Source organism: Magnolia sinica, chromosome 19, assembly GCF_029962835.1.
Source record: "Magnolia sinica isolate HGM2019 chromosome 19, MsV1, whole genome shotgun sequence".
Taxonomy (NCBI): Eukaryota; Viridiplantae; Streptophyta; class Magnoliopsida; order Magnoliales; family Magnoliaceae; genus Magnolia; species Magnolia sinica.
In genome coordinates this window covers 3,028,262-3,163,457 of record NC_080591.1, presented here as the reverse complement: position 1 = coordinate 3,163,457, position 135,196 = coordinate 3,028,262, and the positions used below count along the sequence as shown (strand labels likewise).

The 135,196-nt window shown below is 40.3% G+C and overlaps 9 protein-coding genes across 11 annotated transcripts; 6 read left to right on the top strand and 3 right to left on the bottom strand.

Annotated features, from left to right (window-relative positions):
- Nucleotides 1-34,767: 34,767 nt before the first annotated feature.
- LOC131235060 (uncharacterized) lies at nt 34,768-43,085 on the top strand. 3 transcript variants are annotated; one of them, XM_058232165.1, is made up of 9 exons: nt 34,768-34,873; nt 35,834-36,185; nt 37,884-37,917; nt 39,109-39,336; nt 40,376-40,465; nt 41,423-41,488; nt 41,922-42,013; nt 42,106-42,153; nt 42,572-43,085. In XM_058232165.1, exons 2-9 carry the CDS (start codon nt 35,863-35,865, stop codon nt 42,687-42,689), a joined length of 999 nt encoding a protein of 332 aa, XP_058088148.1. In that variant the 5' UTR covers nt 34,768-34,873; nt 35,834-35,862; the 3' UTR covers nt 42,690-43,085. The 3 variants fall into 3 exon arrangements, with proteins under 3 accessions (XP_058088148.1, XP_058088147.1, XP_058088145.1); XM_058232162.1 differs by lacking the exon at nt 34,768-34,873 and having other exon boundaries at nt 34,924-36,185; XM_058232164.1 differs by lacking the exons at nt 34,768-34,873; nt 40,376-40,465 and having other exon boundaries at nt 34,918-36,185.
- Nucleotides 43,086-47,753: 4,668 nt separating this feature from the next.
- LOC131235627 (uncharacterized) lies at nt 47,754-49,340 on the bottom strand. The gene is made up of 2 exons (XM_058232889.1): nt 48,741-49,340; nt 47,754-47,810 (listed from the first exon to the last, which is right to left on the bottom strand). Exons 1-2 carry the CDS (start codon nt 49,338-49,340, stop codon nt 47,754-47,756), a joined length of 657 nt encoding a protein of 218 aa, XP_058088872.1.
- A 6,197-nt stretch (nt 49,341-55,537) lies between these two features.
- On the top strand, nt 55,538-66,104 carry LOC131234437 (uncharacterized). Its single transcript, XM_058231307.1, has 6 exons — nt 55,538-57,044; nt 59,242-59,275; nt 61,431-61,658; nt 62,524-62,613; nt 64,203-64,431; nt 65,753-66,104. The coding sequence occupies exons 1-4, from the start codon at nt 56,722-56,724 to the stop codon at nt 62,566-62,568; spliced, it is 630 nt and encodes a 209-aa protein (XP_058087290.1). The 5' UTR covers nt 55,538-56,721; the 3' UTR covers nt 62,569-62,613; nt 64,203-64,431; nt 65,753-66,104.
- Nucleotides 66,105-69,944: 3,840 nt separating this feature from the next.
- On the top strand, nt 69,945-79,500 carry LOC131234436 (M phase phosphoprotein 10). The gene is made up of 12 exons (XM_058231305.1): nt 69,945-70,772; nt 72,581-72,642; nt 73,443-73,653; nt 73,816-73,953; nt 75,838-75,906; nt 76,044-76,085; nt 76,251-76,319; nt 76,867-76,938; nt 77,023-77,076; nt 77,200-77,341; nt 78,985-79,053; nt 79,136-79,500. The coding sequence occupies exons 1-12, from the start codon at nt 70,044-70,046 to the stop codon at nt 79,153-79,155; spliced, it is 1,677 nt and encodes a 558-aa protein (XP_058087288.1). The 5' UTR covers nt 69,945-70,043; the 3' UTR covers nt 79,156-79,500.
- A 2,275-nt stretch (nt 79,501-81,775) lies between these two features.
- LOC131235131 (uncharacterized) lies at nt 81,776-89,517 on the bottom strand. The gene is made up of 5 exons (XM_058232270.1): nt 89,090-89,517; nt 85,608-85,712; nt 84,442-84,697; nt 83,916-83,993; nt 81,776-82,148 (listed from the first exon to the last, which is right to left on the bottom strand). The coding sequence occupies exons 1-5, from the start codon at nt 89,123-89,125 to the stop codon at nt 82,021-82,023; spliced, it is 603 nt and encodes a 200-aa protein (XP_058088253.1). The 5' UTR covers nt 89,126-89,517; the 3' UTR covers nt 81,776-82,020.
- A 1,051-nt stretch (nt 89,518-90,568) lies between these two features.
- Nucleotides 90,569-94,933, top strand: LOC131235140 (large ribosomal subunit protein uL29-like). Its single transcript, XM_058232279.1, has 4 exons — nt 90,569-90,702; nt 92,341-92,476; nt 92,603-92,759; nt 94,707-94,933. Exons 1-4 carry the CDS (start codon nt 90,699-90,701, stop codon nt 94,779-94,781), a joined length of 372 nt encoding a protein of 123 aa, XP_058088262.1. The 5' UTR covers nt 90,569-90,698; the 3' UTR covers nt 94,782-94,933.
- A 5,442-nt stretch (nt 94,934-100,375) lies between these two features.
- On the top strand, nt 100,376-104,801 carry LOC131235300 (uncharacterized). The gene is made up of 3 exons (XM_058232443.1): nt 100,376-101,345; nt 103,121-103,171; nt 104,526-104,801. The coding sequence occupies exons 1-3, from the start codon at nt 100,544-100,546 to the stop codon at nt 104,567-104,569; spliced, it is 897 nt and encodes a 298-aa protein (XP_058088426.1). The 5' UTR covers nt 100,376-100,543; the 3' UTR covers nt 104,570-104,801.
- A 3,043-nt stretch (nt 104,802-107,844) lies between these two features.
- LOC131234377 (anthranilate phosphoribosyltransferase, chloroplastic-like) lies at nt 107,845-121,268 on the top strand. Its single transcript, XM_058231205.1, has 11 exons — nt 107,845-108,050; nt 113,432-113,471; nt 113,566-113,785; nt 113,882-114,025; nt 114,192-114,353; nt 114,439-114,522; nt 118,427-118,615; nt 119,514-119,604; nt 119,752-119,811; nt 120,089-120,207; nt 120,830-121,268. The coding sequence occupies exons 3-11, from the start codon at nt 113,588-113,590 to the stop codon at nt 120,995-120,997; spliced, it is 1,215 nt and encodes a 404-aa protein (XP_058087188.1). The 5' UTR covers nt 107,845-108,050; nt 113,432-113,471; nt 113,566-113,587; the 3' UTR covers nt 120,998-121,268.
- Nucleotides 121,269-123,517: 2,249 nt separating this feature from the next.
- Nucleotides 123,518-129,286, bottom strand: LOC131234378 (glutaredoxin). The gene is made up of 4 exons (XM_058231206.1): nt 129,177-129,286; nt 124,962-125,050; nt 123,906-124,004; nt 123,518-123,788 (listed from the first exon to the last, which is right to left on the bottom strand). Exons 1-4 carry the CDS (start codon nt 129,278-129,280, stop codon nt 123,709-123,711), a joined length of 372 nt encoding a protein of 123 aa, XP_058087189.1. The 5' UTR covers nt 129,281-129,286; the 3' UTR covers nt 123,518-123,708.
- Nucleotides 129,287-135,196: the final 5,910 nt, after the last annotated feature.

Sequence of the window (135,196 nt, the reverse complement as noted above, 5' to 3'; positions counted from 1 at the left end):
CGGATCCCCCACACGTGCCACATTGTAGAGGAATTCGCTCCTTGCAGGGCTCTGTGGGGACTAATTTGATGTATGTGCTTTATCCACACTGTCCATTCACCTTTAAATATTATTTTAGAAAACTAGAAAAAAAAATGAGGCAGATATAAGGCTCAAGTGGACCACACAGTGGATATTGAACTCCCACCGTTAACAACGTTCTGGGAGCCGCGGAAGTTTTGGATCAGGCTGATATTTGTAATCTCCCTTCATCACGTATATGTGACCCTATGCACATGTAGGATGGCAAATAAACATCACGTTGGACCCTATGAAGGTTTTAACGGTGGGTGTCATTATCAATACTGCTTCATGTGGTGTGGTCCATTTGAGCCTTTTATCTAGATAAATATTTTTTATATGCCCTAAAATGATCTTTAAAAATGTATGGACGGAATGGATAAACCATATACATCATTTTGGGCCCCACAAAGTCCATGCCAGGACCGAGTCCTTCCCCCCAGGGGAGGGCGCAACCCGCGTCAGGATGCGGAAGCAGGGTTGTGTCAGCATCCATGTTATGCGATTAATGGCATGTGAAAAGTAGGAGAAATGATCCAGTGCTCTTGTAGCCCAATATGTGATAGCGTTCCTAGTTGATGAGGACATCTGGAAAATCAAGTAGATCTATCGATCCAGACCGTCTACTAGATTGAGTATACGCTTTATGGACTACATAATGAAAATCAAACAGATCGGATGATCTGATCCATCCATAAGATGGACTTATATTTATGTCCATCCATTTGCAACCTATTGATGGGATGGTTAGGATAATCCGATCAAAGTAATTCTCTAGAAACAGGACCCAATCCCTGATAGCACAAGTTTTCGATTAGGCCTATTTGCTCATAAATGATCTCCGCCGTCAATTTTATAGATGATTACTTTGGATGGTTAGAATTATCTGTTTCATGTGGTTTTTTACATTGTGGGCAATGAAACATGTTCTGGACCTATTGGACAGCCCAGATCATTCGATTGGACTGACCAAGTGTTCAGATTTCACTAGGAGCACCATAGCTTGTAGTGCACTGAGAGCATTGGACTACAGGTCGAGAAATCGAGAGGGGGGAGGGGAATGTTGGAAGTGCAGACAAAATTACAAAAACATCCTTGTTGCAGTGTTTGTTGGGGGTTCCATGAATGAGAAATGATCCAGTGGGCTCAATGCATGGAAACCATCCCATGCACCTAGTTGCATTTGGACTCATTGGCATCTGCATCGCCTGCATGGACCGTCCATCAGGTTCAGTTCACGTCCGGTCCACTACTCTGGGAAACCCATATCAATCAGATCGTCCTAAGCATGTGTTGACTGGACCTATCTTCTGAGAACAATCTAGTCCATCTATTTTTGCAATCCCCTGACTTTATAGTTTTTTGGATCATACTATCAGTATGAGATTTTCAAGGTAGCTTATGAAGAGACTGGATCTAATGGACGGTCCAGATAGGTGATATGGATGGCAACCAGTCTAAATGCAGGAAGGTGCATGGAAAGGTTTTTTTTTTTTTTTTTTTTGAAATTCATTTAGCCCTTAGCCTTCATAAATCACATGGAGTAACTTCAAATGTAAAAAAGACTAAAAAATGATAGAGTGGGTGAGTAAAGCAGATTTTGATGATGAGAAAGGGACTAAAGCTGGTGTTTGTTGTTTCAATTTCTATCTGTTGTTTTCTCTACAGTAGCTCCTTGTCTCTTATTACCAATGCCTTCACCCCATGAAACAGCATCTCTCTCTCTCTCTCTCTCTCTCTCTCTCTCTGCTTGGTTGTCTGTTCTTGTCCGTCTTCCAAACAAGGAAGTGAATTATGGTTCTCTGTTCTTGTCCATTTCACAAATAAAGGAACTCTCTCTCTCTCTCTCTCTCTCTCTCCCTCCATGAAGTATGGGGACTGTATTTATAACTTTGGAAATGATACAATACGGCACGAATCGTCTGCAACACCTGTTGTAGGTGGCTGGTAAGCCAGACGTGCTATGTGGGGCCACCATGTTGTGTGTGTGTGTTTGTGAAATCTACTACTTCTATCAGGTTCATCTTCTTATGTTCATCGTACGGCCCAAAACCCACCCCACTCAAGTAAACCATACCAATAGAAACAATATAAAATCACACCCAAAACTCGCTTGTGTATAGGGTCGGAGATGTAGTTATTGGTCGATAGCTGGTTAAATCATCAAATGGTCCACCCAATGTATCTTTTAGATCATCAAAAGATGATTTTAATCAACCACCTTGATCGAATGACTATAAATGCCTCGGTATGGAATTCAATGACCAGATCGCCTATGAAATTAGGAACTGAGAGTCCACAAGGTCCCTTTGATGTACTTAGGTGTAGTTGTATAGTTAGTCTTCCAATCAATGTTGGATCGTGCATTGTCAAGTGGAAGGCGTATTGTGTACTGACATGGAGTACATGGAGTGTGTAGTTGTATGGTTAGTCTTCCAATCCCTAGTGGGGGTGGCTAACATGGAGTGTATGTACTGACATGGGTGTGTACTAACAAGCTAACCGTTAAAAAAAAAAATTAAAAATTAAAAAATAAAAGGAAAAAGAAAAGTAGGTCAATTGTGTAGTGTGTTGCATGCGATTATCGAGTGTCTTTTTTATTTTTAGAAAGTGTGGGGCTCGTAGGATTCTTCATGAATAGTATGGGACTCCAGGAATAGAGGAATAGTTCCAAACCCAATCTCGATGCATAAAGTAAACTGATAGTTTTGTTGGGGATCATCTATATATCATGATGATGGACTTTTCCTAATTTTTTGGGTGAGTCATCTAGCAGATACGATACAAAATTTGATGTACAGTAGATCTCGTGGTGAGTCATCTAGCAGATACGATACAAAATTTGATGTACAGTAGATCTCGTGAGTTAGTGGTCAGAATTGAAGATGTACGGTTCAATTGGACTAAATAAGCATTAGTTGTCTGAAAATTTTATTGTGATCGGATTCCTATAAATAAGTTTTCTGAGAATCAGTGTTGGCTATCAACACATACACAATGGAAATTTTAAGACAATCAATAGTATGTATGTAACAATTGGAATTTGATTTTAACAGTGCAAACCACTTATATGAATATCATGGTTATGATGTAAGGTTCAGATTCGTTAATAATCAGATATAAATGGCTTAAATCGCATCCCTTATCCATGTCACGATGGTCCATATTGGGATCCAATAGTTGAATACCTTAATCTACACATGGAGGGTCTACTCGATGGTTAATTGAGTATATAACAATATATACAAGTTCGAGATACGTAGATGTGTGTGTGTGTGTCTATGTACACAGGAGTAACGTTCTTAGACTTTGATTTTGACAGTAGGTTAAGTGTATATAAGGGTGTCAAGTAAGATGGAGGATTAAATTCTCGAATGAATAGTGTACGAGCATATATGAAAATCTCATAGTTGGTTTACTATGACCAGAAAATTTAAAAGCAAAGTGGACGATTAGATATCATAACCTAGTATAATGATTAGTTGTTTAGATAGTTGGTTTGATGAATAATTATGTAAATGAAGATACATATAGGTCTGAAGTTGATAATATTGTATATGTGAGTTTAAGTGTGTGTGTGTGTGTGTGTGTGCGCGCGCGACCATCTAAATATCTTTTAAAAAATTTGTACTCGCCAAAATTCACACTTGGAAAAGCACTCATGTGCCTACTTGTGCGTTAAAAAAAAAAAAAAGAGGGTATTATAGGTATCGACTGAAACACGGTCACACCAAATGATAAGTTCGATTGATATATTATAATGTTTTGCATGGTTTCCAAAGTCGAAAATATTCGAGTTGCGTGATGACTATGCTAAGTTACCCTAATACCACGACGCATTATTCACATTCTTGTGGAGGAACAAATAACCATCACCAACACATGACAACTCAAGAGAAACTCTCATCCACATAATGGGGGTAGGACATGTCCATAGCCAATGACTAAGCTAGGAAAATGACTAACATACGTGGGCGTCGTTTGATAAGCCACAACTGTCTTTAAGTTCAAATGGTTATATGTACATCAACAAACAGGAGAAGTGACTATGAAGTTCTCTTCGAGCAACCATCTCAAGAATTCTATAATTAGGAGGAAGATCGTAAAGTTTTGAGCCTCTGCCAACTCAACACATCAAATTAAATCTACAATGCAATGCTGTATCTATTATCTTATCTTAGCATAAGTCATTTATGCTGCTATGCTAGACTGGCTTTAGCTTAAGAGTAGTTTAATTCCGTCTATCTACGCTGTTATGCTGGACCGACAGAAACGAGGAGTGGTGTAATTCTATTCTATCTACGCTAAGCGTCAGATTACAATGATGGCTTTTTTTCTTTTCTTTTCAGTAGTGTAATTCCCTTCTTTCGTGCTCAAGTCGTTGGATCAAGGGAAACTTAAATCTAGGTCTACATTATCTACACTATGGACGTTGGATCACCAATGGATACTTTTGAAAGTTTATATTTTCATTTCAATTAATGCGATTGAGTTCCTTCTACTCTTACATTGTATAAATTAAATTATCTTTGTTATTACGATGGAAAATAAACAAATAAATAAATAAAAATCATTTCCATTGAAAGGAAAAAAAGAAAAAAAGAAAAAAAGAAGGATGAATCATTTCCTTCATTAATTACTTGATTGCATACATACGTGGCTGGATAGACGACTAAACTACTTTCGTTCTTGGTTATAAATGATTACGTGTATCTATCGTTGAGCTTGAGGTCAACGGCATTTGATTTTGATCAAGCTGTAAAAGGCTTTTTGGACCCTTGGCCCAATAGACATATACCAATGATTAAATTTCAAGCCAAATTGGACCTAAAGGCACAGCCTATTGACAGGGTGGATGTTACATGCACGGTACTAATAGCCCCATGAAGCTCGTGTGTTTTATTGACCAGATCATGTACTACCAAATTGGAGTTGACTTGTCTCCAAATTGGAGGCTCGGCCAAGTCGTACGAACTCATCCATGTCGTAAAACCATGGTATAGGGCCATTATTCTCAGCCCTTTAGGTCGAGCTATGCTATAGTCAAGAATCAGGTCCAGCAACTAATTAATCAGATGTGCTACATCCTGCCAAACAAATATAAGGACTCTGAATTTTCTTTTAAAGATTTCTAAGCTATCCACCTGTTTCTACGTCATGGCCCACCTAATGAGAACCCAGCAAGATTTTCCGGAGAGAGCACACCTGCACAGTCAGGCCTGGACGCTGATTGGGTCGTACCCATGTGAGGATAGACTAGGTCCTGGCAAGGGCTCCGTGGGTCCACCCTGATGTATGTATTTTATCCATGCCAATCAGCCGTTTTGCCAAATCATTTTAGTACGCAAACCCAAAAATGAAGCACATCCAATGCTCAAGTGAGCCACATTGTGAGGATTGAACATATACCGTAGAAAACTTCCCAGGAGCCTTGGAAGTTTTGATCAAGCCGATATTTGTGTTTTCCCTTCATCCACGTCTACATGACCTTATAAACAGGTTGGACAGTAAGTGAACACCAACATGGGCCCTAGGAAGGTTTCAACGGTGGGAGCTTCATGTTTGGTCCACTTGGGCATTGGATCTGACTCGTTTTTTAAATGGATGGACGGCATGGATAAAACATATAAGTAAAGATGGGCCCCACAGAGTCCCTGGCAGGACCGAGTCCTTCAGGTGCAGCACGCAGCCATACCGTCCGTCAGACCAACCTGCTACTGCAGTACAACCGCATATCAGCCACGCTCCACCACATGTATTCTGGGGAGTGTCCTGCAGGCCGGCACCTCTGTTGCAGGTCCTGAGATGCCAAGTCTCCCACCGCAACCATAAATTCCTGTGGTCGGAAGCTATGTGGGGCCCACAGAAATTCATGTGACAGATCCACTCCGTCCATCAGTTTTTCAAGATCACAATAATACAGGAGTCCCAAAATAAGGACTATGAAAAGAATCAGATAGGCCGCAATACATGAAACTGTGAGAATGAAAACGTCCACCGCTGAAACCTTCCTAGAGCCGACTATGAAGTTTGTATGCCATCCAAATCGTTCATTGAATCATTACCACTGAGATCAAATGTAGACACAAATATTAACCTGATGTAAAATTCTGTGGGCCCCACAAAGTTTCCAATGATGGCCGTTCAATTCCTGCCTTTTCATATGGTGTGGCTCAAATGAGTTTTTGAATCTGTTGATTTTTGGACTCCTGTTCTGTTATGATCTTGAGAAACTTACGGACGGAGTAGATTTGCCACAGTCATCTCCGTGGCCCACACAAGCAATTCACATCCTTGTTGGGTGAGTTATTCTACAAGCACGGCCAGGGGACCGTCAGGACGGGTGTACGGCTTTGGATCGGTTACTCCGCAATGAAAGCCAGGAGTCCGAATATTGGAAACGTATTGGCTACTCCCCCGACACCAGCCCATAGCTGATGGTCCGTGCTATGTGGGCCTCACCATGATGTACGTGTTTCATCCATGCCATCCATCTATTTTTACAGATCATTTTACGATATGAGACCAAAAATGAGATATATCACATTCTCAAGTGGACCATATTGCAGGAAAGAGTGTTGAATGAGCGTCGACCATTAAAAACATTATGGGGGCCATAAAGTTTTGTATGAAGCTGATTTTTGTTTTTTCCCTTCATCTGGGCCTGTATGACCTAATCAACAGATTGGATGTCAAATAAACAGTACAGTAGGCCTTAGTAGGATTTTAATGGTGGATATCCGATAGCTATTGTTTTCATGTGGTGTGGTCCACTTGAGATTTATATCACTCTCATTTTTAAGAAAAAGCCCTAAATTGATTGTAAAAATGGATGAACGGAATGGATGAAACACATACATCATGGTGGGGCCCACAGAGATCCGACCACCAGCCATGGGGCTGATGTCAGGGGAGAGTAGCCAATCCGTTTCCACGAATGTTACGCTGTTACAGCCATCACGTGGCCCACCACGTGAATTTGGTTTCGAAATGTTTGTCCATATTTTTTTATGATGTCCTTTTGACCGTACAATCTTAGTTTTTAGGGCATCCCATCATCCTCACATTGCTCACGTGATGTACGGTTTAGATGGTGTATAAATTATACGATGGACCCCACTTAAGAAAACAATGGACAACCATCCAAGAACCGCCAAATTGAAATGGTGGCCCAACCTGAAAGTTTGATCGGCCTGATTTGAATTTCACGGTGGGGCCTACCTAATGTAAGGTTGGATAGCATTCTCACACCTGGTGGACCCATGCCCAGCACTTGTAGAATAAGCTTATTCCTAGGGTGTCAGTTTCGAAACACCACAATATGAAAGGAGTGAAAAGACCGTGATGTTTTGATGCCATCCAAACCGTTCATAGGGTTATTACTACTACTCAGATAAACTGTAACTACAAATACCAGGACTTATATGCTCCCATAGAGTTCCAATGGTAGGATTCAATTCCCACTCTTTCGTGTGGTGTGGTCCCTTTGAGTTTTGAATCTGTCTGATTTTTGGATTTCTGTACTATTGTGGTCTTGCGAAACTGATGGCCGGATTGGATTTAATTAAAGGCATCTATGTGGTCCCTAAATCGCTTCAGACCACAGGAACTTCTTGTGGCCGAGGCCACGGGCAAGTCACGTCCCTTGCAGAGCAACTGGCTTCTTTCTCTCACATAACGAGGGTGTTGCAGTCGGGTTTCCATAATCGAGGGAAGTTGATGTTTCTAGAAGGTTCTTTGGGAGGAAATAAGAGGCATTTTTTAGCCATGAGCCCTCCAGTTTTGTCTTTCATACAGGTCAGGTGAGGGTGGTCCATTTCAATTGACCATTTTGGCCCCACATATACACACTACCTTTTCTTCCCAGCCTTCCATTTTGGGTCCCTTATCTCCTTCCAATGTTCCCAACTCCTTAACTCCACCACACCAACTCTCTTTCCACATCTATACACACCGTATTTACTGCCATGTGATTGCACGTGGGCATACCACTCGGACACAAATTTCCTACCGTGGGGCCCACCGTAATGGGTATGACATCTAGGCCCTACATCATTTGGGCCAGCTCATTTAAGGACATGAGAACAAAAATTGGGTCTTTGGATTAACTTTAGTGTACCACACCACAGGGAAGGGAGGCCCACCATTGAAACATTCTTCGGGACCGTTGTTATTTTTATATGGAATCTAACCCGTTCATAGGGTGATTCCAACCAGGATGAAGGGGAAGAATAAATATCAGTGTGATTCAAAAACTACGGTGGGCCCTAAGAAGGTTTTAATGGTGGACGTCCCATGTCCACTTTTCTTTCTAGTGTGGACCAATTCAGTTTTAGTTCGGCCTAGTTTTTAGGATCATGTACGTTTTTGGTCTTGCAAAACAGATGGACGGAGTGGATTTATCACAGATATCTCTGTGGGCCCCCCACAACCCTGGGGCACAGGAATATCCCTTTGCCCTGTTTGACAAGCAATCCGCTTCTAACAGAAGCATCAAACGGACATCTCAGGTGGGCCACAACAAACGGACATCTCTGTGGCTCCCACCACAACCCTATGAAAAGCAATCCGCTTCCATCTCAGGTGGGCCACACCAAACGAAACAGTGGGAACAGAAATGTCCACCGTTGAAACTTTCTTGCAGCTGACCATAATGTGTAGGGTCCGTGTGGGTGCTACCAATATATAACTTTTAACTTATATTAAGTTAATAAGTTACCTTTGGCGTTTTCATTGGTCAACGTCACTATAAGTGCCATGTCATCAAAATTTTAAATATATTAAAAAAGTACATTTAATAAGAAGTATAACGGAGGCATTAAACGGAAGCCGTTTGCGTGCTGAGTAAATCAGTATGGTAAGCGTACTGGTGAAGTCCATGGAGCCCACCGTCATTCGTGCATTGTATCAACTCCATCCATCTCTTTTATCATCTAATTTTAGGGTTTTACAATAAAAATTAATCATATCCAAAGATCAAGTGGACCACACCACCTGAAACAATGCGAATTGAATTCTACTGTTGAAAAGTTTTTGGGGGGCCACAGAAGTTTTATATCAAGATGATATTGTTTTTTCCATTCATCCATACTTTTGTGATCTTATGAACAGTTTGGATGAAAAATAAACATAATTGGGGGCTTAGAAACATTTCAATGGTGAAAATCAATACTTCCACGGTTTCATTTAGTATGGTCTAATTGAGCTTTTGATATACTTCAGTTTTGGGCTCAACTCCTAAAATGATATGAGAAAATGGATGGACGGCATGGATAAACCACATGAATTTATAGTGGGCTCAACAGAGTTTACTCAATACGATAAGACTTCGTAAGCAATTCGATTTCACGGGTCTAATGGGGACGCAGATTCCCTGCCAGAGCCTTTTGCAGTAAGATCCAACGCAAGGATTTCAAATGTGCCTATGCGACAGTTATGATAAATCTAACCCGTTCATCCATTTTTAGATATCATTTAAGGACATAATACCAAAACTAACGTGTATACAAAACTCAAATGGGCCACACGAGAGGAAATAGTGGAGTTTAGTGTCTACCGTTGAAATATTTATTTGGCCACAAAAGTTTTACATCGGTCTAATATTTTGGCATTTTCACTTCATCATAGTAAAAATGTCCTTATAAATAGTTTGCATGGCATATAAAACATCAAGATGCCTAGAAAGGTTTCAACTGTAGGAATTTCTTTCTCCATTGTTTCATCTTGTATGGCCAGTTGAGTTTTTTATCATCCTAATTTATGGTTACATGTCTTAAAATGAACTTTAAAAATGGATGAATGGATTGAAATTCTTATAAACATCATGGTGGACCCCACCATACATCCCAACGCTGGAACTTCATGCAAAAGGGTTTCCCCGGTGAATCCGCATTCACAGTTTCTATTGGAAATGGACTAGCTACTCCCCTGCCACTCGGTACTATGTGGGCCCACCATGATGTATGTGTTTCATCCATGCCGTCCATTTATTTTTCTAGATCATTTTATGGTCTGAGACCAAAAATGAGGTATAACCCAATCTCAAGTGGACCACATTACATGAAACAACGTTGAATGAACGTTGACCATTAAAAACTTTTTGGGGGCCATAAAAGTTTTGGATCAAGTTGATCTTTGTGTTTTCCTTTCATCTGGGTCTTTATGACCAAACCAACAGATTGGATGTCAAATAAACAGTACGGTGGGCCTTAGGAGGACTTTAATGATGGATGTCCAATCACCATTGTTTGCCTATGGTGTGGTCCATATGAGATTTATATCCCTCTCATTTTTGGGATTAACCCCTAAAATTATATGAAAAAGTATATTAACGGAATGGATGAAACACAGACATCATGGTGGGGCCCACAGGTTACCGACCACCACCACCACCGGGCTAGTGGTGGGGGAGTAGCCAATCCGCTTCCTTCCATGTGGGGATTCAGTGCACGAGTTGAGCAGCGAGACTCGCAACTAAAGTGACGTCACCTAGTTATGTGGGTCCTACCATGATGTATGTTTTGTATCCACACCTTCCATCTATTTGGAGAGATCATTTTAAGGCATGGGCCAAAGAATGAATCAGATCCAAAACTCGAGTGGGACCCCACCATTTCATTGGACCCAACTCAGTAGCGAACTCACTACTAAAGTGATGTCACCTATTTATTTGCGTCCCACTATAATGTATGTACTTTGTATCCACACCATCCATCCATTTAGAGATCTTTTAGGGCATGACCAAGAATGAATCGGATCACTCGAGTGGACCCTATCACTTAGTCAACCCGTCACTTTTTATCAACCTCGTCAACTTTGTCCTAACCCCGTCACTTTGTCATCGAACCCCGTCACTTTGTCACGTAACCCCGTCACTTTATCTACCGTACGCCATCACTTTGTACTGAACATCGTCATTTTGTCTATTGTATTCCGTCACTTTGTAACAACCTTGTCACTTTGTCCACTGTACCCCATCACTTTATCGCAACCTCGTCACTTTGTCTAGTGAACCCTGTCACTTTGTCGCAACCACTGCTTACTTTGTCTATCGTATCCGTCACTTTGTCGCATCATCGTCACTTTGTCTGCATCATTGTCACTTTGTCTCTGTACCCCATTACTTTGTGCTCTGACTTCATCACTTTGTCTACGTACCTATCACTTGTCTTTGACCTCATCACTTTGTTTAGTGAACCCTATCACTTTATACTGCAACCTTGTCACATACCCCGTCACTTTGTACGCAACATCATCACTTTGTCTCATCGACTATCGTCACTTTGTCGCAGACCCCATTACTTTGTCTCATGCCGTCACTTTGTCTGCAACCTCATCACTTGTATTGCAACCTCGTCACTTTATCTATTGAACTCTGTCTTTGTACTGCAACCTCGTCACTTTGATGAGGTTGCGACAAAGTGACAGGTTCGATAGATAAAGTACAGTGCGTCAAAGTGACGGGTAGAGTAGACAAAGTGACGAGGTGCAGACAAAGTAACGAGGTTGCAGTATAAAGTGAGAGGGTTGCAGTACAAAGTGACAGGTTCACTAGACAAAGTGGCGAGATTACAATACAAAATGACGGGGTACAATAGAGACAAGGTCAGAGACAAGTGACGGAGTACAGATAGACAAAGTGATGATGTTGCGTACAACGTGATGGAGTTCAATAAACAAAGTAGCGGGGTTGCGTGACAAAGTGGCGTGGTTCAAGAGACAGTGGCGAGTTGCGATAAAAGTGACGGGTTCACTAGACAAAGTGGCGAGTTGCAACACAAAGTGATAGGGTTTAGTAGATAAAGTGACGGGGTTGCGACAAAGTGACGGGGTTCAGTAGATAAAGTGACGAGATTTGGATTGGATTCGTAATAAATGATGGGCGTGACTCTCTCCACTATTTTCTATGGTGGGGTTCACTTGAGTTTTGGATCCGATTCATTCTTTCGGCTCATACCCTAAAATGATCTCTCCAAATGGATGGACGGTGTGGATACAAAGCATACATCATAGTGGGACTCATATAAATAGGTGACATTACTTCAGTAGCAAGTCTCACTGCTCAATGTGGCATTGAATCCCAAATGGAAATGAAAGCGGATTGACTACTCCCCATGCCACCAGCCGGTGGTGGTGTCACTGTGGGCCCCACCATGATGTATGTGTTTCATCCATTCCGTTAAATTATTTTTACATATAATTTTAGGGGTTGATCCCAAAAATGAGAGGGATATAAATCTCATATGGACCACACCACAGGAAAACAATAGTGATTGGATATCCATCATTAAAGTCCTCCTAAGGCCCACTGTACTGTTTATTTGACATCCAATCCATTGATTACGTCATACAGAACTAGATGAAGGGGAAAAAAAAAAAAGAAGCAAAGATCAGCCTGATCCAAAACGTTTTATGGCCCGAAAATTTTTTTAATGGTCAACGTTCATTCAACATCGTTTCATGTAATGTGGTCCACTTGAGATTGGGATATACCTCATTTTTTGTCTCAGACCATAAAATGATGTAGAAAAATAAATGGACGGCATGGATGAAACACATACATCAAGGTGGGCCCACACAGCACCGAGTGGCAGGCGAGTAGCCAGTCCGTTTCCAATGGAAACCGTGGACACGATTCAGCGGGGAAAGCCTTTTGCATGAAGTTCCAGTGCTGGGATGTATGGTGGGGTCCACCGTGATGTTTATATGAATTCCAATCCATTTATCCATTTTTAGAGCTCATTTTAAAACATGTAACCAAAAATTAGGATGATCAAAAACTCAACTAGAGCATACAAGATGAAACAGTGGAGAAAGAAATTCCTACAGTTGAAACCTTCCTAGGCGTCTTGATGTTTATATGCCATCCAAACTGTTTATAAGGTCATTTTTACTAGGATGAAGTGAAAACACCAAAATATTAGACCGATGCAAAACTTTTGTGGCCATATAAATATTTCAACGGTGGACACTAAATCCCCATTGTTTCCTGTCATGTGGCTCATTTGAGTTTTGTATACACCTTAGTTTTGGTATTATATCCTAAAATGATATCTAAAATGGATAAACGAGTTAGATTTATCACAAACATTGTAGTGGGCCCATCCGGAATCCTTGCGCAGGATCTTTCTCCAAAAGGCTTTGGCAGGAAATCCACGCCCCGTTAGACACGTGAAATCAGATTGCGTACCAAGTCTTATCATACTAAGTAAACTCTGTTGGGCCCACTATGAATTCATGTGGTTTATCCACGCCGTCCATCCGTTTTTTCAAATCATTTTAGGGGTTGAGCCCAAAAATGAAGTATATCAAAAGCTTAAGTAGACCGTACCAAAAGAAACAATGGAAGTATTGATTTTCACCATTGAAATGTTTCTAAGCCCCCAATGATGTTTATTTTTCATCCAAACTGTTCATAAGATCACTAAGACATGGATGAATGGAAGAAGCAAATATCATCTTGATATAAAACTTCTGTGGGCCCCCAACAACTTTTCAACGGTAGAATTCAATTCACACTGTTTCAAGTGGTGTGGTCCACTTGATCTTCGGATATGATTAATTTTTATTGTAAAACCCAAAAATTAGATGACAAAAGAGATGGATGGAGTTGATACAATGCACGAATGACGGTAGGCTCCACGGACTTTACCAGTATGCTTACCATGCTGATTTACTCAGCACGCAAACCGCTCCCGTTTAGGGCCCGTTTGGCCGGGTGGATTGGAAGGGATTGAACCACACCAAACGAAACAGTGGGAACAGAAATGTCCACCGTTGAAACTTTCTTGCAGCTGACCATAATGTGTAGGGTCCGTGTGGGTGCTACCAATATATAACTTTTAACTTATATTAAGTTAATAAGTTACCTTTTCAATTTAAATTAAATTAATTATCAATTTTAAATAATTAATTCACCCGTTGTAACTTTTTCCATGACAGACATGTTCATCACTGAATGAAGATGATGCGAGTCACACGATGGACGGCTTGGATGTGATGACTATTGCCACTATAGCACTTTTTTTTTTAATTTAACACACGCACACACACCCCCACACAGTAGTGGGATTTCACCACCTATGGATACTCGAATCCTTTTGCCGTCGTGCAGATGGTGCGCTTGGTACACCCGTATGGTCTTTGCAAAGATTTTTTTTTTTGTAAATTAATTTTTTAAACACAAATACTTCAGGAAGGATGACATTGAAACAGATGGATTGTTTAATTGTTTGGGCTTTTGATTTGATTTGACTTTTAATATTCTTTATTCAGGTTTTTTATATAGATTGATTTTTTCATGAGAGGTGGTTTTCGCGACTGTTGGGCAATTGATTTTTTTATTTTAGTTGGGTTTGTCATGGATTTGATTTGGGGTGGATGATTTGTATGGAATTAGTATTTCTTGGATTTACACATGTTTTAATGTCATCCTTTATCATGGGGAATTTGCTTTAATCATATTTTTTTGGAAATTTGTTCTGATTTTCATGATTTGGGACCCATTCTTTCGGATAGTATCAATGAAATTCGTAAGGGGTCCTTTGGATGCCTATAAACGGTTTAGGTTGTAAATGATTAACAGGTAAATAAATTTACAGTGTTTAGATAGCCTGTCAATGGTTTATATACTGTAATTTGATATTCATACATGGGATAATTTAGAGAAGTAATTCTAAATTTTATTTAAAAAAAAAAAAAAAACGTTCAAATAGTATATAAGACTGAATTTTAAAGTACATTATTGGATTAAGACCATCTCACTAAAGCTCATGGTAGATCCCCGCGGAAAACTTAGTATTAGAGTATTAGGTGAGCCATAGAAGTTGGCCCATGAAAAGGGGCTAGTAGCAACATCTGTTACCATTGAGAGAGAGAGAGAGAGAGAGAGAGAGAGAGAGAGAGAGAGAGAGAGAGAGAGAGAGAGAGAGAGAGAGAGAGAACCGTTGGAATTCGAGAAGGTGTCTTTCCTTTATAGCAATGCCTTGTAAAAAAAAAACATTGGTCTGACGGGTTGTAAATGATTTACCTGTAAATGAAATCTTGGGTTCTAGCTTAAAAATGAAAATGGGCAAAAAGCTATAAATCATTTACTGTATGTAAATGATTCACAAGCAAAAGAGGTCATCCAACGCAAGTTGTAAATGATTTACCTCATTTATGGATATTCAAACAAACTCTAAGTTACATTTATCAACAATGTAATATTCAAGTTCCCTTTTCGCTGCTTCGATATTTGAAGATTTGGAAAATAAACCGACAAGTTCGCTAACACTAGACTATTGAAATCCTCCATGAATTGGGTAGCAGGATCTTCGAAAATTTCTTGGCAGCCGGTCATGACTGCCGATACAACCAACTCGCATTATTGGTTGAACTCGAGAGTTGGGGTCTGCTCAATCTGGATAGCGTTGGTGATTGGAGCATCAGTTTTGATATGGAAATACGAATGTTCCAACACCGCAAGGCACGGCAGTGGAGAGACCCAACAAGCAAGGGTGGGTTTCTCATGCAACAAGGAGTCTTGGAGGCCTTGCCTAAAAGAAATCCATCCTGGTTGGCTGCTCGCTTTCCACATTGTTGCATTCTTCACGCTCTTATCATTTCTTATCATTAACATTTTTACCAATGAACATTTCATATTTTACTTCCATACTCAGTAAGCCAACTCTATAACTTGATTTGATCTCATAGTAACAGATTTACTTATGGTAGATGTAATTAAGAGAAAATCTCATAACCATGTCTTTTTAGGAAGCGGGTTTATGTAGCGACGTAGAAGTTTGTTAGCCCCACCAACCTAAGTGGTATGTGTGGTATCTGAACCATGCTTAAGCTGGACCCTGTCATGCATATGATCAGCCAAAAAAACAGATCAGTCCACTTATCAAGAGTTCCACATGTGGACTGGCTTGAGTTTTTAAGTATACCATCTTCATAGAGGGATCCACCTTATGTATGTCTCACATGTATGTGACAAGGAGAGGGCACCTGGGAATGCCGTGGAGAACTCTTCATTAGCTTGTTCTTCAATTCATGCAATATTTTCTTGTAATATAGCTTCTGTTGAGAGTCCCACTTTCATGTTTTCTAATATCCATATTCCAAAGAATCCATGTGTATATGAAATTCTTATTTTGGATGCATGTGGAGTTGGAAAGGTGCTGTTTGATTTAGCTTGGGCAATCACTTAGTATTTCTGAAGGTGAAGGGAAATTTCGAAGGGCATATTCATGGGGTAGAAATGGGTTGGGTCAGAGTCACTAGAGCCTGACCTGTTTACTAAAACAAGCCCAGAATGCAATCCAGACCCCTGAGATGACTTGGCCCATCTCATGAGTAGATTCCTTTAAGCCCACGCCCAACCCAACCTGTCCCATGTACAACAAAAATTGTACTTGGGACTCTTAAGTCCTAGAGCTTTTGTAAGGTCGCACACATCTCTACTTAAAAATGGGCCATGTCAGGTTGTATATTTATACATAGATCATGTCTATGAAAGGGCCATGTCAGGTCAGGCAAAGGTCAACTCTAGCCCAACACGTTTGCTTAAATGGGCTATGTTTACTGACCTGACCCATGGTAGAGCACCTATTTGGTGCAAAAGAACCTGATAGCTGATAGCCTGCTACCCTTTTTCCAATGGTGTGTGTCATTCATAGATTTCATTGTGACTCATAAATCTAATAATTCCTTTTAACTTTCATTTCTCAATTCAATTCTTGAAATCTTTATCTTCATTTTTTTTAAAATGATTTGTTAGAGTATTAGCATTTTTTAACCTCATTTGGTACTTTTGGAAATTATTTTTCAAGATACCGTTTTTTTCCTAAAACAGATGACAGAAATTCTGGTTCTTTACTGTCATTCCTCTTTGATGGCTTCCAGCATTTTGCTTGTAAGAGATTGACGCAGAGTGGGTCACAAATACTTTCATGGCAAAGATAGCCCAGAGAAGATTCGATCGGAGGCAGAAGTGAACATTAGAATAATCACATCTTGCAAACCGGAATGAGTTTTTCAATATATCATATATGATTTTGGTATAGGAGAAGCTACTTTAGCCAATCAACCCCGCTATACTAGGTTGCCCACACTGATTTGTAAGATTCAAGCAAATCGACAGTCAAAAGTCTATTTTATTTTTGTTTTTAATATAAATAATAAATTTTAGTTGACATATAACTTTTCATCTTTTGAGTTACAAGAGTCGTGCCGCACATGAAAAGGACTTTGAAGAGTTAGATGAACAACATGATTATTGATTAGGTTAAATTGGATGCTTATTATTTTTAGTCGAAAACTATGAAGTCTAATAGGAATGGTGACCACCTATAAATAGTAAGTTTACTATTTATAGTATGTCACATTTTTAAGGAGTTTGAGTCTAAAACTCCGTCTTAGATTTGATCTCATTATTTAAAGGATTGTGATTTCATTTTTTCTTATATCATTAGTTAATTTATTTCAAATTTATTACAAATTATTTCTACTATTTATCTCTCATGGATTCGACGAAACTCCATGAAGAGTTTAAAGAGCTATATAGATTTAGAGTAGTTATTCCCCGAGACAGTGATCAACCTCATCCCATCCCTCCATGCGTCTCATATCTAGAGAAGGAAAATAAAAATTCCATTAATTGTGATACAAAACTCTTCTTTCTCCTTTTGCTTAATAAGCTAGAAAAGTATGAATATTGGTTCAAAGTCTACTTTCACATTAACATTAATGTATTAACATTGTTTCCTTACAACTGACTTTGTGCACTTTTCAGTGATGGGAAGATGGAAATTTACGTTGGTTATCATTTATTTTGGGGTTTGTCCTTCTACTCCGAGGAGGCTCTTGTGACCCTATGAACGGGTTGGATGGCAAATGAACATCACGGTGGGCCCTAGAAAGGTTTAAACGGTGGGCGTTATTATCACCGCTAGTCCCTGTGGTGTGGCCCACTTGAGCCTTGTATTTCCATCCTTTATGGGTTTATATTCTAAAATGATTAGAAAAAGGATGGACGGCTTAGATAAAACCCATAGGTCCAGCCGGCACCGTCGGCATTTCGCGGCATTAACTTGAGCAACACGAAATAAACTCAAGCAAGACATGCATGAACTTGAACGACAAGAAATAAAACTCACGTACGTAACCTTTTCTTGCACTCGCCACTTACACCGGGCAGCACTGCACATGTGTGAGATCGACCTGTGTGGGCTCCACTTAGTTGATGCCTTATCTAAAAGTAGGCTGGCCTGACCATCTGGTGGGCCACGTCTCTACAAAGGACACAGGCATCTCATATAAACCGACCAATGGCCCAATTCTAAGTTTGGACGGACCAGATTAGCCTGATTGTCGAGAAAAGTCATCTAACTGGTCGGTCTGCCTGATGAGCAGCTGGGATCTTTCACATGTACCCAAACTTCCCACGTGCGGGATAAGTGCCAACAAAGTGGCATGGTTGTGGTGTCATTTGCTTGTTACCTGGAAACATTCTGGAGCAGATTAGGTGCCACCCGGTACCACGTTAGGGGGTGTTTCCCTGACTCTGGGGCCCACCTTGATGTATCTATTGCATATCCATGCCGTCTATCAGTTTTTCCAGATCATTTAAGGATATGGTCCGAAAAATGAAGCACATCCGAATCTCAAGTGAACGACACTGTAGGTATTGAATGCCCACCATTAAAAACTTCTTAGGGCCACCAATGTATTAGATAAAACTGATATTTTATTTTTTTTTACATTAATCCACGTCTGTATGACATTATAAACAGGTTGGATGGAAAATAAACACTAGGGCAGAACTAGGAAAATTATAAGGGTGGACATTCAATGACCACTGTTTCCTGTGGTATGGTCCACTTGAGAATTGTATCTGCTTCATTTTTTTGGTCATGTCCTAAAATGATCTGAAAAACTGATGAACGGCGTGGATAAACAAAATATACATCAAGGTGCGCCCCACGGTCGGGGAAACACCCACTAACGTGATACCCGGGTAACGCTTAATCCGCTCCCTGAATATTCGGTTGGCATCTCATCCTGCCTCGGGTAACGGCACTAAAATTGTAATGTGGAGTGGAACCGATCTCCCACAGGCAACGGCATCTTTTCTGCTGAAATGCCACTAGTGTAGGAAATCTGTACCATTAAAATGGTAGGATCCACTGTGAAGTTCACTCCAATAGAAAATCAGTATGTTCAATTCTCCATGTATATGTACAATGAGTCAGACCAGCGGCTTTCCATTTATTTCATTGGTGTGGCCCACCTATCAAGCAGACAGCATGATTTTTGTTTTAGGTAATCATCATGGTGGGCCCCATATTTTTCATGGTACGGATTTCCTAAAAAATGGCACGTTTTCGGCAAAGATTCCTCCTGTAAGACTCACTCATGAGCCATGCACCTTCCGGAGTCCTCCCATACTTAATTTCCAAGAATACTCCCCTACCATACGGTTGCACATTTACTCCACTAAAATGCCCTTGCTTTTATTGAAAATGTGATTTCTGAAAGCTAGGGATCCCTATAGTTACAGATTATAACCGTAACTATAATAGCCAAGATGGATTAGAAAAGGCTCGGTCGACGACAGAAGTGATCCAGACCATCGAACCTTAAATCGGGCGTATCTTGCAATCCGGAATGAGTTATCTGACGTAAAATATATGATTTTGGGGTAGAACGAGCTACTGAAACCAACCAACCCAGCTATGCTGGGTTGCACAGCCCGAAATTACGAAAAACCCCTGGATTGATGGTCGTTTCCCTATTTTAATTTCGTTTTTACTATAAATAGTAAGTTTTAGTTTGATTATAACTCTTCATCCGTCGGGCTTTAGGAGTTGCGCCCAACGTGAAAAGAGCTTAGAATAATTAGGAGAACGGTTTGGTGAAGCCAAATAGGACACTTACTATTTTTGGCCGAAAACCTTGCGCACTAGTAGACATCACGACCGTCTATAAATAGTAAGTTTACTATTTATAGTAAGTCGCGGATTCTAAGAGTTTGAGTTGTAGTTTGATTCTAATTTCTTTCCCATTGCTTGGTAGCCCTATTTAAAGGGTTGTCAACTCGTTTTTATTCATCAATTAATCAATTTCAAATTTATTAGAATTTATTTCTATTTTCTGCTTTCTTTTCCTCGTGGATTCGAGAAGTCTCTGTGAGGAGTCCAGAGAAGCTCCGTGGATTCGGGGTAGTTATCCTCATCACGTTCATCCTTGCGTCAAGATCCCACTCCTAACCATCGTCCTAATCTTACAAAGCCCATTAATCAAAATCCTGTGGACGGTGATTCAGGGATTCGTTATCTTTCAGAAAGAATGGAAGCTTTCCACTGGGAGAGTCAGTTGACCATGCAAGGGCTGCAGGCAACTCTCGACCGTCTTGCGGATGCGCTATTTTCGCCCTGAGCCCTAGGCGGTGCTCCACCACCCATGGTTACTATACGACACAACCCCGATTTTCACAGAGTACTACCAGTGACAAACTATAGGGCTATACCAGATGGTTCAAGTTCTAGCGACGAGAATCTTAATAAAGGTTTTGCTCGACGACCAATCTACGGAGACGATCATGTAGATCGTGCTGAAAGAGACTATCGAGGTAAGGCTGAACTTCCTAGTTTTAATAGTTTATTATGCATAGAAGATTTCCTCGATTGACTAGCCAAAGTAGAGAGATATTTTGATTATATGGACGTGCCATATTATAAAAAGGTAAAATTAGTAGTATTTAAATTAAAATTTGGTGCTTCTACATGGTAAGAGCAATTACAACTCTCATGAGCCTACCAGAACAAGGTGCCTATCTCATCATGGCCACGGATGAAATGTCTTCTTAAATTACAATATCTCCCAAATGATTATGAGCAGATATTATTCCAGCAATACTAGAATTGTCGATAAGGAAATCGACCCGTTACAGTTTACACTGAAGAATTCTAATGGTTGGCAATACGAAACGATCTGTCAGTGAGTCACCGAAGGTGGCACGATTTATAGGTGGGTTGGCCGATAATTCAGGATCGAGTTCGGATGCACCAATCGGGACCGTGGATGAAGCGATTCAATTGGCGGGTAGGGCATAAACACAACTTGCAAGAGCTCTCGCTCGTCCATATCCTTCAAATCGACCCCCATGACGGGTCCCACGCAGAATCCAGTGCTGCCACGAGGAAAAGATCCAAGACCTCAACTTCCTACAACCGCAAACCGTGATACGGGAGCGACTCATCCAGACCTCAAGCAACACCCACAACAATGAGTCCAAGTAGGATTCCAAATCCTTATACTCGGCCAAGGTCGAACAATTGTTACCTGTGGCCAACCGGCCACTTATCAAACACTTGTCATCAACGTCCCGCAGCACTTGACTATAAATGAAGGGGGCATGAAGATGAGGCCGAGAAGAAGACCATCGCTTTGATGAACATGAACAAACCATCAAGAAATAGCAGATGGCGATGAAGTGACGGGCGAGGATCGTGGCGAATTTCTAGTTGTGAGACGATTCGTATGCCCCACGAAAGGAATTACATCCACAGACACAATATATTTCGTACTCGGTGCACGGTCAACGGAAAGGTCTGTGATGTGATATAGACAGTGGTAGTAGCGAAAATATCGTCTCGAGAGTAATGGTGGACAAGTTGCGGCTACCAACGATGAAGCATCCTTCCCCATACTCTATTGGTTGGATAAAAAAGGTGAATGAGACCAAGGTAACTGAACAATGCACTATCTCGTTTTCAATTGGCAAAAATTATAAGGATCAAATACTTTGTGACGTGGTCGATATGGAAGCTTGTCATATGTTACTCGGTCGACCCTGGCAGTCGGACCGTGATGCAACCCATCGGAGACGAGATAATGTTTACGTATTTGTCGAGGATAGTCGAAAAATAATTCTTGCCCCTATGGCACCAGAGAACCACCCTGAAGCCTCTAAAGTGGAGGGGAGTTCCCTCTTGACCATTCGGGATTTCATGGAGGAATCTAAGGAAACTGGCGAGGTATACGCCGTAGTAGTAAAGGGCGAGGAAGAGGAACCCTCAAACATCCCTCCAAGTTTAAGACTGTTGCTAAACGAATTCAAAGAAGTCTGGCCTGAGGATTTACCTGATGGATTGCCCCTCATGAGGGACATCCAACATCACATAGACCTCGTCCCTGGGGCTAGCCTGCCCAATCGCCCTCATTATCGGATGAGTCCGAAGGAGTGTGAGATACTTCAGGGGCAAGTGGAGGAATTGATCCGTAAGGGTCTCTTGAGAGAGAGCATGAGCCCATGTGCCGTACCAGCATTATTAACGCCAAAAAAAGATGGAAGTTGGCGCATGTGTGTCGACAGCCGAGCAATCAACAAAATTACCATCAAATATCGGTTTCCAATACCACGGTTGGACGACATGCTCGATATGTTAGAAGGGGCCAAGGTGTTCTCTAAACTAGATCTAAGGAGCGGGTACCATCAGATTCGTATTCGACCCGGTGATGAGTGAAAAACGGCATTCAAGACCAAGGAAGGGTTGTATGAGTGGCTGGTCATGCCCTTCGGCCTATCGAACGCACCAAGTACTTTTATGCGTTTAATGAATCAAGTTCTAAAACCGTTCACTGGCCGATTTGTGGTAGTATATTTTGATGACATATTGATATATAGCCAGGATGAGGCGGAGCACAGGAAACATCTCAGGCAGGTGCTACAGGTCCTACAACTTAACAAGTTGTACCTCAACTTGAAGAAGTGTAGTTTTTTAACTGACAGCCTATTGTTTCTAGGATTTGTTATAACGTCCACAGGCATTCGTGTGGACGATGAAAAGGTGCGAGCTATTAGGGAATGGCCGATCCCGACAAACATTCATGAGGTGAGGAGTTTTCACGGGTTGGCGACTTTCTATCGTCGATTTGTGCGAGATTTTAGCACCATAGTCGCGCCTATAACAGATTGCATGAAAAAAGGACCGTTCCAGTGGACCGATAAAGCTGATAAGAGCTTTCATGAGATCAAGCATCGTTTGTCTACAACACCGGTCTTGGTGCTTCCTAATTTCGACAAATTGTTTGAGGTTGAGTGTGACGCTTCATACGTCGGAATTGGAGGAGTATTATCACAGGAAGGCAGGCCGGTAGCCTTCTACAGCGAGAAGCTCAGCGAAGCTCGAAAGAAGTGGTCGACTTATGAGCTTGAATTGTACGCAGTTGTGCACCGCGACATTGGCGGCATTATCTGATTCAAAGAGAGTTTGTTTTGTACACTGACCATCAAGCATTAAAGTTTATTAATAGTCAGACTAACGTGAATCGTGTGTATGCTAGATGGGTTGCATTTTTACAGGAATTCACGTTCGTTCTGAAGCACAAGTCAGGGCAGCAGAACAAGGTGGCTGATGCACTTAGCTGTCGTGTATCACTACTAGTTACAATGAGCAATGAGGTAGTCAGCTTCGACTGTCTCAAGGAGTTGTATGCCGAGGATGAAGTGTCAAGAAGGTCACCCCAGTGACCTTCATATACAGGACGATTTTCTCTTCAAAGGGAATCGATTGTGCATCCCCCAAAGTTCTCTGAGGGAGCAGATTATTCAGGAGCTACATGGAGGTGGCCTTGGTGGACACCTGGGGCGAGACAAGACGCGAGCTCTTGTGGAAGAGCGGTATTACTGGCCGCAGTTAGTACGTGATGTGGGAAAAGCCGTACAACGTTGTCATGTTTGTCAGACCTCCAAGGGGCAATCTCAGAATACGGGCCTCTACACCCTGTTACCTGTGCCTAACGGTCCTTGGGAGGATTTATCAATGGACTTCGTGCTTGGTCTCCCACGAACACAACGCGGCATGGATTCGGTGTTCGTGGTGGTAGATCGTTTCTCAAAGATGGCGCACTTTATCCCATGCAAGAAGACCCTCGATGCAACACACGTGGCGAATTTATTTTTCAGGGAGGTCGTACGGCTACACGGGGTCCCCAAGACCATTACTTCCGATCGTGACACGAAGTTCATTAGCCACTTTTGGCGGACTTTATGGAATCGATTCGATACACGACTTCAATTCAGTAGTGCTTACCACCTGATGGGCAGTTTCAAGTTGTGAATCGCACGTTGGGAAACCTCCTTCGCCGTATTTCAGGAGAAAAGCGTGGGATTTGGCCTTGTCTCAAGCGAGTTTGCATTCAACAACATGGTGAACCGCTCAACAGGAAAATCACCATTAGATTATCTACCGACGAGTGCCTCGCCACACACTTGACTTGGTCCCTCCGCCCAAGCACCTGTGCACGAGCATTGCAGCAGAAATATGGCCGATAAGATCATGGGCATCCATGCGATAGTGAACAAGCTACATGCCTCGAACGATAAGTACAAGGAACAAGCGGACAAGCATCGGCGACAAAAAGTGTTCGAGGTGGGCGACCGCGTTATGGTCCATCTGCGCAAAGAGAGATTTCCGACGGACGTACAACAAGTTGAAAAATAAGAAGATTGGACCCGTCCCAATCATCCGAAAGATTAATGATAACGCTTATATTGTTGATCTTCCAGATGATATGGCAATCTCACAGACTTTCAATGTCACGGACCTAACCGAGTATCATGAACCCGAGCATGACGAGAACTCGAGGACGAGTTCTTTTGAAGTGGAGGAGACTGATGTAGAGCGGGTCGCGACAATTACATGGCCAAGATGGATCGGAAAAGGCCCGGTCGACGACACCATCGAACCACCATCGAACCTTAAATCGGGCGTATCTTCGCAATCCGAATGAGTTATCCGACGTAAAATATATGATTTTGGGGTAGAACGAGCCACTGCAGCCAATCAACCCCGCTATGCTAGGTTATCGCCCGAAATTGTGAAAAACCCCTGGATCGACGATTGTTTTAGTGTTTTAATTTCGTTTTTACTATAAATAGTAAGTTTTAGTTTGATTATAACTCTTCAACCGTTGGGCTTTAGGAGTTGCGCCCAACGTGAAAAGAGCTTAGAATAATTAGGAGAACAGTTTGGTGAAGCCAATAGCACAATTACTATTTTTGGCCGAAAACCTTTCGCACTAGTAGACATCACGACCGCCTATAAATAGTAAGTTTACCATTTATAGTAAGTCGCGAATTCTAGGAGTTTTAGTTGCAGTTTGATTCTGATTTCTTCCCCATTACTTGGTATCCCTATTTAAAGGGTTGTGAACTCATTTTTATTCATTCATTAATCAATTTTGAATTTATTAGAATTTATTCATATTTTCTACTTTTTTTCCTCATGGATTCGAAAAGTCTCTGTGAGGAGTCCAGAGAAGTTCTGTGGATTCGGAATAGTTATCCTCATCACGTTCATCCCTATAGTTACAGATTATAACCGTAACTATAATAATAGTTGTTGAAATTGATCATAAAGTGAATGGAATTGACCGCGAAGTGAAAGAAGTGAATGGAATTGGGTGCGAAGTGAATGGAATTAACTGCAAAATGAAGAAAATTCACCGCGAAGTGAACGAAGTAAATGAAATTGGCCACGAAGTGAAGGAAATTGACCGCGAAGTGAATAGAATTGACCGTGAAGTGAATGAAGTTCACCGTGAAGTGAATGGAATTGACCACAAAGTGAAAGAAATTCATGGCAAAGTGCATGAAGTGAATGGAATTGACCGCGAAGTGAATGGAATTGACTGCGAGTGAAGGAAATTCACCGCGAAGTAGATGAATTGAATGAAATTCACCGCAAAGTGAAAGAAATTCACCACGAAGTGAAGGGAATTAATCGCGAAGTGAAGTAAACTTAGCACGAAGTAAATGAAGTTAATGTAATTAACCGCGAAGTGAAGGAAATTCACTACAAAGTAGATGAATTGAATGAAATTTACCGCGAAATGAGTGAAATTCACCGTGAAGCAGGGCTGTACATGAGCCAAGCTAGCTCGAAAAGCTCGCTCAGCTTGGCTTGATCTAGCTCGACTTGACTTGACTCGAACGACAATTCGAAGCGAGCGAAGCTTCATATGACCTAGCTCATTTTGAAAACAAGCCAAGTTCAAACGTAGTTAAGCTTGACTCGACTCGGCTCGAACCTAGCTCCACTCGAAGCTTGAGCTCGGCTCAACTCAAATATATAATATTATATATTAGTATATTTATAAAAAAAAATTAAAAAAATTAAAACTTAGACCATACTCTACCTGTCCATCCATTTTTTACCATTTCCTTTCCTTACCTAACTCACTGTGCTCGAGCTCCCCCTTCTCTCTCTACCACTCGCTTAAGCTTGACTCAGTGTCTGCCCAACTTATCTCACCCATACGGCTTGCACTCGCCCGAGCACTTCTCTCTCTCTCAACACCAAAAACAATATACCATATATAGCTCTATCTAATATTATATTATATTATATTATATATATATATATATATATATATATATATATATATATATATATATATATGTATGTATGTATGTATATATGAATATTTGATTTGGGGGTTGGGTAAGTTGGGTCAGGTTGTAGGGTTGTATCAGGTGCAGGTTGGGTTGGGTTAGGAGCAGACTCGACTTTACTTGGGGTAAGCTCTCTTCGACTCGATCCACTAGCTTGCCTCAAGCTCGACTCAAAAGGTTTGGCAAACAAGCCAAGCTCCAATGGTAAGCTCGAGGCCGAGCTCGAGCTTAAGCTCGAACTCGAGGAGTGTACGGATGAGCCAAGCCAAGCTTGACTCAACTCGGCTCAGCCCTATTGCGAAGTGAAGGAAATTTACCGCAAATTGAATGAAGTGAATGTAATTGACCGCGAAGTGAAGGAAATTCATGGCGAAGTGAATGGAATTGACCGCGAAGTGAATGAAATTCACCGCGAATTAGATGAATTAAATGGAATTCACTGCGAAGTGAAGGAAATTCACTGCAAATTAAATGTAATTGACTGCGAAGTGAAAGAAATTCACCGTGAAGTAAGTGAAATTGATCGTGAACTAATAAAGCCGATGAACACAATTTCTATTATTTTGGAGTTGTTGTCGCACCACAGGGTCACTTGATGGGTGAGCCACATATTCTACATAATTTTATAAGGTCAAGGGTTGTCGATACACTGTATAATTACTTGACTAAAGGCCGCAACTCAGCCATGCATGATTTAAGGCCGATCTCATATAACATTGTCCTGTGGTGGTGAACTGCACATGCTGCCCAATTTCACAAGGTTTAGTGTGGCAGATACTTCACAGTTCACATAGTGTATAGGCCACCCAACATCACGTGATCATATGTTTAGGGACCGCACATACATTACAAGTCCTGATATTTTTTTTTTTAGCAGTTGCTTAAGCCTCCCATGATCATATAATTTAGTGGCCCTTATTTCTGCTTTACCAATGAGCTCAATGTAAGGATTGTATTTTGCGTCACATGATACCGAATTTCATCTATACCACCCTAATAAGGTTGATGAAGGCCAATGATGGAAAGCACCACCCTGTAGTGGAACTCATCGCCAATTTCGATCCTAGGCACGCTTTCGAAGATTGGCTTGCTAATGTTTAAAGACTTGTTTGCTTCCTTGAGAAGCTTATTAGTAGCTAGGTCGATTTGCCTAATGGCCTTCCCTTGTCCACTCTTTACTGCCATTGTCACCGCGAATCAAATGAAATTCATTGTGAAGTGAGTGAAATTCACCACAAAGTGAATGAAGTTGACTGCGAAGTGAACGAAATTCATCGCGAAGTGAACGAAATTGACCGCGAAGTAAACAACGCTGACTGCGAAGTGAATGAAATTGATCACGAACTGATTGAAATTAACTCCGTAGTGAATGAAATTGACCGTGAAAAAAGTAAAGTTCACTGCGAAGTGAATGAAATTGACCGCAAAGTGAATGAAGGGATTGAAATTCACTGCGAACTGATTGAAATTGACCACGAAGTGAATGAAATTGATCGCGAACTGATTGAAATTGACTACGAAGTAAATGAAATTAACCATGAAGTTAATGAAATTCATCGTGAACTGATTGAAATTGACCACGAAGTGAATGAAATTTACCGCGAATTGATTGAAATTGACTGCGAAGTAAATGAAATTAACCGCGAAGTTAATAAAATTCATCGCGAACTGATTGAAATTGATCGCGAAGTGAATAAAGTAAATAAAATTCACCACAAACTGATTGAAATTGACCGCAAAGTGAATGAAATTGACCGCAAAGTGAATAAAATTCACCACGAACTGATTGAAATTGACCGCGAAGTGAATGAAATTGACCAAGAAGTGAATGGAATTCATTGTGAAGTGAACGAAATTAATCGCGAAGTAAATGAAATTGACTGTGAACTGATTGAAATTGACCGTGAAGTGAAAGAAATTAACTGCAAACTGATTGAAATTGAATATGAAGTGAATGAAATTGACCGCGAAGTTAATGAAATTTACCGCGAAGTGAATGAAATTGACCGTAGTGACAGTTTATACAAATTATTATTATCATTATTATTTACAAATTATTATTATCATTATTATTTTTGCTGGTGTAATCCCCTACTACTTTTGTGGGTCCCATCATGAGGTATGTGTTATATCCAAACCGTCCATCTATTTGGCGAGCTCGTATTAAGGCTTGAGATGAAAATAAGATAGATCTAACTATCAAGTGGACCACACTGTAAAAGGCAGTGGGGATTGAATGTCTACCATTGAAACCTTTTTAGGGGTCACAGAAGTTTTGGATTAATATGAAATTTGTTTTTCCTCTTCGTCAAGGTCTTTGTGACCTTATGAATAGATTGGATGGAAAATAAATGTTATGGTGGCCCTACGAAATTTTTAGCCGTGAAAATCAATTTTCCCGCTGCTATTTATGGTGTGGTCCAGTTGATCTTTGGATATGATTTTTTATTTTTTATTTATAATGCTTTGAAATGATATCGAAATATGGATTAACGCTGTGGATATAATAAATACATAAACTGTGAGGCCCATGTAACTTTGATCCCTTTTGAACCGTTCGCACAACGCGGAGCTCCAGCGCTCGTCTTCGCACACCAGCCAATCCGCTTCCGGAAGGAATGGCGGAGGTATTTTGGTCCGGTGAAAAGTCGTCCGTACACCAGGAGCGTAATTTGGTACAGTAAGTTTGGACGGCCATCCTAAGGTTGCTGGCTTAAAGGTGAGGCGTACGGTAGGAAAAAGCTCAAGAGATATTTCTGGTGCATTTGCTTTCAGGTGATCAATTCTCATCTGAATCAGCTCAAGCCTAGGAAGGTTGCACATAGTTTTGTCGTGACTCATGACTACTGGTTGCCTCCGTCGCGAATTACCATTAGCGTACGTCGCAGCCCACCGATGCTTTCATGATGATAGGTTCCTATGATGTAAACCGTCTAAATTCTCTTTCCTACCATAAATAAGCTATTAACCGATAATCATACTTCAAAGATGGTCCTATGATTTAAACATTCTATATTCTCTTTCCTACCATAAATAAACTATTAACCGATAATCATACTTCAAAGATGGTCCTAGCTTTGATTTTAGATTTGAATGATAGCCATTGAAAATCTTTTCTCGTTCTTCTAAAGTCATCCACAGATTGTGATGGTTACAATCATCCGTTTAGTCTAATTTTCTTCTGGTGCTCATACGTAGTAGAGTCCACGAAATGGACGGTTCCGATCAGCGGATCACTCAGCGTCAAAAGTGTGCGGGCGAAAGGATCCTAATACACGACAGAAGCAAAGCGGAGCATTTGTTATTTCTGGTACCAAAACTCGAACACGGATTACGTGAGGCAGGGGTAAGAGCAAAGTGGTCGAGGCCTTGACTGTGGGGCCCACATAAATGTATGTGATATATATCCACGCCGTCCATCTTTTTTCCCAGATCATTCTAACATACGATATAAAAAAATGAGGCAAATCCAAATATTAGGTGGACCACACCACAGGAAAACATTGGTGAATGAATGCTCACCATTAAAAACTTCCTATGGCCCAGTGTAATGTTTATTTTCTATCCAACCTGTTGATCAGGTCACGCAGACATGGATGAAGGGAAAACATAAATAGCAGCTTGATCCAAAACTTTCGTGGCTCCCAGAAGTTTTGTAATGGTGGGATTTCAATCTCTACTGTGTGGTCCACCTCAGATTTGGATCTGCCTCACTTTTGGTGCCATGCCCTAAAATAATATGGAAAATGCATGTACAGCGTGGATATTAAAGACATACATTGAGGTGGGGTCCACGGTCAGGGGCACACCGACTATGCATTAACCCCTGACTCACGTAATCCGCATATCAAAACTCTTGTGTGACCGCATTCACTTCATTTTACTCTCTCTCTCTCTCTCTCTGTCTGTCTCTCTCTATCTCTCTCTCTGTCTTGTGGCTGACAATCATCAAACGGAGCTATTCCCAGCGATAATGAAAGGTTTCTCTCTCTCTCTCTCTCTCTCTCTCTCTCTCTCTCTCCCTCAACTACTACAATTGAAGAAGTACTGGCTTTAGGATCACTGAACCATGGGTCCACTTATACAGCAGGATGGCCCACCATGACGAACAAAAGATGCAAAAACCAACTTGATCCTATCATCAGTTGGGCCACACGAGTGTTTATGACCAGATTGATTATTGTCCAGTGTTTTCTAAGGTGTGGCCGCCTGACGAGTGGATCGGTCTGATTTTTTTACCGTACGTTCTTCGTGGTGAGGCTGACCTTTTGGACGGCTTGGATGTTGTATACACTCGACACACTGGCATTTAGAACATGTTGGACGATTGCATCGTCCAACTAGTTTTGTGTGATCAAACCATCTCTTGCAGAGGGAGAAACTTTTTATATTGCACATCCTAGCCGTCCAATGGACTTGTTGACTTGGACCTTCATCCTTTTCGTTTCAACCGTCCATTCAGTTGCAAGTGCGTGGCCCACCAAATCATTCGAATTAATGGGTTCGGTTGTTGTAAGATGGGCCCACGTAGTTTGTTCGTACGTCCTGTGTACTGCAATTAGACGTACTCTCGCGAGTAGCCTGTCTTCTTCTTTTCTTTTTTTCCTCTCATTTCGTAAAGTATACCTGTCTCCTTAAAGGGAGCATATTAGCTGCTACCCGCGTAACATCTTAGTGCGTGTTACCCTAACCGTGTGGGGCCCACCTTGATGTATTTTTTGTACATCCACACCGTCCATATGTTTTTCATCTCATTTTAGGATGAGATCTAAAACTCTAATTAGATCTAAGTCTCATGTGGACCATACATATAGAAATAGAGATAAATAATCATTAAAACTTCATATTAGGATCTGCATAATTTTTGGTACCTCATGTTAAACTGACCAGTATAAAAAAGATAGACGTAGTGGATATACGAAAAATTAAGAAGGTGGGCCCCACGATGAGGGTAACATAATCTTGGATGAATGGAAAAAACAAATCTTAGCTTGATTCAAAAATTATGTGGCCCATTAATGGTCAATCACCACTGCTTCTTATGTATGGTCCCCTGATAATAGGATCTGCTTTATTCATGGAATAATTAAAATGATCTGGAAAAACAGATGGACGGGTGGATTCGTGATACATACATATAGTTAGGCCCCACGGCAAGGGCTGTCTTGGGTAAGGCGGAGTTCTCACATAATCCGCTCTCTCATTAAAGAGGAGAGGTTCGCTGAATGCAATCCCGATACACATGTTAGAATACATCAGGATAATAGTCGTTGATCGGTTGTTACCTTCAGTGATCCATACGGTTAGTGATAAAGATGGACCCTTTAAAAATATTCAATATTTAAAACTCCTAGTCTTCCAATAAATGGACTACAAACTGACGGTTGAAAATACGATACATATTGGACAAAAAAATAATAGATAATCAACGTACTGAAGTATTTCAATCAGAATATTTTTGTTATCCAGTATCATCCATCAAAGTTGAGGCCCATCTTTTAAATGGTTTGGATCACTGAACATGACCCACATCCAACTGTTGTAGTCTCGACGTATTGTATGTAGAGCTGGGCATCAAGTCGAGTCGGAGCGAGTTGGGGCTAACTCGACTCGATTTAGTTTTGAAATAGGCCTGACCCGAACTTGATCCGAATTGATGCTAAGTCTAACATGCCTTACTCGATCCAAGTTCAGTTTGGCCTGAACTGATCTAGACCGAGTCCGATTTGGTCAGAAGTATTGACTCAGGTCAAGTTGGCACTGAGTCGGATTAAGAGATGAGGGAGGGAGGGAGTGGAGAAAAGAGAGAGGAGGAGGAGGGTGGTGGATGGTTGCTGGGCTTGGAAGAGGAAGTGGAGGAGGTGGTTGCCGGGCTTGGAAGAGGAAGAAAAGGAAGAGGGTGATGATGGTGGGTGATTTCTGGATTTGGAAGAGGAAGAGGAGGAGGTGGTTGCTAGGTGAGTAATCCTCACTTTAATACCACTTGGTGCTGAGAGGGACATGACAAAGTCAATTACCGTCTTTCTCAAGGGATAACTAATCCAAATCCATGGAGTTCTCTAGATTTCTTATAGAGCTTTCTTGAGTCTATGAGGGATAAAAACAAGAATAATTCCTAATAAATTTAAAATAATTTGATTGATAATTTTAAAAACAAAATTATAACCCTTTAAATAATGAATTCAAACTTAAGATAAAGTTTTAGACTTAGACTCCAACTCAAACACACTAAAAACGCGACTTACAATAAATAGTAAATTTCTTATTTATAACTAGCTTATATTCTTACTAGACTCCATGGTTTTTGGCCAAAAATAAAAATAAAAATAGTAAGCCTCCAATTTGACCCAATCACCTTATTCTTCTAACTTTTAAGTCCTTTTCATGTCCGCACAACTTCTACATTAATCAAAAGTTATACTCTTAAGTACAACTTACCATTTACGGTAACAACAAAAAATTAAATGAGACTTTTAACCACCCACCCATTCGATAGAATCTCACAAATTGTTAGTAGGCAATCCGCACAGTTGGCTTTAGTTAGCTTATATAAGTAGGTTTTCCTACCCAAAATCATATATAATATGTCGAAAAACTCAACCCCATTTATGAGATAGGACTGATTTAAGGTTCCGACAGTCCGGATCATTTCGGCATCTGATCGGCCCTTCTCTGGTCCATCTGTTCATGCGACCTGCTCTACATCAGTTGTTCGTATGCATGCCACCACATGTGCCAACATACACAAGGGGATAAGATCTAATCCGTCAGTCACGCCGAGCCCATCCTATATAATTCTGAACTCGCCCCAGAATGTTAGAAGCAGAAGAAAGACTTGCAAAAAACTCCCATAAAGTTTTCCCATCCATCCATTCCTTTTGCAAAGTGTGGTCCACCTGTTCATATAACTGGGCTTATTTTTGCGCCATATAATGAAAACGATATAATGAAAACGATGTGAAACATCAGACAGACGGCTTAGATTTCTTGCCCACATGCGACAGTAGCACATTTGGCGGCGTGTAAGTGATTTCCTTAGTGCACACGTCTGGACTTAGTAAAGATCATCTTAGCTCATACATATAAGAGTGTCACTAATCAGAAAAATGCAGCCGTTGAATTTGAGCCGTTGCTCCTTCTGGGAGCAGATTCCGTGCGTGCATGTCATTGTAAATACATGGCACACAAGGAACAGATCGAGACCGTCTATTTGGTTCTTCCAACAGTGATCGGCCCATGATCCAAATTACATTGCGTAGCCAATTCTATCCCTTTGCATGGTGCATGCAAATGGACACTGTCACCCAAAGGCTAGCAACGGTTCCTATTAATTTTTTTAAAAAAGCATGACGGTTTGATCGGAGACCAACAACTATACACCCAAAAATGAAAATGGACGGTCCAAATTCATCGGGCGAAGTCAAGCGGTTCATGATGGTTCGAACAGTGCAATCTTCGGGATACGCACCATCCACATCCGGCCCATAAGATGGACGGTCTCAATTGGTGTGAACTATTGCCACGTGACCGTAGATGAGCTGATAATTGACACAATTTGCCCCGAGCAGTATAGAATCTAGACAGAGATAGCATTTCCAAGCAATCTGCTAAGTAATCTAATATAAAATCAATACATTAGAATCTCACTATTCAAAATCTGGAGCAAGGAAAAAGACCGCAAAGACTCTTGTTAGAAGATAGGCGGCAAAATCTACTATTTCTGTATCGAGTAGAGTTCCTGTGCGTTTGTCACAAACCACTAAGTTGTGGTGACTCATCTGTGGCCAATCCTAACCGTCCAAATAGTGGACCCAGTTGCTGATTGTCACTACCCCAACAATTACAATGGTCCAACGAGTTACACCAACTCAGTTGAGGTGTAACTGCCCTCATGACCAAATGAGCCGACTTGAGTCGCAGGTCATTAAACCATGGTCCAGGATCCAAAAGAAAATGGTCAGGGCTCTAGTTTTAGTGGGCAGATCGGATTTTTGAGATAATCCAATCAAGGTGATTTTCAAGAGACAATCTATCTACAATGGGGCCCACAACTTGACCGGTTCAGATCGACATTGATACACGCCATCTGTGCAGAGGAAGAGTTTGACCTTTTACTTTAGTCCGTGGCAAACCAGCATTGTAGGCAAGTCCATTATTTTTTCTGTATGGAGCGAAAGAAAGAAAGAGAGGCCACGTCGCCTCTATAGATGACCCTAAAGAGAAGAAAAAGAGTAGCTTATTCTCAAAGCATTCCTCTTTTTTTGTTTTTGTTTTTGTTTTTGTTTTTTTGGCTCTCTCTCTCTCTCTCTCTGCAAAGCAAAGAAGCAAAGCATCCCATTGACACCGCCGGTTTTGTTGCTTTTATATAATGTAAGTATCCAGCTTTCCTTTACTAATATTGGCTTCTTCTTTAATCCTTTTATTAATGGTATTTTCTTCCATTGAAAAAACCCACCTAAAGTTACGAATCTATTCTAATTTCATTATTTCGAGGTCCAAATGCATGAGGCTTTGAGAGACTAGGAGAAGGAAAAAAAAAAAAAACAACTGGGATTTGGTCTTTTTTATTGATTTGTATGTTGATGGGGGGTCATTTCATAGAGGAATGTTGTTGTGCTGGGAAAAAAACGATTTTTTTAAAGCTTCATTTGAGGAAATTTAACTGTTATATATAGATGCTATGAGAGATTGAGAGGAGGGAAAAAAGAAAAGAGAAAAAAAAAAATCCGACTGAGTTCGGGTCTTTATGATTTGTTTTTATGCTAATTGGGTCTTTGGGCCTTTTGAGTAGTTTTTTATTTTTTAATAATCTGGTTTTCTTTATTAGAGTTTTGGATTCTTAGTTGCTTGGTAGAGGTGGAGTGTTTGTTTGAGTTTTTGCTTTGAATTTATTATTTATTATTTGGTTTTTTTAATACAGAATGATTTTTTCATGAGAGGTTGATTTTGGAACTGTTGGGTAATTGATTTTTGGGTTTTGGTGGGGTTTGTCATGGATTTGATTTGGGGGTGGATGATTTGTAAAGAATTAGTATTTCTTGGTTTTACATCTGTTTTTAATGTCACCCTTTGTTTGGGGAATTTGATTTAATCATATTCTTTTAGAAATTTTGTTCTGAATTTCATGATTTGGGACCCATTCGTTTGGATAGTTTCAACGAAATCCATAAATTACATTTATCAACTTTTTACTAGATTTCCATATTCATTGATTCCCTCGGAATTGGATAATGCAAATTCCCCATTTTCCTGCTTTGATATTTGAAGATATTGAAAATAAACCGACAAGTTCATTAGGCACTAGAGTATTGACCATGAATTGGGTAGCAGGATCTTCGAAAAATTCTTGGCAGCCAGTCATGACTGCCGATACGACCAACTCACATTATTGGTTGAACTGGAGAGCGGGGATCTGTGCAACCTGGATACTGTCGTCGGTGATTGCAGCATCGGTCTTGATATGGAAATATGAAGGTTCCAATGCCGCAAGGCACGGCAGAGGCGAAACCCAACAAGAACGGGTGGGTTTCTTATGCGACGAGGAGTCTTGGAGGCCTTGCCTGAAAGAAATCCATCCTGGTTGGCTGCTTGCTTTCCGCATCGTCGCGTTTTTCGTGCTCTTGCCGTTGCTGATAGCCAACACTTTTGTTGATGGAGGTGGCATATTTTACTTCTACACTCAGTAAGCAAACTCTCTAACTTGATTTGCTCACATAGTTACGGATTTACTTATGGTTGATGTAATTAAGAAAAATTCTTGGTGTGTGTGTGTGTGTGTGTGTGTGTGTGTGTGTGTGTGTGTGTATGAAGTGGGTTGGATGTTGCGACATAGAGGTTTGTTAGCCCCAATGCCACATGTGCTCATTTACAGTGTACACACAGCATGCCCACCAGGCACCAACTGAAGTGGTATGTGGGGCGTCTGAATCATGCTTAAGCTGGACACTGTCAAGCGGATGATCAGCCACAAAAACAGGTCAGTGCGCGTATCAAGCGGGCCACATTTGGGCTGGTCTGAGTTTTTAAGTATGCAATCTTCATGATGGGACCCACCTTATGTATGTGCTAGATGTCCCACATTTGTCACATTGGCACATGTGCTGTGTGTAAAGGTGTGTATGGAGAGGGCACCTGGCAGACAACCTCTGTAGTCTGTAGTAGTTAGATGGGAATGCCATGGAGAGCCCTTGATTAGCTTGTCGTTTGATTCTTGCAATGTTTTCTTGTAATGTAGCTTCTACTAAGAGTCCCCTTTTACATGTTTTCTAACACCCGAATTCTGAAGAATCCATATGTATATGAAATTCTTGTTTTCGTGCATGCGGAGTTGGATAGATGCTGCTTGATTAGCTTGGGCAATACCTTAGTATTTCTGTAGGTGAAGGGAAACTTGTAAGGGCATATTCATGGGGGTGGCAATGGGTCGTGTTAGGGTCAGCAAGAGCCTGACCTGTTGACAAAAACAAACCCAGAATCCAAGCCTGACCCCTGAGATGACTTGGCCCAGCCCATGAGTAGATTCCTTTAAGCCCAGGTCCAACTGACCCGTCCTGCTTACAAATAAAATAAAATTACTTGGGACTTGAGCCCTAGAACTTTTGCAAGGTGGCACACATCTCTACCACTAAAGCAAGCACATGTGCGTTAAACACTGATTATTTTTTTAAATACAGGTTATATGTATGAGAAGGCCATGTTAGCTCAGGCAAAGGTCAACCCTAGCCTAACACGTTTGCTTAAATGGGACAAGTTTACTGACCCATGAAATCTGATAAACTAAACCTGAGCCTGGTTTCTAAGTAGGTCTGGTTGGTTAGCTCACAGGCTGACCCGACCCGTGGTTGGGCACCTCTTTAGTGCAAAAGAACCTGATAGCTGCTAGCATGCTACCCATTTTCCAATGGTGTGTGTTATTCATAGATTTCATTTTCAGCTATTAATAAGTGAAAAGGAGGAGCACGACATTGCGACTCATAAATCTAGTAATCCTTTTAACATTTACAAAATTAATATTTTGCATTTCTCAATCCCTCAAATGTTTCTCTTCAATAAAACAACAATTTGTTAGACCATTAGCACTGTTTTCCTTATTTAGTACTTCCGGAAATGATTATTCAAGATACCGTTTTTCCTAAAACAGATGACAGAATTTCCTGTTCTGTTCTGTCATTCCTCTTTGATGGCTTCTAGCATTTTGCTTGTAACAGATCTAGAGAAGGAAAAAAAAATAAAAATCCATTGTGATACAAAACTCTTCTTTCTTTTGTGCAATAAGCAAGAAAAATATGAATATTTGTTCAAAAACGACTTTCATATTAACTCTGATGTATTGACATTGTTTCTGTTCAACTGACTTTGTGCGCTTTTTTGTCATGTGCAGATGGACATTTACGTTGGTTATTATTTATTTTGGGGTACGTCCTTCTACTCCAAGGAGTCTCTTGTGCAGATGTCTTTCACTGAATACATGCCTTCTTTTATATGTGTTGGTTGTTAGGTACTGTTTGGATTTTAGGCAAAGTTGTATCCCAACAAGTTGTTGAGGCAACCGTACATGTCCATGGTTGAACCAATGCACTTTTCGACAACTAGTCATGGATCTATGACCGTTAGACCATGTATCAGGTGTTTTTTGTGGAGAGGTGGAACTACATCCAAGGATACACTAGAGTTTTGGTGCACATGACGATTACACTTATCCGTGTATGTTTGTGACATGTTCCAATGTTCCACATGTGCTACCTTCCAAGTGCAAGCATCCCACATGTACATAGGTGCCTCCATCAATCTTCAAGCACAAAAAAATATGGCACATGTGTCAATATGCACTTGTCATATGTGCCACCAACCAATTTTTAAGTTCTCCACATGTGTCACAATCTATCCTGTCCATGGTCCGGGCAGTTTGATAACAAGGGATGGAACAACTAGTCAGCAACAACATGTTCATGACCAACTAGCCCTAACAGCATGCAATGGATTGCTAGTTGTGACATGACTTTGCTTGAATCCAACTAAGCCCTTAGCATTTTTTTATTTACTTTATTTTTTTTGCTAAGCCCACACTCGTGTATGGCCCAGCTCATCTACTCACCAGAGCAAGTGTCAATACGGCACATTTTACATGATCTGAGCTTTTCATAAGACGGGTTACATTGTTTAAATCATTTGTCCGAAAAATCCGACCACTTAACTAAGGTGGGCAAGAGTGTACAAAACAAATGGATGGCTTACATGTTTCTTGTTTCTAGATGCCTATTTGTTTTGGCTCACCTCGGCAGGGTTTAACATTGTCTGGTACAGATCATCAGACTGCAGAAATGATTAGTCGGCACAAGTCATGCCATTTTCCGGTTCCTAGACAAGTTGCAATCCAAAACTGCTATTTAAATCCATGCACCTTAGGAGTGACCTGATTTCTGTGCCATCTCTGGACAGTGTGGGCCACCCAAGTCCTGTAAATCTCAGACTCATATGCATGTGCCACAAATTCTGCATGTAGATGACAGGGGTTATATACACATGCAGGCTTAGCAAGCATCTTACTTGGGACTTTTTAGCTTGTACAGAAGATTTGTTGCTGATAATCTGAACTTCATTTGTAGCTCGGAACCTCTCTCTCCATTTATGGATGCTATCAATATCTTAATAAAGTTGCTGGCGATGGGGTTGAGCATATGAGGCCAGATGCAGAACGAGGAATGTATGTGGGACCTGCACATGGGGTAGATGCAAATAGGCACCGGATGATGAAAAACTCGGCCACCCGTGAAGAACACTGCATTTGTCAAATTGCGGGGATTTGGGGATATGCTTTTCAAATTATTTATCAGGTGAATCTCTCTTTTAAGAAATTTGATTGTGGTTTAAGCCATTACACACATATAAGTAAACATGAGTAGGACAAACCTACCTTAGGAATCAAGAACTGGTTATAATCACGATCAATAAGGTATAAGCAATACTGTCTAACTATCCCGTTTGCAATAAGAGGTGCTCTCTAGTGATACCGGTACCACCAAATGGGAAGCTGTGGGGCCCATGTGATGTATATATCACATCCACGCTGTCCATCAGATGCATCACCTCAATAACCCCCCAGAGCCCAAAAATCAGCTTGATACAAAACTCTGAGGTGGGCTGCAGCACAGGGAAGTTGGGAGAGGCTTGATTTTAACTGGAGCCCACCTAAGTTGCAAAACAACCTGATTTTTGTCCTAGTCCGAATGACCTGGATTCCATATATACAATAAGATTGGCCCCCCATGCAAAAGGTAGGTGTCCTCTCCCCGCTTGTTCCCTATTCTGTGCAGCACGATTTTTGGGCCCTAGGAGTATTTTGGGTTGACACATCAAATGAACGGGTTGGATGTTGTGAACGCATCACATGGGTCCTACATTTACCCGGTACCATCATAGTTTACAGTGGTACCAGTACCACTGGAGTGCGCCCCTGGCAATAAATGGGCACTATGTGGGATGTTGGAAATGGTTACAAATGAAATAGATTCCATGGATATCATGTTTTCCACTGTTTGTATTATAAAAAGTCGCTATGAAATTCATTGGTCACTATTGCACGTTTTCTCAAGTGAATTGATTTCTCCCAGAAAACCTAAGCCATGGGCATTTCCTTCCTATATTGGGGACACCAACTGACTGTTGAGGGCTCTTTTTGGTTTTCCACATTAAAAAGAACTGCTATCCAAACAATGGCAAAGAAAAGCAAATCAATTTCCTTTGGAAATACAGTTGCATAACAAGCAGTGGACTGTGGAAATGCTCTACAAGATGTAATATTGTGTGGTTAGTCGCATATTTTCCGATGCAAGTAATGTAAAACAAGGAAATGACTTGTGTTGTTATAAACAGACGTGTGCAGGTGCTGTGGTGCTCACCGATTCTGTCTTCTGGCTAATCATGTTTCCATTTCTTGAATTCAAAGATTATAAATTGAATTTTGTAAGTATTGCCTCATCCTTCCGTTCCTTGTATCAATTAGCATGTGTTGATGCATGTATGGTGATATTGCATAACTGGTTTTAGTTTCATGCATTTGGCATGCTTAATGGTGCATTTCCCTTGTTTAGGTTGCGTTTGAGATTTCATGATACTTAGTGCAACCAAACACACCCCTAAAGAAATGTTTTTTAATGCTTTTCTTAACCTTCACTACATTGGTGAAGCATGTGAATCTTCACCAATCCGCATTGGTGAACTGGCGCATCGATCTGGACCATCCACCTCCTGGATGGACTATTGCCCAAAACCCAGATTGATTGATTAATTTGAATCAAGCAAAAACTGCCCAATTGGGTGGTCAATATGATTTTAGCCTAAAAAGTTGAAATTGGGAGAACAGATCACCTGCAACGATTAGTATGGTACTAACAAATTTTTATGCCTCCTGAATTTTTGTTTCTGCTTCTGCCTTAGAAAGTATTTGACATTTGCATGAGGGGGAATCATTGTCAATCGTATGTTAGGTAATGCTATGACTGGTTGTAGGTGATCAGTTCTCATCCGAAAAAAGGTAAGTAGAATTGCATTTGACCATCCGAAAAATGAACACCATAGGCTGCTTTTTGCATGATTCTCTTTAGACACTAGATTTTGAGCAGTGGCCCAAGTAGTGGATGTTCTAATGGATGGTCAAAACCAATAGCCGCATTGACTGATGAGGGTTGGTGAAGGTTAACATTCTTCAATGCGGTGAAGGTTAACAAAGTCCCATTCTTATATATTAAGAAGAAGAAGAATATATTTGGACAATCACACAACATTGATGTGATTATGCAAGCTTCTGATATTTTTTTCCTCTAATATTTAATGGTATTGAGCATATATTCTTGCTTTTGTTTGTTAGACCTTTAGTTGTTTTGTTTTAATGAAGTATTTTCACCTTATGTTGTGTGGCAGCTATTGATTGTTATGCATTCAATGAATGCTTTCTTTCTCTTTGGTGATGCAGCATTGAATTGCTTGGTGAGTTGCTCTTTTCTTGCCGACTGTTAGAGAAATAAAAGATGTATTTTTATTTTTGATGCTTCCTTGGGACATGGCACCATACCATTTTTCTTAATAAAATAGGTTAGGAAAGTCATTAGCTCTATAACTCACAATTTCCCAAATCCTCGTTTCATACTCTTCTCCACAACATAGTATTTAGATTCTCTTGGCTGATTTCTCTTTTCTGTTTTGAGAGTCTACTGCCCATTCCCCTCCCTTCTTAGACACTCTGATGGAGGAACAGATTTACACTCATCATCATCATATAGGGTCCACCCACCTTCAAACCCTTGAGCACTGAAAATAAAATACAAATTTTATTTCTCTAACAGTGAGCATTACCAAATAATTAATCGTATGAGCTAGTTATTATGTGAGTTTAACACGATCATTTTTATTTGTCTTTCAGCGGTTCCCATGGTTCCGGATCTCCTACTTTGTCTTGTGGACATCTCTATATGTCATTTTCCAATGGATCATCCACGCTTGTGTCTCGCTTTGGTATGTTTGATCTTATTTTTTTCTTTTACCATTTCCTCATTTTAAGAGAAACCATTTCACACCTTTTCTAATGGTGATTATCTTTGTTATAGGTGGCCATACCCATTTCTGGACTTGTCATTGCCTTACGCTCCAATATGGTATGTTCTAACCGCAATGATATGATATGTAATTACTGGGATGTTGATTTATCATTTTTGCCCCCCCTTTTTTTCATTCATTCTTTCTCTTAGGGTGTGTTTGATTGAATCAAATTTCATGAAGTTTCATGATATTTGGTGTGGCCAAACACACCCTTGATAAAATTCATGATTGAAAGTTGGAGTTGTCCAATTGAAGATTTTTTCTTTGTCGCCATGGCCATGATGGGAGCTCAAGCTCGATGGTCTGGCTGGCCTAAAGATGGGCCCCATATGTGCCAACTGGGTGAAAAAGAGGGAAGGGCTGTAGATTATATCACAATTACAATTAGTGTACCATTTTCTCACCTTATTTTCATATGCTTACTTCCAACCTCTGCATTGCTGACCCGTCGGCATTGCCTCTTTGGAATTTCAGGTACTTAGTGGTGGCATTGTTGCATTTACCATGCTATGCCATCTTTGCCCTGCTGATAAAGATGAAACACCATTTCCTTTCAAGACGGTTTCCTCAATCATTTCAGTGTTTGAGGTAGACATGGATACAGTTCTGCTTCAGAATCCATAACAGAACCATTCAATGCTTTGGCCACCGCATGTGATTTTATTTATTTTTTTATAACTTTACAAAAACCCAACATTCAAATGAAGTCCCATCACTGAAAGGCCGAAGGAAAAAAAAAAAACAGGCTGACTGTTTCTGATTCAGTAATGAAATGCAGGTGAAGAAATACATAGTTCAAGGAGATAGGATTACATGACATTGTAGAAATTTTGCTTTTTTAAATGATAATAACAAAAAAAGAAAAGAAGAACCCAGGATTATTTTGTTATTTTGTTTATTATTTGGAGGGATTGGAAATATTAAATACGTGTGATACTGAATAATGGCTTACTTGCCTCATTATATTGGATATACCAGTTTTCAGTTCTGTTGAGTGGGGTTCTGGCCTTGATGTATATATTCTACATCCATGCTATCCATCAGTTTTTATAGATCATTTTAGGACAGGAGCCTAAAAATTGAAGCGGATCCAAGTGGACCATAGCATAAGAAATAGTGGTGATTGACTATTAAAAACTTCTTGTGGGCCACAACTGTTTTGGATCAACCTGATATTTGTTTTTCTCCCTTCATCAAGGTTTATGTGACCTTATCAACAGGTTGGATGGGAAATAAACATTACGGTGGGCCTTAGGAAGCTTTTAATGGTGGAGCGTTCAATCACCATTCTCTCCTATGGTATGGTCCACCTGATATTCGGATCTGCTTCATTTTTTGTCTTGTCTGAAATGATCTAGAAAAACGGATGGACGGCGTGGATGTAGAATACATAATGGGTCCCTGCGGTAAGGGCCGCACGAAATCGGCTTGCGTACTGAGATTTTCATCAAACTAAGTTAACTCTGTTGGGCCCACTGTGAATGTATGAGCTTTATCCACGCCGTCCATACGTTTTCTTGGCTCATTTTAGCTGTTGAACCCAAAATTGAAGCATCCAAAGCTAAAGTAGACCATACGACAAGAAACCGTTGGAATAATGATTTCCACCGTTGAAACCTTCCTAGGCCCCACAGTGATGTTTTTTTGTTATCTAACCTGTACATAAGATAAAAAAGGTATGGATGAAGAGAAAACACAAATATCAGCTTGATCCAAAACTTCTGTGGCCCCAAGAAATTTTCAACCCTGTACATTCAATTCACACTGTTTCTATGGTGTGGTCCACTTGAGATTTTGATATGCTTAATTTTTGGGACCAGGATCTAAAATTATCTGGTAAAATGGATGGACGGAGTGGATAAAACATATAAATCATGGTGGGCCCCACAGTTTACTCAGCACCACTCACGATCCACGGTGTGTTGGGCCTACGTGATGAATGATCCATTAATCGGAACTGTCCATGTTTTGGTGTATATTCTCTACGGTCCATATATGCTGAATGGATGATTGTGATGGTCTCTATCTGTAGATGAAATCAGAACGATAAAAAAGGAAAATTTCAAAGGTTCGAATTCGACTTTAAAAATCGAAGGACAGGATCACCGATGAATCTTGATTATAGGAAGAACTCTTATTCATGGTAGTAAGGAGTTTAAATTATCGGACCATCTCAGCATTTGGGCCCCAGTGGGTGGCGAGAGACGGAAGCGGATTGCGTATTGAGAGTAAACTCTGTGGGGCCCACCTTCATTCATGCATTTTATCCAACCCGTTCATCCATTTTTCCAGATAATTTTAGAACTTATCAAAAAAATGAAGCCTATAAAAAAATCAAGTGGACCACACCAATATAAACAGTGTTAATTGAACTTCTACCGTTGAAAAGTTCTTGGGGGCCACAAAGTTTTAGATCAAGCTGATATTTGTTTTTTTTTACCTTCATCCATATCTGTTTGATCTTGTGAACAGGTTGGATGAAAAATAAACATCACTGCGTGCCTTAGAAAGGTTTCAACGGTGGAAATCAATATTTCCACTGTTTCACGTGGTATGCTCTAGTTGAGGTGTAGATATACTTCAATTTTGGTCTCAACGCCTACAATGATCTTTAAAAACGGATGGACGACGTGGATGAAAGATGGGTCCAACAGAGTTTACTCAGTACGATAAGAGAGCGTACTGAGTAACTCAGTACGCAATCCAATTTCGCGAGATACGTTGCAGTTTTAGCCGCGGCGTAGGTGAAACGGGGTCTTTGCGTGTCCCTTAATTCAATCGGAGACGCTAAGCCCACGCGCGTGAGACAGGTTATTCATGTGCATAGCATCTTACGTGCCATCATGGTACACGGAAATGAGATCTAAGCCGTCAGTCACGCAGAGCCCACCATATATAATCTATGGACTCTCCCAGAATATTAGTAGTATGATGATTTATAAAAACTTGCATAAACTTTTCCCATCCATCCCTTCCTTTTCTAAATTGTGGTCTACATATTCATAAAAATGGCCTTATTTTTAGGCCATAGAATGAAAATGATGTGAATCACCAGACGGACGGGTTGGATGTCACGCCCATATGCTACGTTAGCACATTTAGTGGCGTGTAAGTGATTTACTTACTGCACGGGTCTTAGCTCATGCGGCTAAGTGTCACTAATCAGACAAATGTAGCTGTTGAATCTGAGCCGTTGGGACGCAGATTGCGACCTACACAGCCCGTCTCCAGCTGGGAACAGGCAGGAGCTTTGAGTGGCCACCGTGATGCATGGGTCTTATCCACACTGTTCATCTTTTTTTTCTTTTTCTTTTTTTCGGATTATTTAACGGTATAAGCCTAAAAATAAGGTAAATCTAAGAAGCTATTCACTCTTAGTGGAGCAAATCCAACCCATCCACATAAAATGAATTTTAATTTAATATAATTGGCCAAAATTTGAAATTAAAACTCATCAAAGATTAATTACATGAGAAAATAATTTAAAATTAACAAAGAACATTAATACTATTATAGGTTACAGGGAGCTTCTCTTTAAACACTGAAAAACACCATTACGTGGTTCATGATTGCCCTATTAAAATGAATGGATCAAATCAACGAAAGAGTGGGCCTATTCATGATTTAGTGGAACCCACAATTTCCTATTTCAAACGCCCTTTCATCTTAAACAGCTGATAAATAGGCATTTTTATCTTTAAAATAAAATAAAAGGTACACCAAAAGCCAAAAAAAAAAAAAAACTAAAATTTATCTAGAGGAATCTAAAACCTAACTTCCTTCTTACCAGAAATCTATTGTCATAAAATAAACACCTGCATTCTCTTAAAAAGAAACCTCCATTTATGTATGCGAGAGATCCATTCTCACAAATAGACTTATAATGTCAAGTTAGCTTGAGATATAAAAAATCAAGTTGACATGTGACTGTCACACCAGTCTAAGTCAAAATTAACAGTTAGGAAGAGAGACATCCGCCCTTGATTTTTATCCGGTCTATTATGACAATTATATGAGATCTACTCCAACCAGTAGACTCTAAACCAAAAAGTTATGCCTCGGCGCAAAAATCAGACTTATTCGCAATTTAGGGGGCTACACCAAGTGAAACAGTGTGGAGAGTAAGCATTGCCTTGTACATTGTTTCCAATGATGTTGTCCACCCAAATTATAGATGTGGCTGTTTTTTTAGCCCTAGGCATAAAATAGGATGTCACATGTGATGGTCGAAATGGATTTCATAAAAACATCAGGGTGGAACCTACACAAGTCACTTACCCCTTACACTGTGGAACCCAACTTCCATTAAAATAATCTAACAGAAATAGTAGAATGATAATTACTTGGATTAATGTGCAACTTATTCAAAACCTTTTTTTTATAGTAAAATCCCCATATGTGTCTGTCACAAACCATTAATTTATGGTGACTCATCTATGTCCAATCAACATCATCTAAATAGTGGACTTAATAGATCCGTAGCCATATCTTCTATAGCGAAAAGTACACAAAACCATAAATAATTGAGCCAGCTTCAAATGAAATTGGGCTATCTTCATATAAAATTTAGCAAGCATTGCATGAAATTGACCAAGGTTAATATGAATATATGTAGTCTATCCATACCCTCACATGAAATTCAATAAACTTCACATAAAATTGACCAAGCCTAATATGAAATTGACTGAGGTTCACATGAATGTGTTTGGTCTATCCATGCCGTCCATCCATTTTTCCATCTAATTCAAGGGGTTGAGCCCAAAATTGAAGCATATCCAAAGATCAAGTGAATCATACCACAGGAAACATTGGGGATAATCATTTCCACCATTGAAACCTTGCTAGGCAATATAATTATGTTTTATTTGTCATTCAGCCTGTTTACAGGATGATGTAGACATGGATGAACGGAAAACATAGATACAAGCTTGATATAAAACTTCTATAGTTCACAAGAAATTTTTTCAATTTAGGTTCATGGCAATTTGATAAAAAAGACTCGTAGTGCGTGTTTTTTTTAATTGAAGCACCATTTTTGCCATTTCTTGATAAAATGAAACAAAGAGAAGAAGTAATGGTTTAATAGAAGGGTATTCTTATATGAATAAGAAAGAAGATTTTAGAAAATGAGTTTTAAGTAAATAAGTATTACTTTATGAAAATGATAGCAGATTTTAGAAAATGAATTTTAGATAAAGGGATATTGATGTATGAAGAGAAGAGAAGAATCCATAAAATAAATTTTTACTAGAGGATAGAAGATTATAGAACATGAGTCTGTAATATTGAGAAATTTTCATTCAAAAAAGATAATGGTTTAGTTTTGGAAAAGCTGATACGAAACGTGAGATTTACTGTCGGAAAAATCTCTTAGACCATTGAGTTTAGCCAAGGCTATAGATTGCGACTCAACCAAGTTGACTCATCTCAATCAAGTCCAATCCAGTCCAGCACCAAAGCTTAGTGGTGAAATAGGCCCAACTCGGACGAAGTCACCTCAACTCATCCGAGTGGCAGAATAGGAAAACCATGGTCCAGGGCCATGGTAGCTCATTAGCCCAGGAGTCACGACTGTGGATGGATCAAATGAAAATGGTCAGGCCTCCAGGTTTAGTAGGCGGGTCATATTTTTCAGATCATCCAATCAAGGTGATTTTCAAGATACAATGGTTAGCTTAACCCCAAGCGGAAGGATGACACTTTGCCTGACGGCCTGAAGAAGCAACGTAGCCTTTAACTTTTTAAAAAGAACTGGTATCTATTAACATCATTCGATCTTCAGAAATCTTTGAGTAATCTGGAAGCACATTACTCATTACAATAAAATGAAGAGGAAGAAGATACATAATATGACTCTCATATTTCTGATTAAATAATATTCCATCCTTAAAATGCTCAATTATATCATAACGAATATCTTGACACCTGGCGGCATCAAGAATTACAATCTTCTGATAATCATAGGCGTAGATCACATCTTCATTCCTTCCTCCATTATTAGGGCCTGTTTGGGAGTGTGGATTTGGAACCCCCTGGATTCTCAACCCCCAGGATTGGAAACCCCTGGATTGGCAATCCTCTGGGTGTGTTTGGTACCCTTGAGTGTGAATCAACTTTAAATCAAAAATACCTATACATGGTATATTCACGGGGGTTTGAATTTAATTACTAAATCAACTTTAATATCCCCAATTAGTGAGATATATAATTTTTGACACTATGGTTGTGATAAGCCCGCTAAAATATATGTTTTGTCTAAAAGTGATGAAATTTCAAGTCTTAGATGGACCGCAAGCACAAGATCATGTCTGAGTGACTAACCAACGATTTTTAATCGTTGATTGATATGGACAATGTTTGGACGGTGCTGGACAATATTTGGACGGTGCTGATCTACATGAACAATGTTTGGACGGTGCTGATCATCGTTAGTGGGCCATGTGCCTAGTAGAATGATAGTGTACAGTGACATACATTTATACATGCAACTATTCAAATGATTTTACGTGTAATCCAAGGTAATCCCCAGTTGCTTTATGCGGCCAAACACCATGCGGATTTGAAACCCCCTCTAATCCTCTCCAATCCCCTCCAATCCAAGGTGCCAAACGACCCCAAAGCAAAAGGCGGAATACCGACTCACTAGATGCTTTGCAAAAGTACTTTTCCCTTCACCGCCATTGCTTCCGTAAACCCAAAAGACAGAACGATCAGAAGGCTCCTCTTGTAGCTTCGCGAACAAGTATTCTTGCCATGAATTCAGAGTTAACTCTGAATATCGATCGAAAAACTGTTTTTGATGATATATCGAACGAGCCTTCTTGAGAGCTCCTTTATGACGACTATAACTTTCAGGATCATCAATCATAATTGATTCAAGAGTATCGCCATTCATGGCTCTCTTCATTGAATCACGAAGAGCAGGCTTACCTGAATCTGAATCGATCCATACTCCATATTCCCAAGGGCCTTCGACCCTTGTTCCTTCCTTCATAGCATATGCACGAACGCCATGGCGTTCTCCTCTAGCTACCTCGAAATGACCACGAGGTAGCCACTTCTTCAACCAACTAAGACGCTGAGGCTTGAATAACTCAATGTAACCTTGCAAATGCAAGGTTCCATTCTCCCCAGACTCCAATTGATGGCAGAAATATCTTACGTCTTTGGGAATTTCAGAAGTATTCAATGGAACGGAGTCTGGGTTATTTAAAGTGAGAACGTATCTTCTCATTTTAGACATCTCTTGTGTTGTATTCACAACACATTCTTTATATTTTATTTATAGAGTAGATCCACGTGGAGGGGACACGTGGACCTATGGGACGCTGGGACATGTAACAGCCAAAGCATTGCTCTCTGTGTGTGTGTGTGTGTGTGTGTGTGTGTGTGTGTCTGTGCAAAGCAAAGCAAAGCAAAGAAGCAAAGCATCCCATTGACACCGCCAGTTTTGTTGCTTTTATATCATATAAGTATCCAGCTTTCCTTCACTAATATTGGCTTCTTCTTTAATCCTTTTATTAATGGTATTTTCTTCCATTGGAAAAACCCACCTTAAGTTACGAATCTCTGCTAATTTCATATATTTCGAGACCCATGAGGCTTTGAGAGACTGGGGTCGTTTGGATGCTTGCAAGTTCTGTAAAATGTAACTTACTTACCTATAAGTGAGTTACAAATCAGTTACAGGTGGTGTTTCAACCTGTAAGTAATTTACAGGCAAAAGATTTAAAAAAAAACTTACATAGTTTGAGACTGTGTTTTCACTTACCTGTAAGTAAGGTCCATTTCTTTACATTTCTCTTTACAAACCCAACCTATTGTGCCCGCCTAAGCTCCTCTCTCTCTCTCTCTCTCTCTCTCTCTCTCTCTCTCTCTCTCTCTCTCTCTCTCTCTCTCTCTCTCTCTCTCTCTCCGCTTTTCTTTTTCATCTGATTCAACATCTGTTCTTGAATTTGAATCGGCCCAATTTGGAGAGGCCGTGACAGTGGGGCCCACATAGCATATATGTATGTGTGTTGATTGAACGCCCACCATTAAAACTTCCTAGGGCCCACCATAATATTTATTTGCCATCCAACCAGTTGATAAAGTCACATAGACCTGGATGAAGGGAAAACACAAATATCAGCTTAATCCAAAGCTTTTGTGGCCCTCAAGAAGTTTTTATTGGTGGGCATTCAGTCACCAATGTTTCTTGTGGTATGGCCCACCTGAGATTTGGATCTTCTTCAGCTTTTGGCACATGCCCTAAAAAGTGCTGGAAAAACTGATGAACAACGTGGATATATATATAAAAAACATACATCAAGGTGGGCCTCACAATCACAGCCATTGCTCTTTCTATTTTTATTAATTTTTATTTTCTTTCCATCCATTCAAGTGTTAAAAATATGAGCCCATTGTAAATGAGTTGTAGGCCATAAGGAATCAAGATTCTACCTTATGTGTGCATGACGTAGGGAAGGATGTGTTGAGGTGGATCACCATCTTCCAAAGGGGGGTAACTACTCCGAATTCACAGAGCTTCTCCGAACGAACTCCTTATAGAAATACGATGTAGTAATAAACTCGGTGAGACCAAGGTCGAATCCCAAGGGACTGGAACTTGTACGTAATCTAAAAATAACCAGAACTAGAACTAGACTAGATGAAATCTAATTAGGTGAATATGAGGAAATAATGGTGAAATAGTAAACTAAAATATGTAAAATTTAATGATAGGAAACTAGGTATTCAGAGGATCCACTTGTCGAGATCAGGGAGATCTTATGCCTGCTTCAAGAACTCAACTGGACTTAGAGTCCCATCTTCATCCAGTTGAAAAGTGTAACCATGAAAATCAAGACTGAACTTCCTTTAATATAATTTTCAAGAGATGAAAGGTATATGAATTAAAATGGATTCCATCATCAAACCATGCCCAGGAGACAAAGTAAACAACAGAATTAAACTAATTAAAAACCAATCAACATGATATGAAGGTTAGGAAGGGTACCATCATCCGACCATGCCCAGGAGACGATGGTGAACAATGGGGCTTCCTGACTTCATAAACATAAAAGGGAAAAGGAACATGCTTAAAGCTATCGTAAACCTATTGTAATTTTAGTCACAACAAACCATTAAAACTAAAAACATTCCCTTAATTAAAACCAAAAATCAACATCGGTTCAGTCTAAATAAAAGGCACAAGAAACAAGTTCTCCCATCACGCTATAAGCTTCACCTCTTAGCCCTAGCTAAGAGGTTTAGCCAATCATGATGGGACTAGATCTCTCAAAAATAAAGAATAAAAACATAATAAAAAAATTTCTAAACAAATACTTCTTTGTTTCTCTTCCTCTATCCCTGACGTCCCAGCCAACTGAATGCCTCCACCGCAGATCCCCCTTTCTCTCTTCTCTCTTGTCTCTTTATAGACATGAAAGGACAGTGGAAAGGAGCCTCCTTTGCTGCTAAAGTTGATGCGGGCGTGCGTAAGCGAGTCAGTTTACACAACCGACTCTATTTCGCAGTCGGAAGAAACGCAAATCTGTTGCGTTTGAAGAAGATTTTCGGACGATTGACAGCTTCTCCTTTGAATCTTTCCGCAAAGCTAGGGTCGGCCTGGGCTTGTGCTCCATCTGAACGGTCCGGATTGGTGGTCCGATCGCCACCAAAGCCGCACAATGGCCGGAGAAATTGGGCAATGTCCAAATGCACCCCGTGCGTTACGCATGCGTAGGGGACGTCTCTGTGATGATCGGTGGGTCCATGATTGATGTCTTCATGGAAATCCACTCCATCCATTGGATTCCTGATGAAAAATTGGTCAGGAAAGGTGGGTTTGTTTCAAATTCGGCATGGTCCATTGTACCAAATCCATTCGCCGTCCATCTTGCTTTTGGACAATCAAAAACGGATCTCCGGTACCTTTTGAAAATTTGCCACCTAGGCATGAGTGATATGGTCCTCGTGAATCTCATGGACGGTCCAGATCAGTCATCTGAATGAGCAGTGGGCCCCACTGAGAGAGATCGGCGGACGCTGGTGCGTCCACTGTTGATGGTGTGGAAAGAGTCGGGTAAGCCGACTTTGAGTGGGATTCCTGGTCCGGTGCGGCTCGCGTGCGGACGTGCTGTGTACACGCACGTCGCACGTGGGGTCCACTGTAATGCGTGTGATCGATCCACTCCGCTTATTCCTTTCCTCTTGTAGATTAAGTGGTTGAGACCAAACTTGACGAATATCCAGATATCAGGTGGGCCTGAAATTGGAGATTAATGGGCTGATCTGTCCGTTGGCCCACTTCTCGAGATATTCAATGGTTGAAATTTAATATGTACGGTTTATTTATCGCTCCCATCCCATGTATGAATTTTTGAGTCAATCGGATGGCAAGAACCCTGTGATCTTGCATTCTGGACGTTTTTCAAGCCTGTTTGAAGTGAGTGGCTGGAATCTCTCTGATCTCTGGTGTGTGAATCCTCAATCTTGGTCCCATGGCGTCCCATCCAATGCCTTGGTGATGCCTCAGCATTAAATTCATACTTTTAGCATCCTTTCCAGTCCACGCTCCTAAATTCACCTTGCATCACAAACACAATTAAAATGAACCGTTAAGCAGTGTCATGTTCGTAAATCCAGGTAGTAACTGGGGTCTAATATGCAATATTTGACCCTCAACACGAACTCCTTATAGAAATACCTCAAATCCATAAGGAAAATAAGAAAATAGAAATAATTTTCTAGAAATTCAAAATAAATTGATTGATAATTGTATAATGTGTGCGCCCCTATTACACCATTAATAAAGAAAAATAAAATAAAATTTGTAATTACTAAAAATAGCAAAATTCTAACTCTAATAAAAATCATAATTCTAGTAAAACTTTTCTAAAGCCTAAATTCTAAAAATAAAAATTCAAAATAAATTTTTTCTAGAAGAGTCCTATCATGATTAAAAGTTATTTCTAAAAAAGAAGAAAATCTAAAACTTTAAAAATAAGAAAATATTGCAAAAATCGAAATTACTAAAAATAGTAAAAAAATTTTAAAAAATTTTGTTTTTGAGATGAAAGCGCACGTTTTCTGGCGAAATGGACAGATGCGACCCACTTGGTGGGTCGGTTCACCTCGGATGGTTCGTTATAGTAAAGATTGATCGGTTGTGCATCCCATAATGATACTCGGATAAAAAATTATGATCAATTTACAGTCTACCTTCTTTCAGTCCAACCATGCTAGGAATGTATCGGTGCCACGTCCTACATCAAACCCCTTTACTTGGAAAAAACTCGTCCTCGAGTTATCCAAATGACTTCGCACATGATACTCAAATAATGTTTAGCATCGATGTTTATCAGCCTTTTCCTTGTACTTTGAATTAAGCTCTTGAGCTAACAGAATACATGTACTCATGCTCTCCTTGACTTGACTAGTAAGTATCAGTTCCTTCACTTGTACTTGCAAAATCTCACATTCTTCTAATAATGTGGGCAATTAGGCAAACTTGCCCGTAAGAGAAGATCAATGAGGTTTTATATATCTTGTATGTGAGGCAATTTATTAGGGAGTTCATCAAGCGTAACCGCCTTGAACTCCTGCAACATTGGTTTCAAATCCTCTGGGATGTTCACAGGCTCTATATATTTTTCATTTTTAACTAAAACATCTACATCTCCTCTTTCCTCGGATTGTTTAACAAAATCATGTTCGGTTATGAGAGACGGTCCCTCCACTTTAAAAGTCTTGAGTTGGTTCTTCATTTCCATAGGGGTCACATGTCCGCCACTGATGAATCTTGTGGCCTGTCATGACTTTGTTTTGGCAAGGTAATCTCTTGCCGACAAATAATGAGATTTCTTTGCATAACCCCTTACTGATTGGCTATTCTGTCAACAATTTTGGTTTTGTTGGAATAATACATGGTCGTAATCTCGAGGGAGGAATCACATTCACAACAACTGCTTTATCCGCAACCACGTGCGGATTGACGCCTTCATTTGTCTCGTTCACTCGAGTCGAAGTTGTTCTTACCAAACCAAAGCTCCACCCTTCAACTTGTAAGCTACAAGTTTAACTTTCTTCCCTTCCACGATATCCATATAGTCGAAGAAACGTTCGACTTCAAACAACCAATCATGGAAGTCTTTGAAGTGGAGTTGGTTGTTGAAATTAGGAAGATCGACTTTCATCTTGAATTCTTTATCCGTTCGATCTATCCAATCAATGCCTCGTTCGGGATGTTGTCGAATTATGTCGCTGGATCCCACCTTCTCTTGAGTGATCTTGTGGTTCACTGCTGGCACCGTTCTACGATCAGTGTGATTACGAGCTCCAGAGCCTATTGGGGGCGGATCACTGCTCTAAACACGGAGTTGCCCTAGGGACTCCGTCATGCGATCGATGGCAGCCTACAACTATTGCATGATTTGTTAATTCTCTCGTTGTGCTGTTTCGAAAGTCGTTGTTGTTGAAAGATGATTCCATGGAGCACCCTCGATGGGATTGTTGCTCGACCCGTTGTTAGAAGCCATAGATCCGAGGAGAAAGCCTCACTCTGATACCAAACTGACGCAGGGATGCGCATGATGAGGTCGATCACTGTCTTCCTCAAGGGGATAACTACTCCAAATCCACGAAGCTTCTCTGGACTCCTTACAGAGATACGTCGAATCCACGGGGGAAAATAAGAAAATAGAAATAAATTCTAGAAATTCTAAATTTCATTGGTAGAAAATAAAAACGAATTTTCAACCCTTTAAATAGTGATACCAAACCTTGGAAGAAGTTTCAGCTTCAAACTCCAACTCAAACTCCCTAAAATTCATAACTTGCTATAAAAAGTAAACTTACTATTTATAGTAAGTTACTATAAATAGTAAAAATGGAAATAAAATGGATTTTCGATCGTCGATCTGATGGAATCTCGCAAATTTACCATGGGTAACCCAGCATAGCCATGTTAGTTGGCTAAAGCAGCTTCTCCTACCCCAAAATCATATATGGTACGTTGAGTAACTCATTCCGATTTGCTAGATACACCTGTTTTAAGGTTCTGACGGTCCGGGTCACTTCCAACTCCGATCGGGCCTTCTTTGGTCCATCTTGGACATGAAAGTGTCTGCGACCTGCTCTACATTAGTGCAAATGAGACTTTTATTGTAAAAGAATGCACATGTTCTCTTGAACACAGAATCGCGTCTTCTCTTTATTTCTCAAGTTCTGAGATCATTTCTAATTTGCTGGAAGTTAATTTCTAACTGTTCAGTTGCATCTTCTTTTTGTTTCTCAAGTGCTAAGATCATTTCCAACTTGCTGGAAAATTCCAGCTATTTGTTGGAAATTAATTTTTAACTGTCCAGCTATTTGATCCCCACTTGTTGGATAATTACTAAATTGTTAGTTCAAAAGCTTAATTTATTCGTAAATAGATGGTTTTTTGTTAATGTATAAGTTTGTTTGTATGTTTCTCTCCTAGTATTGGAAACATATTTTGAATTGAAAATGAGAATATTTAGTTTTCTTGTTTACTTATCTTAAGTTAATGTTCTATATTACAAGTAGTTGAATACGTGGGTCCACTCCACTTGATGATTAGTTTAGTCTAAGAATCAACTCAACTATTCATTTAGATAGGCTTAACAAAATAGTATGCTTTGTGCCAAGCTTTGCTATGTATCAATTAGATTTTGGAATGATTTCCTACTCTAAACTCTGCAACTTCTTACTTATAATTAACTTACAGGTTATTCAAATACAATAATTAACTTACCCGTAAATTACTTACCACTTATATCCAAACAGGATTACCCGTAAATTATTTAAAACTTTGAGAACTTACAAGCATCCAAATACACCCTAACAGAAGACGAAAAAGAAGAGAGGAATGTTGTTGTGTTGACTTTTATTGAATTTTTGCATAGAGGAATGTTGTTGTGCTGAGAAAAAAACTGTTTTTTTTTTAAAAAATTTTAAAAGCTTCATCTGATAAGAACCCAAATCCAACTGAATTTGGGTCTTTTTGATTTGTTTGTATGTAAATTGGATCTTTGGGCCTTTGGAGTTGGTTTTTTTTTTTTTTTTTGAAATAATCTGGTTTTCATTATTAGAGTTTTGGATTCTTGGTTGGTTGAAAGATTGTTTGTTTGAGCTTTTAATTAGATTTAATTTAATTAATTTTCTTTATTTGGAGTTTTTCATACAGATTGATTTTTTAATGAAAGGTTGGTTTTTGAACTGTTGGGTTATTGATTTTTTGGGTTTTGGTAGGGTTTGTCATAGATTTGATTTAAGGGGTGGATGTTTTGTATAGAATTAGTATTTCTTGGTTTTACACCTGTTTTTAATGTCACCCTTTATTTCGGGGAATTTGATTTAATCCTATTTTTAGAAAATTTGTTATGAAGTTCACGATTCGGGATCCATTCTTTTGGATAGTCTCAATAAAATCCATAGATTACATTTATTGACTTTTTACTAGATTTCCATGTTTATTGATGCCAATGCAAGTTCCCTCTTTCACTGCTTTGATATTTGAAGATTTGGAAAATAAATCAATGAGTTCATTAGACACTAGACTATTGAAATCCTCCATGAACTGGGTAGCAGGATCTTTGAAAATTTCTTAGCAGCCGGTCATGACAGCTGATTCGACCAACTCACATTATTGGTTGAACTGGAGAGCTGGGGTCTGCGCATTCTGGATAGTGTCGTCGGTGATTGGAGCATTGGTTTTGATATGGAAATATGAAGGTTCCAATGGCTCAAGGCAGGAAAGGGGAGAGACCCAACAAGAGAGGGTGGGTTTCTTATGCAACGACGAGTCTTGGAAGCCTTGCCTGAAAAAAATCCATCCTGGTTGGCTGCTTGCTTTCCGCATCGTTGCATTTTTCATGCTGTTGCCAGTGCTCATTCTCTACATCTATGTTGATGGGGTTGCCATATTTTACTTCTATTCTCAGTAAGCAAACTCTATAACTTGGTTTGATAGCATAGTAACAGATTTACTAATGGTTGATGTAAGAATCTGAATCCTCTTCTTGCCACAGACATAAAATTTCTATTTATTGCAATTTGATTGGGCCATGTCATCACACACTGCATTTAATGTAGCAGTGCTGACAACTTCGGTGATGATGTGGACCAATCAAGAAAAGTTCTCAAAACTTTTTCTTTTTTTCTTTTTCCTGAAGTGGGTTGGATGTTGAGACATAGAAGTTTATTAGACCCAATGTCACATATTCACATTTACGCTGTGCACACAGAATGCTCACCAACCAAAGTGGTATGTGGGGTATCTGAACCATGCTTAAGCTGGACCCTGTCATGTGGATAATCAACCACAAAAAAACAGGTCAGTCCACTTATCGAGCATGGCCCACATGTGGACTGGCCTGAATTTTTAATTATACCATCTTCATGGTGGGACCCACCTTGTGTATGTCATGGATGTCCCACATTTGTGTCACATCAGCACACGTGCCATGTTGACGCAGAGAGGGACGTGAGGAAGTCAATCACTGTATTCCTCAGGGGATAACTACTCTGAATCTATAGAGCTCTCCAAACTCCTCACATAACTTCCTCGAATCCACGAGGGATAAAAGCAGGAATAATTTATTATAAATTTAAAATAATTTTATTGATGATAAAATTTGAAATTTCAACTCTTTAATGAACTCAAACCTAGGATGAAGTTTTAGACTTAGACTCCAACTCAAACACCCTAAAAGCATGACTTACTATAAATAGTAAACTTACTATTTGTAGACGACCTCTATTCCCACTAGACTTTATGGTTTTCGGCCAAAAATAATAATTTTCCAATTTAGCCCAACCATATTGTTCTCCTAGTTTTTTTAAAGCCCTTTTCATGTTGGGCACGACTTTTACAAATCAAAAGTTATACTTGAACTAAAACTGACTATTTATAGTAAAAACAACACTAAATGGGAATTTTGACCGTCGATTAGATGAAATCTCACAAATCCGGCATGTCCAACCCAGCATTGCGGGTTGGTTGGCTTAAGTAGGTTCTCCTACCATAAAATCATATATGATATGTAGAAGAACTCATCCGGTTTGCGAGATACAACTGATTTAAAGTTCTGACGGTTCGGATCATTTCCGCCTCCGATCGGGCCTTCTCTGGTCCATCTTTGCCATGAAAATGTCTACGACCTGCTCTACATCACATGTGTAAAGCATAGAGAGAAGGCACCTGGCAGACAGAACCTCTGTAGTAGATTGATGGGAATGCCATGGAGAACTCTTCTTTAGCTTGCCGTTCAATTCATGCAGTGTTTTCTTGTAATGTTGCTTCTGCCGAGAGTCCTGCTTTTCATGTTTTCTAATATCTGTATTCCAAAGAATCCATATGTATATGAAATTCTTGTTTTGTGCATGCGGAGTTGGAAAGGTGCTGTTTGATTAGCTGGGTTAATCACTTAGTATTTCTGAAGGTGAAGGGAAACTTGTAAGGGCATACTCATGGGGGTGGCAATGGGTCGGGTCAAGGTCAGCTGGAGCCCAACCCATTTAATAAAACAAGCCCAGAATCCAAGCTCGACCCCTAAGATGACTTGGCCAACCCATGCTGATCAAATGGTTCAAGTTTACTGACCACGAAACCTGATAAACTGAACCTTGCCTGGTTTTTAAGTGGGTCTGGTTGGCTGGCTCACAGGCTGACCCGACCCATGGTAGAACACCTACTTGGTGCAGAAGAACCTGATAGCTTCCAGCCTGCAGCTACCCTTTTTCCAATGGTGTGTGTCATTCATAGATTCCATTTTCAGCGATTAGTAAGTGAAAAGGAGGAGCACAGCAATGTGACTCATAAATCTAATAATTCCTTTTAACATTTACAAAATTAATATTTTGCATTTCTCAATTCCTTAAATGTTTCTCTTCATTAAAAAAATTATTGGTTAGAAAACTAGCACTGTCATACCTTTTTTATGGCTTCCAGGATTTTAGTTGAAACATATCTAGAGAAAGAAAAAAAGAATCCATTGTGATACAAAACTCTTCTTCTCCTTTTATACAAGAAGCAAGAAAAATATGAATATTTGTTCAAAATCTACTTTCATATTAACTCTGATGTATTGACATTATTTCCTTTCAACTAACTTTGTGCACTTTTTGGTGATGGGAAGATGGACATTTGCGTTGGCTACTCTTTATTTTGGGGTATGTCCTACTCCAAGGAGTTTCTTGTGCATGTCTTTCACTGAATATATACATGCCTTCTTTTTATTCGTGTTGATTATTAGGTGCTGTTTAGATTTTAGGCAAAGTTGTGTTCTGACAAGCTGACGAGGCAAGCACACATGTTCATAGTTTGTCACCCCCTTGTGTAAGGAATCAACGCACTTTTGGACAACTAGTTACAGATTTATAACCATTAGACAATGTATCAGGTGTTTTTGGTGGAGAGGTGGGAACTACTTCCTAAGATACTTTATGGTTTTGGCGTGCATGATAATTACACTTATCCGGGTACATGAGTGACATGTCCTAATCCTCCATCTATGCTACTGTCCAAAGTTGATGAGGACATTGTGCATACGCACGCCTGCACACCACCACCCCTACGCACGTACGTACGTAGAAGGAGGATCTCACCATCGATCTGGCTCGATGACGACGTCTAGGGAGGGCCTCCTAGCTAGAAGACAAGTTTTGGTTCAGAAAAGAGGCCCGATAGTCAAAAAAAGTCCACCATGGGATTTCATGATCGTGGCCCACTCGTCGAATTGATTTTATATTTTAGGTTTTGCTTATTGTTATTATTTAGAACATCGTGAACGCTTTAGATTTTCTTGTTTGGTTTTTATTTTAGTTTACTTCATCGCCAAGTAATAGGTGTCACACATGGTGTGAGTTTTTGGGTATAGGGTTCTCCCTATAAATAGGCACCCCTTGTAGTTCTTTTCATTCATTGATGTTAATAAAAAATTCCTGCTTTATTTTTCTGCTCTCTTCGTGAGTTGTGGAAGAATTCAAAAGTGGGTGCGAAGCCCTTCCTTTTCGAAGGGCTAACTACCGTGGTGCGAAGCCACATCGATCCCAATTCACCCCCATCTTCCATTATCTTTTTTTTCCATCTTTCCCCACCATCCGTACTTCGAATTTGTCCTTTTGTTGCATCAGATTTCTTCATTATAGCAGGTTTCCAGATTTTGGCCCGCAGGCGAGCTGAAACTTCGGCGGAGCCCCACGCACAAACCGTACATCAGATCGAGCTGATATTTGGGGGTTTTGGAGTCCATCCCTGGCCGACTAGGGCCAAGGTGGCCTTTTTTTGAATAGTGGGCCCCACACACCCGGGATCACACGCACGTCCGTCTGGGCCATTATTGCTGTCCATACGTGGGATTATCTTTTGGCTCAGGTTTTTATCCTCTTTTATCCTCTCATAGCCATTTTTTCATGAATCCTAACCCTATATTATATGATCCCTAATTAATTTGCCCTTTTTTATCACCTTCGGGTTCCTTGAATTGAAATTAGGGAATCCCTTGGATTAGGGACTGATTTTTATGCATGAGTAGTTGATTATAATTCCATTTGACATTGTTTGATTTAAAATTTTAATGGTCCAGACCAAGACTGTGTCGGCTTGGACCCGCATAGATTCCCCATTAATTGAATGTTTGGATTTTCATGTGGGATGTGGAATTTGTGTGATTGTTTCAGAATTGGTGTGATCTAAGCCTGAAATCTTGCATATCATGTCCTAATCCTCCATCTATGCTACTGTCCAAGTGCAAGTATCCCACATGTACATATGTGCCTCCATCAATTTTCAAGCACTAAAAAGTGTGGCACATGTATGAATGTATACCTATCAAATGTGCAAACACAGTGTAAATGTGACACCAACCAATCTTTAAGTTCCCTATATGCCATAATCTATCATATCAATGGTTCGGGCTATTCGATAACAAAGGAAGGAACAACTAGTCAGTAACAATATGTCCATGACCATATATCCCTAACAGCATGCCACAGATTGTTAGTTGCAACACAACTCCGTTCAAATTCAAATAGGCTCTACACATTATTTTATCTACTTTATTTTGTTTGCCAAGCCCACACATGTATAGCCCAATTCATCTATCCATCAGAACATGTGTGAATATGGATGTTTTACAAGATGTGAGCTTTTTAGCTCATGTTTTACATCTGGACAGTGTGGGCCACCACAGTCCTGTAAATCTTGGACTCATATGAATGTGCCATATTGGCACAAATGCTGCATGTAGATGACTTAGCAAACCTCTTACTTGGGAGTTTTTAGCTTGTGGAGAAGATTTTTTGCTTATAATCTGAACTTTTGTAGCTTGGAACCTCTCTCTCCATTTATGGATGCTATCAATTACATAATAGAGTTGAGGGTGATGGGGTTGAGCATATGAGGCCAGATGCAGAACGAGGAACGTATGTGGGACCTGAACATGGGGGAGATGCAAATAGGCACCACGTGATGGAAAACTCGGCTACCCGTGAAGAGCGTTGCACTCGTCAAATTGCGGGGATTTGGGGATATGCTTTTCAAATTATTTATCAGGTGATTCTCTCTATTTTTTAGAAATTTGATTTTGGTTTATGCCATTACACAAGAAAATATGAGTAGGACAAACCTAACTAAGGAATCAAGAACTGGTTATAATCATGAATAATAAGATATATGCAATATTGTCTAAGTATCCCATTTGAAATGGATAAAGGATGCTAATTAGTATTATTTTTCCTTCTAATTTTGAATTTACTAATTGCAATAAGACGTGCGCTTTAGTGGTACAGGTACCACCATATGGGAAGATGTGGAGCCCACATGATGTAAATATCACATCCAACCTGTCCATCAGATGTGTCACCTCAATAACCCCCCAGGCCCAAAAATCAGCTTGATACAAAACTCTGAGGTGGACCAGTGGTACTGGTATCACTGGAGCGCGCACCTCGTGATAAATGGTCACTGTTTCAGATGTTGGAGATGGTTACAAATGAAATAATTAAATTTCCATGGACATCATGTTTTCCACTGTTTGTATTATAAAAAGTAGCTGTGAAAATCGATGGCCACTATTACGGTTTCCTTAGGAAATAAGTGAATTGATTTCTCACCAAAAAAAAGAAAAAAGAAAAAGAAGAAGAAGAAGAAGAAAAGAAGCTATTCCATGGGCATTTTCTCTATTTACTGGTGACACCAACTGACTGTGAAGGGTTCCTTTTGGTTTTCCACACTAAAAAGAACTGCTATCCCAACAATGGCAAAGGAAAAAAACAAATCAATTTCCATGGGAAATATAGTTGCACAACAAGCAGTGGACTGTGGAAATGCTCTACTATATGTAACATTGCGTGTTTAGTTGCATATTTTCTTATGCAAGTTATCAAAACAAGGAAATGACTTTCATTGTTATAAACAGGCATGTGCGGGTGCTGTGGTGCTCACCGATGTCGTATTTTGGTGATTCATTTTTCCATTTCTAGAATTCCAAATTGATAAATTGTATTTTGTAAGTATTACCTTCTCCTTCTAGTCCTTGTTTTGATTAGCATGTTTTTATGCATTTATGGTGATATTGCATAACTGGTTTTAGTTTCATGCATTAGGTATGCATAATACTGCATTTACCTTCACTGTATTGGTGAAGCATATTCATCTTCACTCATCTGCATTGGTGAATTGGAGCATCGATCTGTAACATCCATTACAATGGCCGCCTCCTGGATAGACTACTGCCCCAAACCCAGATTGATTGATTAGTTTGAAACGAGCAAGAAAAACTTAATTGGGCAGTCAATTTGATTTTAGCCTAAAATGTTGAAATTGAGAGAACAGATCACCTACAACCAATAGGATGGTAATACCAATTTTTTTATGCCTTCTAAATTTTTGTTTGTGCTTTTGCCTTTGAAAGTATTTTGGGAGGAATCATTGTTAATCATAGGTTAGGTAATCCTATGACTGGTTGTAGACAATCAGTTCTCAGCTGAAAAAAGTCCGTAGAATTGCATTTGACTATCCACCTAATGGAAGATGCTTCCATAATGTAGATTATAAGTGAGAAATAGTTCTTAGCAGGGCTCTTTTGTTTGTTGTTGAATGGGCCTCTTGTATGGATCATCTGAAAGGTTTTTTCGCACCTTTGTAGGGCGCTTCTTTTTGGCTTTTTGTTTTTCTTGGGTTGTAGCTTGGTGCACTATCTCAATGCTTTTTTAATGAAATCTTGTTGCTTCAAAAAAAAAAAAAAAAAACCCATCATAGGCTGCTTTTTGCACGGTTCTCTTTAGACAATGGATTTTGAGTAGTGGCCTATGTAAGTAGTGGATGTTCTAATGGACAGTCAAGATCAATGGCCACATTGACTGATGAGGGTCAACATTCTTAGCCAACGTGGTGAAGGTGAACAAAATCCCATTTTGATTTATCAAAAAGAAAAATAATATATTTGGACAATCACACGGCATTGATGTGATTATGCATACTTCTGATTTTTTATTTTTTATTTTTCCTCTAAACTTTAATGGTATTGAAAATATATTCTTTCTTTTGTTTGTTAGACCTTTAGTCGTTTTGTTTTAATGAAGTATTTTCACCTTATCTTGCGTGGCAGCTAGTGATTTCTGTGCATTCGATGAATGCTTTCTTTCTCCTTGGTGATGCTGCATTGAATTGCCTGGTGAGTTGCTATTTTTTTTCTTGGGTATCAGGGAAATAAAAATTGTATTTTGTTTTTAGTGCTTCCTTGGGACACCATACCATTTTTCTTAATAAAATGAGCTAGGGAAGTCATTAGCTCTATAACTCGTAATTTTCCCAAATGCTCTTTACTTTCTCCTCCACAACCTAGTATCAGAGTCTCTTGGCTGATTTTTCTTTTCTGTTTTGAGAGTCTACCACCCATTCATCTCTCTTCTTAGACCCTGTTTGATGGTGGAGGAATAAATTTACACTCGTCACCATCATATAGGGTACACCCACCTTCAAACCCTTCGGCACCAAAAATAAAATTCTCCAACAGTGAGCATTACCAAATAATTAATTGTAAGAGCTAGCTATTGTTTGAGTTTAACTTGATCATTGTTATTTTTTGTCTTTCAGCGGTTCCCATGGTTCCGTATCTCCTACTTTGTATTGTGGACAACTATATATGTCATTTTCCAATGGGTCTACCACGCTTGTGTCTCACTTGGGTATATTTGATCTTATTCTTCCTTTTTGCCATTTCTTGCTTTTAAGAGAAACTATTTCACAACTTTTCTAATGGCAATTATCTTTGTTATAGATGGCCATATCTTCTTGACTTGTCATTGCCTTACGCTCCAATATGGTATGTTCTAAACACAATGATATGATGTGTAATTACCAGGATGTTGATTTCTCATTGCCATGTTCTATTTTTTTAATATTGTGTATATATATATATATATATATATATATATATATATATATATATATTCTCTTAGGGGTGTGTTTGATCGGACCAAATTTCATGAAATATCATGATATTTAGTGTTGCCAAATGCCCCTTAATAATATATATATATATATATATATATATATATATATATATATATATATATATATATATATATATATATATATATATATATATATATATATTCTCTTAGGGGTGTGTTTGATCGGACCAAATTTCATGAAATATCATGATATTTAGTGTTGCCAAATGCCCCCTTAATAAAATTCGTGATTTCTAACAAGAAAAAAAAGAAGAAGGAAGGTATTTAGCTTTGTAGCTCTTAATGTCAATCTTTATAGCCTAGCATGCAAAACCTGCTGTGGAAGGGAGAAATTCATGGCTTCTTATAGATGAATTTATGATTTCTGGCAAAACCAAGGTATTCTGTAATAGTAACGATAACGGTGGCCGTAACAACCTCCACTATTACCTTTATGATATGGGCCATAATGGCCATTACAGTCTCTTTTTTATTGAAGGAAAAATCCAAAAAACCTGTATTTGTCCCATAAGGAACCATTACACCCTTCACAGGGGGTGTAACGGCGGTTACAGGTCATTTTTTCCATAACGACCATTACAACCCTATAACATATAACGGTTGCCACCATTACCTTTATGTAATGGCATTTACGACCCTGTAACGGTTGTTACATCACACCATGGGCAAAACCCTTCACTAGAATGGTCTAACTTTCAATACCCCTTCCCCCGAGTCAACCCCAACTCTGGTGAGTCACAACTCGAGTCTGTATGGAAGCATACATACCATTTGTTATTACAAAGTAATGCTAATATAAACACATCCTTCCTAACTAATATACATACATTATAGAGGTGGAGTTCTATGTCAATGACTAATAGAGAACTTTTCTATGTGCATGAAGTGCTAGGCTTCCTTGGTTGGGCTATCTGAGCCATTGATCTGATGATACCCATCATTGATTGACCACGCCCCCAAATCTCTCAATTTGGAAGAGCCTCATCTAATCTTTGGCCCCTTTTTTTTTTTTCATTGGGTGTGGTTTTTTTGGTGTATTTCTTCTTAACCATGCATTTACCATTCTCTCCTCATTTTGATAACAAAAGTTATTACTATGATGATGATGATGAAGTGCTATATGATACCATATGCTTACTTCCAACCTATGCATTGCCCCTTGAATTTCAGGTACTTAGCGTGGGGATTGTCGGAGGTCCCATCTTACGCCATCTTTGCTTTGCTGATAAAGATGAAACTCTGCTTCCTGTCGAGATCGTTTCATCAATCACAGTAGACATGGGTACCGTTCCGCTGCAATGTTCGGATCCAGTAATGAAATGTAGGTGAAAAAATGCGGAGTTCAAGAAAAAGAAGGAAACAAGATTACATGGAATTGTAGAAATTTTACTTTTTAAAAATAATAAAAAAGAAAAAGAGTACCACAGAATTATTTGTTATTTTGTTCATGATTTGGAGGGATTGTATATAGTAAATACATTTGATACTGAAGAATAGTTTACTTGCCACAAATTATATTGGATATACTGGTTTTCAGTTCTGATGAGTGGGGTCCATTATTCAGTATTTTGTTTGTTGCTGCCCATCATGGTGGACCACGCCCCAAAATCTTCTCAACAAGACAACCATCCAATAGCTTTCTAGGAAAGTGGATGGTCCAAATTGATTATAGAGGTCTGGTCATTAATCTGGACCCCACACCATGTGTGGTCCACCTATTATTGACTATCCCTCTTAAATTTCATTATGGTTTGACAATCATTAAATCCTAACCATCCCATCAATAGGTAGGTAATGCTTTCTCCTTATGTGATACAACCATTTTTCCCTGACCAACATGTCAGTATCCCAAGGGTGAAGCAAATCATGATAATCACCTCATTGAAAAATCATGTTGATCCACTCATTGGGTGGGCCACAACAGTAAACTAAGTCGTACCATTGCTTGTCCATTGATATTGGCATTGTTCTACTCCATGGGCGGCTCAGTTAAATTTTCATATCAGGTGATCATCATTGAACTGTAGAAACATATGTGAAAAGCTGGCAAGAAAAGGGCTGGGTCCTCACTAGGACCTGTAACCTGGGCACAATTGACCCAACCCAATGTCTTCAGGTTAAGTTTGAGTCCGAAAAAGCCAACCTGATTTAAAATTGGGTTTGCTTGGGGTTGGGCTAGTTTGGGTGGGGTGCAGAGTAGGTTTTATCTGGGTAATACCGTAGGCCCCACCTTGATGATATGTTGTATATCCACTCCGTCCATCTGTTTTTCCAGCCCATTTTAGGACATAGTCCCAAACATCAAGCATATCGACCACACCACAAAAAACAGTGATGATTGAACACTCACCATTAAAAACTTCCCAAGGCCTGCTTTAAGTAGATTCATAATGTTTATTTGCCTTCCAACCTGTTGATAAGGTCGAACAGTACGGGGTGAAAGGAAAATATAAAGATTAGCTTGATCCAAAACTTTTGTAACCTATAAAAAACTTTTAATGGTCATTCACCACCTTTTCCAGTGGTGTAGCTCACTAAAGATTTGGATCTACTTAAGTTTTGGGATAACGTCCTTAAATGAGTTGCAAAAAATGGATGGGTAGCATGGATATGAAACACATTCATCAAGGTGGACCTCGCATGGTAAGGATAACACCCACTAAGCTATCAGCACCCGTTGTTTGGACGGGTGAAGTCAGGTTGATAGGAATCACATGCATTTAGGTTAGGTCAAGGCCAAGGAAGGTTGTGTCAAGGCTCACTAGAGTTTTGGATCTGCTGAAGTTTTGGGATAACGTCTTTAAATGAGTTGCAAAAAATAAATAGGCAGCATGTATATGAAACACATTCATCAAGGTGGGCCTCATACGGTAACGGTGACACCGACTAAGCTGTTAGTTGGGTAACAGCTAATCCACTCTCGATTGAGTCGGGTGAAGTCAGGTTGGGAAGAATCACATGCGTTTGAGTTGGGTCAGGCCGAGCAGGGTTGTGTCAAGTACAGAGGAATGGAGATTGGGTTTGGGCCTAGACAGCTAGACTCTTGAGTTATCATCAACCCAACCTGCACCTTTAGTTGTAACTTATCATACAAATGCTCTACATGATCATTTCTCTTTTTAAATGGTATAAAACTAACATAGGATTATAGACATATACAATAACTACTGCAGAAAAAAATTCATATAAGAGAAGCTAAACCACAAATTGAAAAGAGATAAATAAAAAACAAGAGACAAGAGTAGTTTATCATTTACAATGATAAATGGTGGTAAATGAATAATGATATATTATTTCTGATGGCACTCTAATCTACACCCTTCATCCATTTTATTAGCTAATTTTAGGCCATAAACTTAAAAATGAGACAAATTATAAACTCGACTAAACCACACCACAAGAAATAAGAGGGACAATGATATCCACCGTTAAAATCTAAAATTAGTGTAGAGCTGATGTGTATTTATCATCCACCTATTCATAATCATAAGGTTAGAAAGACAAGAATGAACCAAAAACACAAATGTTTCCTATAATGTGGTACACATGATCTTTGGATATGCATCATTTTTTGGTCCATATCCTAAAATGAGCTGGATGAACAAATAAACCGCATGGATCAGAAACATACGTTACAGTAGGCTCCACGGATTATTGGTATCTCATTATTTTCTTTCATGGTAAATAATAATAACCCATTTTGCAGCATTTATGGTGGTAAAAGTTAAAACAAACAGGACTGCTTGGACGGCTTGGAATGAAATAAACGGGCTTAAATTTTCTACCATTCATTACGGCCGGGCACATGCCATGTCAAGGAACTTACAAACCTGGCCGGACCTAGATGGAGCCCAGCCCGTTAAGGATTTCAAGGGCAATTTTGTCATATTTCACGCACGATGCAGCCCACTTAGTGAACGGCCCAGAGCTTGCGTGATAGTGGGTTGTGGGCTCGCGGCCATACACAACCGGCGTCGGGCATAGCGGACCGGGTTTAAGACCACGACACGACCCGGCCTGGGCCAGTGACAGGACAGCCCTAACGGACGCGGATTTCCTGCGAAAGCCTTTCGCAGGAAGTTCCTGCGCTGGGATCCCAGGTGGGACCCACTGTGATGTTTGTGAGAAATCCTCCCCGTACATCAGTTTTGTAAGTTCATTTTAGGATAGGATGCCCAAAATCAACCGTATCCAATGCTTAAGTGGGCCGTAATAAAGGAAAAGATGGTGATTTCCTGTGGAAGGCAAAGTTCCTGCGCTAGGAACCCAGGTGGGACCCACTGTGATGTTTGTGAGAAATCCTCCCCGTCCATAAGTTTTGGATACGATGCCAAAAATCAATCGTATCCGATGCCCAAGTGGACTGAAAACGTGATAATTGAACATCTACAGCTGAAATATTAGTGGGGCCACAGAAGTTTTGAATCATGCTAATATTTATGTTTTCAGTCCATCACAGTAGGAATGACGTTATTAACGGTATAGATGACATATAAACATCACTGCCGAACGTTTTTAACGGTCGAAATTCATTCAACACGGTTTCCTATAATGTGGTCCACTTGAGATTTTTATATAACTCATTTTTTTTTCTTGTATCATAAAATGATCTATAAAAATAGATTGACGGAATGGATGAAACACATACATCATTGTGGAGCCCAAAGAGCACCAACCATCAGCCATTGGCTGGTGGCAGGGTGAGTAGCCAATTCGTTTCCGTGTCAGATCATGGGGTGAGGGGGATTGGCTGGTGTATCACACAGCAGCTATATAGCTGGTGTAGATACGTGTCGTGCGAAGACGAGCGCTGACGCTCCTCGAGCTCCGAGTTTACGAACGGTTCAAAGGAGATCAAAGTTAAATGAGCCCCATGGTGATGTGTTTATTATATCCACACCGTTTATCCATTTTTATAGATCATTTTAGGATGTTACCAAAAAAATGAATCATATCCAAAGATCAAATAAACCACACCACAAATAGAAGCAGCGATAATGATTTTCACCGTTAAAAAATTTGTAGCGCCCACATTAACGTTTATTTTCAATCCAATCTGTTAATAAGGTCACAAAGACCTGGATGAAGAGGAAAAGAAAATTTCATATTAATTCAAAACTTCTGTGACCCCTAAAAGGGTTTCAATGGTAAGCGTTCAATCCCCCACTTTTTTTTTTTTAATTGTGATCCACTTGATAATTATATATAAATTATTTTTCGTCTCAAGCCTTAAGACGATCTCGAAAAATGAATGGACGGTTTGGATATAACACATACCTAATGATGAGAGCCACAGAACTTGCTGACGTCAATACATCAGCTATATTGCTGGTGTGTGCTACAGCAACCAATCCGCTTCCATTCTGTGTACCCTTGGCGCGAGCCTCGTTCGTAAAACCCTCTGGTTTTACAAGACGCGCGCAAAACGCTGATTTGCAGGGGAGAAAGAGGAAGGAAGAAAATGGCGAGGCACGGCAAGGAAGGCGAGCAAGAAGCGCGAGGCATGGAGTCTCTCCACTTCCTGAAATCCACTTCTCCTCCTTTCTTCCTCTCTCCGTCTCCTTCTCTCTCTGAAACAGCTCGCTCTGCATCTAGCTCCCTCTTCTCTGCTCTCCTCCCTTCATGCCCTAAATCCCCTTTTGACCACCTCCTCGTCGACGGATTCGACGCCGAGCAGATCTGGCACCAGATTGATCTCCAGTCCCGGCCCCTTATCTCCAATCTCCGCCGCGAGATCAAGCGGCTCGAGGCGAATCCTGCAGAAATCTCGAGGTTTCTCGGTGGGAACTCCCTTGAGAATGCCAAACGGGAGGAAACCGAGGGATTTTTGGAGAGGAATGGAGGAGAAGAACGCCATGGGAAGGGAGATGGAGATGAAGACGGTTCTGATGATGAAGATGAGGAAAATGAAGGTTTTGGTGAAGAGAATGGTGGAACTGGTGAAGAGGAGGACGAGGATGAGGAGGAGGAGGAGGACGATGAGGGAGATGATGGCGGCGGCAGTGGTGGAATTGAAGATAGGTTTTTGAAGATCAGGGAATTGGAGGAGTTTTTGGAGAAGGATGAGGCGAGGGAGTATGGATCATCAAAAGAGAAGCGTGAGGATCGAAGTGAGGAGGATGATGATGAGGATGATGAAGAGGGTGATGAAGAGGAGGACGCAGATGGAGAGGAAGATGATGCAGATGAGGTGAGATTTTCCTTTCTCTTTTGTATTTTCCACATTCAAATTTTAGATTTTGTTCTGAGATTTTGTTCTGAAGGTTAGATTAAATGGAAAAGATTGTGGCAGCACAGTGTCACTTAGTGTCTGTGTGCGCATCTCATGGTGGGTGAGAATCTTAATGTGCATTTCAAAATGTGGCATTTGAAAATTCACGTCTGTAAATGTGTATATCTTCTAATGGTGGGAGGTAATGTGGGCACAGCTCATGGTGCGGCATTGCTGTGGTGTCTCTAAGTTAAACTGTATGCTTGATGCATATCTGTAAGTCGTGGAATTAGCAACTCATCTTCTGTATGTGTAGCTTACATGTATGCCAAACCAGAGTGTCCAAATACTGGGCCATGCTGTGGATGGAGCATAATGCCGAACCTGCACTGAGCAGTAATCTTACTCATCTGATTTCATCTGTTGAATTTCGCCATTTTCTTTTCAACTATCTGTTTGATGGATACCTGCTGGTGACAATTAGGGTTTTCTGATGAGTATGATTTCTTGTCATGCTCTATCCATAGGGCTGGTAATGAGTCAACCTGCTGCTTAAAAGGTGATTCAGGCTGCCTTTATCAGATTCTGTTCGGGCTAGAAAATGTGGCCCGTTAACTGAATGGGTTGAGCTTGGGGCTGATCTTGGCCCAACCTGACCCGACCCGACCCGATCCTCCCATATGTTTTGTTTTTATAAAAAATAATAATTTTCTTTTGAATTTGTATGCTTGCCTCAGCAACAAGAATGCCATCATCCTTCAAGAGATGATCTTGAGCTGCTTTCTCTCATTCTTTTTTGACAATTGTTTTGGGTTGGACTGATACTTGGGGTTCATGATATGCTGTCAGTTCAGGTACCCATCATGTCTAAGGAGCTATCAGTGGGTCAGTTTACGTTAGTGGCTGCATGTGTACAATTTTTGAGTGCCTATGCACTACCATCATTCACTGCCAGAGTATCAAATAACTCCCAACTCTTAATTAGTTATATTGATAATTACACACACACACACAACAAGAATTCACTGCCAAAGTATCAAATAATTCCCCACTTCTTAAGTAGTTATGTGTATGTTTCCCCATGTAATCATCTAAAGCATCGTCATCATCACCTTAGCCTTATCCCAATTAACTGGGGTCAGCTACATGAATCCTATTCCATCAGTCCACTCTATCAAGGGCCAGACCTTCAAAGTAAAACATCTAAAGCGCTGAACCTAAACCCAACTTGATTTTTTAATGTATCTGAAACTAGGATCCATGACCATTTAAATTTGGTCGTGTAGCACAGTTACCTGCAGATGCGGGTATCTGTTATGGATTGATTGAACTTCCAAGTTTTGTTAGTTAATTTGATTTGACCGAAACAGAAAATAAATTGTAGTATTTACCCATGGAGGCTACAGTGTGAAATCGGGATGCATATTGTGGGTTCCGTTGTGGATGAACTATGGAGCATAGTGCCAAAAACATATTGATTGGATGATCATCTCTGTCCAATTGGCGGCTGTCATATGGATGGATACAGAGAAGAGTCCAAATACAATGGGTGAATCAGATGATTAGCATTGCCGATTCATTGTGATTTCTGGACCTTACTCCCTTATATGTGGCAAGCTCACACTTTAGCCCATTTACCTAAATGGTGAAATTTGGTTTGATTGATTTATTTTGGATGGAGAAATGTGGGATATTTTTATTTCCAATTTCATGACCTTTTTGTATTACCTTATCCTGGAGAAATTAACTGTGAGAATATTATTCTTATTGAGGAACTGATTTTGTAGATGGGAGGTTTCAATATTGAAGCCAGTGGAAATGATGGTGCTGATAACTTAGAAAATATCAGGTGCTTCTCATACAGAATTTTTGTCAATGTTTTCTTTCATAACCTCTTATGAAGTTTCAATTAATTGGCAGATTATGATTGCTGTTGTATCTCTGCTTATATTCACATGTATGAATGTATATTCAGTGGGTGCTTTATAATTAGTCATCTAATCCTTCAAAACGAAACAGTTTTCTAATTGCAATTTGCAACTCTTTAATTGTAAATGTTTATTGTGACACTCCAGCCTAAAAAATTTGCTAGGCCAGACACACACCAATGTTGGTATTATATTGTAATGAACTTTGATCTATCTTTTCATTCAGAAGGTAAGCTTGGACTGACCATCTTTTGGTAGTGCTTCCATAATAATGAATTTCTATGTAGGTCTACAGTTCTCTACCTATGTACTAAACTTTCGTTCACTAGAATCCTGTGACTGCATTAAGTTTTGGTGTGCTAGTGTGCTATGTTCCTTGTGTTGGTCACTACAGGATTTTTGAACACTACGCATCCATGTCTTAGTCACGTCATATGCTGGGAATCAAGAGCATCTTTGAAGCTGTGTGGATATGCACGTAATGGGATACATCATATTTTAGAAAATATCCATGTCAGACACATGCTGTTGATACACATCTTGGACACTAGTCAACACAAGTGATAGCAAAAACTTCATTATCTCGTTTTTTTCTGTTTGTTTCTCTGTTTGATATTTCCTTGAACAGTATTTTAATTTTAATATCCTACTTTTTAAGATACAATTTTATTTTTCTCTCTCTGTTGTGATTAGCTTTGGCTGTGGCATCTCCTTTTTCCAGATATGAAGACTTCTTTGGGGGTAAAAAGAAAAAAAGTTCAAAAAAGCTCAAGTCCTTCGATGGATCTGAAGAACTGAGCATAGCCGAGAAACAAGAAGATGATAAAGGAACTCTTTCAACCCATGAGAAAGAGCTTCAGAAGATCCGCTCTACAATTGAGCAGATGGAGAAAGAGAACTTGGAAACTAAGGCCTGGACTATGCAGGGAGAGGTAATGATTGATTGTCAATATTCTTGTATCTATTGGCTAGCCTTTTACTGATTCTACTCTGTTGTATTTGTATTTGCATTTGGTTCACAATCATTTGAATCAAATTCACATGATTGGTCATTGATTTGTTAAATCATTATTCTGCTGGGTTCCTGGTGATAGGTAACCGCCAGTAAAAGGCCGAAGAACAGTGCACTTGAGGTTGATCTGGATTTTGAGCACAATGTAAGACCACCTCCTGTGATCACAGAAGAGGTTACAGCATCACTTGAAGAATTAATTACAAAAAGGATTATTGAGGTATCTTCATCTCTTACTTGCTATTATATGAAATACTTCACTTCCAATAGATATTCTTCCTTTCTTGATCAATGATGCATTCAAGAGCTGCTATATTTGCATTGAACCAATGGCCATCAACAAAAATAGGCATCTTGTTTAATTCAGCCGCTTCCTGAATTGAGTTCACTTTTCATTTTGAGCTAGTTTGATGAATTACTCTACTCTGTTTAATGTTGGTGTCTGCACTTAGCAAGCAAAAGCACATCTGAAAAAGCTAGTCAGAGCCTTTAAATAATAATGGCATATGCACATCTTCACTCTTTCCAAACTGAGCCTATAATTTTGTTCTGTATATGTAATTTTATGCAAAGCGATGGTAATTGGTGACATCAAAGCATTTAACAAGCAATGTGCATAAATATGATGCTGTGTGAATCAGTAAATAATATTAGGGAACCACGTGATGCTCGAGTGCACATGTGTACTAACATAGCAAGGAGGTTGGTGCAAGATCCAAGACATTTGACAGGTGGCCCCACTTTGTATGTGTATTGGCCTACATCAAGATGGTCCGATGTTGTCTATACTGTGCATTAGTATCAGTGGAATTTCTTTTCTTTGGGTAGTCCATTGAAACATTGAAGGATTATTCTACATGCATCCAAGTAGTTACACAGTTTTTGAATTACAAAAAGTAAAAAATAACATATAAAAAGAGAAAATTTAAGAGGGAACAAAGGAGAGGGTTGTCATGTTGGCAGCCCTTGGTAGGAAGGACTTCAGCTTTCATTTATTGGAGATTCCCATTTAAGGGGGTAGTGAAATATGGCAATTTTAGGTGTCAACTACCTAATAAGAAATTGAAATCAGAGTTTCGTCCAGTGCTACTGGGTATGAATTTTGATAAGGTAGGTGCAGCCACATGAGTAAATTGCTACAGGCACATGCTCTAGTCCATATCTCGCATTCAACCACTCACCATCCAGAACTTTTAAGCAGAATAGTTTAAACATATTGATGTAGAACCATCCAACTATCCAATGAGATTCACGAGACACCACAAGCGGTCCCACTGCTGGTTGATAAAAATCAGGCCATCAAATCAAGCCTGGGTCAGGACCGTCCAAGGGTCTGAACTATTGGTTGGCTTACCCAATTGTTTAGATTGAATATCCGGAGCATCCAACCATTATTGAATATCTGAACAAGTCAAGATTGATGTTTTATTCAGATCAAGCGTCCCAATGGTTATGCTGGACCAAATCAAGGGCTTGGATGGTTGATCTTGACCAATCCAGCAGTTCAATTGGATGATGGTTAAGTCAATAAGATGCTAGTTAAGTCATAGAGTCCAACTGGGTTCACTTTCGGCGACATATATCAATCGGATATTGCCGTTTGTGTTCTTCTATACAAAATCTTATGGTTTCTATATTATTGCATGACTGCATAAATAGTCAATACAGTTGGTATATATAGAAGTTAGCATAGCTGGACATTCTTAGTTTTCATATCTGTCTAATCTTTTTTCTTGCAAGTCGAGACAAACTAGGTAATGTATTGGTATGTATTGGCTATGGAGTTATATGTATTGATTATTGGGGACAGAATTGTAGAATTTAGTCTTTTCTTGTTTCCTTCTAGTACCCTTTTGTTGTGGCTCCTGAGGACCTCCCATGGTTTCTTAATTCCAGAAATATCTACTAAAGTTTATTTTAAATCAATCATTCTATCCTTTCTTTTCATGCTGATTCTTCTGCTCATTCTACTGCCGAATACTATTTTCAGATTAAGGATCGATGAACTTCTGACATCTTTCATTAAGTATATCTAAAAGTTGGTTTTTCTTTCCTGGGCCTGGAGGTTAGCTAGCAATTACAAATTATGGAATGGGTGTTTCAGGGGCATTTTGATGATGTTCAAAGGGCTCCTAGTTTGCCGTCTAAAGCACCAAAAGAACTCAAAGAGCTGGTATGTGTTATTTTTTAGAGATAGCAACTCACAGAAGAGCTCTTAAAAGTCCTCATGAAATGGGTTGTTGCAAGTTTGCGTTTATGTGGAATGTTGGACTAAAAACTCCTGTTCTTAATCTTTCTTAATATCTGCAGGATGAGAACAAGAGCCAGAAGGGGCTTGCTGAAATATACGAGGTCAGTATCGTGTGGTAGATCGCCTTCTCCTTTATTGTGAGGGATACATTTCCACCTTGTTACTGTTTTTTAGGGCTAGAATCGTGTATATTCTTAGCATATTTCTCTATTGTTATAAGTGGATTATGAACTTTTGGTAATTGCATCTTTTATTTCTTCTGGCAGGAGGAATATGCACAAAAGACAGGTCTTGCTTCTGCCCCCTTGTCGTTTACGGATGAACAAAAGAAAGAGGTACCATTCTTTGGCTTGCACGCCTTGATAATTCTCACTTCTCATAAGCATGCAATCATCACCGCTATTGTATTTGTCACTATCATGATCACCATCATCATTGTCATTACTGGTCCACCTATTTGGGGTCAGCTTTACATATCCTGTTTCTCTAGAAGAAGAAGAAGAAGAAGATCTGAACAGCGTGAGCTGGTGTATACTCCATGTTTAACTATTCAATAAGCAAAAGACTTCACTTCCAGTTCCAGATACTAATGTTCTACCTGAAGAAAAATAGGCAATTAGAGTTCGATGTTTTAGGTCTTCGTTAGCTTCATCTGTTATGCTATCATGAGGTTTCTTCTATCCTCATTTGGGAATAAATGGAAACCTGTGTTTTGGGGTTTTGACGTTTGGGCAGTTGCTTCAACAAAAGACTTGCAGTCCTATTTTGAACTTTTAAGGATGCAGTCCCTTTTGGTTTCTTCATGTAGTGTTTACATCTGGATTTGGCACATGCCTGGGGGAGTTGGATGTGCATGTTCTTACTGTCCTTCCCTGTGTTCAGGCAAGTCTGTTATTCAAGAAGCTCTGTTTGAAGTTGGATGCTCTATCTCATTTTCACTTCACCCCAAAACCGGTATGCGTTCTTTTGAATCATTTGTGATATTTACTAAAACTTCCTACTATTCTATAAAGTGCTTATATAAATGACCTTTGACAGATTATTGAGGACATGTCCATACAAGCAAACGTCCCTGCCCTGGCAATGGAAGAGGTAAAGCAAGCATTTGGAGACTTGTAAAGAGACCACTTGATATTGTTTAATTTCCATTTGACTCAAAAGCTACTGGCCTGTTTGATTGTTGATTAACACGAGGCTTCTGTCTCCCACGAGCAGATTGCACCTCTGGCTGTATCAGATGCAGCCATGTTGGCTCCTGAAGAGGTGTTTTCTGGCAAAGGAGATATCAAAGAGGATGTGGAACTAACACAAGCAGAGAGGAAAAGGAGGAGAGCTAACAAGAAAAGGAAGTTCAAAGGTACACCATTTTCCTCTTTGCCTTCAGTTTTACTGGCTGCCGCCTCCAATCCCTTTTAATAGAAATATGGACTCGGCTCTCCTTTATAATAAAAGTGAAACTATTCTCGAGACTTAGAAATTGCAAACATGTGATTTCTATTCCATTGGACCATGTTAAAAAAGTTCCACCTGCTTCATGCTAGTCACTAGTTGTGAGACAATACCCGTAGTAGCTTTGGCATGTTGGCTAAGTTATAAAGTCCTTACTACAGCTGAATTAATACAAATAAAGGTTAAGGGAACAAAGGAATATCAATCTCACACACGTAGACAATCAAAATTTTATAGGCACCGATCAAACCTAATTGTATTTCGCAAAGGAATGGTACATCCACAGTTCACTTGCCCAATGCCATCCTACAATGCCAAGTGGTTATCTTAAAAAAACATTGATATATGATCAATGATATGGTTTCAAGTACTTGCAACCAGTTACCTCTGCTGCCATGTATCTGAGTTGCTTAGCCAACAAATGTACTGGGCCCTATGATGGAGTGCCAACTCTCATAACAGTCCTCCCTGCAATAACTGCAACCACTTTCCTTTATCTCATGTGACTGATTCTCCACGTGGTTGCTGGAGTTCAAGCATGTTATCCAACTGCCAACTCTTGCATCCTGTTGTTTCACTGCTCTGCCTCTGCAACTCTGTCCATGCACTACACTTGGTCTGTGTTGTGTCAGGTCACAACATGTCCACCAGGTCCATCATAAGTCAACAGGTACGTATTGAACATGGGGGTTGCAGCTTTCCTCCAATGGGTTCACATTTTCAATGGTGAACCAGAACCTGTTGTTCCTAAGCTCTCTAAATTTGCAACTCCAGTCTAAGTTTCATCATATCATGTAATACGGCCCACACCTATGCAATTTGGATTTTTGTTTGGGAGTTGGGGACTCTGGGTTCCTTGGTAGTTTGTGACCTTTACAGCGGTTTACATGAATTTTCACATGCCTCCCCATCTTTTCCACCAATGCATCATTTTTCTATAGGTGGGCCACATCATGTAGATTGCCTGGCATGAAAAATAATCTGATCCTCTCATTAGGTGGGCGCCACCTTTACGCTGAGTCATATCATCAGCCATCCATTAATTTTGATGGTGTTGCCCACCTGATGAGTGAACTGGTCTGATCTTCCCACAAGGTGGCTATCATGGTGTAGCCCACACTTTGCATGGGCACGTGATTCCCTTGGCCAAGGGGGAAGTTCACATACATGAGATGTGATCATTCCCCTATATTAGCTCACTCATATTCCTGATATTTAGGGCTGGCAATGGGCAAGGTAAAATCAATACTTTTGAGTGGGCCCAGTCCGACTAATTCAAAAAAGGACCTGAACCAATTCCAGGCCTGCCCGTTCCCGGGGCATACATGAGATGCGATCATTCCCCTATATTAGCTCACTCATATTCCTGATACTTAGGGCTGGCAATGGGCAAGGTAAAATCAATACTTTTGAGTGGGCCCAGTCCGACTAATTCAAAAAAGGACCTGAACCAATTCCAGGCCTGCCCGTTCTCAGTCCTGGTATTGCGATTGTTATATCCATCCATTGGTTCATTTAGCCTGGTATTAACTAACTTTGACGTTGTTGCAGCTGAGACAGTTAAACGGATGGCAGCAAAGAAGGCACGTCAGAATCCGGCCCTTAATGATCATTCCACTGGTAATTTCTAAATTTTGCCAAATACTCTCTCTCTCTCTCTCTCTCTCTCTCTCTCTCTCTCTCATTGTTAGTGCAATAACAGGCAAGGATGATGAACTGTGATACTTGAAATTGAGGCGAAATCAGCAATTGCGATACTTGAAAATGAGAGGGGAAAGCAGCAATTCGGCAAGAGCTCAGGCAAATGATGTCCCGGCATTGGCATACCGTGCTCTTTACTGGGATTCATAGACGAGTGAAAAAAACAAAAGAAAAGAAAAAGCAGAAGGGAAAGAGAGAGCGCTGGCAGCAGTCGATTCTTAGGCCTGGAGAGATTTTGTGCAAATGGATTGGATTGGCTGATTCTTTTGCTAGTTTCTACTTCTTCAGGCTCCACACCCCACCCTTTTGTATTATTATTATTATTTTATCAAACAAATCTTATAAAGAATTTTGGCAGTTTATTCATTTTTCTGCTGGCTTTTACATTTCGATTCAGGCTTCACATAAACATCTCTGCTTCCCTTCCTTATTTTCCCTAATTAACCATATCCTCATCTCTAGGGCTGTCAACTGTCCAGCCTCCCCCATTTTAAAATTTTAATTTCTCCCATTGACAGTGGCCCTACCTATCTGTTGCTGAGTAAAATGGAAGTTTGCCATCTAACTGCCAAAAATGAAGGCATGCATGTTTTTAGTTACCCAAGGGGATGTGACACATGAGGAATGATTTGCAGAAATGGTATGCTAAAACAAACTCCAAATTCATTTACTCATTCTCTCCTTCAAATACCAAATACCCTTTCCACTGTACTATTAACTATTTTTACTTGTTTATTCTTTTATTCTTTCTTTTCTTTTCTTTTCTTTTCCTTCATTGTAGAGGCTGAATCAAACTGCTCACAAACAATCAATGGGCTTTGTTGTTAGGCTTCTCATTAAGAAGAATGTGTGGAGGTGGGTGTGGGAAAGGGTTCCCATGAGATCGAGCTCTGTGGGTTCTACTATGATGTGTGCTGCACATCCACGCCATCCATTTGGTGGGTCGTTCCCTCTTGGTCATCGGATGTCCCAAAATCAGACGTTTTCAAAATTCAGGTGGGCCATACAATCTCCAGAATTTAGGTGGGCCACACGATATGAAACCACGACAAACATCTAAAGCACTTGGTGGGGCCCACTTGAGTTTTGGAATGGCCTGAAATTTGGTGTGAGCTCATCCAAATGGGACACGTAATGGATGGGTTCGATGTCTGAACCACACATCTTAGTTGGCCCTATCAACAATTATATATATATATAGCATGAGAGATTCCCGTGAGGTTGAGCTGTGTGGGCCTCATACACCCCCACTATGATCTGTCAGAAATCCACACCATAATCGGATGTACCATTCCATGGTGGACCACGGTTCTAAAACAATCTATGCCAGAAGTGGGCCACACCACATACAATTGTTAAGAGTGGTTACCCACTCATTGAAACATTCATGAGCGTTTATAAGGCCCATTGAGATGTGGTTCAGACATCCAGACCATCCATTGTGTGTCCCACCTGGATGAGGGGTCATATCAAGTTTCAACCATATCCAAAACTCACGTGTGCCTCACCAAGTGCTTATATTTTAGGCATGTTTCACACGGTTTTAGGGTGACCTGCCTGAGTTCCATCTAAAGCTGATTTTTTAATTATTTATAGGGCCCACAGAGATGTAGTTCAAACATCCAACCTGTCCATGTGCGCCCTACCAAGCGCTTTTCGATGTTTCAGGCATGATTTTACATGATTGTGTGGCTTTTCGGATATAGCTGATTTTTGGGACATCCCATAACCTAGAGGGAACCCACCAAATGCAGGGTGTGGATGTCCAACATATATCATGGTGGGGCCCACTGATCGACCTCCTACAACCATTTGTGTTCCTAGAACCATTTCCGTCTGTGCGCGTCAAGCCCAGATAGTCTTTATCACCCACAAGATTCCTGTACTTAAATCTGCAGGATTTCAACCCGAAAAATCCTCCGAAGTTATCCCTTCGAGGATCCAAAATTTCTGAACGGTGCTTTCTGGAAAAGGAAATTATGTAAAATATCCTCTCTTTTTTCCTTTTAAAAGTGGAGAATTAAGACTTGTAGAGCCCATGTGGTATGTGTTTGAGAGCCAACTCGTCCAACAGATGCACCTCACCTTGTTTATCAGATCAACCAGAAATATGGGTGATCAAAATCATAAGGCAGGCTATACCATAAAGAATAATATACACTGCACAAAATATATCCAAATTCAAATGTGGCCCATCTGATGATTCGATCAGCCTGACTTTTGGTTTGTGCGATCATCATGGTGGGATTCACGACAGGTTGGATGTCATAGACCACCATGTGGACCCCACAAATCTCAAATAAAATTTAAAAAAGAAAAAAGATGAGGACATTTTAATAATTTCCTCCCTCCAAAAGCATCTCAATACAATTTCCAATCTCCCAGGCATTATCTTTTGCCTTCTTTTTTATTGCAACCTTGTTATATGTCTTTCTCAACTGTCCATCTGTAGACCACTACTGGAAACGTTAGTATATGAGAACCTGGGAAATTTTACGAATCCCACATTGAAGGTGAGCCCCAACTCCCATCAGATCAACAGTCACAATGGGCGCAAGACACCCTTCATGTGCTGGACTCTGTAATTATCTCTTTCTTAATATTACCAACATCATACAAAAAACTAAAAGCTTGATGAACATACCTCATAAAACATCATGCTACTGTTATTGAGAAATGGAAGAAAAATCAACAGAATTACTGACAACCGTGTATACAAATTCCACTTGCATTCTCCTAAATCATAAAATTTTCTTGTCTCATCTAGTTACCGGATTTCATCAGCACAAACCTGTGCATCCTTTCTTTCATGTTCTTTTTTTCTTTTGGCCTGCAGGTTTACTAATGGTGATATTCAGCAACTTAAAAGTTTGGATTTTTATTTATTTATTTATTTAGTCTTCCTTCAAGACTCTCAATCGCAGCGGCAACCCCACTGCTCCTGGCCGCCTCGCTTCCTTCCAGCTCTGGAATTCCTTCATTAGCCTTCTCCACAAGCTTCAAATGAAGCCAACCTGGAAAGAAACGCTTCCACATTGTTCATACTGATGATGATTTATAATACGGTACATGGTTAAAATGCATTGATGGAGCATTTGGATCTGCTGCCAAATTGTGGTTGGCAGGGCTTATGAAGCATGTACTAATACTGTGCGATAAATATTGCCAAGATTTTGAAAATCTTACAAAATTTTCATGAAAAATATAGAAAATGATATTTTCATGATATTATATCGTGATCTTCAGAATATCAGCAGATTTTAAAATACCTCATTTTTATTAAAAACTTAGCCAGAAAATCACTAAAAACCATAAACAACTCATTATATAAATAAATATAATTTTAATTAAATCATTTAAATATTTTATTTCAGAGAGATTTTTGTTTGAAAGATTTCAGCGAGATTTTCCCAATAATATCCCGAGAAAAACCTCAAAAAATCTGAAAATCCCTTGAGAAATTTCCCAGCCGAGAAATTGCAGATAATGAAATTTGCCACGATGTGAAAGCAAAAGTCGCAATGAGTGGAATAGTTTCTTATAGCTCTTTCTGCCCCCAAATCGCAAGCTCATTCGGGCAAGCTAGCAAGCTGTCCAAAAAAATAAGATCATTTCAGGGTTCTTTCAATAATTTCTGGTTTAGAGATTGTCAAGGCTTTTCTTCAACTACAAGAGCAATAGCCCATCATCAACATCTAGGCCATTGTCAAGGATTCGCAAGAAAAAGCTATGATCAAATTCTGGTGCCGACTGCCAACCTGATGCAACCCTCTTTCTTTGTCCGGACTTGGGACTGGCAATGAGGGAGCAAAACTCCCACCAGCATAGTTTGCAGGAGCAATAGCCCAACAGCTAGAATAATAATCATGACATGAAACTCATAGAGGAGTTAACTTGATCAGTGAACCAGGGATATGCTAAGGCAGATTTTCAGTTTGTGTGAGTGGGACTTCTGGTTCAGCAATCCAGACACCGTGGATAGACGAATGTGGACCCAAGGCTTATTGACCATGGCCCAATACTCCTGCCAACTGGAAGATCGTAGTTACCAACATTGGCCTTTTCTCAGTCGAACATGGACATTGTGGAGCCTGTCTTTCTCTTCCTAACCATCTATTTGCAGGCAACTGATTGGAAATATAGGGTTTCCCATTGAGATTTTTGGGGCATGGTTCATTGATGATGGGCCCAACAGACAAAATGGTTTCATTTGTACAAGCTACGTGCTCAGAAGCTGACTATGCCACATATACCCTCAGGTTGAGGAAAATGTGATTTCGCTAAATCTCAACATGTAGATGCGTATTGTAGATAACCACATTTGTTATGTTTTTAGATTTCTGGACTAGGTATACTCACATGCATATATGTCTGTAGGCATGCACAAGGCATATAATAATAATTATAGTAATAACGATGATGATGATAAATAAATAAAAGAAAGAAAGAGCAAGACTTCAATGCCGATCATGAGTACCAACAGTAAAGGAAAGAGCACAACTTCCAGTGATAAAAGACAATTCATGGGAATCTCACGCGGTTCACAAAATGTGAAATTTCAAACGCCTATTTGGAAATGCATGTTAAGATTCCTGCTATCCGCTATCAGATGGCAGGAGACGTGCAGTCTCCCAGTATACAATTTGCACATGATATCTTCCATGAAAAGTACAAAACTCGTATTTGTGTAAATAAACATAGTGGTGCCGATTTATATTTGGAAGCAACGAACAGTAAGCTTTTGATTCATTCATATAAATAGATGAGAAGAGGAATATTACCAAGAGGGAAACAAAATGCCGCTCCCAGGACCGAACCCAACATCACATTCCTAGCCCGCCAAAGTAAGGAACCTGGCACTGTAATGAGAAGAGAAAAAGGATTGGATAAAATGTTGGCTGAGTGGATGATTGAATCAATGCCATTTATCTAATATAAAAGAGTGATTTTCTCAATTCAGCCTGAAATCTTCGAACATAGTTCATAAGTCATAACAAACCTTTCATAAACATGAAAAAGAATAGTAAAAATTGGGCAAGCATTTGACTATGTACTTCAAAAGATAGATTTTGATTGATCAGGTACTTGCGGAAGTCATGAACAGAGAATTTTCTAAGAGGGTATCTGATCATGCACTACAAAACTGTCTGCGGAATTCAGTAACTCTTGTAATTTCTTATTTTGAATACTTCGGAAGGCAAAAACAGTATTTCAATCACCTCTCAAAAAAGAAGAAGAAGAAAAAAAAGAGTATTTCAATCAAGTTTCAAAACCCAGAGAGAATAACAGATAGGTTTGGTTTCTTACTGATGAGGCCAAATGTCGCAGCAGTGGCAGAACCAGCCCCGGCAACATTAAAAACATCATGCACGCCGCGTTTCTCTGCAAGAAGATTCTGTATACCAAAAAATGTGGCGGTGAACATTCCAAGTCGGACCCCACCAATTATCGACCCGCGAGTGACTCGGATGAACCTCTTCTCCATTGCATCTCTCATCAACCTGTACTGCTCACGCTTGTCCGGTGTGCTCCCAAGCTTCAACATCACCTCTGCATCCTTGCTCTGCACAATGTCGAAAAAGGTTCTTAATGCTGTTTCTTTTCTTCTTCTTCTTCTTCTTCTTCTTCTAGTGTTGTTAGCACAATTCAATTTTAGGAAAATATGATTGGCTTATTCAGCTGATTGAGCACTCTTCCAAATCATATTGATTCCTCAATCGCCAATCTGCATAAACCTTGGTTTTCAGACTCGGCAACTTATTCCGACTCGAGTGACGACTCGCCTGAGTCAGGGGTGAGTCCTGGAATGATTCATGTTGTCGAACTGGATTGATTCCGACCACTGAGTCATCAATACATGGTATATGCCAATTCACTAGTTTTGCCTTCTCTATTGTTTTGCAGTTTGAGTCAAACAAAAACTTGGCTTTGATTTCATGGGCATAACATACAATTCATTGGTTGTGATCCAAACACAAAGTTCACAAGAGTCACAAAGGCCAAATGAAACTTCATCTGATCAAGCTGCCTCATAAGTCCAAGTTTTCTGAGACCGACGTATTTCCATTGTCAGAATGATCTAGCTATCAGGAATTGTCCCTGAGGCTATACACAAATGATCAGGATTTCAGTTTGTACAAGTACGGCCCATGGTTCAGTGGTCTCGACCAGTGGTTTGTTGGGCTCCACCATGGATGGACCATACCCAATTTTCTCGTTTATCGGGCAATCTCAAACTTTGAATTTCTGGCCTGCAGCCACTGTAACAGGCCATAGTCAACTGCAGGACACAAGAATGGTGGCCAGGATGTTCCAATCTCAGAGAAGGTTGCATCGAACTAACGTTTAGAACAGCAAAGCACGCCCTGCTTGTACAAACTGTAGAACTTGAGTATACTACCAAGGGCACAAAACTTAGATAGATTCCTAACGAAAAGCGACAAATAAAGTAGACTTCAAAATCTTAAACTCACAATGGATGCAGCTGCCTCTTTGCTACCTCCATACAGCAGGCCTGCGAACACTCCAATAATCGTTGCTGTACCCCAGTTTACAGTTCCTGCCTTTCTCCTAGTATCCTGAATTTAGATCAAATCATTATCCAATTATAAATTTCAACAAACAAATGAAAAATTGAGGTCAGAATAGAAATAGTTACGGGTGAGCTTGGAAAAAGCTTCCGAATGTGCCCACAGGCCAAAAGGTCGTAAGGTACTATTCAGGCTGTCATTTTGAAAAAATGGCGGGTGTGGGGCCGCGATAACATTATCCAAACAGTTGATATTATAGGCCCCAATGTGGATGTGCAAGCATCACATATCCACTAGATTGGAAGAATCGCAACTTTTCAATGCATGGTCAACAAATAGACAATTACAAGAGAAGACAAAGATGATTCACATTCATCCAAGAAAAGGGCAATCTCCTCAGATGAAGTGGATCAGGTGCATTAAAGAGGGCATCTCCTAGGCATCCTTTTGTTAATGGTACTTTGGCTGGTTTTTACTAGCTTGAGAGGTCTCCGGCAAGGAGACTTGTTATCTCCATTATCCTTCTCATCAATGGCATAGAGTTTGAGCATGTTGATGTATAGGACTTCTAGGATTGGTCTCATTAGGGGTTTTGGTGATGGAAATCCAGGATTAGGGATCCCACACCTCCAATTTGCAGATGATACACTTATATTCTTTGGGTCTTAAGCTATGCAAGTTAACAAAATTGGATGCATCCTTCGATGCTTTGAAGGAGTTTTGGGTCTTCGGGAGAATTTGAGGAAGAGTACCTTAACAGGTGTAGGAGGTTGTGAGGGGTTGGTGAGTAGTTTTGTTGAGCTATTGGGCTTTAGAAAACCCAATCTTCCTTGTACGTACCTTGGACTCCCACTTGGGGGTAACGTAAAATTGGCATCTTTTTGGGACCCTATTTTTAAACAGATGGTTAAAATTATTTTTTAAAAAAAATCAAGGTGGAAAGGGAACTATTTCTCATTTGGGTGGTGGGGAAGAATTACACTTATCAAAGTGGCCTTCGCTAATATTCGAAGCATTAACCTATCGCTTTTCAAGATTTCAGTGCTATTGTGGCTAAAGTTGAAAGAAAAATTCAAAGAAATATTTTATGGAAAGGTAATGACTCGGGATTTATATATCATCTAATGAATTAGAAGGAGGTGGAATTTGATTAAGAAAGGTGGAGTTAGAATTATAAATATTAGAGAAAAGAATTGCTCACTATTGAGGGAGAAGAACCAGAAGCCTGGTGGAGGAAGGTTATCTCTAGAACATATGGGGAATCTGAAGGGGTTTGGTTCCCAGGGCTCCCTCCGAGAAAAGTTGTATCAGCAGTTTGGACGGAAATAAGCAAAGTGGGAGACATGTCGGAAATCTGAGTGGCAGTCTAGCTGGCAAGGAAGTGTGTGAACACTCAAAAGAATCCTTCTTCATCATTGGTTGAGGCAATAGGGTGCGATCAAGTCAGACCAATCCATACAATGTTCCATTGGCTGAAATATTCCTCAATCCAGGAAGAAAAAGATTAGGACTTTGATGAGTGATGAGTTCCTCGTTTTTCTTTTTTCTTTTTCTTTTTTCCTTTTTTAAATTTGTGGGGGGTAATCGTCCAAGAATCTTATGAATTTGTCATGCAAAGTTACTGCCAATCTGCCTGATGGGGACAGAAAAATATGGTTGCATTCTCCCAAAGGGGCTTATACAGTGAAATCCATGTCGCATATCCTCACAGCAAATCCCAGAGTGCATTTGCAGTGCGCTAAAGTATGGCAAGCCCCTGCATAGAGAAAGCAAGCTTTCACTTGGTTGACAGTGGCTAACAAGATCCTTACAGTTGACAATTTGGAGTGCCAATGGTCTCTGCCAACACGTGCTTTAACTGCAAGAATCATGGGGAAAATGCCATCCATCTTTTGCTCCATCAGTCCATGGTTCTATTCCAAAGGTCATTTCCGCACAGGAAGTGGGCTTGTTTCAGAATGAAAAACCATAGTGTGGAGGATGATCCTGCATGGTATAACAGGAGAGAAGTAGAAGAATCTTTGAAAACAAATTCAGGTTGATAGGAGCGATTAAAATTTGGCATATCTCATATGCTGTTTGTGCCATGGCGAGGAAAGAATTCAGCGATTGCTTGTTTGAGGTGATTTTGAAGGAATTGAGTGGGAGAGTCGGTGTGCGATAAGTCTTGCGGGCATTCTTGTAGCCAATAGTTTCCGGTTTTGTGCTTTGTTGTTCTGTTGTGGCTTAATCGTTCCTGTTAGTGATGAGGGGGTCACTAGCCTATTGGTTACCAAAGCTATGCTAAGCCCAAACGCATGTACAAGTCAGCTAGTGCACACACCCACACATGTGGAAGAGTGGCAGATAGGTGCATATCCAAGCCATCCATAACATGGATCTCACTGTGTAGATGCTATTGCCGACAGATAAAGGTCGTCCACTCAGAAAGTGTGCCATGATATCAGAAATAAGTGGCGAGTTGGAAAACTTTGGGCGATTTTTTCACAACCATACATTTATTAAGTGTGGCCCACCTGACAACTGGACCAACCTGATTCTTGGGATAGGGAATCTGCATAGTGGTACCCTTGGCTTGGATGGTGCGGCTTGCTGCCCACTGGCATATGTGGTGGCATGTGCATTAGCTGACTTGTGCACGCATATGAGCTTAGCAGAGCTCTTGGCTAGCATGTTTCTGCTTTGTATCCTTTTATCTTTCAATGAGATTTCGTTGCTATTTTCAATTGCAGAGAGAAGAGAGAGGAAGAGAGAGAGAGAAGAAAATCATGCAATACCATTTTTCCTATGTCAGACAAATTGCAATTTCAGTTATCAGAAATTCCTCTTAGTTTGAGCTTAGGGAAAACTAACTAGGCAGTTGTTCTACCACTGATTTTAAAGTTCACATGAAAGGTAAAAGCAGAGAGAACAGATCACCTACAGTTGTCTGCATAATAACTTATCATTCTTCCCAGTTTTTCTTTCATGCCAACATGCCACTTGTGTAGGACATTTGTATCATGCAAACTGTAGGCCTCGTCATGAAGATTGCCGTATTGGGAATCAAGCTGATCCACTCATTAAGTGGCTCTCACCTGACCAGCGAACCAGCCTGATTTTTTGTGCCATGTGATATATTAGCGGGGTCTGCTGTTTGGATGGTGAAGGTGTTCTACACAAGTCGAATGTTGGCAGGGAAGACGGGATGGCATGAGGAGGTATCATGCAGGCACCCGTGGGTGATCAGTTATCTACGGTTCTAGTGTTTGGTTGCACCAAATATCATGAACTTTCATGATTAATCAGTCTAATCCGATTCAAAATTTCATGAAACAAGGTGCAACCAAATGCACATCAGCTTTTCAAATGAGGCGATTGTGAAACAGAAACTCTCCGAGACATTTCATCGAACACCTGACGCCCGAATCATAAGAAATGCGTACCGTTGCAGGGGTCTCTGAAATTTCCGGAGTTTCCATGATCAATGGCTGCAATAGAACAGATGACGATGAATAAAAATGACTCGCGCCCCAACACGTGTACCGAAGTAGCCCGCGTGTTTGAGATCTGGTCAGTTGACCTTAGGCCCCACCTAATAAGTGCCTTGCCAGATATCAGACTGGTCCCTTGCTGTAACACTGTCACGATGCAGACGACGGACCAATCAATTCAACACGCCCTACTTGCAAACCCGATCCAGTTTGAGCTGCATTTATAAACACGCCCTACGTGCTGCGTGCTTGTGAGCCATCTGCAGACCATTGCACATATCTTTCAACGGACCACGGACCACGGACCACCTTTTAGTGCACCTACGGCTCGACTCCAGAGCAGCTGGCCTGATTCGTGGGGGAAGCGGATTGCCAGTGACCCCACCACAGGAGCTCGAAAAATCCACCTTGTCAATCTATTTTACCAGCTCTAGGACATGAGCCCAAAAATAGGCTATTCAAAATTCAAATGGGCCACATCGAATGCCCACGCTTGAAACATTCGAAGGGCTTAAAAAGTTTGGAATCGGGCTACTACTTTTTTGTTTTCGATTTATCCCAATGGTAATGATTGTGTGAACGGTTGGGATGGCTTATAAACATCACGGTAGAGTCTGTAAAAGTTTCATCCGTAGACATTTTCCTCTCTACCTTTTCATCTTCCATTCGCTCCGTAATTATGCTGGTGAATTCCATGAAATTTTCGATAACAGGAGTTCAATCATGATTATTTCGTATGGATAAATGTACCAAATTAATATATTTCAAACATTTCAAACCTTAGTTAATAAACTAGTTGTTTTAAACTCGCCACTAGTTTTGTAACTTCAAATTCAAACTTAAGATTCAGATTTCAGATTCATACCGTGTGATCCACTTGATATTTGGATCTGTCTTATTTTTCCCTCAAGGCTTACGTCAAGCTCACCAAGTGGATGAACGGTTTAAATATAACTCATACCCCGTGATGGGACTTACATAACTTAGTGACCTCAATACACTAGCAACATTGGTGGTGTTTAGTACACCAGCCAATCCGCTTCCGCCCGTCATGATCTAACATCTATGTGTTTAACCCCATGGTTTATTTATTTTTTTCAGCTTATTTTAAGGCGTGAACCAAAAAAGTAAGACAAGTACAAATTTAAAGTGGACCACACCACAAGAAATATGGGGTGAAAATTTTCTGATTTTGGGTTTCCCTTCGGCTCTGACCTCATGGGTAGGTTGGATGGCAAATAAAGGCCTGATAAGTTTTCAACGGTGTGCTTTCATTATATCTACTGTTTCACTTGGTGTGGCTCACTTGATCATTAAATCACTTTCATTTTTTGGATTATACCCTTAAATGAGCTGGAAAAATGGGTGGATGGTGTGGATAAAACAAATACATCACGGCGCCCGGTTGGTTCCATAGGAACAGTTGGTAATATGACCGGCTAATTTCGTTAACGAAAACCCTAAAAGCCTTTGTGTCATATAAATACTCATATCCCCTCATCTGTCAAACATTTTCTCTTCTCAGAGCGGAAGCCATCTTTGCCATTCTCATCTTCTTTCGATGGGTAAAATCTCTCTATATGATCTTTGATTTGTTGAATATTTTCAATTGTTTGATTGGATCATTTCTTGGGTTTTCAGTTTCTGCGTTTCTCTCTTGAGTTGTTAACTCTCCAACTTTATTGGATCTTGATTCTTACAAGAACTTTAGGGTTTTACCGTTTATCCATCTTTAGTTATTTTCTGCAATTTGTAGGGTTTTTTCCCGTCTCTGGTTGTAAGAGTAGTTCATATCCATGCGCAACAATCCGATCATCCGTCCCCATTGTGGACGGCTCATGACCCAAACATTACAGCGATCGGATGCTCAGTAATTTTTTTTAGACGGTCTGTTGAATTGCTGGCGATTGGACGTCTAGGATCATCCGACCATTGTGATTTTTTGGGCCATGCCCAAACCATCATAATCTGCCATGATATTACTGCTATCATAAGCATGAACTTGTCCACCGTACACGTACCGGACAAGCACATCAATCTAGTCATCCAGATATCCCCGTCGTAGACGGCCATGAACCAAAAGCGCTCAGATGCACACTAGTTTTATTTGACGGTCTTTTGGATTGCTGATGATCGTACCTCTAGGATCATTGGGGTGTTTTGATTTTTGGGCCATGCGCCATGCATCACAGTCTGCCAGCGTTGTTTGATTCATGTTCTTTTTGAAGACATTTTTTTGTCACCTGAACTTCTACCGGCACAGTTTCTGTTTTTGGAATGCTTCCATGATGTGGCATTGAGTGCTATGAAGTTCTTTGCACACCACACCATCTCTGCCTTACATGCCTCACTCATGGCCAATGATCAGGACTGTTAATTAGGTGGGTCATCAAATGAATGAGCAATGGTCCACAATGCAAGTTTGGGCTATTTTACCCATATGATGTCCATCAAAGGAATGAGCAATGATCCAAAATACAAAGCTTTGTCCTTTTTTAATCTTAAAATGACGAATTCATTAAACCCAAACAAGAGAAAAATAACCTAAGACCAGCAGCAGAGGTGAGTGACCCGCTTGTCAGCCTGCCCTCTGCTGAGAGAGGGTAGGCCTAAAACCTAAAACCCAATTTCCTCTAGCCAAATCCAGTAGATTCCTGGTCCCTTATCTTCGACTCGAAAGACAATCCTCCAAATTCTTGCAGTACCATAGCCCAATAAAAAACCATGTTAGTAATACCCCATTTGAGAGAGGGAACGAGGGAATCAAGACACTAAGCACAATGCAAGGCTGTTGGGCTATGTTACCCATCTGATGATCTACAGGTTTATGGTGATGTCAAAGTTTGCAAAAGAATAAGAAAAGCAATCTATGGCAAAGATCATATCAGCTGGTTGGTTGGGGATTGGATCACCTAACTGAAACTTTTGGGTTATGACCCACCAATGTAATGTTCCATAGGGTGAATGCTCTCTGCATTTATGGTAGACCGTCTTTTGTCAAACTTCCTTGATGCATGTCACGGAGCCATATCTCTCCATTTGTATTGGGATGAAATTCTTCAATTTCCTATCCCCAAAATTTTAACTGTTCTGTGTAAATCTGATAATTGTATCATTTTCCTCTGTTGCACTTCTGGTTACATTCGTTCTTTTTTCATCAATCACTAACTCTGTCTGCAACTCTTGATTTCTCTTCACGGCAGCAAGGATCAAGGTCCATGAGCTCCGGACCAAGTCCAAGACTGACCTTCTCAACCAGCTCAAGGAGCTGAAGACTGAGCTGGCATTGCTGCGAGTGGCTAAGGTTACCGGGGGTGCTCCCAACAAACTTTCCAAGATGTGGGTTTTATGTTCCCTTTTATTTCAAACTGGCCATGGAGATCTGAATTCTTTGATTTTCTTTAGATTTTGCTAATGTGTTTCTGACACTTTTTCCCCATTTTATTGCTATTGCTGCTATTGCAGTAAGGTGGTCAGGCTCTCCATTGCACGAGTGCTCACCGTTATCTCTCAGAAGCAAAAAGCTGCCTTAAGAGAAGCCTACAGTAAGAAGAAGTTTCTGCCATTGGATCTGCGACCTAAGAAGACCCGTGCTATCAGGCGCCGTCTTACAAAGCATCAGGTCTGTACTTTGACTTTGTTAGTAAGCATTTAAAAGCAGCTGAAATCTGTTTCGTAACCAAATTCTTCTTTTATGAGATTCATGGTTTAAAGTGCACATGTATTAGAAAAGGTGCATTTGTATGAGAAATATAAGGTTCTGACGTATTGGTTTTTTTCTTCACCGTGCTAATGATTGATAACATGCATTGTACCTTTGCCAGTAACTTTTAATCAATACGAGCTCTGTAGAACCTTGATTATCTTGTAAAGAATGATTTCCATATGGATTGCATCACTTTGATATGGGAGATCCAAAGGGGAAACGACTTTCATGAATTAAAAACTCTTGTCTTTGAGGACAAGAATTCAACTAACATGCACATGATGTTAAAATATCCAACATTCTTGAATCTGCCAATCATGAAAATTCAGTTGATCATTTCAGGGCTCACTTGGATGACAACTGAAAAGCATTCTGGCTCATGTTCGACTGACAAGTATGTCACTGCCTATTGGGAAAGGCAACCCAACAGTCTGATATACACCACTATTGTGACACACTTGAAGAATGGATGGTGGTGACTTTTAAGTCAGGGTGCAGTCACATGATGGTGCACTTGATTGACGGTTTGGATCCTGCAGTGCACGTGCAACACATTGGCATGTGAGCGAGCTGGTGAAAAAAAAACTGACGCTCCACATTGTTTTTGCACAAAAGAGCCAATGGCTATTTCCTTGGACAATGTTGGCCATGTGGGAATGATTTGAAATTGTCATCCAAACAGGTTAAGTAGTTGAATTTGCTATGAAGACTCCTCGGAACCACATCATGGTGGGGCCTTCATTGCTCGACACTATGGGAACTTCTTGTAGTGTTGCCTGTAGCTGATCATTCTCCACTTTCTATTCCATGGTGCAAGGGTACTTATTTATGAACTGTGCATGCTTCATTTGCCTCTCTCTGCACATTGTAGGTTTACTGAGGTGGGCCTTGAAGTGGCAGTTCTCCACTTGAGTATGACCTTTCTTTTGTGGGTGCTTTGTGCTGCCGTTTTGCCTAACAACTGTGCCCTTCCATGGCCCTACTTTCCTTGCTTGCCTTTGGGGGCACATGCTTAATAGTTTGGCCAGGGGTCAATACTGGGTGGTACCTGATGGCAGGCAATCCACCATTTAAAAGCCCACCCCAAATTGCTGGTGATGGCTATAAGATGGCGATGATGATGATTTGTAAGTAAATTTTGGGTCTTGTTTCACAAGCCTTACGGTTATCTTCTGAGGCTTGTTAAGTAATAGCAAGACAGTGTGCAGTCTAGAGAGGGCTTTGGATGGTATTAGAAGATATAAAGCATTTTTGTTTTTTATTTTTAAATTATCTCTGGGTTGATGAGAACTGTCAGTTAAGATTACTGTCCAAAGATGCGTTCACTGGGAGATTTGAGATTTGGACACCTGTTATTGATCACGAGGTGTTCTTTACGAAGTGCATCATAGTATTTCTAGAACCATCTCTTGGTTCTAAGAAGTGCATGATTTCCATATTCCTCTTACAAATCTGACTGTTATCTCATTTTCTGATCTTCACTGAAAGCTGTTATATTTCGGTGTCGATATCATCTTATTTTTTGTCTTGGAGGGAGGGGGTCTCTCTCTCTCTCATATTTTCAGTTCATGTAATATCATTTCTACTTCCTTTTTTCTCATTTTCTTAATTGGCCTTTGTGATCTTCTGTTATACCTTTTGCTTCATCTTGTTCTAGTGTACATGCCTGTCTGTACATTATACACCTGCTCATACAAACTTGCTTGCATATACATGAATGCATGTGTTAATGGTGGGATGGTTGTATTCCAGTATCTGTGCATATCTTGCCTTTTATTGTCAGTCATGTATTATTGTGAATGTGCTACATTTCATGGTGCCCTGAACCTGTCCTGATAGAGATTACTCAATTGTCTTTTACAGCAATCACTGAAGACGGAGAGGGAGAAGAAGAGAGAAATGTACTTCCCGAAGAGGAAGTATGCTATCAAGGTCTGAGGTTGCATGATCACTGCTACAGGTGAGCCTACATTTTTGTTTCATTTTTTCAGTTAAGAGATTCAGTGTGGGAGCCTTCGAAGCTTAAGATATTTCAGCTAGACGTTTGTTTTTTATTCAATGTAGTGTTGGATTGAGTGCCTTTGCGGACATACGAATGGAGTTGTGTTTGTTTAGATGATTTCAGTTGAAGTGGTATTTGCTGAAGTGGCAACTGGCAAGTTTGGCACTAATGACAATGAATCGAGATGTTGCAACAACACAAATGTTTGGCAGAAAGGCCCATTCCTGATCTTTTGATACCTGGTGACCTGATACCTGCTGACCTTTGTGTTATAGGCTCACGCAACATTGACGAGAACTGCTCCACATGATTTTATTTCTCCATGTCAGTATAGGCCTCATGCTGCGTGGATCATGCTTTTTCGTGATTCCGAGTTCTTTACCCAGTAGTGGACCATTGTGACATAAAAGTCACTGAGCACTGAAAATTGCTGTGGATTTTTCCCCCATGTTGAATTGTGGTGTATGCACTCTGGTCTCCTTCCCAAGTGCTCTTAGGCCAAGCAAACAGAACTCTGTTCTCTGCAGTGTTATGTACTGTCTGCCCTGTTTTATTATGTTGGCCAACATGTTCACTAATCATTCGAGTATGAAAGTGGATGGATCCCAATTGGAAGATCCTTGAGTGGTGCAAATGGATGCCTAGGAAGAAAGGCCAACCGATGCAGGTAGGTGGCAACCTTTAATCAATGGTCTGGGATCTATTGTACCTGCATGCCTTGGACATGTATTCTCATCTAAGTATTTATTACTATGGGCACCTACTGGGATGCGGCAGTCCATCCAACCGGTCCGGTACCAAAATCCAGTTTGATAGATAGCCAGGTGGGGCACACGGTGCTGTGCATGTTATACATCCCATTCATCAGTGCACCCCACTGGGATGAAGTGACACACCCAAGCTCTCAAAATTTATGTGGGCCACCACAAAATATATTTTTTATGTGTGATTGTACATTGCTTCATGTGGCGTCCCACCTTTAAAAAAATAATAATAATAAAATAAAAAATCCCAATAGAATTTTTGTCCATACAAGGTCCAGAAGATTCATCTTGGAAGATTACACATACCCATCATGGGTGGCCCCCACAGCTTGAACGTATGATGCCTTGTGCTCATTCCCCAATTGCTATATCAAAATGGGGAGCACTGGGGTGTTACCCTGACCGTGGGACTCACCTTGATGAATGTGTTATATATCCTCGTGGTCAGCTGATTCAAATCTCTGGTGGATCCTAACACAGGAAACGGTGGTGGTTGAATGCTCACCTTATTTGTCATCCTAACCTTTTGATCTAAAACTTCTATGGCAATAAGTTTTTAATTGTCAATGAAAAAAATTTCGAGTGGTGTGGTCCACCTGAGATTTGAATCTGCTTAATTTTTTGGATCAAGTACGAAAATGAGATGGAAAAAGGGATGTACAGTGTGGATATACAACACATTTATCAAGGTGGTCTCCATACAATCTACTCCGACCATGGGACTGACCCTGCCAACAAGAACCTCCATGCTGACAGTACTGTAGGGCCCACCGTGCCATTGAAAACTTACTGGAGTCATCGTGAACAGGGCTGAAAAATAAATATAGATAAGGCACATACATCATATCATGTGACCTGGATTCCCATTCGCTAGTGACCCCTTCCTCCAGATTGAATGCCTACCATTAAAAACTGTGGGATCCATAGAGGTTTTGGATCAAGCCCATATCTTGGTGACCAAATCACCAGGTTGGATGGCAAATAAACATTACAGTGGGCACTAGTAATTTCTTAATAGAAGGTCTTCAATCACCATTGCTTCCTGTGGTGTGGTCCCACCTCAGATTTAAATCTGACTCATTTTTTGGCTCGACAGCATGGATAAATTACATACGTCATGGTGGAGCCTACAGCACAGACCGGTGCCGAGACCTCGGTTACTGGAGGGGTCACTACCGAATCCCAGTCCACCAGGCCCGGTTTGGCCGCTTCTGGAGCTGGCCCCATCACAAGTGTATAAGATCCAAATCGGTTATACGAGGATTTCATCGTGGAAGTGCCACAGCCCACCTTAGTGACTGTTACCCTTACCGTGTAGAGAGCACCTTAATGAATGTGTTATATGTTATGGGAGAATTTGAGCCGACGCTTATTGAGGTAAGCCCGGCTTGGCCAATTGAGCGGCCACGTCGAGGAAAGGAGATGGCAGAGCAAGATAAGCCGATCCATCGCTCGGCACTAGTCTTGCTACTCTGTCCAAGTTCTTTTTTAGAGTTTTCACGTCGTTATTCCGCTTCCAAGTTTTTTTGTAGAGCTTTCACATTAGCCTAGAATTTAAAAGAAGCCATTACACACCCCCATCCACTGGCTCCAATCAAGTCCTCGTCGACAAACAGTCAGGCTCAACCTACTTATGGGTTCGGACTGTCATAAGCAGGACTCGGACTATAGGGTCGGCTCGGACGAAGATATGCCCTATGATTAACGCACGTATGGAGCAACATCCGACGCACGATCCCCGAGTAATTGCCAACATCAATGCATGCGTCGTTCCCGCTTAATGACGAAAATCGTGCTAGAGATGAAGAATATGTTTACCTCAATCGAAAGGTATAAATAGGAGACAGGCCTACAGGAACAGGTACGCAAAATCTCTTACCCAAACCCCCATCTACATTACTTAGACACAGATTCCTAGCCTGACTTTGGCATCGGAGGGTCCCCCGCTCTAGCCAGGGTCTCCTTTAATTTCCTCCTGTGCAGTGCTCGGTGCTTGGAGAGGGTGAGCCAGATTTACGCATCACCATTATATATCAACGCCATCCATCTATTATTTCAGCTCATTTTATAATGTTATCCAAAAAATAATAATTAAGCATATCCAAATCTCTAGTGGACCACACCACCGAAAAAAGTAGTGAATGACCATTAAAAGCTTTTTGTAGGCCATTAAGGCCCTGTGACATTTTTTAGTGGTGGGCGTTCAATCACCACTGTTTACTTTTGTGTGGTCCACCTAAGAGTTGGATATGCTTAATCCGCTCCCATATCAGGCAACCTGGCTATCGTAGGGTGTCAGGGATTGAGTGCGGCCCTTTCCATGGGACCCACCTTGATGCATGATTTCTATATCCACGCCGTCCATCTATTTCTCAATATCATTTTAGGCATAAGCTCAAAAATGAAGCAGATTCAATTCTCAGGTGGACCATACCATAAAAAATAGTGGTGATTGACTATTAACGGGCCACAAAAGTATTGGATCAAGCTGATATTTGTTTTCTTCCTTCATCCCGATTTACGTGACCTTATCAGCAAATAAACATTACAACCTTATCAACAGGTTGGATGGCAAATAAATATTACAAAGGAGCATTCAATCACCACTGTTTAATATTACTAAAGTACGGTGATGTTATTATTTTTGGGCTCATGCACTAAAATCATCTGGCAAAATAGATGGACTAAAATGATTGTCAAAAAGGATGGACGGAGAGGATATAAAATATATGGATCAAGGTGGGCCTGATGGTAAGGGCCACACTGACTTGGGTGGTGAGGCCAGGGCCGCACCTAGGGAGGGTTTTTAGGATCACAGATGGACAGCTAAAACGATGTACTAATGCCTTCCGAACGGGCGGCCAGAATTTTCCAATCTAATGCCCGTTTACGAATGGGCCCACTAGTTAATTGATCATGATATATATCCGAAGAAAGAATACTGCTCCCATTTCTGTGCAAGCATGTTCTATTTTAAATCGGATAAGTTACAATCCAGCAGCTGTATCATATGTTAGGCTACAACCATTTTCTTCCTGCTTACTTGTCAAATATGTAGAATCTCCTATCCGAGCCCAACAGGTGGGCCACGCCAAGATGACCACCTGGTAATCAAATCAGGCTAACGGCTTACCGAGACAGGGACACGATCTCGATATCAATGGACGGTCGATAGTATAACTTGGGCTACTCGTACGGATCACCCAATGAATGTATTGGCTGGATTTCAGTAACAGGTAATCATCATGGTGTGTCCCACCTTATGTACGGGTAAGATCTTCTATATATATGACACGTTCAAGGGAACAAAATGGCTAAATCATGACTAATGATACAGCGGCTGTATCTGATCATATATCTCTTTGAATTGCACCCAATAAACAGAAGGAATCGTTGAATTTTTGTCATGATCAGATATAATCTCCACTGTCTAAAGCAAAAAGCAGCTAAAGCACCGAACCTCCAAAAGCAAGAAACTAGCTTAAGAAAAGGATATATGATACTCCGGTTGCGTGTGACGCTTGATACGCAGCACCTATAAACAGCTCACGTGGCATGTATTAACTCAAATCAACCGACTAAATTGTGGAACCCACGGGATCTAAGTTAGGGTCCAAAGTTCAGATCGGTTGAACATTTCCGGACTTTGATTCGTGGACAGTTATTTGTTGAAATAAGACCATTTGATTCTTTTCGTTTTCAGCCGTGAAATAAATGTCCACCAATCTGATGGTCAGATATTTAAATAAATTTAATTTTTGGTTCATGATACATCTAGATTGGTGCTGCTAATTTGGTCAGTTTAGTTGTTATTACTTGTATGCCACGTATGCAATCTCTATGCAATTTTCAAGTGCCTGTGTATCATTTATCACACTTGCAGATGAGAGATGATCCTGTGCTCTCGCAGTTCTATTGATTATGGTGATCCAAGTTGCATCGGAACGTTTGGATCGATCGACATGCTTTGCAGATGGGAGAATCTGATCCGTATATGAATCGGGCTTCTTTTCATATAGCCATCCGTTTTCCAAGATTGGATGGTCAGGATTGCCTTACAAGAGTTATTTTCAGATCCTTAAGCGATCTTTTAATGTCCCCAACAAATGGCTGGATCAAACCAATGATTGGACCTATTTTATGTAAACAATCTAGACCGTCCCTTTATAGCTTAGTCCTTTTTTTAAAAAAATTTTATTTTGTGATGGCGGGTAATATGTGTAATGGACCTAATGGACCGTCCAGATCAATCAATTAAACTTTCTAAGCACCCCTATGCGAATAAGAGCACTACACCATACAGTGCTCCGAGAACACTGAATCATCTCCCAAGCTGAAGCCTGATTCTGTATGTCACGTGGAAAAGAGGTCCGAGAAAAGAAAAGAAAAACAAATGCCAATTTCTCAAGCAACCAGGGAAAGAACATGATTCGAAGCAGAGTTCATTTTTTCTCAGTCGCGATACAGATTACGCTGTCCGTCGCCATTTAATGGGGCATACATAATGAGTGATCCAATGATCTGAACCGTCTATTTTCTGGAATATATCCTATAAGTTCCAAAATACAAAAATTATACTGAACGGATGATTTTGACCATCAATATATTTAGATAAATTTATAAGGATATGAAAGGAAAATTTCAATGGCTTGATTTAAAATCTAAAAATCAAAGGATAAAATCATCAATTAATAATTAATATAAGCCAATAACTTATCTATTATATTTTTAAAAATTTGGACGGTTAAAACCATCAGATCATTTTGGAAAGTGGACCCTAGTAGTGGCGATGCACAGATAAACTTTACATCCCGATAGACGGAAAACGAACTCATTCCACACAGCTCTCTCTCTTTTCTCATCCAATTCAAGCTCCCTTCAACATCTCACACTAACCATTCCAAGCTGGTGTGAATTGATTTTCCTCACAACCAATGGCCCAGATCACGTGGTCAGCCCTCGCCATTGCATGTGCGGCCATGATCGCATCGATCTCCGCCGAAAAGCCCACGTGCCGATCATACTGCGGAAATCTCACCGTCGACTACCCGTTCGGCATCCGATCGGGCTGTGGCCATTCGGGTTTCCGCGACCTGCTCTTCTGCGTCAACGACGTGCTCATGTTCCACATCAGGTCGGGCTCGTATCGGGTCCTGGACATCGACTACGGGTATCGGGCACTGACGCTCCACGACCGTGGCATGTCCACGTGCGACTCGCTCGAGCGAGGCAAGGGCAACGGCTTCGTACTCGAGCCATGGCGCGCCCCGTACCTCGAGCCGGCTCCCGACAATGTGTTCATGCTCATCGGCTGCCGCGGCGAGTCGCCGCTCTTCCAAGGCTTCCCTGGCAAGCACTTGCCGTGTCGTAACGTTTCGGGCATGGGCTGCGACGAGTACTACGGCTGCACGGCTTGGGACACGTGGCCAAAGCGCGACGCGGTGTACGGAACCGGTCCGCCCGAGTGTTGCTCGGTGCCGTTCGGGGCCATACGTGCCATCAACCTCACACGGCTCGAGTGTGAGGGGTATAGCAGCGCGTATAGCCTCGCGCCGTTGCAGGTGGTGGGGCCCAGTGAGTGGATGTATGGGATACGTGTGAACTACAATGTGCCTGGGGACTATACGTTCTGCCGAGCGTGCGAGGCGACGGGTGGCACGTGCGGGTTCGACGGTGTGGCCTTTGGGGATCTGTGTCTCTGTGGGGGTTGGAATTCTACGTCGAATTGCGATTCAGGTAATATGCGGCCTGGATTAACTGGAAAGGTTTGTAGGTTAAGTGTCGCGACAGTCCAATCCGTCCATCATGTGTGCTTTCTCATGTTCTCCTTGGATCCAAAGCTCAGGTGGGGCGAGCCCTAAAATTAGGTGGTGTGTCCCACTTGAGTTTTTGAATGGTCTGGATTTTGGGCTGTCCATCCATCCTGGTGGGATGTATCTTCTGAATGGATTGGATGGCATTGAAAATCACTGTGGGCCCACATATAATCTGGATGGTTTTTAACGGTGCGCGTCCACATCCCGATTGTTACGTGTGATGTGACCCGCCTGAGTCTTGGATCTCCTGAAATTTGGGGTCAACACGAGGATGCGCAAGTGATGGATGAAGTGTTGTCCAACGCGGATTGAGTGGTGAAGCCGGCAGGATTCAGTGGGGCTCACTGTTATGTATTTGTTTTATCCAGGCCGTCCATCTGTTTTTTCACATCATTTTACGGTAAAACTCCAAAATCGAAACATAACAGAATCTCAATTGGACCACACCGCAGGAAACAGTGTGGATAATGACGTCCAACGTTGAAACCTTCCTGGGGCCCACAGTGATGTTTATTTATCATCCAACCTGCTCATAAGGTCACAAAGACCTGGATGAAAAAACAAATATCAGCTCGATTCGAAACTTCTGTGGCTCCTAGAAAGTTTCAACGGTATGCGTTCAATCCCCATATTTCCTGCGGTGTGGTCTACTTGAGCTTTCGATATGCTTAAATTTTGGGATTATGGACTAAAATGAGCTTCCAAAACGGATGGATGGCATGGATACACATAAATTATGGTGGGTCCCACAGAGTCCTGCCCTAGGGAGGACGGTGGTGGTAGAGTCACCACGCAATCCGCGTCCGTGGATCTCATGCACACACGAAGGCAGGTCCCGCACATTGCTTTGTAGTGTGGATTAGGCCTCCAGGCCAAATCCGAAAACATCACCAGTTTCCAATAAAAGTATACGTGCCCATCGATCTGGACCGTCCGCTTGATGGGCCATTTCTAGGAACTTGGAAACACGTAGCCTAAATAAGTGCACCCCACCAGATATTTCTGGCCATCCATTCATTCGCCAAATTCTTAGATGATTAGTGGGCCATAGGCTATAAAATGAGTCCATGGTTCGGACCGGATCAGTGCGGCCTATTGTCATTCATGATCTAGCTCATCGGTTGCCACTGATTGCCCAAATCAATAGCGATTTGCACTGAACGAATGGTACAGATGTTAATACACGATCTGGATTTATGGCCCGACAATTTTCGGGCCAGGCTCTGAAATCATATGAACGAACGTATATGTTCTGTTCGACAAAAATGCTGTTCCAATCCTCGGTTAGTCGACACATGCATATTGCTTATAGGCCGTTGGTTTCTCTGTGCATACGTGGCCCACTCTATCAACGAATTGATTATAAACATTCAGATGGCAAATAGGGATTTGATGATGTTTTGGGCTTGGTTGGGTCCAATGTCTGGTCGGGTCGGGCCAGTCTCAAGCCCGTTTCATTGACACTCTTAACCGTTGTTATTGACCGAAATGTTATACCTGGTGCTTTTGATGCATACACCCATGTTGGCTACTTTTTAGTATTGGAATGGTACAATTTTGTTTTGATATTGGCCAATTTGAAATGCCAAAAGCATAGAGAAGGGGTGAATGCACAGAAATACTGGGATGTACCAATTGCTTATGATTATTTTGGTTATTGTTGAATGGAGGATAACATAATCTTCATGTATCCAGATAGGTCGTTGGCTAGTAGGCCCACTTCATCAGTGGTGGAAACATTGCCAGGTGATCTTCAACTCTCTCTCTCTCTCTCTCTCTCTCTCTCTCTCATAACTTTGGGCATTCTTGCAAAGGTAAAAAGGTCATTTGACACCTTTTGAGTATCGGGTGTATTGGCCCATTGCATTTGGACTTGTCGGTGTTCACGTCACTTTGATCAATAGATGGTTGAGATTATTTGATCAATGTGATTTTTTCTAGGCAGTCTATGAAGATGGATTACACCTAATGGATGTTTCAAATAAGCGATTTGGATTCCAACGATCCAAATGCATCAAGAACATCTTTTCCGGTGTAATGTCTTCTTAGTAAGGATAACAGAATATATAAAGAGTCAAGTCTATTAATAGACTTGCTTATCGTAACCGCTAACGACTAAGTCGACCACTGCCAGATTTGTCCAAAATCATTGTCTATTGCCTCATGTACACAGTTACATAGCGTCAGGACTTTGTGGGGCGTATTTTGATGTATGTGTTTCATCCACACCATCCATTCATCTTGCTAGCTCATTTTAGGGCATAAGTCCAAAATTGGAGACCACATCATAAGAAATAATGGGGATATGTCCAGTCTTAAAGCCTTCTTAGGGCTATAGTGATTTATTCATCATCCAATTTACTCACAAGTCGCATAGATCAGGATGGGAAAACACAAATAGCAACTTGATTCAAAACTTTTGTAGCCACTCGGAGATTTTCAACAATAGGTGCTCAATCCCCACTATTTCTTGCAGTGTGGTCCACTAAAACTTTGAAAATGCTTTAATTTCAGGCTCATGCCCTGAAATGAGTTGTCAATATAGATGTATGTGCATCATGGATAAAACAAATACATCATGTTGAGTTCCACTTCCACATTTCCCTTACACCATGTCAAAATAGCCTTAACAGAACTCAAAAAGTGAAAAAATGACATTTTCTCTTCGAAACTTTTATTATAAAACTCATACCTTTATTGTTGAACGTCAGCCAGCAATATTCATTGAAGTGGGTCGGCAAACCTTTCTTTTTATTACTGCCATGTCTTTAAAATGTTGGGCCCACCTATCTAACTATATTAATTGCAACATCTAATAGACCTAACCCAGGCTCGACGTCTCAGTGAAATGTGAAACCTAACCTTGATAGGTCAGCTCCCTTTTATACCACATACAAGGTGTGTGAAAATGGGAAAGATGTCCGCGAGATCAGAGCTGCTCATCAGGCAATCCCCATCGAGTGGATGTCATGTCCCATAAACTAGACTGATGGATCATCAAGTGGGCTATTGTGAACTGGATAAATAAATGGAGAAGAGAAAATGACTGTGGTTTCAAATAAATCAACGGTTACGATCATTGCATTTGGGTTTGTTGCAGGACTCTTCTTGGCTTGCATTGTAGCATGGATGACCATGCGTTGAAGTTTTAGTAAGAGCTTGTCATGTCAGCGAGTAATTGGGCCCACTGCCAGATCTTCTAGCGTCAAGTGCCACGTCAGCAATTCTCTTTCTTCTTGCCGTTGAAACACGGTTGAGATCTTTTCACATGAATTTTCTTGATAGAGGTTTTGAGATTGGATTTGAGGATACATCAGTGTAATGAGTGAGGGATGAGCGACAGTTTGGTAATGTATGAAAAATCTCTGTTACGTGTATTTTGGAGAGTTTGCTCTTTCTTTCAAGGGAAAAATTTCGTATTCTGGCAGACACTTCTTACTCTGGCGGAGTCGGTCGTTTGAAATGAAATCAATGCAGATATGGGAGCGAACCCTCCATCACGTGGGCTGTGTGGTGATTTTTAGGTAAATGAAATCAATGCAGTTCTGCGCGTAGGGATCTGACCATCGATCTGAACCATCCATCTGGTTGGATGTAACTACTCCCATGCGTTATAAAAATACACGAAGTACACTTGCGCTAGTGTGGTTGCTGTATAATCACTGCCACACATGCCATCTTGCAAGATCCAAGCCGCTGATCAGGTATGCCCCACCACTTTTGGGCTAAAAATTTCCAGTACGCTCATCTGGTGGGCCACATAAGTACATCATGAAACTATAATGCTGCCAGCATAATTCACATCTTGAAATGATGGGATATTTTGAAGGGACACTGACTTCACGCTCATCTACATGTTAGGGTTGAAATGGATGCATATACCCTGTTTGTGTAAGATTTTCTAAGCATCCACTTAATTATTTTGATGGACTTAGCGTGGGTGAAGTGAGGAACCACCGAGCTTGGTGGATTGATAATTATGAAGCTAACCTTGATATATGTGTTTTATAGCAACGCTGCACATCTCATTTTAGGGCACGGGCCTATATCAAAGCAAATCCAAATCTGAGGTGGACCACAATATAGAACTAGTGGTGATATAATGTCCCCTTCATCTAATTCTGTGTGACCTTATCAATGCGTTGGATGTTAATTAAGCATTATGTTGGGTTTTATGAAGTTTTTAAAGGTGAGCATTCAATCACCACCTTTTCCTATAGTGTGGTCCACTTTAGGTCAGATTTGCTTCAATTTTGAGCTGATACCCTAAAAAAAAAGTGAGCAAAATGGATGGATCGTGTGGATATAAAATGCATACATTAAGATGAGCCCCACGGTCAGGCATGGGCCAGTAGTGATGGATCCACCGAACTCTGCTCCCGGATCTACTAAATCGGTCTTAGTTCGAAAGGCACCTAATCCCGCACTCAGGTCTATTATGATTTATGTGTTTTATCCGCTCCATCCATCCATTTTACCAGATAATTTTAGGGCTAGAGCCCAAAAATGAAGCATATAAAAGGTTCAAATGGACCACACCACAGGAAACAGTTGAATTGAACTTCTAAAAATTTCTTGGTGGCGACATAAGTTTTGGATCAAGCTTATATTTGTTGTTTTCTGTTCATCTATGTCTGTCTGATCTTAATAACAGGTTGGATGACAAATAAACATCAATGTGAGGCTATCAAGCTTTCAACAGTGGAAATCATTATCCCCTGTTTCTTGTTGTATAATTGACATGATCTTTGGATGTGCTTTAAATTTGGGTTCAACCCCTTAAATTAGATGGGAAAACGGATGGACGGCGTGGATAGGCCACATACATTCAAGGTGTGCCCAACTGAGTTTACTCAGTACGCTCTCAACTGAGTTTACCCAGTACGATAAGAGCGTACTGAGAAAGAGCAATGCTCTGCATGTAGGGATCTGATAATCGATCTGAACCGTCCACCTGGTTGGAGGTCACTACTCATGCATCTTAAAAAAGACTCGAAGTGCACTCGCACTAGTAGGCTGCAACACTCATGTATTCACGTTAAACCGTCCGATCTTCAATGCAGATGAGTTCCTTGATTGGGGGGCAAATTGGTACGATGCAATGCTCGTGCACTGGAGGTGTGGACCATCTGATCATGGATCTAGACCGTTCGTCTTATCAATCAATAGGAGACTAGCTGTGGACAACTTTTTGGCCGTTGATTGTATCAACAAAATTTTAACCATTTGAAGTGATTTGAAGGTATGGTAAGGCTTTATTTGAATTCGTGGAAAGCGTGAGAAATGTGCCAATCACAGCCGTCCATCTTGTGTGTCCATCATCTATGATGGATCATGTTTCAAATGTAGACCTCATTTTAATATGAAATGGTAGATACCATCGAGCCGAAATATGGTAGAGCCATCTAGTACATATGGCTGGTGATGTATCAATCAGAGCCGTCCATCTTGTGGGGCCATCATGGATGGATCATATTTTTAAAATATGATTATATCACTTCTCGTCTCCAACTGAACGTCCACTGTTAACTATTTTGATTTCTTATGTTGTTTTAAGGCCACTGATTAGATGGTTAAGATCATCCAAACAATCGGTATCTTAAGCCATTTTCCATCCACAGCTAGATGTACGGTTCCAAATAAACAATCATCTTGCCACCACAGTCGAATGCCAAGACCTCACCAATTAAACGGCTGAGATATCAGATAGCCCAACCTGGAGATCAAATCAGCATTAAATGTGGGACCCACCTGACATATGTGACATTTCGGCACGTGCGGAGGATTCGGTTTCGGCAGTGCCCTCCAGTACGGACGTTGTGCTGTGATTGTGAAAGCTCTATGGCCCCCACCATTATGTATGTATTTTATCCACGACGTTCATCTATTTTTTCAGCTCATTATATCCCATAATCCCAAAAATGAGCCAGATCCAAATCTCAGATGGACTACACCACTGGAAATAGTGATTGAACGCTCACCATTAAAACCTTCCTAGGACCCACTGTAATGTTTATTTGCCATCCAACCCGTTGATTAGGTCACACAGACCTGGATGAAGGGAAAACACAAATATCAGCCTGATCTAAAACTTTTGTGACCCCAAGAAGCTTTTAACGGTGGGCGTTCAATCACCACTGTTTCCTGTTGTGTGGTTCACTTGAGATCTGGATCTGCCTCATTTTTTTAGATAATATCATAAAATGATCTGGAAAATGGATGGACGGCGTAGATAAAATACATACATCATGATGGGGCCCATAGAAATTTCCAGGACCAACGTCGGTAATGGAGGGGTCACCGTCCGAATCCGTGCTGGGAGTGGGAGTGTAGGATTTCTAATTCAAAAGCAAAACCTACTCTTGCGAGTAGCCATCGTATTTCACCAACATCATCCGTACATGCAATGAATTAAAACTCTCGCGCCATAAATGCCTCTGTTACTCACTCTGCTTCCTTCTCCTTCGAAAAACCTCCTTCAAAGCTTCAGATACACTTTTGGCAGAAGAAATCAGAGAAAGACGAAAAGAATTAGATCGATCGAGCTTCCAGCGTGCAATTTCATGGCGGATTTCAGTTTTCTCGACTGAAATTCATGCAATCGAGCCGAAAAATCAAGAGATCGGTACATAACTTCGTTTTTTTTTTTACTCACGGAAAATAGAAAAGATCGCTCGATTTGATGTTTTGAAGTTTGAAAAGAGGCTCTGAACTGTAATTTCACAGCACATTTGAGTTTTCTCGACTGAAATTCACAAAATCGTGCTGAAAAATCGATGAACTGATCATATTTTTATTTTTTTAGTTTTTTTTTAATTATTTATTATTGTTATTATTTTTTATTTACTGGGAATTATATAGAAATAGGTTGAATAGAGCTTCGGATCTGTCATTACACAGGGATTTCGATTTCCTCCACTTCAATTCGTATTGGAATTTGAGGGAATTTCACACACAGACACAGATAGAGAGACGTTTTCACCATAATGTGGTCCAAACGGTTTGTTGTGGGCCCACTGTCATGTGTTAGTGAAATCTACTCCGACCATCAGACATGCCATGCCTTCATGAATTTGCTAACGTGACCATCGTCCTCAAACCTTTTAAATGGCACACAGGGTGACCTACTGTCAATCAGAACCGTTCATTCAATCATACAAATAAGAGCAAGACATGGTGCAAAAATCGTGACAATCGGGTGATACTGCACTTCCGATCAATACCATAAAAATGGACAGCCAAGATTGATCAGAGAAACAAAATAAGTTCAATCATCATCCCGCAACATTAAACAAATACATCCCACTTTGTATTTTCTGTGATTCTAATGTAACACTTTACTTTAATGATTCTAAGTTTCTAACAATGTGATTTCTGGCTCATTAACAATGGACGGTTGCAACAAATTACCCTCTCATCTGCATGATTTTTGTACCATGTCTTGCCCCTGGTTGTTATGAATCAGTGAATGTTATAATCAACTATGGATCACTCCTGTGCCATTTAAAAAGTTTGGGGTTGGACATTACCAAAATCACACACATGTACTAGTTGGTATGTGGGGCCCAACTTTTCTGGTAATGCATGAAATGTGCGTTGGACCTAAGGAACAGTTTGAACAAGTGGATTGCTCTAAGTGTCCCCATGCAACCAGGAGCTCTATAACTTATAGTGCTTTGAGAGTACTGGAACACATGCGCGCACCATCCATTCTTTCATACAACTATAGACAAGCCATGGTGTAAAAATCATGCCAACCAGATGATCCTAAGCATTGGGTCAATAGCATTTAAAATGGAAGTTTATATTTTGAGCAGATAAACAAAATAAGTCCAATCATAATTTTGAACCACCTGTACGATAAATCCCACTTTGTATTGCTTATTATTCAAAAGTAGCACATTTGTTTTAATAATCTAATCTTGAGACCTACATCTTATATATATATATATATATATATATATATATATATATATATATATATATATATATATATATAACATACAGACGATTGTAACAATTTGGTCTTATTCATAGAGTTAGGTTCATCTGACTGGAAACGATTCTTGCACCATGGCTTGCTGCCAATAATACTATTGAATGAACCGTCCTGATTTAATGATTAGGTGTCATACGTCCGGCATGTCATTCAAAAGGTTTTGGGATGTTATTAATGTCTCCATGAAAGTGGGGACATTAGCTATATGAATGTACATATGTTCGTATATGCATTTATTTGTGCACGCACACACACATGATATATTCATAGGATATTGTCTTTTTGAAATTGATTCCTAAGGATGGTGGATGAGAATCAGCATTATTTTTGGGAAAGGATTACGCCTGCTCAGCGTGCACTAATGATTGGTACTCACATATTTCCCACCATCCAACAATGATGGGTGGGAATTATAAAACACATTTCAAAATGGACATTTGAAAATTCAAGTTTTGAAATGACTATACATTCCTTCTAAGTTCTTTAAACGACGAGAGATTGTGTGTGCACCAACTCTCGGTGCTCTATGACGTGCTATTTTCTTCTATTCATTCGTTTGACCAAGAACTATTAAATTACTATAGATTTTGGTGTTTTAGGAAGGAAATTGCCGATGATATGACAAAAATTACAAGGAATTGAATCATGAAAATTAAAAGTAAATGACAGAAATTAATAATGTTTTCCAAATTTTCATATTGAGGAAGTGATCTTCGAGATGAGTAATCGAGGACGAGCTCTTTTGAAATGGAGGAGACTAATGTAGTGGGTCACGGATACTTTCATTGCCAAGATGGACTAGAGAAGGCCCGATCCAAGGCGGAAGCGAGCAGGACCATCAGAACTATAAAACAGACATATGTCGCAAACCGAAATGAGTTTTTCGACGTGCCATATATGATTTTGAGGTAAGAGAAGCTACTTTAGGCAACCAACCCTACTATGCTAGGTTGCCCACGCTGAATTTGCGAGATTCCATCAGATTGACACGGTCAAAAGTCATTTTTAATTTCGTTTGTACTATTTATAGTAAGTTTTAATTTGATTATGACTCTTGATCCTTTGAGCTTTACAAGTCGTGCTAAACATTGAAAGGGCTTAGAAAAATTAGGAGAATAACACGGTTAGGCCAAATTGGATACTTATTATTTTTGGTGAAATCGTAACCGTCTATAAATAGTAAGTTTATTATTTATAGTAAGTCACATTTTTTTAAGAAGTTTTGAGTTGGAGTTTGATTCTGAAACTTCTTCTTAGGTTTGATATCACTATTTAAAGGATTTTAAATTCGTTTAAACAAAAATAAAAATAAAAAAATAAAAAAAATCAATCAATTTATTTCGAATTTATTAGAATTATTTCTATTTTCCTATTTTTCCTCTTGGATTTGAAGAATATATGTGAGGAGTTCAGAGAATCTCCGTGGAGTTGAAGTAGTTATCTTTGAGGAAGACACTCATCACGTCCATCCCTGCGTCACAATCTACAACCAACTAACAACTCATCTCTATCAAAGATACACACAACAACAGTTCTTAAGGAGGGCAAAGAGTGAGGAAAGGAGCCCTTATGGCTTTTAGAAAGTGTTCTTCTCAAGTGCTTCTCAAGTGCTTGAATGCAAAGAAGTAATAGGACTAAGATTGAGAAATGAGGAAAACTGAGGAACAAAAGGGGAGTTTCACAAAAAATGGAAGCGACCTCCCTCCGCATGTGTTCCTTGTAGGAAGCTTCCTTCCATCGGAGGAGGATTTAGTGGATTTTCTTGATCTTCAACTACACAAGCATCTGTTGCAGAACACAAAAACTATTGACTGATAAGGTTGTTAATGATCCCTCTCCTAGGTGATTTTTATACGTTTTCTGTTCAGTGAATTGTTGATGGGTTATGCAGATGATCGGTTTTATAGAAAGTTCTTTCTTTTTCTTTTTTCTTTTTTTTGTAAGTTTTGCTTCTTTGGTTCCTGTGATCCTTTAAAAATATTTGAGCACCGGAGTCTCCAATAAAGATCCACCTACTCTGTGAGATGGAATTTAGATCTACTGGGGGCCTTTCAGCTCTAGAAATGTTAGTATATGAACATATGATTATACTTATGACTATGAGTTGTAAAAGGTGTTGGGAAGCGTGGAAGTGCATGACACCACTAAGGGAAAATCAAATATTAAAACCATTAAATAATAACCTATAAACAGAAGTTAAATTCCGACGTATTCCTAGTGCATAAAGAGTATCACGGAGGATTATTGCTTGCCCTATGCACGTATGGAGATGGAAAACGTCAATCCTTAGTAAGTTTTCGACAGCATTATTTCTCATATATACCTTGTAACTTCCTTTGGCTACAGGCCAGAATTCCTAGAGTCATCGACGACTCTATATCACGTGTTTTGTTGCCCCTGAATCCAAAATTCACTCATTAGATATATTGTCAACAGAAAGGATTTTAGAACAAACACCTACATATAAAGTATCTAGTAACTTAGGAATTATCGTCTTTTTATGGGTACATTGCCGAACATAATGGCCGGAATTTCCACAGATAAAGCAGAATATATTTGTCTTTTTCTACTTCTTTTTTCAATTCTCCTTCTTGAGATTTAGAGGAGGTGCCGTGGACTTCTATTCTTGGTTATTCTTTTTCGCTTTCTTACGAGCCTTGAACTGTTTCTTGTTAGCTTTCCGCTTATGGGTCTCTGATACAAAGGCCTTAGCCGAACCTGTCTGAATTGCATTTATTTCAACCTCACGTGCCAAATGGCCACAAAAGTCTCTGAACATAGTGATAGAATCAGTATGATTCAGAATTCTTTTGATTGGGGCCCAAGATTCAAGTAAGGAACGGTGCATTGCTATTATCTTTTGATTTTCAGTTAATTTACACCCAACATTCCTAAGGGCACCTATCATCTGCTCCATCTTATGGATATGATCTTTGATGGGGCAGCCGACTGACATCCTATACTCCTGGAATTCTAATTCCATTGCCCGAACTCTCGCATCTGACTTTTGCGCATAGCCATTTGTTAGTGCTTTCCAGATTTCCTTAGTGGTGTCTTGCACTTCATACATAGATATGAGTTCTTTGTGCATATAGCTAATATGGACATAGGACTGCAATGATCCATCAACAATTCCATATATCGTGATTCGGGGCCATCTATACCGTAGGATCAGAGGTATGAATAGATCCATCTGCTCCAGTAGTAGATTGGCGAGCTGTTGGAGTGCTAATCTTCTGATTTGTGAGGGTTCCATATCATGTAGACCATCAGATCTTGAGTGCTCACACTTCGACGCTTCCCAACAAAAGGTTCATTCCTACTCATATATTGAGAAATTGGATTTAGAGGATCCACCATAAAAGATCCTTTCAGTTCAATCATTGCCATACTTTATCCTTATACCTTCTCGAGTAACATAGTTTTGCTGACATCTTTAGTAATTGGTCGTCCAAATGATCTTCAATATTTAGGGTTTTGTTTTGTTCTAATAACACCTTTGCAAATAGGCTTCAATGATAGATGTATGCATTGTTTCTAATACTAGGTTTTTGCTATATTTTAATGACACCTTTGCTGATGGGTTTCGTGTGCATTATCTATGATTGGATATACGAAGGGTTTTGGTTGGACTTATGATTATGAATTTTGTGGATGATCTTTGATGCTTGGGGCTTTGTTCTGTTTCCATATTGCATTTGAACATACAGAGAAAAGAAGGGTGAAAACAGTGTCCAGTTCTATTTTTGGGACTTTTACTTATATAGGAATAAGTGAAAATTGCTTTTTCTTATTTTCAGGAAGTTCTAAAGAAATAATAGGCACAAGTTTTGTATCTCAAAATACCTAATTTATGTAAAAAGAAATTGCTTCCATCGTATAGAGGTAATTAAGTTTCTCATTTCTATGAAGTCCCTGCATGGTAAATGTGGAATTGCCAAAGCTAACCATGCGTGCTTTTTTCTTTTTTCTTTTCTTTTTTTTTTTAAAAAAAAAATTATTTTTAGAGGAATCAAAAGGAAAGGAATCATTGAATCAAGTGTTGTGGTGAGACTAGCATATCTTGTAGTTTCTTAAATTCTTAAGTTGAACTAATACTAAATTTTTGAATCAAGCAGCTAAAAAGTGTTGATTTTTACAGCTCAAAGTTGAACAAGAGGATCATGGCAGTGTTTGGATGTCGCATTCCTGCTTCTCCTTTTGTGCGGATTAACAAACCTCTAGAGAAGAAGATCGAGGATAAGAAATGTTTGTTCACTGGGCCAATTACTCGATCATCACAAAGGAGTTTAACAACCCCTGCATGCAGTTTTCCAAGTGTTCCTCCCCCCACAATGTCAATGTCAGACTCATTTGACAATGTATGGGAGTGACTTCTATTTCTTTCTGTGTTGTTATTATGGTTTTTCTGTCTTTATTAATAGCTTTTGTTTCTATGATTTTTAATAAATTTGTAGATTATTGAATCTCTGATAAATGGGGTGGATTTATCTGAAGAGGAGGCAGAAGCTTCTCTTGATTTTTTACTGAGTGAAGCTAATGAAGTTTTGATCAGTGCTTTTCTTGTTCTTTTGAGAGCCAAAGGAGAGTCATTCGAAGAAGTGAGTGCTCATATGTAACATTTTATAAAAGAAAGTAAAATATGAGATGTTTCTGAATATTAGAACACAAGCATGATTGAGAGAGAAGCTCCATAAGCTTTATTCATAGACTGAAATTGATAAGCATATTACTCCTTTAGAAATTTATAGAACTCTGCATTTGCAGGTTGTGGGATTGGCGAGGGCAATGTTCAAATGCTGTAGGAAGGTTGAAGGAATGACTGATGTGGTTGACATTGTTGGAATAGGAGGTGATGGGGCAAACACGATTAACATCTCAACAGGGGCTTCTATTCTAGCAGCTGCCTCTGGTGTAAAAGTTGCCAAGGTGATGCTCCTTTCACATTAGGAATAATGTTGAAATTATTTTAGTATGTACTGTAATTAACTAGAATTCTATGTTATGCTATCAGCAAGGAAATAGATCCAGTTCTTCTGCCTGTGGAAGTGCTGATGTGTTAGATGCATTGGGGATAAATATCAACATGGACCCTGAGGTAAGTGTTATAAAATGATCGATTGATTCCATTTATACATTGTTTCTTTTACTTGAACATTGATATGGTCGTTTGTCTTTTTAATTGTATATTTATTATGATGAGCTAGGATAGCCAGATATATTTATATGCTTATAATACCTGTATCTCTCTCTCTCTCTATATTTATATATATATATATATATAGACACATATGTAGTCGAATGCTCACTTGCCCACAAGTTCGCCCCGTACTCATGCAAACTTTTTTAAGAACCCATCATACGTGATTTGACTCCAAAATATGAACGGTCCACGTGAAGCAGCACTTCATGAAACACCCTGGCCCAATTCTTTACTTTGATCCAAAACACCGGTGAGCCATGAAAAATGAAAACAATTTCCTCCCTTGATTTGCATTTCTCTTTGCTATGGCCCACCAGAATTGTAGATCAGGGTGAAAATTTGTCCCTCGGGGTTTCATGGGATTCCGCATCACATGGACCGTTCGAATTAGATGCCCATGACATGTGTGCAAAGATGCGCACGTGGGCATGACTCTCTCTCTCTCTCTCTCTCTCTCTCTCTCTCTATATATATATATATATATATATATATATATAGGAATGCTCACCGGGGCACTTTCTTACATGAGCACTCGTGCGTGCTTTTGCACACGTGTCATGGGCACAAAATCTGAACAGTACTACGTGATGCGGCACCCCTTGAAACTCTAGGGGCCCAATTTCCAACCTAATCTAAAACTCTAGTGGGCCATAGCAAAGAGAAACACAAATCAAGGGAGGAAACTGTTTCCTTTTGCTGTGGCCTACCAGATTTTTATATCAGGTTGAAAGTTAGGCTTGTGAGGTTTCAAGGGGAGACGCATCACGTGGACCGTTTAGATTATGTGCCCACGACACATGTGCAAAGGTGTGCATGGGTGTTCACATAAGAACGTGCGCTTGTGAGAATTCATATATATATATATATATATATAGAAAGAGAGAGAGAGAGAGAGAGAGAGAGAGAGAGAGGCCTGCCTTTGAACATGTATCATGGGCTCAAAACCCGAGTGGTCCATGTGATGGAGCACCCCATGGACTAATTTTCACCTTGATCCAAAGAGAGATGCAAATCAAGGGAGGAAACTATTTTCTTTTGCCATGGCCCACCAAAGTTTTGGATCAGGGTAAAAGTTGGGCTAGGGGGTTTTAGGTTGCTGCATCACGTAGACGATTTAGATTTTGGGCTCACATCACATGTGATGAGTTTTCAAAAAGTTCTCAGGAGAACTCATGAGAATCGGTGCGTAACTGAACATTGGTGTGTGTGTGTGTGTGGAAAAAGGTTCTATGTGGTCAAGCTCATGGGAACTTCCCATGAGGTCGAGCTGTGTGGGCCCCACCATGATGCATGTCGACCATCAACATCATGCATTTGATGGGTCCCCTTTAAATTATGGGATATCCCAAAAATCAGCTGTATACGCAACTCAGGTGGGGCATACCATCTAAAATCATGTGAAGACATGCCTAAAACATATAAAAGCACTTGGTGGGGCCCACCTGAAATTTGGATGCATCTGAAACTTGGTCTGACCCCTCATCCAAGTGGGACACACATAATGGATGGGCTGGATTTGTGAACCACATCTCGGTGGGCCCAACAAATGATTATGAATATTTTAATGGAGGGTAACCCCTCTCAACTTTTGTATGCGGTGTGGCCCACGCAAATCACGGATTGACTTGATTTTTAAGCCCCAGTCCCACCATGGAATGGTGCATCTGACTGATGGGGTAGATGGTCGACACGCATCACAATGGGGCCCACACAACTCGACCTCATAGGAAGTTCCCATGAGCTTGGCCGCATAGAACCTTTTCCCTATATATATATATATATATATATATATATATATATATATATATATATATATATGGGAATTAGGAGTGTACATGAACCAAGCTAGCTCGGTTAGCTCGCTCGACTTGACTCGAAAAAGCTCGATTCGACTCAGTTTGAAGTTGAGTTCGAGCTGAGTTGAGCTGATTTTTTGAGCTCGAAAATGAGTTCGATCCGAGTTCGAGCTGACCTCAGCTCGACTCGACTTGGATCGAACCCAGCTCGAATCGAACTCGGATCGAACCAGTTCAGTGACTCGGTTACTTTGATATGGATGTTGCTCACCAAGTGTTTGATGAAATGACTCAAAGAAGTGTGGCTGGTGGCAAGGAAGGCATGTATATGAGACCAACACCCTTTTTTTCTTGATTTTTATGTTTCTTAGAAGGTGCTTAGAAGGTGTTTGATGAAGTACCTGTAAAACCATTGCTGCTGTCTTAGATACAGTGAGATTTTGAAGGTACAGTCCAGGTGTTTGTGAAAATGCTACAATGGAGAACTCGGCTCAATCTTGGCTCAAACTCGGCTCGAATTGGCCCAAGCTGCTGACCGAACTGAGTCGAGCTGGCCAGTCACGCTCAAGGAACGAGCCAAGCCAAGCCGAGTTCGAGCTGAGGTCATCTAGTGGCCGAGCCGAGTCGAGCTAAGGCCAGCTCGACTCGGTTCGACTCGATGTACACCCCTAATGGGAATGCTCAACTACGCACTAGTTCTCACAAGAACTTATGAGAACCTTTTTAGAACTCATAACACGTGATGTGAGCATAAAAAGTTTTAGATCAGAGTGAAAGTCGGGCCCTAGGAGTTTCATGGGGTGCTGCAACACATAGACGGTTCAGATTTTGGACCAACATCACGTGTGATGAGTTCTGATAAAGTTCTCACGAGTTCTCTATTAGGGATTGGGTTGCACAATCATACAAATATGGATCTAGGATAGCAATCCAAGAGCACCAAGCAAACACAAGAGAACACAAAGATTTAACGTGGAAAACCCTTTCAGGAAAAAACCATGGCACAAAGCGACCGAAATCCACTATGAAAGCATAAATTACAAAGAGAAAGGACTTAACTGAATCGAACAACCTTGAATCTTACCCTTGCTATACTCTTTGCAAACCGTAGAACCATTTTATAAACCTTTGGAATACCTTTAGGAAGCTTTAGAATGTTTTAGAAAGGCCCTAGGAACTCCTATTTATAGTTTAGGAAACCCCACTTTTGCACTGACTTGGAATAGTCCGGAAACCTCTTCAAATTTACGAAGTCCGTGTGCTGTCTGCGTAACTTTCGACGAGCCGAAGTAGATCTTCGACGAGTCGAAGATCATGGAAATTCCAATATACTTTGTTGCTGGACTTCTAGCCGAACTTTCTTAGGCTAGTCAAACTTTTCTATATTTAAGACATCTTTTAACAACATTCTCGTGAGAATTGATGCACAGTTGAGCATTCATATATATATATATATATATATATATATATATATATATATTGGAAAGGTAGTGTGAGGTCAAGTTCCATGGATCCCACCGTGATGTGTGACGGACATACATCAAAATCAGATGCACTCTTTCATGATGGGCCATGGGCCTAAACATCAGGCCAATCCATGACTTAGGTGGGCCACATGACAGGCAACAATTGAGAGTGGATGCCTGTCCATTGAAACCTTACTAATTGCATATAGGGCCCAGTGAGATGTGGTTTAGACATTCAGCCCATCCATTGTCTGTTAGTCTCTCTCTATACTCTCTTCTTTTAGCCCTGCTTGTGTGATTTTCTACAGACTGTACTGATACCTAGTTATCTTTGAACAAATGTAGGCCTTATTTCATATCTAAGACTTGTGCAAACAGCTTGATTTAGCATGTATCACCTCAGCTACTTTGCTGTAATTGCACTTCTCTTTTTTGGATAATGCGACACGTGTTGAGCTTTTCATCTTTCTTTCATTTGTTAGACATTGTGAACATCTGCAATGAACTAATGACTGCTTTCATATTTGTTGGAGTTAGGCCGTAAAGAAATGTATAAACACAGTAGGAATTGGTTTTATGATGTCTCCCAAATACCACCCATCAATGAAAATTGTTGGTCCTGTGAGGAAACTGGTCAAAGTGAAGACAGTCTTCAATATCTTGGGACCTATGTTGAATCCAGCGCGGGTACCTTTCGCAGTTGTTGGTGTCTATAACAAGGATTTGGTAAGCTCTTTATTATGAATTCAGCAAGCGTAGATAGTCTGATATAGTGGCTGTCTCGACAACATGACTCAGCTATTATTGTTGATCTTCAAGACAATATATGTTTTAGCACTGCCTTTCCACACTCATGTTTGGTTGAATTTTTCTGTTAATATGGTTATTCTCAGCATAAATAAAAGGATTGCACTTGTAGTGGTTTTCTTAAAAACCAAATAAACGGAAAATAAAGTACAATTCCATTAATATCATCAAGTTGACCAGCCAGAAAATACAGAATAAGGTCTTAGGGACATTTGAGCCATTGATTAGTTTGGTAATGAATAATGTCCTAGAATCATAGTATATATTATGAGAAGCAATCCTTAGCAAAGATGGTCAGCGATGGGTTCTGCACAAGAGGCAGACCAGAACATCAGGCCACATGCAGAAAGATGCTTCCAACTTGCTGGCTTAGCAAAGCTCATCGGTAGGGTTTGTTTGGAGCCTTTGGGAAGTAGCCCAGATGGAAGAGGAATCCATTGTTGAGGACCTTTGCTAATGTTTTAGTGATTGGAATTGGATTCGTTCAAGTTTTTCAGTCTTTTGGGATTCCTGAGAAAAAGCAGGAGAGCAAATTTGTGGAGATTTGATTCCCCTCTAACTGTCATATCTTGGAAGGTTAAAGAGCCAAGCCAGATTCCTGACAACCCTTTCCCGTACTCAATCACATTTTCGCAATTCCTCAGAATGCCTTTCCCGGTACCCAATCAGGACTGACAAAATCTCTTTTGCAGAGAATCTGTTTCCCACCTAATTTTATTTATTTATTTATTATTTCAGAAAGCACTAAAATTTGAATTTCCAGAGTTGAATGTGTCACATTTAGTTTAAATGGTATTCTTGTTGCTATTGGATATAGGTCATCAAGATGGCTAAAGCGCTACAAAGGTTTGGTATGAAAAGAGCATTAGTCGTCCACTCAGAAGGTCTAGATGAAATGAGTCCACTCGGTAAGTTTCCATGTATGGTTACATAGACCATGCTTATAAATAGGACCCTTTACAATCACCCAAAAAAGCTTAAAAAATCAATGCCCAACAGGCCTTCACCTTTGTTTCTTTCATGCTCTTAATGGTTATGTATACTGATTTTAACAGGACCCGGACTAGTCCTTGATGTTACTCCAGATAAGATTGAGAAGTTCTCCTTTAATCCATGTACTCCTCTTTCCCTATCTTCTAATGTGCCCATCACATCCTATGTCATGGGACCCATCTGTGGATGTGGGATGCCCACAATATATTTCAGATTGGAAGTTCCCAGCCATCCAATCTTTGGCCTTTTCTCCAGACGGTTATACTTTTCTTAACCAAAGGTTGTGATCTTCTAATCTGAAAAATCTACAGTGCTTCCCCAATCTTTGATAATGGAAATTGAGGATACTATTCATATGTAGAATTCCATTAACAAATAGAATGTGTATGTACTGTACAGTGGATTTTGGTATTCCACGCTGCAGTTTGGGAAGCTTGAGAGGGGGAGGCCCTAAATTCAATGCCCAAGTTCTTAGGAATGTACTGTCTGGTGAGAAAGGATCTGTTGCTGATGCATTTGTAAGCCTGCCTCTCTCTCTCTCTCTCTCTCTCTCGTTGGATTGGACACCGGTCGTCTATGGAAATGAACCAACCAAACCTTAGACCATGTTCACAAAATGGTGGTCCCAGTCGAGGTTGTAGCCATGGCACACACCTGCACAAAAAGGAGGATCTCAACTGTTCAATCTCATGAACTTTTTGCTTGGACAGGGATTGCCTGCAACTGGGAGGGGAATCCTCGTGCAGCACTGAGGTGGTCCAATGGAGCGTCATGTGTGCCTTAATCTGCAGTCCCGAAGTGAAAGGGCAAAAGCGCCGTTTCACCCAACAAATCTTTACTTTTTTATAGCATAGGCCTGCACTGACCGGTGCACAAGACCCTATTTCATTGGGCCACACGCCCCACAGCCCCCTGTTGAAGGCAATCCATGTCCATTGGATTTACACCATCGACCTTTCTTTCTCGACCGTCCATTTGATGGTTGTGGCCTAAGATAGTTCCACAGTTTGCTTTCTTACTATCTTTGCCAGTTTGGATGATTGGATGAGGGACATAACGCCACCGCCGTATTCATTTCATCAATATCAAATTCAGCAGCTATTCTGGACTGTTGAATGACCTTGTTGTGTGGACAATCAGATCCTCAACGCAGCTGCTGCGCTGCTAGTTAGCGGGCAAGTCAGCAGCCTTGCCGAAGGAGTAGCCCTGGCGCGTGAGACACACACATCAGGGAAAGCTATCAGGACGCTTGATTCGTGGATACATCTTTCCAACGTTTTAAGTAAAATCTCTCTAGCCTTGAACTGAAGATTTCTGGGACTCCACTCCCACTGACCTATTTACCTGGCCCACCATCACAGAATGAAGATGCTATCAATGGAGTCGCTGGCATTATGGGTTGATGATTCACATAAAAGCTCCTACATGTGGACCATCTTTCCAAAATCATTCGTTTATCCAGTTAACGCATCATATGTGAACTGTACTAGAAGCAGATTTTCTTGTTAGCACCTTAATATATTTCTTTGAGGTTATGCTGACTAAGAGCCAAAACAGGTCTTGACTGGTTGGACCAGCACCATGGACTGAAAGGTGAACAAAACAGGTCAGGGTCCGATCTGGGGTTTAAGACAATGGTATGACAAAGATGGGATCATTTCCAGGCAACTTTAGGGCCTGTTTGGACCGATTGTAGAGAGAGGAGTTTGACACCTAACAACCATTTTGAGCCAATTCACTTTTGTACGAAAACTCCTACAGAAGTTGTTGCTCTGTCAGCTTGTTGGTGTTGAGCCACCTAAGGGTGTAACTATGGTTGGGGTCAACCCACGGCTTGCCGTGGTGCCTACTAGAGCTGCAACCTAAAACTTGGTTGACCCAAACCTGACTTCAGGTCAATGGAGACCTGAACAGTCTGGGCCAATGGGAGCTCTCAAATGAGTCCTGAGTTCAGCCCACTTAATAAACTTTCTAGTTTGCTCATGCACAACCAGTTGGATGAATGACAGGAAATCAGATAGACCTGCCAAAGATACAAGGCAAACCATTGGATGGACGACAGGAAATCAATTTTCCACTTGAGAGAATAAAATCATGTAAATACCAAGGAACATAAAACATAAACAGATCATTAGCAACCCCTTTCATCCAAACTGAAGGTTTGTTGCAGTAGCTGGACATCAATGGCAGATGATTTTCCCAGCCCATTAGGTTGGACCCCTAAGCATAGTGAAATACGAGCCATGTTGAGAACATAATTAAGTACGCATCACAAAGAAAGACGCCTCTAAAGACTTCCAAGCCGCTTTATCAGGCAGGCCGAAGTGTGTTGATGCCTGATTACCTAAGAGAGCAGAACTACTTGATCATCAGACAAGCAACATCGGATGTATTTTCAAGTACATACCATTGATCAATTTCACCGGATGTTTATCTTTCATGTATCACTGCATGATAATTATCTGATTTCTTTCTTACACAAGTAATCTACTAGCACCATCCACCTAGCAAGCTGCTTGACTCGAATGCACTTGGCATTCCTCATCCTTGGAGATGAGGTAGCAAGCAATTCGCTGATCGCATGACCAAATGAGCATAGAGCGTTAATTATAGAATGGGCTTCTTCTTCCTCCTCTTCAAGGGTTTGTTTGGAGCCATTGGGAAGTAGTCCATATGGATACCGAATCCATTAGAAAGGACCATTGCTCAACATTTGTATGATTTTGGAAACGGATTCCTTCCAAGATTTTTCAGTATTTTGGGATGAGCAGGCTGTGGTGGAGCATATCCGTGGGATTTGAAATGTTATAGAGCCAAACCCAAACAAACAGGACTGACAAAGTCTCTTTTGCAGTCTGAAGTGGTGGGCAGTTCAAGTGAAAAATCACACTGCGCTGCCTCATGTTCTTCCCTATTTCCAATTGTGTGATCCGCCTGAATCATGGAGACTCTGGTTTTTTAGTAGATAATGGCGGGTCCACCCCAATTGGACAACATTTTTCCCTAAAGAAGTCTGTGTTTTCTTCTATTCAACGGTGGGTGGATGGACGGTCACTATCACCTTTGTTTTTGGTTTTTGTTTTTTTCTCTGTGGTGGGTGCCACTCGGGATGTCACTACCCCCGAAGCGGATTGTGTTTTCTTCTATTCAACGGTGGGTGGATGGACGTCACTATCACCTTTGTTTTTTGTTTTTGTTTTTTCCTCTGTGGTGGGTGCCACTTGGGATGTCACTACCCCCAAAGCGGATTGCGTACCGAGTAGAAACGTATTTGGTCAACAGGCTCTCAGCTCTCTAATTTGCTTAATTATATACTGATTTTGACAGGGTCCGGTCTGGTCTTTGATGTTACTCCAGATAAGATTGAGAGGTTCTACTTTAATCCATGTATTCCTCTTTCCTTACCGTCTTCTGCGTGCCCATCACATCCCATGTATACATGGGACCCATCCATGGATGTGGGATTCCCACAATATATTTCAGATTGGAAGTTCCCAGCTATCTGAACATTGGCCTTTTTCTACTGACGATTATACTTGACCAATCTGAGGTTGAGATCTTCCAATCCAAAATTTTTTAAAAAAAAAATAATAAAATCAACAGGGCTTCCCCAATCTTTGATGGATGGAATTTGAGTAGATACTTTTCATATGTAGAGGGGGAGGCCCTAATTTCAATGCCCAAGTTCTCAAGGATGTACCGTCTGGCCAGAATGAATCTGTGATATCTCTCTGCGGATTGGACACCGGTCTTGTATGGAATGAATGGTGTTTCCGGTGGAGGTCAAAGACATGGCCTACACGTGCCAAAAAAAAAAAAGGATCTCAATTGTCCACAAAAACTACCTATTAAGTATTAACCCAAAAATAAAAATGAGAGTCGAAATTCACATACTTAAAAGCAGCAGCTTGATAACACATTCAAGCACTATTATGACTTCTACCCTTTATTTCTCTTTCCACATTTTCTCAGTCATTAGGCTTATATGCTAAACATAATATCCAACATACTAGAGTGTTCTAAGAGGAGGCATTGGCAATAGCACCTGCTTCAGTCAGCAATGGCACCAGCTTCCCTTCATTGTGTTTGGCTGTTACATCTGCATCAATCCAAATCCAACATGTAAGAAAAACCAGCATTTGACCATAAATGAAAAAAGAAATAAGAAAATAGAAAATAGAAAAAACAAATGACAATTGGGGGGGCAGGGGCATACTGTCGCATCCACCGATGTGGTTTCCATTTATGAACACATTTGGGACGGTCCGTTGTCCGGTCCACTCTACCAGTGCAGATTGGACTGCATCTCCATCGCCTTTTGATAGCATGGAAAAGAAACGGTTGTTATGGACACCTTACAAAGAAGTGCAATAGAACTAATGTAAAGATTACAGAGATTTTTCAAGTTGGAAAAGGGCAAATGGGAATCAGTTGAGGCATCAATTGAATAGAAGTCATGATAGATCACTCCATTTCTTCATCTTTCAGAGTTTCATTGCCCACCACCTTACTGAATCAGACACTGCCACAAGTCATGCCCCAGATCGTATCTGCTCCAAACAACTTGACTATCAAGACAGAGGGCAGTGGACATTGTATGCATATACTATTACTGGGACGAAATCTTAGGCCTGCCAAGAAGCACTACCAAATATGGACATGGATTCTAAAAGTCAAGCACAGAATGAACCCACCTTGTATTTGGTAGAATTCCTCCTTTTGTTCCCCAAATCACAGTGGGATGACTCGTACTTACCTCACTTCAGGTTTGGGGGGACCCGATACACTGCTAATTGGGGTTGCATCTTCTGAAATCTTCATTTGTCAAAGATCATTTAGAAGCAACAAAACCCAACTAAATCTATTTGTATGGTAGAATGTGATAAGGAAAAGAGAGAGAGAGAAAGAGAGAGAGAGAGAGAGAGAGAGAGAGAGTAGAATGAAATTTCAGAAAAGTCAAAAAAAAAAAAAAAAAAAAAAAACCATATGAAGTGCAGCAATGTAAACAGGAAAAGAGGCCATAAAGGGTCAAGAGTTCCAAAGGAAACAGTCCTAGTCTTAACATCAATCCAATCAGTTGTGTTCTAGAACTTCAATTCCAGGGCACGCCATATTCTGCCTAGCTGCCATGGAATTCTAGGTGTTTTGAGGATTGCTAGTGCTGTTTTATGACGAATGTTCTGAGCCAAGGACCAAGAAATGGAAAGGTAAAACTAAGAAAGCAAAAAAATCTTCTGAAGTCTCTACTCTTGTGAATTGAAAAAGAACTTACTTTCGACATCCAATTCAATCACTTTGTAATTCGCCCCCAACTGTGATAGCAACTTCTTAACCCGCGTGCAATATCCACAATAGGTCTTGCTGCAATCAGAAAAGTAATATCAGAGTAGGAAGTTTGGAGTGTTGCATAAAAAACATTAAAAACTTAATGGAAGTAGTGCTATAAAATCTGTGCGGCGCAGATAACAGAATGTTTGGGGGACTAAGTAGATGATGCAAATGCAATGTTCATAATGTTCTGAATATTCCCCCATTTTTGTAGCATCAACCATCCATGCATGCAACATATTCACATGATGACATAACTGAAATGAGGATGTTGAGATGGATGAGTGGCAAGAGAAGTATAGAATTAGAAATGAATACATCCAATAGAGAGGTTTGCTTGAATACACCACAACATATGACAATAAGATATGTTGAGACTAGCCGTTGGATCTTTTTCCAAATACGAAAACTGCTTATTTGATAGGGTTGAAATATCCCATTTAGAGATTTTATTCGTTGTCTTTCTACCATACAAAGTGAGATTTGTCATTAACTGGTTTGGACCATTGATATATGTTCCAATTCAAAGGCTAAAATCCTGATCAGTGTTTTAAACAGCTAATTGTGTGTAGCATAGCATTCACCCCTTTGAAGCATGACGCATAAGTCACATAGCATGTAGCGTAAGCATTCATGATAATCTGCACAAAATTAGACTGATAAATAATCATCACTATATAGGGCATCTTCTCTTTGGAAAGAGACAGCCTCTTTGAAAGATAGGATTTGGGAAGGAGTGGGTTTTTCATTGGGTAGCGGGGAGGGGATTAGATTTTGGGAAGATGTATGGTTAGGGGGAAAAAGTTTGAGGGAGAGGTTCCCCCTGTTAGTGGGAATTGCTCAAGAACCGAATATAGCGGTGGCGAGATGTTTCTCATTTCATGGGGATTCAGTCATTTGGGCGCCCCCTTGTAGGAGGAACTTAAATGACATTAAGGTTGCAGAGTTTTTGAGCTTATTGGAGCTATTAGGTAAGGTTCATCCGACCATCTCTCGAAGCAACTCGATAAGGTGGTTAGACAAAAAATCTAAAAAATTCTCAGCTAAATCCTTCTATCAAAAGAACTATTGGCCGATCAAATGTCACTGAGGTTAGCCATACAGCATTTGTGTGGAGGTATGGAGCTCCAGTAAAGGTAGCTGCATTGGCTTGGCTTGTGGGCCAAAACAAGGTGCTCGCGGTGGACAATTTATGCAAGAAAGGGATGATTCTCCTGAATGCGTGTCTTCTATGTTACAAAGCTGAAGAATCGGTGAACAATCTCTTCATTCATTGCGACTTTGTGGCAAAGATTTGGGATGAGTTCGCTGCCAAGCTTGGGTTTCAACGGGTAATGTCGGGTTCTACAGAAGCTTTATTCTCATCCTGGCATGGTGGGGATAGAGGGTAGATACGGAAGAAAATATGGCATCTTTGTCCACCCGCAGGAATATGGGTGCTGTGGATGGAAAGAAATAGTCGGTGCTTTCAAAACCAGAAAAAGGAATCTTTCGAGGTATGCAAAATGGCTAGGGATGGTTGAAGGAATGGGCGAGTGAAGCAAAAATCATTGTGGTTGATCAGTTCGATAAAATTTGGGTTGAGTTGTAGTTGTTTGTCTTTTGTTTTTGTTTCTCTTTATGTTTGGGTGTATTTTTTAGTCTTCAGTCTTTAAGCAATAAAATTTGTCAATGTTCAAAATAAAGATAAATAATGAAATTTAACAAAATTTCATGATATTTGGTGCAACCAAATGCAACCTAAAGTAATAGGAAGGGCAATGATTAAATATAATGGTAAAGAATGAGCAATGAAACTGGTTTAATAATGTTATTTATATTATTTTACTATATGCATTAAAAAGATTAACTAATTTGTATTGAAAAATAGAAAAACGTAACAAATCATTGAAAACATTAACTGATTTTAATGAAAAATAACTGGTAATGTGAGCTATGTAGCATGTAGAGTAGTCTATGTAGCACGCAGCGCATACAAAATATCATGTGTGGGCTACATGGGACTTAAGCTATTTGCATGAGGTGCATTTGAGCAAAATATCATGTGTAGCTTACAGTACACCACATAATGTAAGCTACAAGCTGCATAGCGTAGCTATTTAAGACACTGGTCCCGATGTATTGTATTGCAGTATGTCGAGATGTATTTGAGCAAACCTCTTCAAGGGAACTTAGGAGGACCACCAATAGGTAATAAGATAAGAGAAAGTAGCTTTAGATGATTTGGCCATGTGCAATAGTCCAAGAACTGCATCGTTTAGAGTGAATTAGTTCAAGATGAATGCTCTAAAGGGACGGGGAAGTTTCAAAAGGATGTGGGTGAGCTAGTAAGACAAGATTTGATGACATATGAGGATATGCTCCTTCATAGGGTGGAATTGCAAAACAGAATTCACATATCTGACAAGAATTAGTTGGGATAAGGCTTAGATGATGACGATGGTGATTGTGGGGACATCCAAGAAGTATCAAGCACTACTAAGGTTTTAAGAACTCACTGGAAATTAAATTGAAAAGGCGGAAGAATTGCATTTAAACATTCCCTCCAGTGTTCCACATCCTTTTTCACTCATAAAGATATTGAACATAGAGAATACGAAGAAAGGCATAACAAGTTCAAATCAAGTTTCTTTTTTTGGCAGATTAGCATGGGGTTTAGTTGGAATCTTTATCAGGTCAAATCATGATGAACCAGACTCTCAAACTATCAAAAAGAGACAAGAAAGTAAGGGTGCATTCTGATGCACCATCTAATTGAATTGTCATAATGAAACTAAAGCAGAAATAATCAAAGAGTGATATTCTCAGAATTGTTATCAAGGGTGAGGACTGCATATTGCAATTATGTTACTTCAAAGTTGGACTTGAAATACCACCACTAAAGAATTATAAGGTCCAGCTCATCATTTAAAGGGGGGATCCAATTCCAAACCATATATGTGATGGGCCTAACCGGTATAGGGAACACCCAAAACTTCTCCTACATTGGGATATTCCAACCTTTCTTTTGTGAACTAGTTTTTCTTTAACTATGGACCATATCTTTCCACAACCCAACCGTCTTTTCAGCAAGTGATTAATTGAAACATTAGGATATTCCAAACTTCAATATTTTTGACGCAGCCACCATCAGCAGTGCATCTCATTACATTAACAGTTCAGAACACCATGTCATGTATGGAATCACGAGCAGGTGGGGCTACAATTCCTCACTGCAATTTGATCCTCATCACAAAGTGGAGGGAACATTGTCAGTTTCATCTTTGATAAAACTGAATATGAATATTCACTTCACATGCGCATCCAAACGCAGCCTGTGTCGAAGGTGGGATAAAGCCACTTTTCTGCCTTAATTAGCATGAAAAAGATGAAAAGACCGTAAGCATATTGCTGTTTCAGTTTTCTGTGTGAACAAAAGCACAGTCGAACAGATAACTATCCACCACACCAAATTATCCATTTATGGAATCCAAACACGCCCATCAATGCAACTGAAAGTTGAAATTCAAGACCACTTTTTTTTTTCTTTTTCTTTTTCTTTTTGCAATATCGAAACCGCTCCAGTTTTCAGTTCTAGCATGTGGAGCCCATGGATCAGTACGCACAGAAAATTGGCCTTTTGTCTCCGATCGGTGATGAACAATGCACCAAACCACACCCCGATTGAAAGATCCATCACCAATCTTCCAACTCTTTCTAGTTGACTGTGAACCATCACCGTAATGTTTTTCCTAACCGTCTATTTTCAGGCCACAAATCTCAAAGTCAGGATCATCCGATCTAGGAGATTTTTGGGGCACAATCAATTCACGGTGGGATGCAACACACCAATCGTTCAAATTACTGATCCATGGCCCCATGAACGGATCAGATACATCGGCTGTATCATAAGTTACAGATACATCCATCTTTTCCAGTAAATCCCATCCGTGTAAATGGCAGGCCACACTACGATGTTCACACCATGTGAAATCATACCGATCAACTCGGACACGACATCGAAATCAACGAACAGCAAATGGTTTAACTGAGTGCAGTGGCGTGGCCCACCCAGCGAGCAGATCGACCTGATCTTCATAGCATGTGATAATCATGATACGGCCCACCTTTTGGACGGATTGGATTTCCTAAAGAGAGAAGAAGAAGAAGAAAGAGATACCTGAAAACGACGACGGGATTGGAAGAGACAAGCTCCTTAGCCTGAGACAGCGCCATTTCCAACTCTTCTTCGTTTCTGTTCAACGCAGTAAGAAATCCTCCCATTGGTTTATCTTAAATAGCTGAAATCTCTCTCTCTCTCTCTCTCTCTCTCTCTACGTGGCGCGGCCTTCGGCTCGGTGCGGGCTTCGGTGGACCCCCGGAGGTCGGTGGATCTCTGACTGAGGGACCCACCTTGATTTATATGTCTTATATCCACTCCGTCCATCCGTTTCTTCAAATAATTTTTGGGCATGTTCCCAAAAAATCAGAAGATACAAATCAAATGGACCATGACACAGGAAACCGTGTTGATTGAACTATCACCATTAAAAACTTCTTTTGATGATTTGCAATGTTTATTTCTCATCTAATCTGTTGATAAGGTCACAAAGAGCTTTATGAAAGGACCACATAAGTATCAGGTTGATCCAAAATTCTTTTGACCCATGATAAGTTTTTAACGGCCAATCACCAATGTTAAATGGAGAAATTTACCACTGTACGACCCATTCATGGACCATTTACCCGTTGAGGCCCACCTCCTTTTACCTTATCAGAATGAGCCCCCGGCTGTACGGACGACTTGCCAAAGGTCGAAAATGCCCCCTGCTTTTTCTTTCAAGCGGATCGGCTGGAGCGCTGACGCTCTTCAAACTCCGAGTTGTACGAACGGTACAGTTATGTATTTATTATATTCTCAAGTTTATCTCGAAATCATTTCGGAGCATTATAAAAATAAAAAACATTCATATTCGAAGATCAACTAAACCACACCACAAAGCGTAGCGGAAGATTGATTTTCACCGTTGAAACTTTTGTTGGGCTCACTATAACATTTATTTTCCATCCATTCTACTCAGAAGGTCACAGAGACCTGGAAGAAGAGGAAAAATAAATTTTACGATGATCTAAAACCTCCAGTAACCCATAAAAGGGTTTCAATGGTAGACATTCAAAGCATAATGGTAAAGACATTTGCTATGGTCATAGTCATATCTATGACTACGGATTATAACCGTAGCCATAGATACCCTAATCCGTAGCCATAAATGTCTATCAGGGGTAAGCTCGTCAAACTAGCGGCCCCTACGCCAGTTGCTGGCCTGTCTAGCGGGGCCACGCTGATCTAGCGGCCCTCACCGTAGCCATAAACGAACTACCGTGCCGACAGTCTGTGCATTTTTATTTTATTTTTATTTTATTTTATACATGGAGAACTTTATTATACCTATAATTTTTTCTAGCACATATTTATATAAATACGTATGTATAAGAATATAAATTTTTTTTTTCTTTTTTTCATTTCTTTCTTTATTCATTTAACAAGAATATCTTCTAAACTAAAATTAGTTACTTGATGTACCCTATATGATTTTGGGGTAGGAGAAGCTACTTTAACCAACCAACTTGGTTATTTCCCAAGATTCCATTTGGTCGATGGTCGAAAATCCATTTCATTCACTTAGCGGTCAATTTCATTCATTTCATTTACTTTGTGATCAATTCCATGCATTTCACGGTCAATCCCGGCGATTCCGTTTTGATTCACGGTCATTTCCATGCATTTCATGGTCAATTCCCTTCACTTCACGGTCATTTTTATGGAGTTCACGGTCATTTCCCTACACTTCACGGTCATTTCCATGCATTTCACGGTCAATCCCGGCGATTCCGTTTTGATTCACGGTCATTTCCATGCATTTCACGGTCAATTCTCTTCACTTCATGGTCATTTCCATGCATTTCACGGTCAATTCGGTTCACTTCACGATCATTTCCATGCAATTCACGGTCAATCCCGGTGATTCCGTTTCATTGCATGATCATTTCCATGCATTTCATGGTCATTTGCCTTCAATTCACAGTCATTTCCATGCATTTCAAGATCAATCCCGGCGATTCCGTATCATTTCACGGTCATTTCCATGCATTTCACGATCATTTCATGGTCATTTTCATGCATTTCACGGTCAATCACGGCGATTCCGTTTGGATTCATGGTCATATCCATGCATTTCATGGCCAATTCCCTTTACTTCACGGTCATTTTCACACATTTTCACGGTCAATTCGCTTCACTTCATGGTCATTTCCATGCATTTCATGGTCATTCCCGGCGATTCCGTGTTGATTCACGGTCATTTCCACGCATTTCACGATCAATTTCCTTCACTTCACGGTCATTTCCACGCATTTCACTGTCAATTCGCTTCACTTGACGGTCATTTCAATGCATTTCACGATCATTCCCGACGATTCCGTGTTGATTCACGGTCATTGCCACGCATTTTACAGTCAATTCCCTTCACTTCATGATCATTTCCACGAATTTCACAGTCAATTCGCTTCACTTCAAGGTCATTTCCATTCATTTCACGGTCATTCCCGGCGATTCCGTGTGGATTCACGGTCATTTTCATGCATTTCACGGTCATTACTGGCGATTCCGTGTGGATTCACGGTCATTTCCACGTATTTCACGGTCATTTCCATGTATTTCACAGTCATTCCTGGCGATTCTGTGTTGATTCACGGTCATTTCCACACATTTCACGGTTAATTCCCTTCACTTCACAGTCATTCCACGCATTTCACGGTCAATTCGCTTCACTTCACGGTCATTTCCAAGCATTTCACGGTCATTCCCAGCGATTCCGTGTTGATTCACGATCATTTCCACGCATTTCACGGTCAATTCCCTTCACTTCACGGTCATTTCCATGCATTTCATGGTCAATTCCCTTCACTTCACAGTCAATTCCCTTCACTTCACGTTCTTTTCCATCCATTTCACGGTCATTCCCGGTGATTCCGTGTTGATTCACGGTCATTTCCATGCATTTCACGGTCAATTCCCTTCACTTCACGGTCATTTCCACGCATTTCATGCTCAATTCGCTTCACTTCACGATCATTTCCATGCATTTCACGATCATTTTCGGCGATTCCGTGTTGATTCACGTTCATTTCCACGCATTTCACGGTCAATTCCCTTCACTTCACGGTCATTTCCACGTATTTCACGGTCAATTCGCTTCACTTCATGGTCATTTACATGCATTTCACGGTCATTCCCAACGATTATGTATTGATTCACAGTCATTTCCATGCATTTCACAGTCAATTCCCTTCACTTCACGGTATTTCCATGTATTTCACGGTCAATTCGCTTCACTTCACGGGAATGACTATGAAATGCATGGAAATGACTGTGAAGTGAAGCGAATTGACCGTAAAATGACTGTGAAATGCATGGAAATGACCGTGAAGTGAAGGGAATTGGCCGTGAAGTAAAGGGAATTGACTATGAAATGCGTGGAAATGACCGTGAAGTGAAGGGAATTAACCGTAAAATGCGTGAAAATGACTGTGAATCAACACGAAATCGCCGGGAATGACCGTGAAATGCATGGAAATGACCATGAAGTGAAGCGAATTGACCGTAAAATGACCGTGAAATGCATGGAAATGACTGTGAAGTGAAGGGAATTGACCGTGAAATGCGTGGAAATGACCGTGAAGTGAAGGGAATTGATCGTGAAATGCGTGGAAATGACCGTGAATCAACATGGAATCGCCGGGAATGACTGTGAAATGCATGGAAATGACCGTGAAGTGAAGCGAATTGACCGTAAAATGCGTGGAAATAACAATGAAGTGAAGGGAATTGACCGTGAAATGCATGGAAATGGCTGTGAATCAACACGGAATCACCGGGAATGACCGTGAAATGGATGGAAAAGAACATGAAGTGAAGGGAATTGACCATGAAATGCGTGGAAATGACCGTGAAGTGAAGGGAATTGACCATGAAATGCGTGGAAATGATCGTGAATCAACACGGAATCGCCGGGAATGACCATGAAATGCATGGAAATGACCGTGAAGTGAAGCGAATTGACCGTGAAATGTGATGCTGAAGTGAAGAATGCCGTAAATGTGGAAATGCCGTGAAGTGAAGTGAATTGTTAACACGTAATCACTGGGAATGATCGTGAAATGCATGGAAATGACCGTGAAGTGAAGCGAATTGACCGTGAAATGCGTGGAAATGACCGTGAAGTGAAGGGAATTGACCGTGAAATGCGTGGAAATGACCGTGAATCAACACGGAATCGCGAGGAATGACTGTGAAATGCATGGAAATGACCGTGAAGTGAAGCGAATTGACCATGAAATGCGTGGAAATGACCGCGAAGAGAAGGGAATTGACCGTGAAATGCATGGAAATGACCGTGAATCAACACGGAATCGCTGGGAATGACCGTGAACTGCATGGTTATGATCGTGAAGTGAAGTAAATTGACTGTGAAATTCGTGGAAATGACCGTGAAGTAAAGGGAATTGGCCGTGAAATGCATGAAAATGACCGTGAATCAACACAGAATCGCCGGGAATTATAGTGAAATGCATAGAAATGACCATGAAGTGAAGCGAATTAACCGTGAAATGCGTGGAAATGACCGTGAAGTGAAGGGAATTAATTGTGAAATGCATGGAAATGACCGTGAATCAACACGGAATCGCCGGGAATGACCGTGAAATGCATGGAAATGATCGTGAAGTGTAGCGAATTGACCGTGAAATGCATGGAAATGACTGTGAAGTGAAGGGAATTAACCGTGAAATGCATGGAAATGACTGTGAATCCAAACGGAATTGACGGTGAAATGCATGGAAATGACCGTGAAATGAAACAGAATCGCCAAGATTGACCGTGAAATGCATGGAAATGACCGTGAAATGCATGGAAATGATCGTGCAATGAAACGGAATCGCCGGGATTGACCGTGAATTACATGGAAATGACCGTGAAGTGAAGCGAATTGACCGTGAAATGCATGGAATGACCGTGAAGTGAAGGGAATTGACTGTGAAATGCATGGAAATGACCGTGAATCAAAACGGAATCACCGGGATTGACTGTGAAATGGATGGAAATGACCATGAAGTGTAGGGAAATGACCGTGAAATGTATAAAAATGACCGTGAAGTGAAGGAAATTGACCGTGAAATGCATGGAAATGACCGTGAATAAAAACGGAATCGCCGAGATTGACCGTGAAATGCATGGAATTGATCACAAAGTAAATGAAATGAATGAAATTGACCGCTAAGTGAATGAATTGGATTTTTGACCATCGACCTGATGGAATCTTTGGAAATAACCAGGTTGGTTGGTTAAAGTAGTTTCTCCTACCCCAAAATCATATAGGGTACATCAAGTAACTAATTTTAGTTTAGAAGATATTCTTGTTAAATGAATGAAGAAAGAAATGAAAAAAAGAGAGAAATTTTTTTTATATGCTTATACATATATTTTATATAAATATGTGTTAGAGAAAATTATAGGTAGAATAAAGTTCTCCTTATAAAAAATAAAAATAAAAATGCACATACTGTCATCACAGTAGTCCTTTTATGGCTACGGTTATAATCTGTAGCCATAAGGGCCGTAGATGGGCGTGGCCTCGCCAGATCAGCATGGCCCCGCTAGACAGGCCAGCAACTGGCATGGGGGCCACTAGTTCGGCGAGCCCACTCTGGATAAACCTTTATGGCTACCGATTAGGGCACTTATAGCTACAGTTATAATCCGTAACGATCGTTCTGATAGTCGCAAATGACTTTATCGTTATGCTTTAAACGTCAACAGGTGAAACCCTTTTAAGGGCCACGGACGTTCTGGATCATTATAAAATTTGTTTTTCTTTTCATCCAGGTCTTCGTGACCTCATGAATAGATTGGATGGAAAATAAATATAAAGACCTTATGAATAGATTGGATGGAAAATAAATGTTATGGTGGGCCCTACAAAAGTTTCACCGGTAAAAATCAATTTTATGCTGCTCTTTGTGGTGTGGTCCAGTTGATCTTTGGATATGATCTTTTTTTTGGATAATGCTCTGAAATGATCTCGAAATATGGATGATCGTTGTGGATATAATAAATACATAACCGTGGGGGCATGTAACTTC

Bases quoted from the DNA above. Each gene is read 5' to 3' on its own strand.
- LOC131235060 (XM_058232162.1), top strand. From the start codon at position 35,734: ATGCAAATTCCCCATTTTCCTGCTTTGATATTTGAAGATATTGAAAAT. The intron at 37,918-39,108 runs GTACGTCCTTCT...CTTCATTTGTAG, and splicing joins TGGTTATTATTTATTTTGGG to CTCGGAACCTCTCTCTCCAT. The intron at 39,337-40,375 runs GTGAATCTCTCT...TGTTATAAACAG, and splicing joins CTTTTCAAATTATTTATCAG to ACGTGTGCAGGTGCTGTGGT.
- LOC131235627 (XM_058232889.1), bottom strand. From the start codon at position 49,340: ATGTCTAAAATGAGAAGATACGTTCTCACTTTAAATAACCCAGACTCC. The intron at 47,811-48,740 runs GTGAGTCGGTAT...TTGCTTCTTCAG, and splicing joins GTACTTTTGCAAAGCATCTA to GCCGTCAGGCAAAGTGTCAT.
- LOC131234437 (XM_058231307.1), top strand. From the start codon at position 56,722: ATGACAGCTGATTCGACCAACTCACATTATTGGTTGAACTGGAGAGCT. The intron at 59,276-61,430 runs GTATGTCCTACT...GAACTTTTGTAG, and splicing joins TGGCTACTCTTTATTTTGGG to CTTGGAACCTCTCTCTCCAT. The intron at 61,659-62,523 runs GTGATTCTCTCT...TGTTATAAACAG, and splicing joins CTTTTCAAATTATTTATCAG to GCATGTGCGGGTGCTGTGGT.
- LOC131234436 (XM_058231305.1), top strand. From the start codon at position 70,044: ATGGCGAGGCACGGCAAGGAAGGCGAGCAAGAAGCGCGAGGCATGGAG. The intron at 76,320-76,866 runs GTACCATTCTTT...CCCTGTGTTCAG, and splicing joins CGGATGAACAAAAGAAAGAG to GCAAGTCTGTTATTCAAGAA. The intron at 77,077-77,199 runs GTAAAGCAAGCA...TCCCACGAGCAG, and splicing joins CTGCCCTGGCAATGGAAGAG to ATTGCACCTCTGGCTGTATC.
- LOC131235131 (XM_058232270.1), bottom strand. From the start codon at position 89,125: ATGGAAACTCCGGAAATTTCAGAGACCCCTGCAACG. The intron at 85,713-89,089 runs GTACGCATTTCT...ATCTAAATTCAG, and splicing joins TTTCAGAGACCCCTGCAACG to GATACTAGGAGAAAGGCAGG. The intron at 82,149-83,915 runs GTAATATTCCTC...GTTTCTTTCCAG, and splicing joins GGCATTTTGTTTCCCTCTTG to GTTGGCTTCATTTGAAGCTT.
- LOC131235140 (XM_058232279.1), top strand. The intron at 92,477-92,602 runs GTGGGTTTTATG...CTGCTATTGCAG, and splicing joins CCCAACAAACTTTCCAAGAT to TAAGGTGGTCAGGCTCTCCA. The intron at 92,760-94,706 runs GTCTGTACTTTG...TGTCTTTTACAG, and splicing joins GCCGTCTTACAAAGCATCAG to CAATCACTGAAGACGGAGAG.
- LOC131235300 (XM_058232443.1), top strand. From the start codon at position 100,544: ATGGCCCAGATCACGTGGTCAGCCCTCGCCATTGCATGTGCGGCCATG. The intron at 101,346-103,120 runs GTAATATGCGGC...TCATGTATCCAG, and splicing joins TACGTCGAATTGCGATTCAG to ATAGGTCGTTGGCTAGTAGG. The intron at 103,172-104,525 runs GTGATCTTCAAC...GGTTTGTTGCAG, and splicing joins AGTGGTGGAAACATTGCCAG to GACTCTTCTTGGCTTGCATT.
- LOC131234377 (XM_058231205.1), top strand. From the start codon at position 113,588: ATGGCAGTGTTTGGATGTCGCATTCCTGCTTCTCCTTTTGTGCGGATT. The intron at 114,026-114,191 runs GTGAGTGCTCAT...CTGCATTTGCAG, and splicing joins AAGGAGAGTCATTCGAAGAA to GTTGTGGGATTGGCGAGGGC. The intron at 114,523-118,426 runs GTAAGTGTTATA...TGTTGGAGTTAG, and splicing joins ATATCAACATGGACCCTGAG to GCCGTAAAGAAATGTATAAA.
- LOC131234378 (XM_058231206.1), bottom strand. From the start codon at position 129,280: ATGGGAGGATTTCTTACTGCGTTGAACAGAAACGAAGAAGAGTTGGAA. The intron at 125,051-129,176 runs GTATCTCTTTCT...TTCTGATTGCAG, and splicing joins AATCCCGTCGTCGTTTTCAG to CAAGACCTATTGTGGATATT. The intron at 124,005-124,961 runs GTAAGTTCTTTT...TGCTATCAAAAG, and splicing joins GATTGAATTGGATGTCGAAA to GCGATGGAGATGCAGTCCAA.